This window comes from Mus caroli, unplaced genomic scaffold, assembly GCF_978045245.1.
Source record: "Mus caroli unplaced genomic scaffold, Mus_caroli_1 scaffold_16, whole genome shotgun sequence".
NCBI lineage: Eukaryota > Metazoa > Chordata > Mammalia > Rodentia > Muridae > Mus > Mus caroli.
In genome coordinates this window covers 21,738,190-21,861,899 of record NW_028227271.1, presented here as the reverse complement: position 1 = coordinate 21,861,899, position 123,710 = coordinate 21,738,190, and the positions used below count along the sequence as shown (strand labels likewise).

The window sequence follows — 123,710 nt, the reverse complement described above, 5'->3', positions numbered from 1 at the left end:
CACAATTTAAAAGGGAACAGGGAGATGGCTCTGCTGGTAAGTGTGATGACCGCACAAGCATGAAGACCTAAGTTCAGATTCCTAACATCCACATAAAACCAGATACGGACCCAGAGGCCCTTGCCTGCCATGCGGTGTGGCTGGGTGGACGACAACCAGAGGCTCAGGTGATAAGCAAGGGTGTGGTGGAGATGGGAGAGAGAGGTGGAATGGTTTGTGTGCTATGAAGAGGCAGAAGCCGGGCGTGGTGGCATCTGTCTTTAATCCCATTACTCGGGAAGCAGAGGCAGGTGAATTTCTGAGTTTGAAGTCAGCTTGGTCTACAAAGTGAGTTCCAGGACAGCCAGGGCTCTACAGAGAAACCCTGTCTCAAAAAACCAAACCAAACCAAACCAAACCAAACCAAACCAAACCAAACCAAACCAAACCAAACCAAACAAAAAAAGAGAGGCAGAATTGGAGACTACAGGGAGGGGAGGAACAGCCTGATATGAGGGGCCTGCAATACCATCTAAGGCTGCAGCCCATTGCTAAGGGCCATGTCTGTGTCCCAGGTCCTGCAGCAGTAGAGGTCTATGACAATGTCTGTGCCCCATGTTACCAACAAAGTCCATGTGGGTGTCCCTGGTCTGGGGTTGCTCCCTGGGGCCAGGTTGATGTCTGTGGACTGCATAAAGCTGGCCCTGCCCCTCCCCTGGGCAGCTTGGGAGAGCTGGACCTGGTGGCTGTGGGAAAGTGGAAGAGAACTGCCCTGAGCCCTGAAGAGCAGGAGAGCGGGCCCCACCCCATGCCAGGGCAGTGCTGGTGAGTGAAGGACAGTTGGCCCTGGTGCCATGGATGCAGGAGAGCTGTTGGGCTGACCTAGTAAGGTGATACCCAGGCCCAGATGCAGGGCTTTGAGATGTCCCACCCGAACATCTACCTCATCTATGAACTGCTGGAGCATGTGAAGGGGCCAGTCCTGCGGATCCAAAGCTGCAGGATTGCCATGACACAGAGCAACAACTGGATATCTGAGAAGAATCCTGGTGAGGAACCAATATCGATAGAGTAGCAGAAGCCAAGGCCTTTGAATCAAACCAAAAGCTCATTGCAATGAACACTTGCAAATAAAGCTGTTGTACTGTGTGACAAACCATGACACACTGTAGCTTTCATGGCAAGATGGTTTTGTTTTAATATACATTACATATTATAAAAATATATTTAATATAAATATAAATATGTTTAATATATGAAGTATATAAAATGTGTAATATGTATTAAATATATAAACATATTTAATACAAATATATTTAAATATATTTATTTAACAATGTAGTATAGTTAATTGTATATCCAATTTATATTATTTTATATAAAATTAAATATTTTATATTTAATTTATATTTAACAATATAATATATTTAAAAAATATATATTGTTTTCTTTTGGTGGGAGGAAGGTTGCAAGGGCAGAGGGTGGCTACGGAGGGAGGAGATGTGTGACATTGGGGTGCATGAAATTCACAAAGACTCAATAAAAAGTTAAAAGCAGGCCAGGTAAGGTCCCATGCTTTCCTGGTGCTTGCTGGTCAACCAGTCTGCTTCCAGGTTCAGTGAAATATTCTTTCTTGAGTAAAGGGGAGAGCGATAGGATACGTGACACCCTCTTCTGGCTTCTTCATGTGCACACAGGCCTGCACAGCCAAACACACAAAGTGCACTCATCTACCTACACAAAGGAAGCTACAAAGTGGCATTTTTCTTGAATTTAGGACGACCCTTCCCCTCATTTGTAGCTTAGTAAATGATACAACTCTCATCTGCTTGTTGGTCCCTACATTTTAATGTGAACTTTAAGCAATTATTTGGGACCTTGACTTTTTTTTTTTTTAAACAAAATCTCAAACATTCGATTTTGCCCATAAAGACTATGGAGCCAGATGTCTCAGACAGAGGAGCGGGGAAAGCCTACTAGCTCAGAGAGGCAGAAGGCGCAGCAGCTCATCTTCCTCCTCAGCCAGCATCCCCAAAGAAAAGCTCTCCTTTCCACTGTCTCCCCAACCCCTCCAACGGAATGCCCTCCCTTCTACTTCCTGTGCATCTCTCTATCCATCCCCCTGACTCTCTCTTACTCACTTTTCCCTTTGTTCCCTCCCTGCAACTGGTTGGTTGCTCCACCTCTTGACCTATGGTTTACAATAAATAGAAAGCTCTTGGATCAAAGGCGTGTGCTAGGGCTGAGCCACACCACAACTAGAAATAGGGTTTCCAGTAAATAACACAAATCTTGGGGCTCACAGTGTGATCAAATACCCTGCAACACTTGACTTTCTATGAGGTGAACCTAAGGGATAAATGAATGAAGAGAAAGCTTGGAGGAGCCACAATGGAAGATGAATCAAGAGGCTCTTGAAACTGAGCAGGTAAAATGAGGAAGATATCAACCGATGGTAACACAACACACACAGAGGAAGGGAAGTGACACGTGAGAGACACAGCTGTTTGGTGGACATCAACCATCACAGCCACAATAAGCCTCTACACTAACATTCAAGTGTGGAAGGTCAAGTCCAAAGAACATGATCATCTTGCTCAAGGTTTTACTGACCATGACAGGAGAGGCTAGATCAAGATGTTTGCCGCTGTATACTATTCCTATTAAATTTTCTTTTCTTTCTTTCTTTTTCTTTTCTTTTCTTTTTTTTTAAAAAAGATTTATGTAGTATAGGACGGGCATGGTGGCGAACGCCTTTAATCCCAGCACTTGGGAGGCAGAGGCAGGCGGATTTCTGAGTTCGAGGCCAGCCTGGTCTACAAAGTGAGTTCCAGGACAGCCAGGGCTATACAGAGAAACCCTGTCTCGAAAAAACCAAAAAAAAAAAAAATTATTTATTATATATAAGTACACTGTAACAGTCTTCAGACCCACCAGAAGAGGGCATCAGATCTCATTACAGATGGTTGTGAGCCACCATGTGGTTGCTGGGATTTGAACTCAGGACTTCTGGAAGAGCAGTCAGTGCTTTTAGTCGCTGAGCTATCTCTCCCATCCTTAAGTTTGATTCTTAATTCTAGTAAGTCTTGTATGTAAAAAATTATCTGTGCTAGGTGTGGTGGCCCATGCCTTTAAACCCAGCACTTGGGAGGCAGAGGCAGGAGGATCTCTGTGAATTTGAGACCAGCCTGGTCTACATAGTGAGTTCCAGAACAGTTACGGCTACATAGAGAGACCCTATTTACAAAAACAAACACAACAAAACAAAACAAAAATCTGAAATCAGCACATGTCTTACAATGATAACATGTCTGATTATTTGGCAATTTTCATTTCTTCACTGGCACAATAACACTCTAAAATATCTTGAGTAATAGATTGAGCGGGACACCTACAAATGGATCCAAGAATTGGACCCACTGAAGGTTGAAATTCACTGTCCACTTCCTGTCCTAGCACATCTTTGGATGTTCTCTCCCAAGACCATCGGTTCTGTCCTAATCCCTCTTTGATGGAAGGAAGCTCTGGTCTTATAAGAGTGGAGAAAATGTAGACCCTCACCCTGAGTTGGTTTGGGGGTTAATGTGGACTAAGATTTTGGGTTAATGGCTACTTTTTAAACCACTAGCTCATAGCAGGACCAAGGCTGGTTGTAGGCCTAACATGAGAGAGGCTAGTCACCCATCCTTCACGCCCTCCTCGTTCTAGGGGTGAAGCCAGCTCCACGAACACGCCCCTTTTCCTCACCCTGGCTCTCCTCCTCTTTCTTGTGACAGCTCCTCTTGTGACAGCTGCCCACTCAACTCCAGGGTTTTTGCGCCATAATCTCCGCCCTCTCCTCAGGGACCCGCCCCCTGCCTTGCAGGCCCCGCCCCTTTCCATTTGAAGAGCTGGCGGCGGCGGCAGAGGCGGCGGCGGGAGGAGACCTAGAACAAGATGGCAGTGAACCAGAACCATACAGTGGACCGCCGTTGGGCCGCCATCCCTCATGGTGAAAGGTGCCTGAGGGGACTTTCAGGCTGCTGTCAAGGAGGGAGGAGATGCTCAGGGTAGACATGCGCGCTAGAAAGCCCTCTGCGAATCTAGGGCTTTCCCGCCCTTTCCTCGGAGCTCCGCCCCTGACGTTTGAACGCATGCGCCAGCGGCCAAGTCTAAGAGCCTGTGGCTAGGCGCGTGCGCGGGGTGCGAAGGGCGCGGGCATCCTCAGAGGAAAGGCTTGAGCGAGGATTGTGTCAAGAGTGTGTCAGCCCTTGCATCGCTGGACAGCTTCCACTGGCTGTGTGCGACTTTACGACTTTAAGAGGGTGACAGTCACCCTGAGGGCCCTGGGTGCGTCTCAGGCGACCAGGAACAAAGGGGTAGGCGAGTTGGAAGAAGGGCTAGGATGTGGAGTGTAGGTAACTAATCCAGAATTGTCACAAGCCTTCCTCCAAAATCCCCCAGAAGTGCCCTTTCTTGGTTGTTTCAACCTAGGATATTGTCACCTTTACTGAAAAGACTGGGAACAAAATTAGGGGGGGACCGAGGAAGACATGGCATTTCCAGTCGCTCATGGTGCTGGGGCTTCTCTGTCAGGAGAAGCCCACCTTTAGGCAAACTTAGTGACTTTGACACATGCCCTTCTTCAACCCACCCCTCACCCACTTTCCTTACCCTCTGTCTCCGCCTCTTCTGGATTCTGCCCTCGCTCTGCTGATTTCCTTTTATTTCTCACTTAGCTGTGAGACTCATTCAATGATGTGCTTAAATAGAACTCCGAGGTCAGTTCGAGGCCAGCCTGATCTACAAAGCGAGTTCCAGGACAGCCAGAGCTATATTGTAGAAAGACTCTTGTCTCAAAGAAGAAAAGTCCCGGTTTTTTGTTCTTGTCGTTGTTCCTTTAAATTTTTAGAATCTGTGCTCTTGAATACCTACCGATCATTTTCACTGAACAGCTAAGCATAGCAAGCATTCTTTGTCTTGATAACTGCTCTGTCTGCAGTGAGCAGTTTCCCTCATTTCACAGGTAGGAATATGAGAGATAATTTGCTCAAAATCATTTTCAGTGCCCATGGGAACGCCTGGACTTGGATTTGAAATTATATGCTATGCATCAACTTCTCTTGCTGTTTTTTGTTTTGTTTTTTGTTTTTGTTTTTTTTCGAGACAGGGTTTCTCTGTCTCTTCATCAAGGAACAACCAGTTCTCTACCTTTCTCAGATACAAAGGACAGTAAGGAAAGGGTTTGAGAGGAGGAAAATTGATTCTATTTTTAGTTTTCCTTATAGTTATGAGACACATTTGGGAGTTCAGTTACAATGGTGGTATGTTTGAATGTGATGAAACTAAGTCTTGCTGTTTATTTATTTGGCTAGGGCTGGCCCTGAACTTGTGATTCTGCCTTAGCCTCCCAGTGAATGTAGTACTTAAACAACTACAGCAAAATATCCCAGAATACCTTAGATTTGGGGTTGAACAAGTATTTAGTCACACTGAAACACCAACTGTTGGGAGTAATAATAACATAGATATTGACAAATGAGAAGCATCCCCAGTGTATTGATAAAAGAGGAAGTAAGTTACAAAGAGGTTGGTGGTGGTGGTGGGGAAGCCTGTATTTCAGTGATGAGCAATAATTTAGTGATTTTCGAGTTGGAGGTGAAGTGGCTTGTTTCTATCTTGCCTTAGCATGGACATGTTGAACATTCTTTTTCTTTTTTCTTTCTTTCTTTCTTTCCTTTTTTTTTTTTTTTTTTTTTTTTTTTTTGGTTTTTCGAGACAGGGTTTCTCTGTAATAGCCCTGGCTGTCCTGGAACTCACTCTGTAGACCAGGCTGGCCTCAAACTCAGAAATCTGCCTGCCTCTGCCTCCCGAGTGCTGGGATTAAAGACATGTGCCACCACGCCCGGCTATGTTGAACATTTCTAATCTAAAAACCCAAAATGCTCCATTGAAGCCAGGTGTGATGATGTGAGTCTGCTGGGAATACAGATGCACCCTCCATACCTGGCTTGTAGAGGACTTGTCATCATGGCTGAGAGGTCATAAACGTATGGGCCTGGCTGTGTTGTAAAACTGAATGATGTCACAAACCAGGAGAAAAATTGATTCTCTGAATTCCAACCTTCAGTACCTTTTGCATTTTGGTATGCTTTCTCTGCGCTTTTTCTTATGGAAACTTGTGCTTGTTTCCCCCTTACCAACAGCTTTGTGTCTAATTTACATTTGCTAATATATTGGGACAGTTTCCAGTACCCATATCTATATTATTGCTATCAATGGCTGATATTCCATTGTGCATACACCTTTGCTTAATTCTCAATGTGAACTATTCTGAGGCTCTCCCCTCATCTATAAGCATTGCTGTTTAGAATTTTTTTTTTAAAAAAAATAAAACTCTGGGTCTGTGTGCGCTCATGCCACAGCACATATAAAAAGTCATAGGACCATCTGTGGGAGTCCTCTTACCTTCATATTATGTCCCAGGAATCAAACTCAGATCACCAGGCTCAGTGGCAAGTGTCTTTACAAAAGGAGCTATCTTGTCAGACCCTGTTTGAAAACTTTTGAAAATGTATCTTTACCCATCTATCAAAGTGTGTCTTTGAGGCTGGTATCACCTGGTTCTCTGCCTTACCTGTGATGCCAAGGATGCTGTGAGAGGCAAGGAGGAGCCAGGTTGAGCCTCTCTTCTGCTGTGGAAAAAGAAACAAACCCAGTAACGACTTAGTTTCCAATAATAGCACAATGCATTCATCCTGCTTGCCCTGGGTGTTTTTCATGTGCTGTAAATTGTGAAGGTCACCACATTGAAAGACAAAGATACTAAGCATTGTGAAGGAGTTGCATGTATCTGACTTTGGATAAAGTTACACCGGAGCAGTCGACAAGCTGTCATTTGGTGGAGTGTTAAAAGCAAGCATTGCTGTCCACAGAAGAAGGGTAGCTGAGTTCATCTGAGGGTGAAACTACCTTGACGATCAGTTAGGAGACTGTGCAAGAAGGGGACCCTCAAGATACTCCTGCCTAGAAATACACTTGGAACATTCCAGCCTCCAGGAAGAAAGAAATGAAAGCAGAGAAGTTTATATGTTCAGTCAGGCCAAGGCATCCCAACAAGCCAAAGCCAAAGAACATGATGAATGGACAACCAGGACTGAGGTCCCTCACTGTCAGATTCAAGATGTCCAAGGATAAAAGGAAGAACGTTTAGGGACTGTGTTGCAATTATCTTAGTATCATTAAAATAAAGATCTTGAGGAGTTTCTACTCCAAATTACATGTTTTGAGTACAAACTTTGTACTACAAAGTTCAGCTGAGCTGGAAACTAAAGATTACGTTAGTACCCGAGCATAAGACTACCTACTGCCGAGCCGGGCGTGGTGGCGAGCGCTTTCATCCCAGCACTCGGGAGGCAGAGGCAGGCAGATTGCTGAGTTCAAGGCCAGCCTGGTCTACAGAGTGAGTTCCAGGACAGCCAGGGCTACACAGAGAAACCCTGTCTCAAAAAAACAAAACAAAACAAAACAAAACAAAAAAAAAAAAAAAAAGAAAAGAAAAAAGAAAAGAAAAAATAGTTTTAAAAATAATAAAATAGTTCATAGGAAAATATTTAATAGTTTTAGAGTTATGTTTCTATCTTGTCTTCATCCAGTAGGGGTTGCACATCTCTGACCTGAAAATACAAAATCTAAAAATGCTCCATCGAATTCCGGTGTGGTAGGGTTGGAGAGATGGCTCATCTATTAAGAGCATATCCTGTTTTGTTCTAGGACCCACGGTCAGGTCCCAGAACCTGCGGTGAATGGCACACACATGCCTGTCAGTCCAGCTTTAGAGGGAAATGGCTTCCTCTGGCCTCCAAGGGTACCTACAAACTCACATATACTACCTTCATCCACAGAGGCCATACTCATAATTAAAAAAACACATTCCAGGTGTGATGGTACTTTCTGAAGGTGAAATCACCTTGACAAATTCCACCACTCAGGTTGCTGCAAGAGGACTGCAAGTTCTAGGCCAGCCTTGGGTTATATAGCAAGACCCTATCTCGAAAACAAAAGAACCCTTGAGTGCCACCAAAAATCTTGTCTGGAAAATTCCATCCCATGACACTTTGTTTTATGCATAACATTGCTTAAAACATTATACACAGTTACCTTCAGGTTATATGTGTAGGATCTATATGAAACAGTTGACTGTCATTTGGACTTGGGTCTCATTCCCCCAAATTTCTTGTATACGCAAGCATTCCAAAGTCTAAAACTGTTCAGATCCTCAGTAAGAGATACTCAAGTTATAGTAAAAATCAGGATTCAAGTAATTAATCTTGAATTAATTTTAATAAAAGTAGGGAAATAATACCACCAGCTATCACACTGTTAGTGTTATCCTGTTATAAAAGCTTTATTCCTGCCTGGTTGGTTTTTGTGAGATTTTTGCTTTTTGTTTTGTGGTTTGAATGAAAATGGTCCCCATAGGCTCAGAGAGTGGGCACTATTAGGAGATGTGGCCTTGTTGGAGTAGGTGTGGCTTTGTTGAAGAAAGTGTGTCACAGGGGTTGGGCTTTGGGGTTTCAAGTGCTCAAGTCAGGCCCAGTCTCTCTCTCTTCCTGCTGCCTGCCAATCCAGATGTAGAGCTCTCAGCTCCTTCTCTAGCACCAAGTCTGTGAGCTGCCATGCTTCCCACCTTAATGATAACGGACTAAACCTCTGAACTGTAAGCAGCCCCAATTAAATGTCTTGCTTTATAAGAGTTACCACCGTCATGGCGTTTCTTCACAGCGATCACACCCTTAGACATTTTTATTTATTTCATTTTAATTTTATTGTTTGGGTGTTTTGCTAGCATGTATGTTGTGTACCATGAGTGTAACGTGCGTGGAGGCCAGAAGATGATGTAGGAACTATAGTTACAGGTGATTGTGAGTCACCATGCAGGTGCTGGGAATTGAATCTGAGTTCTCTCCAAGAGCAGTCAGCGCTCTTAACAAGTGAGGCCAGTTCTTCCCAGTTCTTCCCCCAAGAAATTTAAGAATTAGTGACAGGCATTGAGAATAGGAATGCGTTTGAAAAGACAAAGAAAATCCCATGATAAAAAGGGAGACGAGATCTGTCTCTCGCTGTCTGAGTGCTGGGATTAAAGGTGTGCACCACCACCGCCCAGCTCACTTTATGTACATCTTAACACGTGCTGTCTGCCTTGCCTTTCTGCAGTCTCTTGAAGAAATGTTCAGAAGTGGACCTCTCCTTCCCCCAGTCACCGCCAGGCTCCAACCTCTTTAGTGGTACAAAGAGGGGGGCTCTGTTTCTCACCTCATACCGGGTAATTTACGCTTTCCTTTCGATTGGCTGATTAGTTTACATTTGTTTGTTCCTAACGTTTTTTTTTTTTTTTTTTTTTTTTTTAAAGTTAAACATTGGGTTTGAAGGTGTCTTAAGACATTTTTACTTTGAGACTTCCATTTTGAAGAAGGATGGAAGAAAAGAGATGATGTTTCTCAATTAGGCCACAGTGCCCAAGTGACCGTGACCTTGCTTTTACAAGTCCATCCATGGACAAATCCTGTATTCCTTTCCCAAAGTTTCCTTCCTCATTCAGGTGATTTTTGTGACTTCGCGTGCAGACAACGATCCCATGTTTTCTTTTACGATGCCATTTCATCTAATGAATAACTGCACCGTTGAACAACCAATCTTTGGTGCAAACTACATTAAAGGGACAATTCAGGCAGCTCCAGACGGTAAGTTTTTTTTGCCTCTTATAAGTGCCTCTCCGACACCCCTGAAAAGATGCTCGAAAGCGTAAGACTAAGACTTGTTTCATGTTAGAATTCAAACGGAAGCTGACCTGCCTGTTTGACAGTGTGCTTCTCAAGTAAACATTTGTTGTTTCGTCCTCCAGGTGGCTGGGAAGGCTCTGCTACTTTTAAAATAGTCTTCCGGAAAGGAGGTGCTATCGACTTTGCCCAGTTGATGGCCAAAGCTGCCTCTGCGGGTGAGTGATAAAACCAGTAAAAACCTTTAGGGGTTAAGGGGTTGAAACAGGACTACTACTCAGCAGAGAGTGGCTAGCCCACCCAGTGTCAGGCATTTGGCATTTCTATAGGAATTAATTCAATAAGCATGTTTGAGTTTACCTGTTGTCTTAGTCGGGGTTTCTATTCCTGCACAAACATCATGACCAAGAAGCAAGTTGGGGAGGAAAGGGTTTATTCAGCTTACACTTCCGTACTGCTGTTCATCACCAAAGGAAGTCAGGACTGGAACTCAAGCAGGTCAGGAAGCTGATGCAGAGGCCATGGAGGGATGTTTCTTACTGGATTGCTTCCTCTGGCTTGCTCAGCTTGCTTTCTTATAGAATCCAAGACTACCAGGTCAGGGATGGCACCATACACAAGGGGCCTTTCGCCCTTGATCAGCAATTGAGAAAATGCCTTACAGCTGAATCTCATGGAGGCATTTCCTCCAGGGAGTCTCCTTTCTCTGTGATAACTCCAGCTGGTGTCAAGTTGACACACAAAAGCATCCAGTACACCTATTGTGTGTCAAATCCCACACTGTGTGCTTATGAGCCTCACAATGTCCTAGAAGAGCTGGGAGCCTGTGGTCAGACATTTACATGACTAACCTAAAACTGCTGGTCTTTTGTGCCACATCCTGCACACCTGGATACCTGATTGGAGCAGCTTGGGAATGAAGAACAAACACATGGTTGTACAGGATAGCTGGGTAGGGTGTGTTTTCTCAGTGGGATGGAGCAGCACCGTAAGCAGCCCAGAAAGTTGAGTGTTGCTAGGAGCAGCACAAGCAGAAAGGTCAGATATTCTCAGTAGAGGACTGTGTGTGAGCAGTCTCAGGCTGGGAACAGCCAGGGCTTTCTAGAAGCTCTGTCAATATTTGTTCATGGATTACAGGAAGGCTTTGCCGATTCCCTGAGCCTGGCCTGGGGAGGGCTTTGCCATCTGCATTTTGATCTCTTCACCTGAGCTTTGCTTCTTCTTGTTTGCTCTTCCCATCCATAAGAGGGGACTAGGAATACCTTACTGTCCTACCCGCCTGACCGCACGGCTTTCTATGACTGATAAAGGATTCTTCCAACTTGGCTTCTCAGCACGCCACCCATGCTCTCTACAAGCCAATCAAATGGTGCTTTGTGCCTTATCCTCTCTTCTCTGGGTTGTCATTTTGTTCTGGCAGGAAAGTCAATTTCCCTTTCTTCTTTCTTTCTTTCTTTCTTTCTTTCTTTCTTTCTTTCTTTCTTTCTTTCTTTCTTTTTGCTGTCCACCTCTAACTCCAGTCTAGATGCTAAAAAACACAGTCCAGTGGAGATGGACATTCGCAGACACATACATGTTTGCTTTAACAGACGCACGAACCTGGTGCCGCAGATAAAGTGGAAGAAGGGTATAAAGTGTCTAAGTTCCTGTAGTGGGTGAACTGCGATGCTGTGTATCATGGTCAAGACCCATAATCAGTGTAAGTTCCGAGCAGAGATGAGCTCAAGGCAAAGACACGGCTAGTCTGATGCTCATAAAACCTCATGATAAAGATACTAATATTGGGCTGGAGCGATGGCTCAGTGGTTACGAGCACTGACCGCTCTCCCAAAGGTTCTGAGTTCAATTCCCAGCAACCACATGGTGACTCACAACCATCTGTAACGGGATCCAATGCCCTCTTCTGGTGTATCTGAAGACAGCTACAGTGTACTCATATACATAAAAATAAATAAAGTAAATAAATCTTTTTTAAAAAGATTATAATATTGTGCTCACCTGATAGATGGGAAAACAAGTTACAGGATGGTTAGGTAGGGTTGTTACGTCCTAAATAACCACAGGCAATGAGACCGAGTTGCTACTCTGAAGCAGTGTGCGCTTTAAAGAAAGGACAATGTATATTTCTTAACCTGGCACCACAAGACTGTGTATTGTTGCCTCACATGTAAGGAGCACAGTCAATTCATAGCAGATGTATACCTGATTTAAAAGAATAAAGTGTTCTTACCTTGCCAAATTGTCTTTTCAGCTGCCCAAGGAGTTCCACTAAGAGTTGCAAGCTTCTGGATGGGCCCTCTAGGAATTTATGTCATCACTGGGGACAGGAACATGTATGCCCCACAGGCATGCCAAGGTGAGGAATGGGAAGAGGAGCATGCATGCCCCACAGGCCTGCCAAGGTGAGGTGTGGGAAGACATGGCTCTAGGAAGTGGAAGAGTCTGGCAGACCCTGGAAGACAGTTCACCCCAACCTCACTTCAGGGCTTGGGGCTTTCATGGCTTTGTTTCCTGGTTGAAGCCCAGTAGTGAGTAAGCAAGTGACTGGACTTGCATTTCAGGTTTCATTCTGCCTGCTTGCCTGCAAGTCTGTGTGTTTGAAATGGGGCTGGCCTGGAGTTGGCCGTACAGCTTCAGCCCACTGAGTGCAGAAGTTTTGGGTGCACCTTGCAGGTTTACTTTGATCGTGCTGTGTAAGGGCACCTAAGCCACCCAGTTAGTGAGGAGGTCACTTCCCGCTGAGAGCCTGCACAGAGAACAGCTCTGCCCACCTCATCTCCTGTGTTAAACTTTCATGGCCGTCAAGCCTGCCAAGCCGCCCAGCCACACCCTGAGCTTCACCACCTGTGCCTTCTCACATCTACCATGCCTAAGATGGAGAAGCTGCAGGCTTCCATGAAGACCTGGCTTGCTTAGTAGTATATGAGGGAGGCACCATTCCATTTATTTACGATATTTTTGCGATAAATGTTACCAATATGCTAAAATAATATCTCATTTTGAAGTCCAAGATTAAAAAACTGTATACAGACCCAACTACATATTGACCACAGGCACCCACGTCCCAGGAGCGTCTCACTAGACTGCAGATGTCTGTCAGCAGTTGTCAGCACCTGAAGGCTGACTTGAAACCAAAGGAGACTGTAGGGTCTCTAGGATTAGCCACGCACAGCAACAAGAACATGAACTAAAGGTAGTGTCAAGAGAGCCTTGATGGAGGCTGGAGAGAGGGTTCAGTTGTTAAGGGTACTTGCTGCTCATCCAAGGGATTGACGTTCACTTCCCAGCACCCACCTTGAGTGGTTGACAACTACCTGGAACTAGCCCCAGGGCATCTGATACCCTCTTCAGACAGGCATACTCATGGAACACATGCACAGACACACATACACAGAAGTAAAAATAAAATGTAGGGTGTGATGGCACACACTTTTAGTCCCAAGTACTCAAACTTCAGAGGCAGAGGCAGGTGGATCTCTTTCTTTGGTTCAAGGCCAGTTTGGTCTATTTAGTGAGTTTCAGGACAGCCAGGACAACAGAGAGAAAGAGAGGGAGAGAGAGAGAGAGAGAGAGAGAGAGAGAGAGAGAGAGAGAGAGAGAGAGGAGCGAGAGAAAGAGAGACCCTGTTTCAAATAATAATAATAATAATAATAATAATACTTTATTTTTTAAAGAAAGAGCTTTTGATGCAGACCCAAATGGCACTTTTGGGTACAGAAAAAGAAATGTTGATTCTTTCCCAGGGTTCCCATCTCTCTGTTTTAGATTTCTACCACTGAGCTAATTATTAAAAGAAAAAGTTTTCTTATTGTTTTGAGATAGGTCTCATGTAGCTCAGGCTGATCTCCACCTTACCGTGTAGTTGGGGAAGTCCTTTAACTTGATCCCCCTGCCTCTACCTCCCAAGTACCTAGTTTTAAGGACAAGGTCTCCCACTGTGGATTAGTCTGGCTTGGAATTTATTCTGTAAGCCACCTGCACAGAGAACAGCTCTGCCCACCTCATCTCCTATGTTAAACTTTCATGGCCGTCAAGCCTGCCAAGGCGCCCAGCCACACCCTGAGCTTCACCACCTGTGCCTTCTCACATCTACCATGCCTAAGATGGAGAAGTTGCAGACTTCCATGAAGACCTGGCTTGCTCAGGAGTATATGAGCGAGGCACCATTCCATTTACTTACGATATTTTTGCGATAAATGTTACCAATGTGCTAAAATAATATCTCATTTTGAAGTCCAAGATTAAAAAACTGTATACAGTGGCCTTGAACTGTGGTAGCCCTTGCCTCAGCCTCACCTGGTGCTAGGGTTATGAGCGTGAGCTTGTTTGTTTTATTGTTGTTTTGCTTTTTCTGTGCATGCTGTAGCATTCATGTGGAGGTCAGAGCCTGTGGGAGTCAGCTCTCTCCTTCCAGTATGTGGTTCCCAGGGATTGAACATGGGTTATAAGGCTTGGTGGTACCGGCCTTTATCTACTGAGCCATCTTGTTGACCCTTTGTTTTTGTGGTTTGTTGGATTTCTGTTGTTGCTGTTATTTTCTTCCTAAGACAGGATCTCACCGTATAGCCCAGGCTGATGTGGGACTTATTATATAGACCAAGGGGGCTGCAAATGTAAAGATTTGCCTGCCTATGCCTCCAGATTAAAGATGTGTGCCACAGTTCCCAGTTGCTTTTGCCCTTCAGTTAAGCATCTATTTGAGCCTCACCCAGTATTGAGATTATAGGGATACAAAACCATACCTGGACGTCTGTGGCTTTTTAGTGAATGCAAGTCATGACGTATTAAGATTGTGCGGTTTTAGTGTGAGGTTTGGCTCTAATCTGGGTAGGGGGAGACTCTTCAGTCCTGCTCTGGTTATAGGGCCGGGGCTTTAGTTTCTTCTTGCTCTTTCCCCCTGTGTTATCTTTGCCATTTCATAGTAAATACAACATGCGCCCACATTTTCCCCACCTGTACCCATTGCTACACGGAAGCCCAGTTTCTGACCTTTATAGTCACTGTCTCTCCATGTTTTGTGGTGGTAGCTTGCTTGGGGTCTGAAGTCACTGTTGGATTTTCAGATCCTCTCTCTCTTTTTTAATTGTTATATGGAGATGGCTGGGATGGTTTCCAAGCTCTTCCCCCCCAGCCCCAGCCCCCAGGCTTTCTCTGTGTAGCCCTGGCTGTCCAGTACTTGTTCTGTAGACCAGGCTGGCCTCGAACTCAGGCTTGCCTCTGGCTCCCAAGTGCTGGGATTAAAGGCGTACAACACTACCAGCTGGCTGATATCAGGCTCTTAACCCGTTCTAGCCCAGACACTGGACATGTGAAACTATTTTGATTTTATGTCTTTCTGTTCATCTGGCTTGTTGACTTAAAAGGCAAGTGTGTGTCCTGACCGTGAGCATCGGGCATCATTCTTTTTTTTTTAAATATGTTTTTATTATTTGTCTTAGTGAGAGTTTCCATTGCTGTAAAGAGAAACCATGACTGAGGCGACTCTTATAAGGACAACATTTAATCGGGGCTGGCTTACAGGTTCAGAGGTTCAGTCCATTATCATCAAGGTGGGTGTATGGCAGCATCCAGGCAGGCATGGAGCAGGAGGAGCTGAGAGTTCTACATCTTGTTTTGAAGGCAAACAGAAGACTGGCTCCCATGTTGCTAGGATGAGCACCACAAAGCCCCCCCCCCCCCCCCAGTGACACACTTCCTTCCACAAGGCCACACCTCATACTTAGTGTCACTCCCTGTGCCAAGCATATTTAAACCACCACATTATTTTAAATTATAATGTAATTATGTCAGTTCTCCCTTCCCTTTTCTTCCTTCAAACCCTCCCATTCACCCCCCTCTCATACACACACACACACACTGCTTTATTTCAAATTCATGGCCTCTTTTTCTTTAGTTGTAGTTGCGTGTGTATATATTCCTAAATATATAAATAAAATCTGTTCAGTGTATATAATACCACTTATATGTAAATGTTTTCAGGGCTGACTGTCTGGTATTAGATAATCAATCTGTGTGGCCTTTTCTGGGGAAGACTGTTTCTTCCACTCTCAGTATTCCTTTGATGCCTGTGGTTTTTTGCCTTGGGCTGAGGCTTTCCCTCTTGCAGAGTACCATGTCTATTGGTGTCTTCTTCCTTCAAGTCATGTTTAAGCAGCTGTGCTGGTAAGACTTCATGAGTTAGCTTCTCTGACAGTTTTAGGGGACAACACTGGAGGAGAGGTAGTCATCAGTGTCACCCTGCTACACACCATGTGACCTACAACACCAATCTACACACAAGATATACTAATACAGCAGTGCTACAGACCTTACAGAAGTAACCAGACAAGTTCCATTGGATTTAAGGCCCACTGCATTAAGGAGCCCATACCTGGCATTGCTAAAGCGGCCAAGAACCTGAGACTAGATAGATCATGAGCCCAGGGGAAGAACTAATACTGTTATTCTGCTAAAGGAACATAGCAATAAAACATTTCCAGTGACATACGATAAACCCATTGATTGGTGTGTCAGTCAGTCCTCGTCAGAGAAGCTTCTTATGGCAGGGGATGGTAATTAACACAGGGACCCACAACTAGACAAATGGAGAGAGAGAGAGAGAGAGAGAGAGAGAGAGAGAGAGAGAAGAGAGAGAGAGAGGCCCTCAGGGCACTCAGTCCTAATTGGGATATTTTCATCAAGCCTATCTTTCTTTTCTATTGCCATGAAAGCCCACCACGATCAAGGCAATTTATCAAAGCATGTGTTTGAAGGCTTGCTTACTTATAGCTCCAAAGAGTGAGTCTATGATTGTCATGGTGAGGAACCTGGTGGCAGGCAGGCGGGCATGGCACTGGAGCAGTCACTGAGCTTTTATATCTTATAAAGAAAGCAGACAAAGTGAAGCCTGGGCTTGATATGGGCCTGGGAAACCTCAAAGCCACCCCAGTGAACACCTCCTTCAACAAGGCCACACCTCCTAACCCTTCCTTAGTAGTTTACCATCTGGGAACCAAATGTTCAGATACATGAGTTTATGGGTCCCATTCTCATTCAAACCACAATAAAACCCTTCCCTAAAGGCCCAGGGATCTGCACAAAAGAAGAGGCAGAAAGATTCTAAGAGCCAGAGGTGATGGAGGACTCCAAGGAAACAATGTCTTCTAGACAAAATAGGACTGATGTATATAACGATACAAGACCTTCACAAGGTCAAAACAGACAAAAATCCCTTGATCGAGGAGGGCAAGTGGACACAAAGTAGCTATTTGTAACTGATACCTTGTGGGAAAGGGACAATTAGTTTCTCCAATGGAGTGTCACTGGGTGTATCAACCACACTCCCGGGGGAGGGGAGATTGGAAGACTGGGAGGATTTGGGGGAGAAGAACTGGAGTTATAAATGGTTGTGCCGTGTGGGAACTGGTAATCGAACCGGAGTCATCTGAGAGCAGCCATTGTTTTTAACTACTGAGCCATGTCTCCAGAACCACCCGTCCTCTAAAATGGCCTTGCCCATTCTAGTTTACAAGTTAATTCCTCATTGAGGGTGTTTCTCTTTTCATAATCACGACAAACATTACCAAATAAACTATGTATCTGCACAACTCTAAGTAATGACCAATGTGATGGCCAATGGAAGGCTCTTTTCAGTTAATTCAGATCACCTCACCAAAAGGAACACCATCTTCCTCTCCCTGGTAATGGCTAAAGATTGGGTTTTTAGCATGGCTCATTTCTCATGTGTGTTTTTCTTGACCTTATTATTTTTTTTTTTTGTATTCTTCAGTTATCTTTTGTTCACAGGGTAACAATTTTTTTCCTTCTTTTTGCCATTTTCAGTTGCCTATGGAGCCCCACCTTCGGGATATGGGGCCTCACCTGTGGGATACGGAGTCCCATCAGCAGGGTATGGAGCCCCACCTGCGGGGTACGGAGCCCCACCTGCGGGGTACGGAGCCCCGCCAGTGGGTTATGTAGCCCCATCTCCCAGATACGATGTCCTGCCTCCTGGATACGGAGCTGTGAGATATGGCTCCCCTCCTCCTCTATATGTAGCTACCCCAATGGGCTATGGAGTTCCACCTCCTGGGTATGGACCTCCACCTGTGAGATACGGATCCCCACCTCCTGGATATGAAGCCCCCACTATGGAGTATGGAGCCCAACCTCCCAGATACGGAACTACACCTATGGGATCCGGTTCTCCACCTCCCAGATATGAAGCCCCGCCTATGGGGTATGGAACTCCTCCTTCAGGGCGTGAGTCCATACCTCCTGGATCCACAGCCACGTCTGTAGCGCAGGAAGCTCCACCTGCTGGGTCTGAAGCAGGCCATCCCATGTCTGTGGCAGTCCAGAATCCTGAATTCCAGGCATCTTTTCCCTCTACCTCATCCTCACAAGTCCACTCTCCCCGCTCTAAGATGTAAACCTTGAAGTTTCACCAAGCAAAACAGCACCCTAGTGTTGAAGTCACGATAACCCGGAACACTTAGGTATCTGATCACAGACCTGTTCTAGGTAGTTTGTTTGCCTCCTTGGGAGTTCAGTCACAGGGTGGAACCAAATCTTATCTCCATGCCTTGCTTGTAGAAGCAGTGTCAATTCTTGGTTAGCTGGATAAAGAAGGGACAGCGTCAGAGGGCTAAATCCCCTAATGTCTTGCTTGACCTAGGATGCATTTAAATCGTACCTTGCTGTGAGTTTGCAAAAAGCCTCCTGCCTCGTTCTCATCTGTGTTCAAAGTTGCTAAACTACTCTACTTGGTAGTTACAAAGATCTGTTAAAATGTCATGTTGAGAGCTGGGCCTGGTAGTCCAGGCCTTGAACCCCAGCAGCCAGAGAGAGGCAGAAGGAGAGCAAGCTCAAGGCTTGCCTACACTGTAGACTCCAGGTCAGTCTAGGCAGCTTAGAGAGATCCTGTCTCAAAAACTATGAAAGGGGGGCCAGGGACAGAGCTCAGTTGTTGTGTGCTTGCCTCCTATGCTGATGGTTGTAGGTTTAACCCCCACTGATTAATTAAAAATTCAGGTGCCAGGCATGAGTGCACACACCTGAAAACCCACAATAACTTGAGAGGCAGAGGCAGGAGGCTCAGAAGTTTAAGGTCATCTCTGGCTATGTTGGGAGTTAACCGTCAGCCTGGGCAACATTAGAACTGTCTTGAGAGGAAAAGCCAAACTGCATTATATTGAACACAGCTGTTTCATACAGTGTTCTTTACATTAAAGACTAGGACAACCTTAATTTCCAGTGGGAGATGATCTTACAGATGACAGCGTATACATACAAGAAATATGCAGTTGTGGGAAGTGTAGAGAAGGCGGCCTCTGAAAAGACAAAGCAGTAAGGGGTTAAAAAAAAAAAACAACCCAGGTACTAGGATGGCAGTAGTTCCCAGCACGTGCATGAACAGTCTGGTCAGAATGTGTGAAGAGCTGCAAGAGAGAAGTGGGGCCAGTGAGCTGCTCCACTGCTCACGCGCGTGGGAGAGGCCTAAGGGCTTGATGTTGCTCACCAGCACTTACAAGAAGCCAGACCTGGCTGCACACACCTGTAGTTCCTGTTCTGTGGGTGGGAAATCAGTGATTCCTACTAGCTAGTCAGCCCGAATCAGTGAGCCCCAGATAGGAGACCTTGTTTCAGGTAGGGTGGAGAACAACTGAGGAATGCACCCGACCTTGACCTCTGACCTCTCCAAGCCCATGCACGCACAGGCATGCACACCTACATTTGCACACCTACGCATGCACGCACATTTTTAACATTAAAAAGGAAAGAAATGTACATGTGAAAAAATATATGCATTGCCAATTAACAAGGGAGGCAGTAATATTCATGACACGGTACTTAAAGGGATGCTAATTCCAATAGTGCTGGGGAACTTTGACATTTCCAGATACTGAACGGCTTTGCTCCCGAACGGCTGAGGATTGAGCCTAGGGTGTACACACACTAGCCACACGCTACCACTGAGCTGTCTTCTCCACCCCTATTAAAATTTTTGCTGTAGCAGTTTCGAATCTCAGTGTTCCCCCCCCCCCACTGAAGGATACTGGCACGTGCCCACAGAGATGCCTATGGGAAAGGGTCTGTTGCATTCTTTGTTTCCAGTGGCACAAAAATAGAAATGGCTTACCTGGTGGTTAGTTTCTCCCGTCAACTTGGCCGGCTTGAGGAACACTTGGGCACAGTGGGACACTCCTCTGGGTGTGCCTGTGAGGCTGTTTCTAAAGGTTTAAGTGTGAAAACTCACTCTGAATGCGTCTAGTCAGCACTGTCCCATGTGCCAGGGCCCTGTGTGGAATAACAAGGGAACCAAGGGGAAAGGGCAGGTGGGCGGTCTTACCCCTTTCATTGCTTCCCGAACAGTGCAGTGGACCTAGACTCTCCTACCACGTCTCCCATATAAGGATGGGCTGTGAGCCCCAAGCACCCTTTCTCCCAGAAGTTACCTTTTGTAGGTCATTTGGTCACAGTAGTGACAAAAATAATTAAAACGCATGTTCACTAATATGAAACCTAGAAACTGGTACACCCATGCTGCCTATGCCAGCTATTTCTAAGACTTATTAAATGAGAAAAACATGTTGTGGGAGGTGTGTCATATAGTCTTCACCCCATCTGAACAAAACCCTTCTATGGTGTATTTGTAGCAAATATATCTTAAACTGTGAACAGTGGTACACACCTGCAATCCCAACATTCGGTGACTGAGGTAGAATCGCAAATTCAAGGTCTGCATGAGTTACACCGAAACTTTATCTTAAGAAAACAAATGTATTTACATGTAATAAATATTTTGTAACATGCCATGCATGGTCAGTAATTTCACATGATTCCACAATTTCAACTAAAATTCACATAAGGAGGGTATAGAAGTAGCTATTAGTCAAATTTCAAGGTTTTGGTTTGTGTGTGTGTGTGTATGAATATATGAGTGTATGTGTATATGTATGTATATATATATATATATATATATACACACACACACATATATATGAATGTATGAGTATATGTATGTGTGTGTAGACTTGGTGTCTCTGGAGGCAAAAGGACAGATCACCTGAAACTGGAGTTGCAGGTTCATTCTTTGTATGCCTTGATTCTTTTTTTTTCTCTTTTCTTTTTTTCTGTGAAGAGTGTTTACCCTGTTGGAAGCATGTGACTTTGACTTTATAGGAGTTGACAGTTAAGAGAGTGAACTTTTAAAATGTTGGAACTTTTTTTTTTTTTGAGATGTTTTCTTCTGTATGTAACTATAGTTGCCTTGGAACTTGCTCTGCAGGCCAGGCTGGCCTCTGTCTCCCAAGAGTTGGAATTAAAGGTATGTGCCACCACTGCCTTACTTGACTCTGGAAATTTTTTTTTTTTAAGATTTATTTACTTATTATATATAAGTTACACTGTAGCTGTCTTCAGACACTCCAGGAGATGGAGTCAGATATTGTTATCTGAAGGTTGTGAGCCACCATCTGGTTGCTGGGAATTGAACTCAGGACCTTCAGAAGAGCAGTCAGTGCTCTTAACCACTGAGTCATCTTCTCTAGCCCCCTGAGCTGAGTTTGTATAATAGCAAGAGAAAGCTATCTCGAGCAGAACACACACACACACACACACACACACACACACACACACACACACACACAGAGAGAACAAGAGAGGGAGAGAGGGAGAGAGAGAGGGAGAGGGAGAGAGAGAGAGAGAGAGAGAGAGAGAGAGAGAGAGAGAGAGAGAGAGAGAGAGAGAGAACACAATCTGGAAAGCTGTCTTGAGCAGGACATAGGCTGTTAACTTGTAATCCACAATTTGACTTCTGATTATTTGTTTTACCACGCCCAGACACCCCTTCCTCAGTACCCATTTTCAGTTCCACGCGGCAGCTGTGATGCTTTGTATATGCTCGGCTCAGGGAGTGGCTCGATTAGGAGGAAGTATGACCTTGTTGGAGTAGGTGTGTCACTATGTGCATCGGCTTTTAAGACCCTCATCCTAGCTTCCTGGAAGCCAGTCTTCCACTAGCATCCTTCAGATGGAGATGTAGAACTCTCTCAGCTCCTCCTGCACCATGCCTGTCTGGATGCTGCCATGTTCCCACCTTGATGATAATGGACTGAATCTCTGAACCTGTAAGCCAGCCCCAACTAAATGTTTTCATAAGACTTACCTTGGTCATGGAGTCTGTTCACAGCAGTAAAACCCTAACTGAGACAGCAGCTTATAACTGTCAATGTAACTCTAGTTCCAGAGGATCTCTCTCTCTCTCTTTCTCTCTCACACACAGGGACAGAGAAACAGAGACAGAGATTCATGCAAAACAATGCATATAATAAATAAACAAGTAAACTACTTCCCCGGGTTGGACAGATGGCTCAGTGGTTAAGAGCACTAGCTGCTCCTGCAGATGACCTGGTTGGCTCTCAACACATAGTGGTTCACAGCCATCGGAAACAGCAGTTCCAGGGAATCTGACCCCAGTATACATTTACTCTGTTTAGACAAATCCAGTAAGAATTTAGCTGGGCCTCCTGCATGGGTCCTGTAGCAACCCACTACACTTGAGACGCTGCCTGTGTTATCAGACTCCACTCCTCTTCCTGTTTCTTTCTTACCTCCCATGCAGAAGTTATGGTCCACTCATTCACCTAATCTATCTGGAGCGTGAATGGGATAGAAAGAAAGAATTAGGCCAGACAGAGGACTCACAAAATGAACCCCGAAGTGTTCCTTTCTGTGGGTGAGTGAGCACATGCCCAGCAGCCTGCCAGACAGAGTCTTCCATTGTCAAATGTCCCGAGAAATCCAGGGAAAGACATACAGGTTGTATAGCTGGTGTGATTCCAATTCATAGATTGACATACACAAGCAATAGTCTATGTCTTTGTTTCTTTAAATTTCATTATGTTGCTAAGGCTCCACCCAATCATCTGTCTAGTTGATGTGTTTTCCCCAGGTTGGGCAAAAGTATCTGTCAGATTGCTACTCTTTGGTCTTACAGTCCCCTCAAGTCTAAGCACTTGGGACCCTAGGACCTTGGGAGACGCTTTAAACCACTGTGTCAGAGATTCAACCTTATGCAAGCACAGGCCCTATAGCCTACTCAAGAGACTTGAGTTTCTCCCCCAATGCCCAGATCCCCATCTCTCAGCTGCTGTGGACCTGCATCCTCCCCATCTCCTGAGCACATCCTGGGTATAAGCTTAGGCTCTGAGTTTCACAGAACATAAGGGTGGGCCTTTGACTTCACACTGACTTTTCTCTCCTTGTTCAGCATCTGGCTGATTGTTTGAAAATCTTGTATGTGCTGAGTATCTTCAAAACAGAGACAAAGTCCAGAAATTTATTGCAAAAAAAAAAAATCATTTCTGCTACAGAGCTTACTTAGACACTGAGTGCACAGGGGGATGTGTAGCATCTGTGGAAAGGTAAGACATACTCATCCCATGCGGTTGGAGAAGAGACTCTCTCAAAGGTAGCTGAATGGAGTGAAGGACTGGTTCCAGGCTACACTCATGACCAGCAGTTTCTTCTAACCTTCTGTCCTCTGTCAATCCTAGTGATTAGTGCTGGCCACCCAGCTTATTCCTGACCCCCAGAGTCCTCTATACTTCCAATACCACCTGCCTTAGGGTTTTATTGCTGTGAAGAGACACCATGACCATGACAACTCTTACAAAGGACAGCATTTAGTTTGGGTCTGGCTTACAGTTCAGAGGTTCAGTCCATTACGGGCATGCTAGGAACTATTGTGGCATGCAGGCAGACATGGTGCTGAAGAAGATGCTGAGAGTTCTACATTTTGATCAGCAGGAAGCAGAAGGGAAGGGTGTCACAGTGGGTGTAGCTTGGGCATAGGAGATCTCAAAGCCCACCTCTATTGTAATGAATTTCCTCCAAGGCCACACCTAATGGTGTCATTCCCTGTGGCCCGAACACTCACACACAGGAGTCTATGGGGGCCATTCCTAGTCAAACCACCCACACCATCCATCCTTGTCTCTTCACTTGTAATCTGTCTTTGAGTCCACTGTAGCTGTCTTCAGACTCACCAGAAGAAGGCATCAGATATCATTACAGATGGTTGTGATGAGCCACCATGCGGTTGCTGGGAATTGAACTCAGGACCTGTGGAAGAGCAACCACTCATCTTAACCTCTGAGCCATCTCTCCAGCCCTGCAATCTGTTTCTTGAGCCAATGTTTGTTGCCACTGGTGCCCTAGGCCCAATCTGTTCTCCAGATCCATAGGAGAGGCAGGCAGATACTTTCTGACATGCTAGTCTTTTTTTTTTAATTATTTTATTTTTTACACTCCATATTCCATTCCCTGCCCCCCTCATCCACCCTCCAACTGCTCCACATCCCACACATCCTCCCCACTCCCCTATCTCCGAGTGGATGCCCCCACCCCACCCCACCCCACCCCACCCCACCCCACATGACCTCTAAACTCCCTGGGGCCTCCAGTCTCTTGAGGGTTAGGTGCATCATCTCAATGAACACAGACCTGGAAGTCCCCTACTGTATGTGTGTTGGGGGCCTCATATCAGCTGGTGTATGCTGTCTGTTTGGTGGTCCAGTGTTTGAGAGACCTTGGGGGGTCCAGATTAATTGAGACTGCTGGTCCTCCTACATGATCACCCTCCTCCTCAGCTTCTTTCAGCTTTCCCTAATTCAAAAACAGGGGTCAGTTGCTTCTGTCCATTGGTTGGGTGCAGTCCACAGAACTCAAAAAGGTCAACAAGCTGAAGTGCCCAGGTGAGGATGCCTCAGTCCCACTTGGGAGAGAGAAGAAAGCAATCACAGGTGGGGAGGGAGGGAAGGACTTGGGGGAGAAAGTAGAAGGGAGGAGGAGTGGGGAGAAGAGGGGAACCTGATCTGGTATTGGGTGAGGGAAAAGGACTGAAGCCCTGAGGGCCAGCAGAAAGAATGCAAACAGGCAACCTCAGGAAATAGGAGGTTGATGGGACCCTCCAGAATGCACCAGAGACCTGGGAGGTGAGAGACTCTCAGGACTCAAAAGGGAGGGACCTTAAATGAAATGCTGGACAGTAGGAAGAAGGAACTTACAGAGCCCACCTCCAGCAGGAAGACAGGACATCAAGTGAGGTTACCATCCCACAGTCACATCTCTGACTCATAATTGTTCCTGTCTGAAAGAACTGCAGGGATGGAAATGGAGAGGATCCTGAAGAAAAGAAGGTCCAGCGACAGGCCCAAAGTGGGATCCAGCTCAAGGGGAGGTCCCAAGGCCTGACACTATTACTGAGGCTATGGAGTGCTCACAAAAAGGGACCTATCATGACTGCCCTCCGAAAGAGCCAACAAGCAGCTGAAAGAGTCAGATGCAGATATTTGCTTCCAACCAATGGACATGCTAGTCTTAAAAAAAATAAAGTCTAAGCATCTCTTTTGGGAATGCTGGCAGCTGTTAGAAAATTCCCCAAATAATCTGGGCAGGCACAGCGATGCACAGCATTGGGGGAAATTGTCCTTTCTTCCTGTGATGTGGATCCCATTACGCTCTGAGCCATCTTGCCGGCATTTGAACGGCTAAGGCAGAAAGCCTCAGCTGGAGGACAGTCTGAGCTGTACAGTGAAACCCTGTTAAAAAAAAAAAAAAAAAGCATCAAACGACCAACAATAGTCTAATCTTCAAAATACAATAAAGAGTGAGTCACAGTTCACCTCATTGACTTCCCCACTACTCCCACATACGTACTGTTGAGCAGACATCGCGGATGACCTTAGGCAGTATAAACAGGTTGCTTCTGGCTGGGGAGCTGCATGACTTGGGGAAAAGTCTGCAGGGAGACTGTAAACTCCCATTTGCACCTTTTCAATTTTGTCCTGTGTTCATGTAAAACCTATTTTTAAAATGAATAATTTAAAAGATGAGTGGACAACTTGCCTCGTTCTACTTTGCTTCCAAACGGTACAGTGGCTTCCCGCAGTCTTGGGGTAAAGGCTAGCCTTCTGGCTCTTGTGTATACAAGGACCTTGTTACTGTTTGGGTTCTATCTGCCCTACACTGACCCCCCAGCTGTGCCCTCCAGCTGTGCTGAACACTGCAGACACTGAACTGAGCCAGCTTTGCCTCTGTGTCTTCCCATTCATTCCAGTCATCTTTCAAAACAGCCCAGAAGTTCTCCGAAGAGTGTGCTCTGAGCCCTACCTCTAGGCTAATTACCTTCTGCTGAGCTTGTGGGGTGCCCTTTGTTCCAGCAAAGGGCTGGGTCAGTCCTGTAGGGACTGTGTATCTTGTGTATCTTGTCTCCCCTGCAACCTGTGGGTTCCTGGAGAACAGAAACTATGTCTCATTGCTGGGGCTGGCCATAGAGTGAGCCACTAGGAATTTGTTGAGGGGAAAAAGAGCACACTGTGTTTAACTGTACCATGCACTCACACACGCACGCACGCACGCACGCACGCACGCACACATGCACACATGCATGCATGTGCACTGTTGACTTCTAGCCACCGAATGAAGATTATAATTTGTAGCGTCAGTTTTGTTCAGCAGACTGTTTGATATTTGGGGGAGCCCTGAGACATTCACTGTTGAAGGCTGGGCTTTGTTTCACCTCCTCCCATGTCACAGCAGTGGCTCAGGGGGTTCTGGATGGCCCAAACTGGCAAGTTCTATGGTCCCACAGGACTCTGTGTTCAAAGGCTTTTGAATATGCTCACTGCCATAATTGGTTATCAGGCAGCATGCCAACTTAACCCTATAGCGAGCCCATGAGATACAGGCTGTTCATAGCTTCATCTTACAGCTAAGCATAATAAAGGACCTCTGAAAAGCAAAGAATCGACAACCATTCAGAGGTGGAGGTGCCCAGGTGTGGCAGTGAACACCTTTAAATCTAGAGGTTCGAGGCTCTCCGTGAGTTCAAGGCCAGCCTGGTCTACCTAGTGAATACCAGGTCAGCTATGACTGCATAGAATCAGAGCTGCCTGGCCCTGTCCTCTGGAAAGAGACTGTGGTCACCAAATTTTCCTGTCAGGAATCCACCAACCATCTTGTGAAAGCCCACACCAAACTCTCTGTGTGGAGGATCCTGGCTCCAGCTGTGGCTACCACATAGAATTATGTTTTTAATTGAATTTTTGGGAATTTCACATCATCTACCCCAATCCTACTGATTTTCCAGTCTTTCCATGTCTGCCCTCCACCCTTGTAACCCCCCCCCAAAAAAAAGTAAATAAGAAATTAAAATAAAAGCCAACTTGCCCACCCCTCTGGGTGAGGACCTGCTCTTTTATGAACTAGTGTTCTCTCACACCTGTCACAGCTGTCTTGTCTCCAGTTCCGCCATGTGTGTGTTGTCTCGCTCCTCCTCCTTTCCCACCTCGGCATCACGTGTTTGTTTGCTGGAGTGACACTGGGAGCTGTGGTGTGTCCCACAGGATTCCTTGCCCAAGTAGCTTTGCTTGCAGATGTTTATTGTAATTTGTTGGTACGGTTGTCTGGCTTCTTCTACACCATCAACACTGGACCCTTACTGAGACTCCTCTCAGCTCTGCTGCTGTTGTCCCAGGCATGAAGATCCTGTGGTTAGGATTCCTCCCGTGCCCACAGCACAGGGATCAGCTCTCCCCGTACCCCTGACACTGCAGTCATTGTTGTGTGGCTCAGTGGTTAAAAGCACCGGCTGCTCTTCCAGAGGCTGCAGGTTTCATCCCAGCACCCACATGGCTGCTAACTGACTATAACTGCAGTTCCAGAGAATCTGACTTCCTCCACCTGCCCTCCGCTGGCACCAGACCACACACGGTGCATGGGCAGACATACATATAAGCAAAGCACTCATGCACATAAAAAAACAAAACAAAACAAAACAAACAAACAAACAAAAAAACCCAAGTCGATCTTAAAAGGGAGATTTATCTATTTTTTTGTTTCACATGTAGGAGTGTTTGGGGCAAGCTGTCCGCTGTGGAGTCACCCTTCCAGCCCATCATGGTACAGTTATTTCTCTCATCTACATTACCTTTGTCTACTCTTTAACAAAAGTGAGCCCGTGGGTTTACCTGGACATTTCACATCCTGTTTATTTTAAGCCTCTTCACATCTGTGGGTCCTGAGGCAAACTTGATAACTAGTTATTTTCTACTCTGAATTTGTTTGGGTGGAAAGGTAGCTAGCCTTGCAGGGTTGGGGAGGGGGGAATGGGATGGCCAGCCAGGGTTTTCTGTTTACCTCCAGTCAAATCAAGCTTACTTAAGATACCTTTATTTTGAAAATTAACCCTCAGATTTTATTTCTCACAATTCACATACTCGAAATGGTTTACCTAGTGTTCCTTCTCAATGTATGCACTGGGTATAAACTTACGGTTTTGGCATGATTGTTCCATCATATAGTATGGTTTAAGGGAAGTTTTTAATTTATTTTATTTTATTTTTATTGTAAATATGAAGGAGAGAAGAGCCAGAGGCATCTGGAAGAGTTCAGACCAGAAAAAGAAAGTAGTAGAAAGATCATGGGTACAAAAGAGAAAGGTCAAAATAGCAGGGTTATAAAGAGAAATAAGTAGCTTGAGGGAGGGGGGAGCCCATGAGCTGGAAAATTTAGGGGAGGGGAGGGCCATGATGTCAGCATGGGCTTTGTGATGCTAGCACATGCTTTGGCAAACTGAGAGAAACCACAGAGGGCCAATTGTCCCTTCTGCCAGTGGTAAGGGAAATGGCTCCTTTGGTAGAGGGAACTGGCAGAAGCCACAAGGCTACATACATCCTGCCTTTGTCCAATCAGAAGCAAGCATGCATCCTGATGCACTTGCTGCCTGCACGTATTCTGCTTATGTGTGTGATCAAGCACATGCTGCCCAATAGGGCAACAGAGCTTGTTTACAGAAGCAAAAAATGGTGGCCTGTCATCTCACCTAACCACCGCTCCCAGCATTCCAGGAAGTTTTCTGTCCTTGGGCAAGTGGGGCTTACAGGTTAGAGGCATTTTTCTTTTATAGATCTAAGTAATTGAAGTAATAGTCACACAGTCTTTTGAAAGGGTGACACTGTAGCGAATACTGGAAAGGCAAGGGAGGTGAAGAAGCTGGCCCTGCAGACTTCTGGAGAGTTGTTCTAGATCAACAGCTAGCTCAGGGCAACAGCGATCGCAGTAGAACGTGGCTTAAATCTTAGGGACCTGTATTACATCTAAAACCCCCAAATATTGGTGGGGGGTGGTGGTGGTATGAGCACAGTCCTGTCTCTCAAGGAAGAAAAATGTTTGAAAAAAAGGATACAGATCAACCAGAGCAAGAGACTTGATCCCATCTATGTAAAGTAGCCTAGGGATAGACAGGGACACATGAACAGGGATGGGTGTGTGTGTGTGTATGTATATATAGTACTGCTGAAGCTGTACACCTCAGAAGTGTCAATCTGGTGCTGAAGGCCTGAAGATTCCCAGAGGTTCCCTGGTCTGTAGTCCATGAAGAAAATAATTTTTTTTTCTATCAGAGTTGTTGAGGTCACCAGGGGTCAGGATTCTATCTCTCCTCCACCTTGTAAAGCTTTTATACAAACCTATTAATCTTCTCCACCTGTAAAAACTCTGGTTTATGCAAAGGCCTCCTTGCCTTCCTAGAACTTCTTCTTCCCCAGGGGGGGCTGTCTAGCCTGGTTTGAGTAGTGGTACAGGTTTTACAAAAAGACATTGTCTTGCTAAATTACTTTTGCTGTGTCCATGTGTTTCTTTGTGTGAAGCCAAAACCTAGAATATTCTTTACCAATACCAACCCCACCCTGGAAGGCTGATGAAACTGGAGCAGGATGTCACTGCAGGAACACTGAAAGACAGGCTCAGTAGCAAGGCTTGGCCCAGCTGTGTCTGGGACACATGTCAGAAGATGCCACAGGTCCACTCTGAGGCAGGGGTTCCTACTCCCCCCCTGACCCCCCCCCCAAGTTCAACCTTTCTGGAAACACACTGAGATGCTGCCTGTTAGTTAAGATCTCATAGAAACGACAGAATTAACCATCAAGATCCCTTAATGTTTTCAGCAGAAGGGAAAAACACCTATCTGAAGAACAAACCTAGAGTATTTAGTTTTCTTTAACAAGGACTGGTTGACTGTTTCGTCATAGCCTAACCAGCTGGGCCCTAAATGACCCAGTGAAAGAGAAAGCCCTACTTTTCTCCTCTACAGCTTGTTGTAAATAAAGACTTGTAAGGTCAAAGGTTAGGTCAGAGTTCACCAGAGTTTGAGATCTGACTTGAGACTATTAACTTCTTTCTGTCTCCTTTCCTGACACCCACATAAATACGCCTCCTTTTTTAACCATGGAATTACAGTGGAATCAACAGCCTTTGTATATGAAGTCCATCTCAGAATGTGGGTGGTACATGCCTGTAATATCAGCTCTTGGCAGGCTAAGGTGGGAAGATGGCAAATTTGAGTCCAGCCTGGGATACATTTAGAGACCATGTCTCAAAACAGTAACAATACTAACCTCCCAAGGCAACAATAAAACCAAAACCTGAAAACAAGTTCCTGACCTCTGTGAGATCAAGTGAACCCACCAGAGAGCTGCACCCAATAAGCCCGCCTTTCTATACCTTTGGCTTGAATTAGTTCATTTCATGGGCTGAGCTAACCTATCAAAAATGGTTAGAACAGAAATGCAGTGTTCTGGTGAAAATTCACAAGTGAACTGAGCACTGCCAAGGGGAAAGTCACGCAATTGGTTTATTTGCTGGTAGTAACCAGCAGGGACAGGGAGACTGCTCAGCAGTGAGGCGGGCTTGCTGAGCAAGCATAAGGACCAGAGTTCAAATCTAAGCATCCACATGAAAGCCAGGCATAGTTCCTGTAACCCAGCACAGAGGGCAGCAGAGACAGGAGGATGACTGCGACTTGCTGGCTGCCAGCCCAGTAGAAAACAGGGAACTCCAGGTTCAGTGAGAAACCCTGCCACAAAGGTACGAGGCAGAGTGATAACTTTCAGGGTTAGGATGGAGGGACTCCTACTTCAGGACAAGAACAAGAGGACAAACTGCTCGAACCTCGAAAGAAAGAGGAGGACAAAGCAGCTAAAATTCCACACTCAGTGAGGTTATCCTTGAAATAAAGGAGAACGAAACACGAATTTGTCTTTGGTAAGAGCCTTTCGGGGAATGGCAGCTTTCTCTGGTGATACAACTGCCAGATTGGGAAGATATGGCAGCCTCATCAGCAAAACTCGCCATCTTAGGTATTTGTTTTCAATATCAATTTGCCACAACTTGGAGTCATCAGGTCACTTAGCCTCAACTGAGTAATTGTTTACATTCAACTTGACCAGTGGGCTTGTCTGTGGGGGTGTTATGCTGATTCACCCAATTAATATGGGGAAACTCAACCCAAACTTGGGCAGGCCTTTCTGGGGACAGTCCAGATATAAAAGGACCGAGAAGGAAGGTTATTGGCTTTCTCTATCATTGCTAAGTTAATTTACTGCAGATGAAGCCTTTGATGTCAGTATCAGCTTTTCTGGGCTTTTCCTAGAGATAGGGATGGCTCTCCAGGACCCCTCCAGGGCCTTCCAAACCAGACTGGCACTAGCCTAGGCACTAGCCTCCTGGACAGGGCTGTCAGCCTCTAGGCTATGAGACGGCCATTGTTGGAGTATGTTTGAGGTATCCAGCTTGGAGAATTATGGGTTCTTGAATTTCAGGTGTGAGACAGCTACTATTGAGACCATTTTAACCATATTTCCCAGACCGATTTAATAGATCCTTTCAAAACACACACACACACACACACACACACACACACACACGGTGGGTAGGGAGAGAGACATGTGTGTTCCTCTAGAGAATGCACGTAGGCTATGGTCAAGGGTCAAGCTTCTTCTAAAATTTTTACACCATATTGTAGACTCAAGAACCTTGACACTTGAAGGTGGAGTACAGATCTATTCAGAAGAAATGGCAGGATCAACACAAGGCCTGCAGCTCAGTCGCCCCTGCATTAAGGTATAAGAAGGACCTAGCAAGCCTGCGCTGTCACCAGCATTGTGAATGACAAAGAACCAGGGATACTGGGTAAAACAGGTGTCCTACATCCTAGGATGAATAAAGACACGGGGCTTGGGAGTCAGAACCAAACATAGGTGGTCCAGAGCCTACCATTCCTTGACTGTTGCTTCCCTTAGAGGGAGGAAGGGGCAATAGACCCCAGGACAGAGAGGGCCCTCAGGCTTGTGAACTTACTGGGGAAATTTGAATCTTCTGCTGCCAGAATGGGAGATAAAGTGGGGTGGAGCTGGGACAAGGGACACCGCTGGGCAGAGCTTATGCTGGAGGGTCTCTGCATATTGCTGCAACATCTCACTAGGTGGCCACTAGCTCACTAGTGCCAGGTGCACCAGGGATGGCCCCCCTGTTGAGAGCAAGCCTGCTATTTCCAGGAAGTAGATAATGCAGGAAAAGAAACTTTTAAAAGGTCCAAAGGTCACTGTGGGAAAATGAGGGTTAGAAAGATGCTATACATCTTGTGTGGGGGATAAGACTCACTGTCAGCATCAGGCTGGTGCCACCCAGAGTCCCTCAATGAGCCCCCCACCCCCACCACAGGTCATAGTACCCTGTTTGATTAGAGAACAGTTTAAAAAAAAAAAACAGCTTTATTAGCGACCTGAGGGAGCTAAGGTCTCTGATTCCTCCTTCACTCCCTCAGGGTATCAACTGCAAAGGCCTTCTCCAGGAGGAAGGCTAATCACATGATTCTGAGAATTCCTGGCAAGGAGTCAGGTCTCTCTTCTTAATTTTAAAAATTCCAAATCCTGATTTCTGAGTCAGCAAAGTCAGAGGCTGGAGTCCAGTGGGCATCAGGACCCTGCCTGCGGGGGCTCGGGAGGCTGGCCGAGTGAAGTCTGCAGAGCTGTGTAGGGGCAGAGGCCGGAAGGCCACAGGAAACTGTCCCAAGAGTTCCAAGTTTCCAAGAAGGCCCCTGCTTCAGCTGGGCCTGGCATTGAACCTGGGCCCTGCAAATGCACTTTGGAGGTGGTGGTCACATCACCAAGCAGCCTGTGGAGGACAGAGCCCTGCCATGTCCTCGGCCTGCCAAGGCTCCGTGCTCCAGGCTCAGTGGGGCTGCCGTAGCCTGTCATTCTTGGGTCCTCACCAGTGGGACATCATCGTGGATACCCCCAGGTCTTTGATGGGATACAGGTACCACATCACAACCCCCGAAGGATTGATGATCACAGTGAAGTTGACTTCAGTCCGGAGACCACTGAAGATATCTCCTGTGAAGACGTTCTGGCCCTGTTTTGCGGAGGGATGCATCGTTATCAAGGTTGCACACACACACACGCACACGCACGCACGCACGCACGCACACACACACACATGCACACTCTGGAGAAGGCTGTATTTCAGCCCAGCTGAGCGAGGCCTCTTGGCCCCATACTTAATAGCAAGGCTGACAGATGTTCAAGCAGAAAACAGAAAGAGCCCCAACCCATGGAAAATATAAGTTCAATGGTGGCAAAACCTGACTTGTGAGTGGGGGCCAGCTTGAGAGGTCAAGGGTCATTCATCCCCAGTAGCTCATTGTACACAGCTGGAAACAACAGTACCAGAGAACTACAGCACCACCCACAGCCTCGGTGCCTCCAGCTGCCCCACCCCTACCCCAGGCACCACCTAGGGCTCCAAAGCATTGGGGGGAGGGGGACTGTGTGTGAAGCAGAGCCGCCTGGATGCCAGAGGGCTGGGCCAGGGACCATAGGTGGCAGGGCACTCACCTCATACACTCTGCCTTTGGGGTAGTTTAGTTCCAAGAGGGAGCAATGGAAGCGGAAAGGCATGTCTGTCCTGCGGCTGAAGAAAACCAGGGCACTGGCCTGGTTAGACAGATACCTCTTGAACACTTCGATATGGGATTTGCTCTAGGCATAAAAGACAAACCACTGGTTGGAGTCTCATGTTCAGCCTGGCCCTGACACCTCTGCCTTCTCTACCACTCCTGACCAGCTCTCTTCTATACCAACCTCAGCCCACAGCTCTGTCACAGAGACCCAAGGAGATGTGACATCACAGTCACCTAGCACCTACACTTTTCTCTCCCTTCCTTCCTGACTCAGCAGGTGCTGATTCTGAGCACCCCCCAACCCCCCCCCCCCCCCAGATGTCAAGAAGGACAGACCCAAAGACCTGAGGTCACACTGTATGAGCATTGCCAAGACCATTGCAGGGCTGCAGTTGTGGGCACTGTTAAGAGGGAACAATGGGCAGGGCTGGGGGGTAGGGGGTTGAGGGGGTGGTATGCAGATGGCCTCAAGCACAGATTTTCAGTCTCCAGAGCATTCCTCAGGCCCAGCTCCACCACTGGCTCTGAGGCAGGGACTAGCAGTCTCCTTGAGACATCAATAATTCAAAAGGGCCTTCTAGCGTTTTCATTTGGAGGTAAGATTTATTATTATACTCATGTGTATGAGTATTTTGCCTGCATACATGTTATTAACTATTAATATGTGTATGTGTGCACGCACGCACGCATGCATGCATGTGCACACACATCAGAAAACAACTTGTGGCATTTGGGTCTCTCCTTCTACCTTGTGGGTCTCAGGACTAAATCCAGGTCACCAGGTTCTGCAGCTTTAGCAGCTGAGCCATCTTGCTGGTCCTCAACAAGAACCTTCTAAACCATGACATATTTCTTTTCATTCGAGGTAGGGACTGATGCACAGAACAAAGGCTTTGGGGTGACACTGTTGAATTCAAGTATAAACGTGTGGCTTTGGGGAAATTGCCTAGATTCTGGAAGTTCTAATTTCAGTAAAATAGAGTCACTCAGAAAATGCATGCAGAGTGTCCAGCCCTCAATGATGCTCAACAAACAGAGGCTTGAGGTAGCAACAGTATACAGTAGGTGCTTGCAGGAGCAACAGTATACACTAGACACTTGTGGTAGCAATGGTATACAGTAGACACTTGCGGTAGCAATGGTATAGAGTAGACACTTGCGGTAGCAACGGTATACAGTAGATACTTGCGGTAGCAACAGTATACAGTAGACACTTGCAATAGCAATGGTATACACTAGACACAATAGCAATGGCATACAGTAGACACTTGCGGTAGCAACAGTGTACAGTGGTCTTTGGCTAAAACATTCTTCAAGCTCTGGAGGAAAGTACCCATTTTCTGCAGGACATCATGTGTATCCGTCTGCTGTGACTCACCAATCCTCTATGCTCCTGTCATGTATCCCCACCCTGACTCCCACGAACTGTCCTGCTCTGACCCAGGCAAGAAGCCAGCAGCAGCTCCCAAGCAAGGAGAAGGGAGACCTGGCCCCAGCTCCGCTGCTCTCAGGGGAGCCCAGTCCCTCAGCCTTCCCATGCCCTCATCCCCATCCCAGTACCTTTAAGATCCTGCGTCCCTGGATGCCTAAGGGGTCCTGATTGATTTTGATCATGAGTGGGTTCTGAAGAATATCCATATTCTGAGGGGAGATGGTACGCAGGTCCGTGGACATGAGGAGGGGGGCTGCGAGCACTGTCCACAGGGCCATTTGTGCCCGGGATTCATCGAAGCTCAGGCCAAAGTTCCCGATGAGCAGCTGGGGACAGAGGAAAGGAGCAGTCAGTGCTGGCCTCTTCCCACAGGCGGGCACCAGGGCCACTGTAGCCAAGGCAGGCCTGGGTTAGCACAGCCAAGGTTACTGGGCCAGCAAGCCATATTCCATTTAGCATCAGCTCCTCCCACCCTCCATGCAGGTCAGGGTGATGGGCCTTTTGTGGCTGACTCAGGTGATGAGATGGGATCCTGGGGCCAGAAAGTTTGTGAGTTGAGAGATGCAGGCTAATAGATACAAGGGCCTGCTCTGGACTAGAGGGTGTTCAGGGTTAGCCTGTGCAACTCAGTGAGATTTCTCTCAAAGTAAAAAATATAAAAAGAGTGAATGTATAGCCTAGTGTAGGGTGCTTGCCTAGGGTGTGTAGAGACTGGGTTCAACCTTAATACAGGGAGAAAAAAAAACAACAACAAACAAACAAAACAAACAAAAGCCAAAAAAAAACCCCAAACCAACCAACCAACCAACCAACCAAACAAACAAACAAACAAAAAACAGAGGAAAGGCTGTCTGGGCTCTGTGACTCCTGCCTGTAATTCCAGAACTTGGGAGGAAGAAGCAAGGTCAAGCATTCAAGGTTAATCTTGGCTACATTAAGTCTCCACTAAACGAGACTGTCTCAAAAACCAACATGAAAAACGCACACCTTTATCCCCAGCACTGGGAGGGTAGAGGCAGGTGGGTCTCCATGAGTTCAAGGGCAGCATAGTCTATAAAGCCAACCAGGGGTATTCAGATGTCTCGAACAGAACAACATAAAATAAAACAAAGAAAGAAAGGGGGGGTAGGAGGGAGAGGGAAAGGGAGTAAGGAAAGGAAGAAATGCGAAGTGTTAGGACCCAGTCTTAGAGAGCTCTCGTAACTGCCGCTGGCCACTCTGTGCCACCGCTGGATGGACCACAGCGATTCCTGGCATTGGCCACCCTTTGCCACAGCCACAGTTAGAGGGACAATAGGGATTCCTGACCATAAGCAACCAAGCAGTCCACAGTCAAGATGCAAGTAATTATAGCTGAAGCAGTAGCTCCTGTCGTCATTCTCACTTGCCCAATGACGAGACTGAGGCATAGAAGATATTAAGGGGGGGGGGAGGGGGAAGCTGGAGAGATGGCTCAGTGGTTAAGAGCACTGACTGCTCTTCCAGAGGTCCTGAGTTCAATTCCCAGCAACCACATGATGGCTCACAGCCATCTGTAATGGGATCCAATGCCCTCTTCCAATGCCCTCTTCTGGTGTGTTTGAAGATAGTGACAGTGTATCTTATATACATAAAATAAATCAATCTTAAAAAAAAAAAAAAAGAAGATATCCAGGCCAGAGAGAGAGAGAAGAGGAGAGGAGAGGAGAGGAGAGGAGAGGAGAGGAGAGGAGAGGAGAGGAGAGGAGAGGAGAGGAGAGCGCCAGGTTTAGATCAGGAGCTCTAAAGCAGGTGACTCAGGTCTCCAGACACACACACACACCCTGGTTGTCATTCATGGTGATGCTTGCTGACTAAATGACCTGATAATCACAGGAGTATCTGTGTAAGCCCTCTGGACTGTGATTGAGATCCAAGGACTAAAAGCAGGATGGAGGGCCAGCATGCTGGTGGAGGGGGCGGGACAGGGCTGGGGACAGGCAGGACTTTGGCAGGGTGAGAGTTGAGCATCAGAGGAGCCAGAGCAGGGATGGGAAGGGACAGAAGAAGAGACACAGGTAAGCTGGATGGACGCTACAGATGGGCTTTCAGATCTTTTTCGAAGACGTCAGACTGTCCTAGGGAAGCGCTTAACAATGGGAAGTCCCAAACTCTGCTCTTGAACATTCTGATGTGAAAGAGGGGGCAGGGCGGAGTTTAGAAGACCCCAACACACTCAGTCCAGGGATACAGTTTAGTGTTGATCTAGGCCCTAAAACATTGTGGTTCTCAACCCCTGTGAATCCAGACCTTAGTGTGTGTGTGTGGGGGGGGGAATCACACATCAGACATTTGCATTACAATTCATAACAGGAGCAAAATTAGTTATGAAGAAATAGTAAAAGAATTGTATGGTCGGAGGGTTGCCACAGCATGAGGAACTGTATTACAGGGCTGCAGCATTAGGAAGGCTAAGAAGCACTGCCCTAGGAGAATGAGAAGCACGGGGTGGCGCTGTAAGGGTTGCAGGGATGGAATGAATGGTTGGGCTAGAGACCCCATCTTCTTCCAGGCTGGTACCATGTCTGGGTCATTCCAGTGCCCAGGACCCGCCACCGGCTGCAGTACATCCTGGTGTCTCACAAACCAGTCCAGGATGGACAGCACACTCTTCCAGGAGTCCTGGATGTCTTTATAGTTACGCCAGAGATTGCAGACCCTGGAGACCTCGGTGTAGTTCACCTGAACATCAGAAAAGGCAGGAGTCAGCACCAGTCACCTTGCTGCTCAAGGGGTCACCCACCAGCTGGGGGGGGCTAACAGTTGGAGACTTGGAATGAGGCAGAGAACAGGTTCTCATGGCGTGTAGTTCTGGGAATGCCCTGTTCTTCTCTCCATATAGGGGAGGGGGCATCCCCATCACACACACACCCGCCACTGTGTGCCACATACATACCATACATACCCATTTCTTCAGTGTCAGTGCCACCACCTGCCTCCTTTAGGTTTGGAGGTCTGGGCCCTTCTGAGGTTATGCATGGCTTCATCTGCCTTCTGGCCCATATGGAACCACCTAGGGATTCTGACCACTTGCCTGCCTTGGATGTAACCCCAGCAGCCTGATAAGCTGGCAGAGGCTATGGCTCAGTGACCTGGTCTCTAGACACCTACATATAGCTGTGTTGGCTACTCTAGCTGTGGTGGCAGCCTCCCAGAGGCCTGGCACATAGGAGGTGAGGGGACATGGGAGTGGGAAGCCGTAGCAGACAGAATGGCTTACCTTGGGGGGTAGGCCCCCTTCATAGGCTGGCCAGCTGCAAGAAAAGGCAATGGGACGGCCCGTGGCGTTCAGGGCAGCAGCCATCTTGGGGTACCCTGCAGAAACCCCAATTTGGTGACTTGACCAGGCACAGGGGACAGCCTAGGAAGTGCCTCCCTGTACCTAAAGGCTTACTTCCTGGGTGCCAAGCCTTAGGAGGTAGGTATGGTGCCATAGCTACCTTTAGAAGGCCTGGGAGCTGTAAGCAGGGGTGAGGGATTTGGGAGAACTGCCACCACTGTATGCAGACACAGATGCCGATCTCTCTCTGCGTCCCAGCCAGATGTGGACTCACCCTCTGCACGTTCTGTGGAGCTGGAGAAACAGCCATCCAACTTCAGCATGTCCACCTTCCACTCCGCGAAGGTTTCCGCGTCCAGCTCCACTTTGTCTAGGGTGGTACCAGGGTAACCCATGCAGGTCATTTTGCCCATGTCCTCATAGATGCCCAGCTTCAGACCCAAAGAATGAGCCTGTGGGGGGTTGAAGAGACATGGCTCAAGTGAGACCCTCTACTCTTCTCAGGCACCTCTGCTAGAGCCCATTAAACTCTTAAATGGTTCCCAGGGCTGGGGATGTAAATTAACCGGCAGAGTGCTTGCCTAACACGTAAAAAGTCCTGGGCTCTCTTCCCCACACACTGCATAAACTGTGCATGGTGACATGTAGAGGTGTTTGTTTGCTTGTTTGCATAGGGCCTCTCTATGTACCCTGGCTATCCTGGAACTCTCTATGTAGACCAGGATGGCCTTGAACTCACATAGATCTGCCTGCCTCTGGAGCACAGGATTAAACACATGCATCACCGTACCCAGCTAGCACCAGAAGCTTGAGGTTATCCTCAGCTACAGAGTGTTGGAGGTCATCCTGGGCTACACAAGACCCTGTCTCAATAAAGAAGAAACTCTCAGTGGCTCTCACTGACCAAAAGAACCAGTGGCTGGCTTCTGCCAGCCGTGGCCACTTTTTCTCCAGCTGTTTTTTGCCTAGAAGCCTTTGCTACTGCTTCAGAGGTCCCACCTCTGGGATGGATTCAACCAGATGCCTCCTCCAGGGGACTGTTCTTTTTGCTAAGGCCCCTTTCTGGCTCTCGCCTCATTAGGCCAATAGTATGTGTGTGTTCCTTTTTCAGTTTCTGCCACTATGCCACATTCTCAATGGAGACTGTGATAATGAGTCCCAGGCCCTCACACTAAGTAAGGGGAAGGACTGGAGCTGGACTTACATAGTCAGCTAGGAAGGCAATCCCATGAGGGAAGCGCTTGGGATCAGGAATTAGGCGGCCTGAGGCGTCACGCCCACCAATCCAGCAGTCATCGATGTTGAGGTATACATAGCCCAGGTCCCGCCATCCATCCTGGGCCAGTCTGTCCGCCATCTCCATAAAGAGCCGTTCACTAGCAAGGGACAGTGGGGCTGTGCTGCTCAGTTGCCCAGGCTGTCCCTCATTCCCGCTCTTTCTCTCTGCTCTGAATTCTGGCTATAAAAAACCAAGCCTCTGCTGCCAGCTGAGGCGGGGCCAGGATAACAAGTGTAAATGACCTTCTAGGATTAGGGTAGGGCAAGAAAGAGGTGGTCTGGCCAAAGGGCAGGACTAGGCCAAGGGAAGCATGTGGGGCCTGTCTGGTCTTTTATCTTCTTTCAGTTACCTCAGAGGCCAAGTACACCTACTGAGGCCCCAAGTAGGTCATGGGGTGTCAGATACATTCATTCTGACTCTGCATTTTTCTATTTTTAAAATTTATTTTTTATTTTATTTTTGCTGACGAGTGTCTTTCACCCACTGACCCACTGACCCCATTTTGTTGCCCTGGGTACGCAGATCTTACTCACCTGATGCAGTTCTTCGGGTCCTCCACACAGTCGATGTTACAGCGGAAGCGTTCCCAGGCCAGCCAGCCCATGGGTGGCGTCCGTAGGAGCCCATTCTCCAGCATCAGTACCTGAGCCACCAGGGCCAGTAAGAGCACTGAGGGGGGAGGTGGATGGTGACTTGTAAATGGTTTCTACAGCACTCCCCTCCCCCCACAGACATCACCTCAACCCCTCCAGCCCTTCAGCCCTCCCCAGGCACAGGCCAGTAGGGTTAGAGTTGCCTCAGCCTGTGAGTGCAGTCTGAGGGGGAGGGACATGGGGCAAAGTAATGTATTCAAAAAGCTGTTGCTACAGACTGGGAATCAATGGAACTGACCCCTGAAGTCATGTCCTTGATATACGTGAGACCAGACACCCTCTTCCCTCCTTACACAGAAATGGCAGTTCATTGTGGACTGACTCTGGGTTTCTGAGGCCTTGGAGTTTTTGCTCTCCACCTCAGAAAGCCTCAGAAGGGCCTAAAGGGGTTGGTCAGGGTGGACTTGAACCCAGCTGCTCACCTACACAAGCCCCTTCCTCTTGGCTTTCAGCTTCCGTATATATAAATTACCACACCCACATGACAGGGCTGCTACAGCCCGCCAGTATCGGGTAAGATAGGACCTATACACTGGAGCAGGGCTGAAAAAGGAAGTGGCCTCTTTGGAGGGGAAATGATTCTGAGGTGTGGGGCATCTCCTTGCTTTTCCTGGCCCAGCTCCAAGGAGAGGCACACTTCTCCCCACATACCCCCATCAAGAAAGAGGAGGGGTGGGGCTTCCTCGCCACAGTCCTCCCCTGCAAAGCCACCTGAGTAGGTGAGGGTACCTGTCTTCTGCAACATCGCCTTGGAGTCAAATCTCAGGACCCACTCGAATCTGCTCTTAGCAGCTTTATATGCTGAACTGTGGAAGATAACAGATGTTATGTATCCCACCGGGCATAGTGGGACCCACCTTTAATCTCAGCACTCAGGAGGCAGAAGCAGGAGGATCTCTGAGTTCTGGGCCAGCCTGGTCCACATAGCCAGGTTCAGGCCAGCCAGGGCTACTAGGTAGAGAGACCCTATCTCCGAAAATAAAAGTTACGGATTCCACATTTGGCCCCAAGTCGCTTTCGCTACCCTCACACACTCCTTCGCTACCCTTTACTTCCCGGAATCTAAGCTCTTCTTTTAGAACTACAAATAATCTAGGACTTTTTGCCCAAGAGCGGTTGTGACTGGTTCTAGGAATACCAGGAAGAAGGAAGGCTATAGGCCATTTCCGGTTCCAGGTCCCCGTGTGGGTTCAGATTCTCGGTTCTTAAACATCGCAGGCCCAGGGTCCCCCTTGATTCTTACCCTCACGCTCGCTCAGTCCGCGGTAAGCCGTGAAAGCCGCCTAGGCGGCCGCTTGTACCTATAGCGACCCGGGAGGCGGAATGTCACGGGACAACCCTTCTTGAGCAACCAATCAGAATCCCCTAGCAACGCCATGCCCTCCCTCTATGCCCCAGCTCCCTGCTTCCAAAAGCTCCGCCCATCTAAGCTCGCGTTCTGCGCGTTCCCGAGGCGCGCTCCCGTGGGAAGTCGGCTTAGGCGCCCTGTGCACGCGCCGCTGTGCCTCGGGTCTGGTTGGAGTCCTCCGTGCTCCGCCCCAGAGGGCGGGGGTGGTGGCCCGCACTGCCCGCGCTCAGTAAGTAGCTGTGCAGTGAATTCCTACAGAGGGCGAAATCTTGCTCTTTTTGTTTGTTTGTTTGTTTGTTTTATTTTGTTTTGTTTTTTCGAGACAGGATTTCTCTGTGTCCCGGAACTCATTCTGTAGACGAGGTTGGCCTCGAACTCAGAAATCCACCTGAAACCTTGCTCTTAACCACTCGAAAACGGTAGCGAAAGAGGCTGGGTGGGGTTTCAGCTCTCGAAAGGTCAGGAAGCTGCCCCCTCCACCTGACACCCAAGGGGTTGTTCGCCCACCCACTCCCCAAATGTATTTATTCATTACTTATTCATATGTTGAACACAGGCTAGGTGCCAACCACTATTTCTGGATGCCTTTACACCGATGGTAATCATAGCTGTCCCCTATCCGAATCTGTGCCATTTTCCTCCTATCAGGTAATGGCAAACCTACTTCTCTGCCAATCTTTTCCCTCAGCCTTTACATGCAATTGTCCAAAAATCCCGTGATTCCTGCCTTTAAATTCCACCTCTCATCCCACCCAGCAACGCTGGCCCCATTACATATTGCCTGGATGATTCGGAGACAGCCCTCAAGGGCCTCCTTTGTCCACCTTACTTCTCCAAGGCAGCCAAGGCAAACCTGAAAACTCAGCTCTGTGGGCTGGTAAGATGGCTCAGTGGTTAAGAGCACTTAGTGCTCTGGCAGAGCACGAGGGTTCCGTCTCCAGACTCACATGCCAGGGGATCTGATGCCCTCTTCTGAACTCTGAGGCCACCAGGCATTCACACGGTGCACATACAGGCAGATAATCAGGCACACACTTAACCTAAAAAAAACGAACCCAACCCAGCCCTGGTCTTGTCTCTCTGAAGTCTGTGTGATGGCTACTCGCTTAGTTTGGGGAAATGGTGTTTCTAAACCCCACCCTCTACCTTTTGACCTTATTCCCTGCCGTCATCTTCCTCATTGCCCTCCTTATGGCCCCTCAAACACAGCCTTTGAAACAACTGTGCCTTCTGCTTAGAATGCACTTCTAGATATGGGCATAGCTGACACCCTCATTTCCTTTAATTATATGTCCAAGTGAGGTCTACTCTGCCCATTCTTCTATTTAAAACCGGCAAGCTCTCCCCTCCCTCCTCAGGAAACCCATGCTATATTCTCCCCTTACCCACCCTCCTGCGACCTTCACCTTGTAACACATTTACTCTAGTGGATACTACTAGTTGAAGAAAAGTTAGTGAACATCGCTGCCACCAACCACCGCACTCCCCACTTAAAACATCCAGCAAAACTCAGAATGTAGGGTATGCTTGTTTATATTGTGAGGTCAGGGAGGAGACCTCAGAGCGGACAGCTGAGACCTAAATGTCAAAGAGCTCTGAGTGGGGGTAGGGTGAGAGGGGAGGGCCGTCTGGGCTTCAGGAACTGCAAAGCAAGGGTTGAGGTGGGAATCCACAGAGCCCTTGGGCAGGCAGGCATTTGAACACACTTGCCTTTAGGGCGACTACGGGGAATCCTGGTCTCCTATCTTATGAGTGCTTTCCTGCAGTCTTCCCTGCAAGCCTATGGACAGACTCCAGGACCACAAGTGGACTGCAGACCCGCGTTGGTGGGTGATAGAAGCCGAAATGGCCAATATCTAGAGGTAGAGATGGGGCTAAGCCAAAGACTTGGTTGAGAACCTTAGCAGGGTTTTGCAGGCTGTGTAGGAGCTCGCTTTAGGAAGCGCCCTATCTGATGATTTGTCTGGTTTGGCTCTGCACGCGCGAGAGGGAAGAGGGGGGCGGATCGGGGAGATACTGGATGGGCTGTAAGGGGAAACTTTTAGGGGAAAAAGAGCACTCCGAATTCTTCTTCGGTGTAGAGCTGGAGGCCTGTGGGTAGCCTGAGGTTGGGCTTGGGGTTCGAGACGACCCCTCACCGACGAGTCCTGTGGCGCAGGCAGGTCCCCACCTTCCAGGGCCTCAGTTTCCCTCCAATATGCGAGCCGAGGCGACTTTGCGGATCCGGAGGCCTGGTGGGTACTGGGCGGGGAGCGGCCGGGGCGGTACCCCGAGCCTCCCGGGCGGGGTCTCCCGGCTCCTGTGGCCACGTTTGCGACCTGGGCGGAGGCGCGGGGTTCAGAGCGAGAAAGCCCAGGGGGCGACAGCATCGCACCCGACGGGCCAGGCCCTCGGGCGCCAGAGGTGAGAGCCGGTCAGGCGGGCTCCGGGAGGAGGTGACCAGGAGGGCGTGGCCGTGGACGTGGCTGGAAAGCCCGGGCGGGATCCAGGGGACCCAGGCACCAGCAGGGCTGCCGGAGGGAGAGACCGCGGCCGCAGGCGTGCGTGGACTCAGCCCCTCCTTGGGGCCCACAAAGGGCAGCGGCTAGAACGGCCTTCCTCTATTCCAGGCCTGCTTGTTTCTCTCTCTTTGGAGCCCTTCTTCCCCTCCCGCCTCCTGGCTACGTTTTTTATCACTCACTACTTGATTAATTCATTATTTATTTAATTGTATTTGCTTACGGAGTGTCTCTTTTGCTGGAAAGTAGATTTCAGGAGGACGGGGACCTAGTTGCATTCGCATTCCTACAAATTCAGCAAGTCTGCACAGGGCTGATTACTGGCGATTTAACCACTCTAGATGTCCTGCAAATAGGGAGGGGAGGGGATGTGGAAAGAGTGTGGTGCGCGAAAGGAAAAAAGCCAAATTCGACCTTTGGGTACATCGGTAATCAGGAGACATCTCCCAATATCGTGGTGACGAAATCCCATAGGGACAGCCAGGAAATCTTGACTGCACTTAACTGACTTACCTAGCACCAGGGAGCCTAGAATTACAGTCAAGAGACAGTGGGCCAAGACATACAGGGAACTTCAGTTGCCCTACGGGATGAGCAGGTTATGAAAAGGAGGAGCGCTTCTGGCAAGAGGCTGCCCTTTTACTGGGGCCCTGAAGTTAGATCTGTTCTCACGTTCTTTTGAGAACCGTTTTGCAGGCTCTCTGGAAACCATGCGGCTGAGCTGTGTGGTTAGATAAGAGGCCACCCTGTCCCCTTCTGTGGACTCCGCTGATAAGTGTGTCACCAACAAGGCCCCACATAGAAGGTATAAGAGCAAGTGCCGACTCTTCCTCATATGACCCTTGCCAGTTCAGCTGTATAGGAATCTTGCAGCACCAGAATTTAGTGGGTATGTCTTCAGTGCCCCAGGACACACCGCTGGGGTTTACAGAGCGGGTCCCATTCGCCCCTGGTCACCTCCTCCCATTCGCCCCTGGTCACCTCCTTCCGGAGCCCGCCTGGCCCTCCTCTGGTGCTCGTTGGTGCAATGTGGTTACCCCTAGGAGGTCTCGGTCACTGGCCTGTCCCTCCCCTGCTTCCATCTGGCTCTGAAATGTGGGCTGGATACCACTGGGGGCTAGTAGGGGCTCAGGAAAGTCGTGGGCTCCCTGGAGGTTGAGCTTACACTGCAGTGAGGGGCCCCATGTTTAGGATGTTTGAAGCACAAAAGTGTCTTTGGGTCTAGGGTCCCTTTCATCCCACCCCGGGGGTTATTTCTTTGGGTTAAAAAAAATGTCAAAAGGAATATCCAGGTTAGCCAGGGATATGGCATGACCCAGTCTGAAAGCCATGATTAAAAACTACGGCCATACCACCCTGAACACGACTGATCTCGTCTGATCTTGGAAGCTAAGCAGGACCGGGCCTGGTTAGTATTTGGATGGGAGACCAACAGGGAATACTGGGTGCTGTATGCTTAAAACAAACAAACAAACACTCAGAACAGCTGGGGCTCCCTGTGCTCAGGGCCCCTGCCTTCAAAACCTAGCATGATGGAAGCTGAGCATGGGGTAGGTATGCAGGAAGCACTGGGCAGATGGGGACAGTCAGCTCAGAAGCTGAATTCAGATCATCCATCCTTGGCTACATAGTGAGTTCAAGAGCAAGCAGCCTGGGCTATGAGACTCTGTCTTCAAACAAACAAAGCACCATGTTGGGCTCTTCTGATATAACTATTCTCTTTTTTTGTTACAGTTTTTTGATGTCCAGGTTCTTTTTTTTTTTAATTTTTTTGGTGACCCTTATATGACTTTTGAGATGAAAGGCAAGGAAGACTAGTCCTTCAGCTGAAGTCTGAGAACTGCAGGAACATAGTCTGTAGGTGCCACAGGACTGGGCTGCTGGTCTTCTGAGCTGGGTCCTTCCCTGCCGGTGCTACCATCTCTCTACCTCACCGTTCTCGTGGGAGCCATGAAGCTGAACAAGAGGAGTGTGGCCCACTATGCGCTGAGTGATTCTCCGGCAGACCACACTGGCTTCCTGCGTAGTTGGGGAGGACCAGGTTCCCCACCCACTCCCAGTGGCACTGGCCGAAGATACTGGTTTGTTCTCAAGGGCAATCTGCTTTTCTCTTTCGAGAGTAGAGAGAGCAGGGTCCCGCTGAGTCTTGTGGTATTGGAAGGCTGCACGGTGGAGCTGGCCGAGGCTCCTGTACCCGAGGAGTTCGCCTTCGCTATTCGCTTTGATGCCCCTGGAGTGCGCCCACACCTGCTGGCAGCAGATGGGCAGGCTGCCCAAGAGGCATGGGTGAAGGCACTGTCCCGAGCCAGCTTTGGCTACATGCGACTTGTGGTGCGAGAATTGGAGAGCCAGTTGCAGGATGCCCGTCAGAGCCTGGCCTTGCATCGCTGTGCATCCCAGAGGGCTGTTGCCAGTTGTAGTAAATCTCAGGCTCCTGACCACCGAGCTCCAGACCCTGAGAATGGCCACTTTCTCTCCAGGGACCGCAGTTCCATTGGTACTGTGGAAGAAAGGGGGATCCGGCCAATAGGTCGGGATTTGACCGAGTGGGAGTTACAGGGCCCTGCTAGCCTCCTCCTAAGCATGGGACAGAGCCCCGTGTCCCCTGAGAGCTCCTGTTTCTCTACCCTGCATGACTGGTATGGGAAGGAGATCATGGAGCTGAGGCGAGGGTGGCAGCAAAGGGCCAAAGGGAGCCAGCCAGAGAACAAGTCACAGAATAGGCCCTGAGCCAGAGCCCTGTAAGCTATGGCCCTGTCCTGCTGGTCAGGATGCCGGGGTCAGAACATCAGGGGTTAAATATTTACTCATTTACCAGGTTACTGTGTGTGTGTTCCCCTGCTCTGTAGACTTTCTCTAGCTTCCAGATCCTCCCTTCTCGCTGGCATGAACTGAAGCATCATGACTCCCTACTTATTTTCTGAGGTCTAGAAAGGCCAGGTGGTTGATGGGAAGATAATATAATTCAGGAAGGGGGGCTCTGCTCTCTAGCCATAAAGAACAACACAAGAAGTCTTGGGCATCTCCATGCCAGAGGTGACAGGAAGTGGCTTGAAGACTGACATCGTTGTAGCTTGGGCAGGGCTCTCTGTAGGAGAAGGTCTTTAGGTGCTAAAGAGGGATTTGTCCTCTCTCCCGCTGCTGCCCTGTCCATGTATAGTGCTGGACATTGCCCGCAGGGAGGCAGGCAGCCTTTAATATAGAAGAGCTGACCTGTCGTCATGGCCACTTGTAGGGACTCTTGTTACCTAGCCCGCTTGCTCCTAAGGCTTGTCTGCTGAGGGCTCTCATAGCTACTCTGTCCCGTGTCATTCCAAGTATCTTTTTCTTTAGTTCTAAAGTCAAATGGCTAGGTCTACAGAGCCAGAAACCAGGCCCATCTGTCCCCTTTATATAGATGTAGTGACAGAGGCTGTGGCTCAATAGAGATGTATACCGTTCCCAAACAAAATCGGACTCTTCCTGACCTCCCTCTTCTCCCTATCTGGGGCCTTGGGGCAGCCTGACCCAAATCCAACAAGGCCTAAAGGCTGGATTTTGCCTCCAGGAGACTTGAGTTCTATGGTTCCTCTGGTCAGGGCCATGTTTCCAAGCCTGCTTGTAACCTCATAGCCAGCTGCCCTCACTGTACACACAGGTACCTTTGCTAAGTTTCTTGTCATGAAAGACCCACAACGTGAGGACTCCCTCACGTTCTGACTCAGGAGAGGCGACACCCCAAAATCACCCACAAGAAACGGTCTTGCTGCAACTTGCAAGAGGATTTTTATTCGAGAGCGTTCTCGGGCCCATGGTCATACACCACGCAGGGGTAGAGGACCATGGCGCCCCGAGTAGCTGAGTAAGGGGGTATTTAAAGGAAGAAACCACAATTCATGGAGGTGGGGAGGGCGTTGTTGGAAAATACCAAAAATACCAGTTAAGAGTCACAAGGAAGTATAAAGTCACAAGTGTCAGGTTATCTCTCAAGACAGTTTCTAAGAGCCCCTAACAATCTAAGAGCCCCTAAAGATAGCACATTTGCATTGCAGGTTCCAGTAATGGTCAGGGTGCCATTCTTTGAATTGAACCCAGGAAGAGGGTAGGTGGAGGAATGTTGCTATCTGTTTTATGACCAGTACCTGGAGCACTAAGCCACAAAGGCTACACTCCCAAGCCTGGGCCCAAAAGCCTCGAATTTTGTTTTTACTTTGCTATACTGTTTTAATACTTCTTCATAATACTTCTTCAGTCACAGTAGTTAGTGTTTGTTCTTTTAATAGTTTTGGTTTTTGGAGACCAAGTCTTTGTAGCCCACGCAGGTCTGGAACTCCTTAGCATTGCAACCTGCTGGGATTATAGATAGGAGCGTCACACCACACTTGGTTTTGGTGTTTGTTTTGCAGCAGGACCTGGTGGAAAGGCCTGTTAGCCTCCCCTCCCCCCTTCCCTTTATAACCAGAACGGTAAAGTTCCCACGGTTGGTAGCAAAGAGGTGGAGGAGGACCAGGAGTTCAAAAGCATCCTTGACAACACCGTGAGTTTTTGGCTACACTGGGCTACGTGTGAGCCCCTCTCAGAAAGTTATTCATTTTGGTTATTACAATCAGCGTGTTATAAATGAAGAATCAGGAGCCAGAGTTGCAAAGCCGGTGTCTGAGGCTAGCAATTGAGTCCTGGTACCTGGCTTGGTGGTACAACATCCATCAGGCCAATCCGTCTATTTGCTTGTTCCCTAGACCTGTAGGGGAAGTCCGCTGTCCACTGCACCCGTTGTACCAATGTCCACAGAAACCAGGAGCTATTGTTGATTTTTTTCGCTGCACTACGTAGCTCTGGCTGTCCTGGAACTTACAGGATTTGAACTTACAGAGATCCTCCTGCCTCTGCATCCCAAGTGGTGTAAGATTAAAGGTGTGCGCCACTTCGCCCAGCTTTTTGTTAACTTTTTGTTACCGTTTTTTTTTTCTTTTTTAATATATATATATATAAATTCAGATACCAAGTAGGGTTTTTCATTACACATTCTGGTTCCTTAATTCAAGTCTTCCCGAGGTGAGGGGCGGGAACACCTACAAAGGGAGCCCTGGCGGCCCCGCCCTCTGGAGCCCGGGAGGGGCGTCCTTCTCCCAACGTCACCACGTCGTCCGGGCGCCGAGGACTTTCCCACCGGCATATGAATGCGTGCTCTGCGCAGGCGGGAGGGCCGTGCTTCCCGTGTGTGTCACGAGTCTCGCGAGTTTTGGAGACAGAGTTTCTGCCAGAGGCCGCCTTGGATGCGTGGGGTGTGGCTCCCGGCGAGGGGCGGAGCTGGAGATGGCGTCCACGGCGGCTCGGCGGCTGGCCTGGGTTGCAGTCCGACCCGGGGCTCTCTGGAGCGGGCCGAGGGGGAGGAGCGGTGGCGATGTCAACACCGTACCGGGCAGCTCAGGTCTCAGCCAGGTACCGTCGAGGTCAGTCATCGTCACTCGCAGCGGCGCCATTTTGCCCAAGCCGGTGAAAGTGAGTGTCTGTCTTGAGGCGGGGCGAAGGGATTGAGGCCGGTCATTGGGGGAGTGCATGTGACCTGTCGTGATTGACAGGCGCAGAGGCCAATCATAGTACTGGCATAGACTGGACCGGACATAGGACTCAATTTGTGCAGCTGGGTTTTGCTGACTTTGACAGGTGGAGGAAAATGTTTCCATAAAACTCACTGTTAAGCTGGGTTCCTGGACACAGGAGCTGGAGGGCAGCAGCGAAATGTGCAATTTCTTACCTTGAGGGACATAATGACCTATTTCTTCAGGGTCAGAAGAAAGGCTTTGTGTCGATTTATACAAGACATGCAATCTCTGCCTCAAAGGTGATGGGATAAAACAATCCTGAGAGCTGGAGAGATGGCCCAGAGCTTAAGAACTCTGACTGCTCTTCCAGAGGACCCAGGTTTAACTCCCATCACCCACAGGACAGCTACAACTATCTGTAACTTTTAAGATCTGACATCTTCGCATAGACATACACGAGGAGGCAAAATAACAATGCACATAAAATAAAGATAAATTACTGAAAGAGTGGGAAGGGAATGCGGAAGTAATGTACTTAGTAAAAAGGAAACGAAGGAGAACGGATAAGGGGATGTGGAAGCAGGACCTTCTGTCCTGAGGAATGTGCAGGTTTTACAGATGGAAGTCAGGGCAGAGCCCTAAAGCCAGCCTCCAAAGCTGGGAGTTAGGTCTTGACAACCAGAGACCACATTCTGGTTTTTCCATACTTGAACTCTTGTCACTTGCCCTCGGTACCCCAAAGGAAAAATGGAAAGTCTCTTATATCAAAGGTACGCTTTTTGACTGCATGGCTGTGTGGAGTCGAAGGGAAAACAAAAGTCTTTAGAGCAAGCCTGAGCTGTAACAGTTGACCCCAGTCAGGGTTCCAGCGAGAAGCAAAATGTGCAGCTACTGTATAAAAAGTCACAGCTAGGGGAAACAGGAAGCTAATACCGGCGAAATCTCATTGGAGTTCCTTCAGTCCATATTGCCTTTGCGAGTTTTTAACATTCACTGTGAAGTAAGGTTGTTCAGCAGCAGGAACCAGTTAGAAGAGGAGGTGAGAGACCCCGTCAGTGCACACACCTCCTCCTAACTCCATGTTTATTTTATGTGTATGGGTGTTTTGCCTGCATGTATGTCTGTGTAGCACTTAAGTGCCACATACCCGCAGATGCTCGAAGAGACTGTGCCATATTTGGAACTGGAGTTACTTGCGTGTGAGAGGCTACGTGGGCGCTGAGAACCAGACCTGGGTCCTGTAGAAGTGCTATCAGTGCTCCTCACCACTGGATCATCCCTCCAGCCCCGGAACTCACTTTTGGGTGTAGAGAGCTGGTTAGAGCCCAGCCAGCCTAGTGTTCTCACCCAACTGTGTATGGTTCTTGCAAGGAATTAGCTTGTTTGGCCCCTAATTTTGAGTTGCTTAGTTTCCTAAATTTAGTTTAGCTTTATGTTTTTCTTTCTGATATCGATTTTGGTGGCCATAAAACTCACTTTGTCTCTTCGTTGCTCTGAGTTTCTTCAAAGACTTTAAAAATCAAGTGGTGTGGGGGTCAGTAGTCCACTGGAGGCAAGGCCCTGCAGGCGGGGGCTTGGGCGCAGCCACTGGTCCCCCGGAGTGCACGCATTCTTCTCTCTGCAGATGTCCTTTGGGCTTCTCCGAGTATTCTCCATTGTGATCCCCTTTCTCTATGTCGGGACGCTCATCAGCAAGAACTTCGCTGCGCTGCTCGAGGAGCATGACATTTTTGTCCCAGAAGATGACGACGACGACGATTAACAGGTAATCCTTGCCCTTCTTGTAAACGGGCAGAAGCAGCAGGCGGATGATCTGCTCTGTGGTGCTCTGGCCTGCGGCACCATCTGAACCCTCAGGGCAGGAGCAGCAGTGGGTTCAGCACTCGAGACTTACTCTCTCTCATGTTGGATGACTTCCACTCCCACTAGGTTAAGGTCCTCAGTGGCCTCTTCATTGTCCTTGATGGACCTTCAGTCAACTGACATTCTCTTGATGACTTAATGTGCTTTTTATTTTATGAAGTCATGCAATCTCTGCCTCAGAGATGGAGGGATAAAACAGCGAATGATGATGGAGAGGAAAGGGAATGCAGAAGATACCAGTAAGGAGGAGATGGGCAAAGGGTGTTCCAGGAAGGCATCCCACAGGAACTCTCACTTCCTGCTTTACATTGTTAAAGCTGCTGTGTCTCCCCCTCCCCCGCTGTTTGAGTTACCCACATCCTTACCCATCTCCAAGTATTGGCCCATCCTCCTTCCACCGTGTAACCCTGTCTGTCATCTTCCTTTACCCTCCTATTTGGAAGTGACTGCTGCTAAAGCCTGGTGTGGGATCTTGAGCTTTTGTGATCCCAGCACTGCAGAAGTAGAGGGGGTTAACGGGAAAGCTTATCTCAGAAAAGAGAAGTGCCCCAGGCCTGGTGGCACAGAGCAGTAATCCCAGCACTGGGGAGGTAGAGGCAGGAACACCAGAACTTCAAGATCCTCCTTGGCTACAGTGGGTTTGAGACTACTCTGGGCTGTGCGAGGCGGTCTGACAAGTGACTGATGCACGCCTTTCTTACAGGGCACAGGAGCACAGGAGAAAGCACTGATGACGTGGTGACATGCTCAGCTCCCTCCCTGTCGGCAGAAGGGTCAAGGAAAGCCCTCAGCCTCACCTCCTCATGGTTTGTGACAAGAGCCCAGACTCCTGTGCTTTGGGAGGCTCCCTCACGGCTGTCCACAGAGTACTGGAAATAACAAGCAAGCAAATTAGGAGTGTATAATAAATGAGTCATGTATGATGAAAGGTCGTCCCCATTTCTCACTCCCAGCAGGCTTGGTTGCACTTTATTGTCTTTTCCATGTATAAGAAGCACCTGGTGTAGAGCCAGGACATCCAGGCTATTGTACAACCACAAAGGCGATTGAGCAGGACTGAGATCTTCTTTCCTTTAAAATGATTAACTATGTATCTGTTTTCAGGTGCTCTTGGAGGCAGCATTCCCCCTAAAGCTGGAGTTAAAGGTTATTATGGATTCCTTGATGTGGGTGCTGGGAACTAACTCTGGTCCTCTGCAAGAGCAGCAAGTGCCCTTAACCACTGAGCCATCTTTCCACACACACCCTCCCCTGACTTGAAATTTTTCTACTTTCCATAAGTTCAGGAGAAACTTGTCTCAAAGCCACTTATGCCTGGAAGGGTGGCCATGTGCTGATCACGCAAAGCTTTGTTAACTACTTAGTAGAATTTTTTATAACACTTGGGACCCTGGGGGGTAGGGGTGGGGAGGAGGATCCCTGGTGCTGTGGGGTCATTCAGTAATTAAACCCCAATACTGTGAGTGCCTTCCTTCAGCATTCAGGACTGTCCAGGGAAGAAGGTCGAAGCACGACCTTGGGTAGTTCAAGGTCATCCCTGGTGGCTACACAGGGAGTAGGCAGGCTATCCTTGGCTACATGAGATCCTGTTTGAACAATTAAGTGCATTAGTAGTAGGACGAGTGTGTTGTGTTTGCACTGCCCAGTGTGCTCTGCAGTGAGGAGGCAGCTAAGCTCATTTACAGACGAGTGCTCCTAAGCAGAAGGGCTAGCCTTGGAGCAGTCAGTTCTAGTGCTGTCCCCACAGTGCTACTCTGTTCCCTCTGATGGAAGAGCCTTGCTGCCAAGTCTTGGAAGCTATATACATAAGTACAGAGACAGTAACAACGTTACCATTTCACATCCACTGTGGGAGAATCTGGATAGAGCCTCCCATCCCTTCCTGCTTCCCCATGCAAGGGTCTGAGTCAGCTGGCAGCAAACAACATAGATCTCCAGGACAGGGGCATCAACATGGTGTGTGTGTACACAAAGGTTCCACACTCAGGCAAGAAGTAAAAGAGACCACAGGAAAGGGGTTCACCAGTGCAATTTTATCACAACCAACCATCAAATAATGAGTTTATTTATACTCTAATTAAATATTAACATGCACCTTGCCATCAGGTGACCTCATGGGTCATGGCCCATATAGAACTTAGACAAGAAATCCTTTGGCCTTGGTGTTTCTGTTTCATGGAAAAACCGCATAACGTGTGTCCGCTGCTTCCATACTTTGATGGTTTCCTGGAGCTCCATCTTTCCCTGTGTACATGAAGGAAAAGTAGTCAGTTCCAGCCATTAAATGAGGAACACAGCACACAAGTTCAGTTCTGTGTTGTATTTGGCATGGACTTGCTAATGACCGTACATTAACCATACCCAGAGCCACGCTGCCTTCCTGTGGTTGCAGATAGGTGAGACAGTGTGTTCCAGGGTGGCATCCTATAGGAGCTGGCACTTCCTACACTTTACACTGCAGTGTGTGTCCCCCCCCCCCATCCCCCTTCAGGGCTGAGGCAAGAGGATGTGTGGTTCCAGCCCAGGACTCTCAAAAGTAGAGACATCCAAGTGGGATATGGTGGTATACACCTTTAATCTTGGCACTTGGCAGGCAGAGGCAGGTGGATCTCAGGGCTAGCCTGGTCTACAGAACAAGTCCCAGGACAGCCAGAACTACATAGTGAGACCTTGGCTTTAAAAAGAAAAAAGGGGACCTCCAAGTTGAACTTGGAGACATGGCAGCTGCTGAGTCTGCAGCTGGTTTTAATGGAGGTGGTATTCACTTGAAGACTCAGGGGCTCAGGACAAGCCAGCGGATCTTTTAAGTCTGCCAGAGAGGGTCAGTTACCTTAATGACCAGCAGATCAACCACTCTGGGGTCTGTGACATGAGCATTCTTCATGAACATTTCTCGGACTTTATCCCGTCCTTGTTTCACCGTGATATCCAGCTGCATTAAGTGCACTAAAGAGAAAACCGGACTGTATTAATCAGATCTTTTAAGCTTATATCAGTGGGTGACCACTGGACGTGTACAAGTGGCTCAGTTACTTTATGCCGCATAGCCCAACCCTAGCCTGGGTACATGCCTTACTAAACAGCCCAACCTGGATCTCAGTGCTCTTGAGTGGGCCTCTGGAGAGGCTGTGTACCTACCTTGCTTTTTGTGTATGGGCGGAGCAGGTTGGGGCAGAATCTAGGGCCTTGCACATGTTAGGCAAGGGCTCCATCACTGAGCAATATTGTTTTTATATGGGATATACAATATATTACCATATTATTTTTATATGGAATAACCAGCAAAAATAAAGGCACCAGAGTTGAAATCTCTGTAAAATAATGTAGTGTAGGTTGTAAGTACTATATGAATCTTAGCAGCTAAGGGGTGCTGCTAAGAGTCTGCACAGGGAGGGAAGGCTGTAATCAAACCATCAGACAACTTGGGGAAGGACAGACTCTAGGCCTTAACTGAGAGTGGGACAGTCACCTATGACTGCAAACAAGATACAAGGCTGCCACTGTGGAACCATGAGCCACACCACCCTGCACTTCCACTCCCATATAAGGGACTGAAACCGAACACAATAAACTTCTCTTCCCTTAAAAAGGGAGGAGGCTGAGAGATGGCTTAGCATCTAAGAGCACATACTGCCTTTCCAATCCCCAGCAACCATGTCAGGCAACTCAAAAACCCTGTAACTCCAGCTCCAGGGACCCACCCATGCCTCTGGCCTCTGCTGACATTTGGATTTACCTGCACCCTCCCATACACACATGCATGCATGCACCACGCACGCACGTGCACACGATTTTAAAAGTAATAAAATACATTTTAAAATTAAAAGTCACAGTATTCACCAATCTATTAAGTCAGTGGCTAAACAGTGGCACAAACTTAGGTGACTGAACTTAATGTGCCACATGGGTGTCCTTTGGAGATTAGGTTGTAAACTGGACTTAGTGGTAACAGGACTGTAAACCCAGCCTACAAGCTGGAGGTTTGCTATGGGCTGTATGGTGCTATGGATCCACAGCAAGATCTTGTTTCAAAAGAGAAAAGCAGACTTTAGTCACCCATCCCCTGACACTCAGCCTTCGGCAGATTTGCTGAGGACACCAAGGATACAAAAGGACCACTAGGTGTTAAACATTCTGGTTACAGAGGTCAGTATATTCATTTAATGAAGATATCTTGTGCACTGGCCACTCTTGTGACATGTCCACTCTGATCTATAAAACTGCAATCAGCCAACCATGGTGGCAGATGCCTTTAATCCCAGAATTGAGGCAAAACCCTAACAAAAACAAAAACAGTGCCGGGCGTGGTGGTGCACGCCTTTAGTCCCAGCACTCGGGAGGCAGAGGCAGGTGGATTTCTGAGTTCGAGGCCAGCCTGGTCTACAAAGTGAGTTCCAGGACAGCCAGGGCTATATAGAGAAACCCTGTTTGAAAAACAACAAAAAAACAAAGAAAAGAAAGCCCCCACCCCCAAAAAGCAAAAAACCCAAAAACAAAAACAAGCCCAGTGTGGTAGCACAGAGGCAGATGGCTCTGAGTTCCAGGCCAGCGAAGGCTACAATGTGAGACGCTGTCTCAGAAAAACAAAAACAACAAAAAGTCACAAAAACACAGATAAAATCATGCTGTGTCTAAATCAGGCTTGAATCTTTTGTTATACTCCAGTTCAGTGATTGCAGAAATGGTGAACACTACGCTAGGTTCTGAGAGAGCGGTCACCAAGGTCAGTGCGCACACAGGGATTTCAGGAAAGAACTGTACAATGACAAACTGAGACAAGTTTGTTGTGTTGTTGAGACAGAACCCGTCATTCAGAATCTTAGGATTTGTGAAGCATCAGGCCCAGAGACTGAAGGGTGCAGTATTATAACTACTGTCTGGTAAACTCCAGCCTGAGGTGGGCATGGATTTTTTGTTTTTAACTCCCGGAAGACAATATTATGGCCATTTCACAGATGAGCAAATACCGATGAAAAAATCTTACCCAAGGTCACACAGCTAATAAAGGTCGAATCTGAGGACAGTGTGGCTGCCTCTCAAGCAGTGCTGAGGAGTGCTGTGGAGCTGTTGTTACTGGAAAACGCCTTTCCCCTCAGATCAGCTCAAGTTAAATACATGTCTACTCAACAACCAAAGATGTCCCTGACATTTGTAGGTCATTTGAACTCTCGCTCACCCCCTTTTAAAATCCACTACAGTGGCAGGATTGAGCGAGACAACCAAGATTGCAGACTCACACCCGCCACTCAGGTGAACAGACTAGATTCTCCCACCTACGGGAAAAGGCGTGTTTTGCAGCAGTAGGGGGGTTAGACTTCAAAATTCTGGGGCAAGCTGATCTAGTGAGCAAAGCTGGGGAGCTCCGAGGGGCCATTTCGTCTGGAGGCTTCAAAAGGCAGCAGGCAGCTACTGGGTGACCTTGGTCAAGTCGTTTCCCTCTCGTGATGCAGTTTGTTCTCCAGACTAGGTAACAGATAACTGCTAAAGCCCTTCGCCACTTTAGTTACAAAATCGAATGGGCATCTAGACCCTTCTCTGGAACTGTAAAGTTGGGTTCAAGAAGCACCCGGGGCTAGCTCGGGACCGCGGACGCCCCTCCCAGGGGCTCCATAAGAAATAAGGAACAAAGGCCACCAAAGCGACTAGGGCGTTCGGAAGCCCTGTCCCGGTGTGGGACACTCTGGCTCGGGTGACCCCCTTCCCCCGAAGCCTAGGGCTCGTTTCTGTCCCACTACGTGACCTCAGCTCGGCCGAGAGACCTTGGACAGGTGCCTCCGGGGCCCCGAATGCACCCCTGCCTCTCACCGGTGTTCGGCACCTCTCGATACCAAGCGCGGTAGAGCTCGCGCACCCTCCGCTTGGCCTCATTCAGGTCGCGACTGAAAATGGGCTTCACCGAGGTACTGGCTGCCGTAGCAGCAGCCTGGCGCAGGCCGGTGGCCGCGGCCGCCATCTTGCCGAGGAAGCCCCGCCCCTTCAGCGTGCGCACGCGCGGTGCCACGGGACTCGCCGCCGTGCCTCCTGTAGTGCAGAGGGAAGGATTTACTGGACTGGGGCTCTCTGATTGGCTGGAAGCCTCGGGCTCTGCGATGCGCATGCTCTACCGCGGAAACACCGATCCGGGGTTGGCTCGTTCGACGGCGGCGCTGAGGAACCACCAGGGGGCGTAGCGTCGAGGCTTCGGGCAGCGGTGAGGCGCTCCGTCTGCTCTTACCAAAAGTTTGTTCCTTCAGCCAGGCGCCCAGGTTGGCAGGCTCGGAGGAGAAGACCTCGGGCATAGATAACGGTGCCAGGCGGCAATGGCGGTCTTTCCGCAGCAACAGTGCGTACTGCTGTACACATTGTGTATGTGCTTCCGAAAAACCGTTTTCTTGTAGACATGGTGTCGACCGCAAAAGCGCCTCTGGCTTGAGCTTTTTGGCGTTTCTCAGCCCCGTTTGGATACTTACTTCTTGCCATTGTTTTGAGTTGTCGTCTTTCTGCGCCTGGCCTGGAACTCACTTATGTAGACCAGCCAGGCTGGCCTCAGAGCTTGCAGTGATTTCTCTGCCTCTGCAGGTTTGTGCCCACCGCACCTGCGGTTGCCTTTTTGCAAATAAATGTGTGTGGGTGTTTTGGATGTTTGTATAGGTGTGCACCACGTGTGCTTTTTGGTGTCCATGGAGGCCAAAGAAGGCTATGGATTCCTCTGGGACCGACGGTTATGAGTTGCTTTGTGGAGCTGGGAATTGAGCCCAGGTCCTTTGGCAGAGCAGTTAGAGTGCTTAAGCACTCACGGAGGCATCTCTCCAGCCCCTGCAGTTACATTTGACCTTGCACTCCAGATTCCCCCTGCTTCAGTCTCCTTAGTGCTACTTCACCTAGCCTAACCATCTCCATTTTAGATTAGGAATTTTACATCCCAAACCATGGAAGCTATATCTATCTCTGTATCTAATCTATATCTATACTCTATGATATATATCTATACATATTCTCTGCTATATAAATAAAGCTGAAGAATTGCTGCCTAACGACATTCTAATATAGTAACTGCACCATGCATTATGGATATCTTTGTGCTAATTTGAACAATCAGTACTTACAAAGTACAATGCACACAGATATGCTCAGCACACAGCATTTAAACTCTCATGGAGGAGAGCATGGCAGCAGGCAGGCGGGAGTGACCCTGAAGCAGCAGCTGAGGGCTTACAATAGAGAAAGACTGGGCCGGCCTCTAGTCACCTCTAGTGACACATCTTCAACAAGGGCCACACCTACTCCAACAAGGCCCCACCTCCTACTCCTTCCCAAAACAGTTCCACTAACTAGGAACCTAGCATTCAAACACATGAACTTATGGGGGCCAAACCACCACATTATTGAATTTTTTTTTTCTTTTATTCTCTCTCCTCCCTTTTGGAACCTGGCTAACCTGGGACTTTCTTTATAGACCCATGTTGGATGATTCACAACTACCATAACTAGCTCTAAGGGGCCCAGTAACCTTTTTTCTAGCCTCTATTAAGCACCTGCATGATGTGGTCCCTACACACATACACACATGAACACACACACACACACACAGAGGCACATACAGATAAATTATTTTAAAAATTTAGTTTTTCAGACTTGTTTTTAGGTCTAAAATGTAGTCTTTTCTGTTGTGATTAGTATTTCATGTGCATATAAACCAAGACATTCTCTAGTTTTGGCCATCTACAGGTACACAGTCGTGATTCAGCGACCTTTATGAGGTTTGGAGGAGGTAGGAATTGCTGTCATGTGCCATGCCCACTCACTTGATATCACTGAGCACCCTCAGAGGCAAGGTCTGTGTCCTTTCTGTGTCCCAGCATGCTGCTGTGCCCCACACGGAAGCTCAGCAAACACTGGCTGGGTGAGTGGATGACGCTTGGATGCTGCTAGGCTCCCTTCTTACTTATGATTCAGAGGATAGGCTGCTCAGTGTTAAGCCCTCCATGTCACTGTGACTTCCATGTCTTCAGGACTTCACATGGCGCTCCCTCATCACCTCGTTACTGCCCCCTTATCCTTGAATGGCGTTGAACTGAACCAAAGGAGTGCCTGTGAGGGTGCTACCCCTCGCCAGGCACACTTAGAACCACCTTGAGGCAATTGGCGTGATGCCCTTCTCACATATGGAGGAGTTGTCTGTCCTAAAGCTCTCTACATCACGATGCCACACTCTCCCTGCAAAAGGAGGGCCTGCGCACTCAACTCCCAGGCAAGGCTGGTATCGACACTTTTCCCAGATTGTCTGTAGGCTGCGTGGACACTGACACAAAGACATCTCTGTGGATCCCTGACTGTCATCTGGATGGGCGTGCTTGGTAAGTAGGTTTAGAGGTGTTCTTGTTAACCCATACCCAACCCAGCGAGAAGGATCCTTAGGGCCCAGTCCTGCCCTCTGTGCATCCCTTCCTTCTTGGCTCTCCCCTCTGTGCACCCTTCTTGGCTCTCCCCTTCCTCCTCTCCAGAACTGATCTTACTTCCTTTCCCCCTCCTAGCTTCCTTGTGGGATGAGCTTGATACCGTACTCATTGACACGGAGTCCTGAGTGACTCACAGAACTTAGAGTTGAATACATTGCTAGCAGCACTCTCAGTAAGATGTGGTGGCTCTGCTTTAAAATGCTAACCAGGACTTGAAGCAACAGATAGGAACAGCAGAATCATGCAATCAGTCATGTTGTTATTGATCTGTCTCAGCCATAAGACCAATTTTCTAGAAACTGTTAATGGCTTCTCTAATAGGAGAAGCCCTCATTAGGAAACCAAGGGAGGTGTGCTGCCCCACCTCATTTAGGCAGTCAGAGAAGGAAGCATTTCGCAACCACTATGCCACTATGAATGTGAATTTTGGGCGGGTAAGGGAACAGAGAAGGACCTAGAGTTTGGGTCAATATAGTGAGTTTGGGCTAGCCTAGGCTACATATTGAGAGTCTCTCTCTCTCTCCCCCCTCTCCGTCTCTCTCTCTCTCTCTCTCTCTCTGTATATATATCAATCAGACAGACAGATCGTAAGATAGAGGACAGGAGGGGCCAGAATGACCTCATACAACACTCACTTTTAGGCCAATCAGGGAAGAAGAACATGAGGGGTGGGAAGAAACCCAGAAGATGAGCCAGAAGAGGTGATTCTAGGAAGAGGGTGACACCAGAGTGCACAGCGTGGACAAAGGAGGCCACTGGGATGGTGGGTGGCCAGAGTGTGTTGGGGATGGGGCTAAGGCTGGTAACTTCAGGTTTCAGTCAACTTCAAGTGCTTCATGGATTCAAAGCACACTGAAGTGGGTTGTGTATTGAGGGGAAGAGGGAGCAGTGTCGACATCCACTGTAGACCATTCGGGGAGGAGACTGCACTGTGGGACAGTAAGGGCAGGAACTGGAAAGGATCTCAGGTTCCAGAGAAGTCTGGCTTTTCAGGGGAGGGATGTGTGGTGTGTTTCAGTGGTGATGGAAGTGAGCCAGAAGAGAGGGAAAAGCAGAATGTGCAGGTGAGAGGAGGGATCACCGGATGCTCAGGTGATGAGAAGGCCAGGGAGAATGGGGTACAGGAGCCTTGGAGAAGACTGGGTCACTTCTGCCACCAGAAGAGAGGGCCCGTGGGAAAGTCAAGGAGGATTCTTCCCGATGGTGCGCCTGTTCTTGGTGACACAGAAAACCTGGAACAGAGTTGGGGTGGAAGGTTTACAGAGGGAATCTGAAATCATCTCTTCAGTGTGGGCAGCTGATGAGGAAGTGGAAGGGTCTCACTATGCAGCCTTGTAGCTTTGGCTGGCCTGGAACTCTTGATGTAGACCAGGCTGATAAAGACCTGACTGCCTCTGTGTCCTGAGTGCTGAGATTAAAGGTGTGTGCTCCCATACTGCCAAATTCTTTTTAAAGGGTACATAAAACTGAAAACACCTTAAAGTCTTTGGTTGGTAGTTCTTAACCATTTTATTTCTGTTATACCCAAGGGCATTTTTTTTAACCATATGTTAGATCGATGCTTTCTTAAAATTCTACTACTGAGGGAAAAAAAGGAAATAAACAAGGAAAAGACATGGCTGCTTCGAGGTATAGTGGAGGAGAAGGTTTACTGTAGATATGCTGGAGAGAGTAGCCAGAGGTGGGGACATCTGGGAGAGTCCAGAGTGGACATGACCCAGAGCTGTGGGAGGAGAGAGGGGAGGGGAGAGAGGAAGCTAGACCAAGAGACCAGGAGGGTAAAGGGTAAACAGGGTAAACTTCAGAGTCAGGAGCCAAGTCGGAAAGGAAGCAGACATGTGAGAGAAAGAGAGAGCAGCGTGGAGCTGGAAAGGAAACAGGCATGCTAGAGAGAGCAGCATGGAGCTGGCATGTGTGGGGTTGTGGTCACGTTCTGTGTGTTCCAGAACAGCAGGCTGGCGGTGAGACGCTATTTCCAGTCTTGGTTGTGTGGTCTGTGGGTCCAGAGCAAGCAGGCTTTGGAGGAGTGTAGGAAGATCGAGCCGATCAACAGGAAGTGAGCAAGTATGGCCGCCCAGCCAGGGTCAGAATCTGTCCCTTGCTACTGGATCGCCCCCTCATCCTGATGGACCCAGGTAAACAAGGAAAGGAAGCGCACAGGAGCTCCGTGTGTGCTCCACACCGCAAGTCTGGTAAGTTCGGAAGGAATCGGTAGAGGCAGCCAGCCGAGCAGAGCGTCTGGCCTGAGCGCTGTCGCAGCTGAGATGTGTTGGTCTCCTGTGGATTTTGAATGCGTGTATCGTAGTGGAGGAAGCTTTGGGGCCTGGGAAGGGTGAGGCTAAGCAGCCACGTGAGGCCAGAGAGAGGTCACAGCCTCTTTCGGCAGTGTTGCTTCTAGATTGCCCAAGTTTCCTGTACGCAGCACACTAGCACATGTCTTTATTCTCTCGGGTTGCTGGGCCTGGGTAATGGGTTCCCACCCACTGATCTGCAAACCCAGGGTTTCTCCAGCTTTCTTCTAAGGCTGCTGTGTAGTTAATTACCAGGGGGACTGACACCTTTCTCAAGGCCATGGCTGTCTGTTATTGATTTCTTCCCTCTGGACTCATACTGAAACAGAACCTATTTTTCTCGAACGTTCATGCTGCCCTGTAACCATGAACACAGAGCAAGTAAACCCCATACAACCTAATAGTGCCCTACAATAGTGAGTGTTAGAGTTTTGCTTGCTTTGGTTGGAAAAGCCATGCATCTGCTCATGCATTTAATACTTGATATTTCCCCCATAAGTTTGAATGACTTTCAGGAATATTTTCGCTGAGTGTCACGGTATGCACCTGTAATCCCAATACTCAGGAGCCTGAGGTAGAAGATTTGGTAGGATTTTGAGGCTAGCCTAACCTATACAGTGAATTCCAGATCAGCTCAGTGGAAACCTGTTTCAAAACCCAGTAATTCCTTACACTACAATGGAGAGGCAGGCAGATCTCTGTGTATGACTTCAGGGCCAATCTAGACAACATAATGAGTTCTAGGCAAGCCCAAGCTGAACAATGAGACCCTGTAGTGGCCATTCCTGGTTGTCAACTTGACTATATCTGGAATGACCTACAATCCAGAATTGGAAGGCTCACCAGTGATCCTAATCTGGAGGGTGGGAGATACAAGTTTCTGACCTGGATCTTGGCATGGAGTTCTTGCGGCATGGTGGCTATGAATCCCAGAAGATTAAGACAGGGAGATCTCTGAGTTCAAGGTCATCTGGGACAAAGCAAGTCCCAGATCCCGGCATGGTGGCACACACCTTTAATCTGGGCCACACCTTCTGCTGGAGACCTACCTACATAAGGACATTGGAAGAAGGAAGATTCGCTCGCTCTCTTTGCCTGCTTGCCTTGTGGGGTTGAGCAACTGCTAGATCCTTGGACTTCTATTCACAGCTGCTGCTGACCATTGTTGGGGAGTTGGACTGCAGATAGAAAGTCATCAACAAATTCCCTTACTATATATAGAGACTACCCATAAATTCTGTGACTCTTGAGAACCCTGACAATACGGATCCCATCTCAAAAACAAAAAGAAAACAAAACACTCCCTTAAAAAATATAGCAAGGTAGGCAGTGGTTGTGCATGCCCCTAATCCCAGCACTTAGGAGGCAGAGGCAGGTGGGTCTCTGTGAGTTCAAGGCCAGCCAGGGATACACAGAAAAACTGTTTCTTCATCTTTCCCACCAGCCTGCAGGAGCAGTGTAACTATTTCAAGTCTATGGGGAAAACAGTTCTCGACTATGAGACTGCAGAGGCACTATATTACAGCTGGGGTCTGGAGGCCAATGCTCTCATGTGAGCCTAGAGAAGGCTCAGTTCCTCATAGTCAGCACTTATGACATCAAGATGATGTGTAAGCAAAAGAGCTCTGGGCACAGCGATGCACATCTTTAATTCCAGCACTTGGGAGCAGAAGCAGGCTGATCTCTGTGTGTTTGAGACCAGCCTTGTCTGTGAAGTAGATTTCAGGCCAGGCAGGAGTATTAAAAACCCTATTACAACAATAGAACACAACACAAAACCAACCAACCCCAAATTACCTCTTGAGAATTTCTCGTGTCTCTTTTGGCCAAGCTCAAAGCAGAGAGCCTTATCATCCCCCAGAGCCCCACCTCCCTCCCAGCCATTGGCTAACTCTCCATGGGAGTGGTCCAGACAATGCCTTTGTCCCAGTGCATATGTGTGGCTTTAGAATGTGGCTCAATGTTCATAGCTCAGCAAGGTAGCTAGTGTAACAAGGACACCTGTCTGGATGAGTCTCCTTGATGTCCTAGATCCAAGAACTTGGGGCAGTACATAAACTTTAATGTGGTACTGGGAAAAAACAAGCATTAGGAGTAAGGGAGTCCCCAGGCCTTAGAGGGTACTTGGTGCTGAGTAAATTGTTCTCTCAGCGAATGATCACAGGGTCCACCTGTTTGTGTTTTAGAGGCTTCTATGGTCCTGCATTTCCTGAGAAAGCTCTGGCTGGGGTTGCTTCTAGCCTCTGACCCCCTGCAAGGTGAGGTACCACAAACAAGAAAGGCTCCATTAGAGCCTGTATCTGCTGCTTCTGAAAGGGCAGCTGCCTTCTTTTCAGGGTCCCAAGGCTGCTTTGGGATATTCATGCTTTCCCACCAGCTGCAGGGGCATACCTCCTGCTCCTTAATCTTCCTGCTCTCTAATCTCCTGTGTACTCTTCAGTGACACTCGGGGGCCCAGGCCAGCCCTTTGACACAGTGCTAGAGTCCAGATGTCCTGGAACATGAGCTACACATATGCTCGCGCACGCACGCACGCACGCACGCAGGCAGGCACAGTGCCACCGCTCAGGGGATCAGTGGCAGAACTAGCTGGATACTGCTGGATCCTCTGGGGAAAAAGTGTCCCAGGCTCTCTGTCAAGAGTGGAATTTTCTGTCCCAGGGTGTTATTAAATGCACTGAAGTGTCAGGTGTCTCCTCCCCACCCCCTCCCGTGCTCAGCTCAGCTCAGCTTAGTGACCATTCCATAAAGAGAAGTGACAGATAGCAGTGCCAGCTCTGGGCAGGTGCTTTAGTTACTCTGTGGGAGGGGACACAGCGCCCAGCAACTGCAGGAAGGAAGGGTTCATTTAGTCTCTCAGTCTGAGGGTGCAGGTCAGCGTGGTGGGAAAGGGGTGGCAGCAGAGGCCTGAAGTGGCTGCTCACACTGCTCCTATAACCAGGAAGCGGAGAGGGATTGTTGGCTATAGCCAGGAAGCGGAGAGGGATTGTTGGCTATAACCAGGAAGCGGAGAGGGATTGTTGGCTATAACCAGGAAGCGGAGAGGGATTGTTGGCTATAGCCAGGAAGTGGAGAGGGATTGATTGTTGGTGCTCTGCTCACTCTCTCGTTTTGCTTCAGTCCTGGATGCAAGCCCAAGGTGCTGTCCATCTTAATTAACTCAATCTAGGAACTCCTCAGACATGGCCAGAGATTTGTCTCTTTGGTGACTTTACATTCTGTCAAGTTGAAACTATCCCCCATAGCAGGAAACCGTAGGCCAGCCAAGGTCACAGGCCCAGGAGCCAAAGCAGGAAGGCAATCTGGCATAGCTTTCTCTGAGTAGGACAGGGAAAAAGCCAAGACAAGGTCAGTCATACTGTGTGGTGTAGTGATTTTTGTGTGTGTGACAATTTTGGAATTTTGTTTCTTAAAAAACCCACAGAAATATTATAAGAATACTTTGGGTTTTTTTTTTGTTTGTTTTAATCCTAGGTATGGGGATGTGGGGCTGCTTCGCAGCAGGTGACTGTGATTTGCCTCGTGCTCTAGCAGAGGCGTGGTTTTGCCAGCTGCAGATAGTTTCTGTGATTGTGTGACATTTGGAATTCTGGGAACTTTTCAGAGGGTATATAAATGCTAGGGCCTTGACAAGCATGGTGGGTTGGTGGTTAGGGTGGGGACTGGTTGTGGTTTGTTAGTAGTCGTGTTCAAAGAAGACACTAGAAGAAAGAAATTAGATTCAGATTAGATTCTTTCTCCCTTCTATCCTTCTTTCTCTCCTTGTTTAGAGATGGGGGAAAAACTAGGGTGCTAAAGTGTGGGAAAAAGAAGAACCCACAAAAGCAAAGACTGGCTGCAGAGTGTCACCACAGCAGGGCTCAAACACTTTCTTTTCCTTACATGCCCATGCCACCACCTTGTTCTCTGCCCGTCTCATTGATGATGGGTCCCAAGGTTGATTCCTTTCCTGTGGCAGGCCTATAGCCGTCAGGGCTCAATCCCTGTCTTCCCAAGAGTCAGATTACTTAAAAACAGCTGGAGGGGGGGGGATAGGGGGAGAGGTGGAGAGAAGGTGTGGGAAGGAGAAAGAAAGGTGTGGTCTTACCATAGGCAGGACCATGTTTATTCACAGTGAGGGGCAACTTGTCATCCACATGTGTGGATAGCTAAGACATCTAGAGAAGGTGGAATTTGGTCTCTCATAGGGTGAGAATGACTCCTGTAGTCTGCTGGGAAGGTTGGGAAGTGTAGTCCTTCAGCAGGGAATTATCATTCTAGACACTGAGAGGATATAAAAAACGCAGGGCAAGGTGTTGAAGCTGTTTTCTGCTGAGGAGGGTCTTTGTCACAGGTGTGGCTGCCTGTGTGCTGGGTTCCCAGCTGAGTGGTGCTTCCATCATGATGTCAGCTGTGTGATGTCAGCTGTGCTACAGCCTGGGAGCCTGCTACATTCCTCATTGGTTCTATGGGCATGAGTCAGATCATGAACTCTTCTGGGGTTATATTGTCTCCTTAGCACTAATAGTTTGACAGATTTTATTTTTGGTTTTATACAGCTAAGTAGGCAGGTGGGCTATCAGGGTCCTATGGTAAGAGCTAGAAGTAGAAGGATTCATGATCCAGCCAAGGCCTGAAGTAGAATAGTTAATGGGGGTGGGGTGGGGTGGGGTGGGGTGGGGGAATGGGGCGGAGAACAAAGACTGGTACTGGTTCTTAGATTTCCATGTCTCTCTCCTGTCTCCTTATTTTTAGGGGTATTTATTTGTTTGTTTTAATTAAAGGTCCCCTCTTTATTTTCCTAGTTATCCTTTGTTCTTGGTAGATGTCCAGAAAGGTACCCAGGGATGAAGAATCAGTTGTCTAGTGCTGGCCAGAAAAGTAGCTGTATCCTGTGTTACACATCCATCCATTCTTTTCTATTCCTATCCCCCAAATCTGAATTGTTTTTATTCTTCTCTCATATATTACACCCTGACCGCAGTTTCTCCTCCCTCCCATCCTCCCCCCAGCTTCTCGCAGGCTATTTTTAACCATGGCTAAATCTTTTTAATTATCTCTGACTGACTGCCATAGAAACAACTAGATTAAAATATATATATATATATATATATATATATATATATATACACAGACTTCCTTGTCTCATAAAGAGGAGGTCCAATCCTCTTCATTTTGAAGAGCAACCTCAGCTAAAGAATCTAACTGGGCTTCCCGGCTGGAAGCAGAATTTTTCGATGGCCCAGGTCTATGCTACTTGAGCACTGAGTGTTTAAAAAGTTTTTTTCCCCCATAACTAGGGCTGAAGTGTCAACTGCTGCAGAGCCCATGATACTGGCCCCCACCAACAGGGGAATGGGGATAGCTTGTTGTGCATGGGGAAGCCTAGAGTCTAGATTTAGGTGGGCCCCATGGCCACCATTGCTGCCAGCATTGCCATAGCAACAGCAGCGGCCACTGTCTATGAGTCTGAGGGAAATGATAGGCCATGAGGGAAGAAGGAATGGGGGTAATGATGGGCAGGATTGTTCCTTTTCCACTTTAGATGTTCTCCAGTCAACAGAAATGACAGAGACACAAAGACACACAATAAAGACAGCCAGGGGCAGCCACCACACACTCACACAGCTGAACAAACCAGGGGAGTTTGGTGACATCTCATCTGGATCCCAGACATTGGGTTAGCCACGCTCCTTTGTGTCCTAAGGCAGAGGTTGATCAAAGGGAGTCCTAGGGCCCTGAAAAGTCTCCAGGTTGCACATCTCCTAGAAGCCTCATTGACTCCCATCCTCTTCTCTGCTCCAAGGGGATCTGAGACCCATGGTGTCTCAAGGTCGGGTCGCTGGGGAGCTTGGTGGAACCATTAGAGATGTGAGGCATTCACCAGAGAAGACTACTCAGATATAGATTTAAGCCAATAGAAGCTTTATTAGCTGGCTGGTGACAACACTGGGTGCTCAGAATCCCAGTATAGTCCTGAGCTGTACTCAGGGTGAGCTTTTACCAACAACTATATCATGTATTGACACACTTCAGTTAGCAAGAACAGTTAGCTAGAAGAACTATCGAAGTCAAAAAGCAAGATTACTACTTTTAGGGACTTTCCCAGAACTATGGAATTTGATGGATTAGGTCTCTGTTTTTATTATGACAGGAACTGCTGTCTATGTGCAGAGTTTTATGGCCCCAGTGGTACTTCCATCATGGAATCAGCTGTGCTAAGGTCTGAGGACTTTCTAAGGTCTGGGAGCCTGTTTGAATATCAAGCTTGCAGGTCCTACCAACCCTGGTTACAGAGGCACTTTCTTCCTGGGCATGGGCCTGGACAACAGTATCCCTGTTGGGTCATGGAATTAGTGTTGACAAAGAAGCTTAGGAGGTAAACCCCTGCTTCTGGACCCCCTTAAAGCCTTTTAGAGAAGCATGTGGTACCCAACAGGAAACCTTGGGCACTTAACCTGCATATCATTTCCAGCTTCCTGGACTTCTCGACATCTTTGGGGATGCCATATAAGAAGTTGTGATGATGCTGGCTGTCTTAGTTAGGGTTTTACTGCTGTGAACAGACACCATGACCAAGGCAAGTCTTATAAAAAACAATATTTAATTGGGGCTGGCTTACAGGTTCAGAGGTTCAGTCCATTATCATCAAGGTGGGAGCATGGCAGTATCCAGGCAGGCATGGTGCAGGAGGAGCTGAGAGTTCTGTCTTCATCCAAAGGCTGCTAGTGGAAGACTGACATCCAGGCCTAGGGTGAGGATCTTATACCCACACCCACAGTGACACACCCATTCCAACCAGGTCACACCTATTCCAACAAGGCCACACCTTCAGATGATGCCACTCCCTGGTCCAAGGATATACAAACCATCACACTGGCTAAGCAGTTAGCCTTGGTTGTATGGTAGGACTGAAATGGGGGCATCTAGGAGAGAGAGGTCCTGCCCTTCCCTCATCTATGTAACTTAACACTGTCACATCTCAGCAGTCCCTTCTGGCCCTCCTTCCAGACGTTGGCATCTATGTATAAACATTATCAATTTGAGTGAAAAAGTGGGGGAAGGGTAAAGGCAAGAATTGGTGTCATTTCTGAGGTCAACAGGGCAGTCCTTCCACTGGGGTCAAATAGTCAAGTAAGAATAAGCAGGGAACGTGGATGCTCATGGGAAGGCTGCCTAGGTCCCTTACAGCCAGGAGATCTCATAGGGATGATTTAGAGTAAAATGCTTTATTGCACATTAGGACCCCAGCAAGCACAGTGAGTGAGATGTCATACATCCTCTTAGCGGGGCAAAGCACAGAGCTGGTAGGGGCATGGGGTTGTCAGAGCCCCAAAGACGCCATGGTCGCTGGGTTGGAGCTGTCCATCGGGCACTGAGATGCTAAAGCGCTGCAGGAGGCAGGTGAAGAAGAGGAAGAGCTCCATGCGGGCCAGGGGCTCACCCAGGCATGATCTGCGGCCTGTGGGTATTAGTGGGTTCAGTGAGCCAGGGGCCTGGCTTCACAATTCAAAGCATTCTGGGAAGAGGAAGGGAAGCCAGGCATCCCCCCAGGCACCTGCTGAGAATGGCATGAAGGCCTCATGCTTCACAAAGTGGCCCTGGGCATCCAGGAAGTGTTCAGGATGGAAGCAGAGGGGCCTCTCCCAGACAGTCTCATCCTTCAGCGCAGAGGACAGGTTGGTGATGAGGGTCGTCCCCTGGCAGAAGGCACATGGTGTGAGGTTGGACTGGGGTGGGGCTGACTAGACTCTGATCACCAAGCTCACATGCGTGGTCTCTACCTCACAGACTGGATCCTTTCATATAACCCTAGCCCTAGAGGCTTCTTACCTGTCATTAATACTATGACAGGGAGAAGTGACAAGTGACAGATGTCCACACTGTCACCTGTGTTTGTAGGTAGTGGCTGTTACAACCACTCCTGCCATATTTTACCTTGCTTGCCTTGAAGATTCTAGCGTACAGTTCCTGCTACTGTTTCTCTTCCCTTACTTACCCAGGAGAAGCTGGTTCTGTGGAGTTGAGAACTGGGTTGCCTAAATTCCAGTCCTGTCTTAAGTGGACAGCTCAGGCCACTAGCTAGCTGGCAACACCGACTAGACATTGGAGGGTCCCAGGCCTACCTTAGGGATAAGGAAGCCCTGTAGTTCAATGTCACGAGAAGTCTTGTGAGGCACACCAAGAGGGAGAATGTCTGCAAAGCGCTGCACCTCATGAATGACAGCATTGGTGTAGGGCATTCGAGCCTGGTCTGCCATCTCTGGACACTGCACCTGCCCTATGACTTCATCGATTTCCTGTTGTACTCGGCCTGGAAGGACAGCATCACTTCAGTTAAGGAGCCTCAGGGGGTGGTGCCCCTTGTCCCTCCACTACCTCTATGGTAAGGGCTGGGTCCATGGGAGAACGATAGCCATTGTCCTTGCTGGAGTGCTGGGAGCCACAAATGTCCTAAGTAAGTTTAAGGACTGTGCCTCTACCCTCCTCCTCCTCTCTTCCCAGTCCCGGCCAGGCTCACGCTGCACATCTGGATGCAGGATCATGAGCAGCAGGGCCCAGGACAGTGTGGTTGAGGTGGTCACCATCCCTGCAGAGAACAGGTCACCCACCACCGTGCGCAGGTTCTCATCATTGAAGCTGCTCTCAGGATTCCCCTTGGCCTGGGCCAGGCAGAAAGAATGGGCTCAGTAGGGAGAGGAAGTCCCACATGGCTTCCCATTGTCCCCGGGGCAGCCCAAGGTGTTGAGTCACTTGGTGATACACAGGACTCTACCCATCTTGCCTCACAGCTCACAGGACCTCAGCCCATAGCCCCTGGCCACATCTCTTGGAGCTGCCAATCACCTTCTCCACCTCAGCCAGGAAGGCATCAGTCAAATCTCGGGGTGGCTGGGTAGGGTCCCAGGTCGTCTTGTGTTCAGTCAGCAGCTTATCCAACATGGTAACAAAGGCCCTTTTCCCAGGGAAGACCTTGCCAACCAGCCCCGGGATGCGCAGGAGCATTGGGAACACATTCAGGAACTGTGTGAGAGGTAGAGAGGGACCAATAGAGGCCTGGCTGCTTCCTGGCTGTGCTCACTTGGAACAGCTCCGGGTCCCAGCCTCCTCCAGGGTAGATTAGTGACACAGTCCCTCCCTGCCAGCCTTTAGCCTTCCCATTTGCCCTGAGCTTCCAGAAGGGCTGTCATATTGTGGAAACAGATGTGTGTGGCTGCCACGCGGATGGGGAAGCACAGGCATCATTTTCGAGCACTTGACCCCAGCCTACCCCTCCCCTCCCACCGATGTTTGTCCATCTCCTCCCAGAATGCCCTTCTCCTGTCACTCCTGCATGTCCATTATTACCCCCGCCCCCGAGAGTCTCCACTGTATGAAGTTATCTGGGCACAGACACCCCCGAGCCCCACACCATGGGTAGGAATCCAGCTTCCTCTTTAAGAGTTTCCTTCAACAAGCCCAGTAGCCTGATGAAGTGTGGGTCATCGTACTCAAAGCGGCAGGCGTAGAGGAGGGACGCAATCACGTTACACACTGCTTTGTCCAATAGGGTGTTAGGGCTGAAAGGGCGTCCTGGGAGTAGAAATGTCAGTCAGGGTGTTGTCTGTCTATCTCCACCTACCTCCACCCACCAATCCACCACCTACCAGTATGGTCAGCAAAGGCGGCACAGAGGCATCTGGCCTCCTCAGTCACCCACTGCTCCAGTGACTTCTTCCCCAGGCCGAAGTGACGCATGGTGGACACAGAGAAGCGCCGCTGCTGACGCCAGGCAGGCCCATACCGTGCTAGGACTATACCTGGAGGGCCACATTTAGGCCTGAGACCTCGCCCTCTTTTCTGCTCCTTTGCTACTCTACCATGACTACAGCCCATCACTACTGTAAGATCCTCTGTCCACCCTTTAGCCATCTGCCTTTGCTGTCTTTTCTCTGTTCCTGTCCCCCCATCCCCCTGCCTCAATTAGGTCCCAGAGTGCCTCTAATCCCTGAACCCTCTCTAGTGCCCATTTGCCCACCACTCCCGCCACTGTCTGCATTTGCCTTGAGAGCGTGGTCCAAAGCCCAGCTGGTCATTGAAATGCAGCGGTGGCCGGTCAGCGGTGTCCTCGCTGTGTTTCAGCAGTGCCTCTCGCAGGGCCATCAGCCCATTTAGTACAACCACTGACTCAGAGGCCAGCTGTAGGCTGAACAGGTCCCCATAGCGACTCCGCAGCTGTAGGCAAGGAGAGTGCATTACCGGCAAGCCTGGATTCCTGCGCTTAGCTGTACTGGATAGGACTTGGCAGGGGAGACCCAGGGTGAGCCCCATAGAAGGATGACATCTGTTATGATTTGTCTGGGGAACCACCTTGGACTCTGTCAATCACCTCATCACAACCTTGCTAGTGTCTGTCACACATCTGCCAGCTGGTCCCACTAGCATCCCCATGTCTAGAGAAATTAAGGCTCACAGATGTAAGGGAGTCTGAGAATCTGAAACAGCAGAAGGATGGAGGCCAGCATTTCCCATCTCTCAGCTTTGATTTCCTGACAGAAATACCTGTTTAGGATCATGGCCTATCCACGCCCCCCCCCTTTTAAAAAAAGACTTAATGTATATGAATACATGGGTGCTATCTCCAGACACATCAGAAGAGGGAATTGAATTCCATTGCAGATGGTTATGAGTCACCATGTGGTTGCTGGGAATTGAACTCAGGACCTCTGGAAGTGCTCTTAACCTCTGGGCCATCTTTCCAGTGCCCCCTTCCACATTCTTAAAACATTTCCTTCTGGTGGAATGAAAAGGAACATGAAGCCTATATGACTTGATTTCCCTTTTAGTGTGTGTGTGTGTGATTTTTGTCTTAGCATGCAGCCAGGGCTGGCTTGGAATTTTATACATAGACCAAGCTGGTGCTGAATTCACAGAGATCTGCTGGCTTTTGCTTCCTTTGAATGCTGGGATTAAAGGTCTCCACGACTGCATTGGGCTTTTTCCTTTTAAAATGTTAGATTTCTTTCTTTCTTTCTTTTTCTTTTTCTTTTTGTTTTTCTTTTTCTTTTCTTTTTTTTTTTTTTTTTGTATTTTTTGAAACAGTTTCACTGTGTAGCATGGGCTGTCCTGGAACTCAGTATGTTAGATCAGACTGGTCTAGGGCTCAAAGAAATATGCCCGCCTCTGCCTCTTAAGTGCTGGGGTTAGAGGCACACACCTTCACAGCTGGCCTTGAAGTCTTTGGTTTAGAGATGGTTTAAGATGGAATTTATAACCTAGCTGCTTTAGCCTCCCAATTACAGGCATGCTGGAATCGGAAAGCAACCCCAGCACTACTGCTACCATCCTGTTAACTGCATCTCAAACTGGCTGCTAGGACCCATCCCACCTCCTAGCTGTTGCCTTTGAAAAATCCAGCGTGACCTTGGGTCCTGCACCACTCTCCTCACCGGGGAGCCTCTTAACCTGCTTTTCCGGGGGGGGGGGGGGCGGGCAGCTCCCTGTCCCGCATGCAGTTTTACCACCACCCACTTGTGGTCACCATGGCTTCTCCTGCCCTCCAAAAATTCCCTTACCTTTTGGAAGCCTGCTGGCATATTCTGGAAGTCTATGTGCAGCAGGTTCCCAAGCACAGGCCACGGCATAGGGCCTGGAGGGTAGCGGGTAGTCCAGCGCTGGCGCCGGTGCATCAGGTCCACCAGAATCAGGAAGATGACCGTGAATATGGCTATGGGCCACAGTTCAGCCCCCGTCGGCAGTCTCATGGCTGCCCAGCTGCTCTTTGGGTTTCTTTGGAAACACTTCTGAATCCTAACTCCAGCTACCTAGGACGAAGGGACAACAAACAGTATTATCAGACCCTGGGAACTCACCTGGCCTGGCCTGGACTCTTGTAAAAGAAATGCTGCTGCCCTTTATCCTCTGCCTTAAGCCAAGCTGCTGCATTGACCACGCAGAGGGCAAGGAAGGGTCAAGGCAGGCCAGGAACAATGGCCTTAGAGGTCCCTCCCTCTAAGTCCTGTGTGTGTGTGCATTTTGCATCTCCCCAGGAGCAACATCTCTTCAGGAGGAATGATAGAAAATTGTAGGCCCCGGGCAATAGCTACTGATGATGTAGGGGATTAGAAAGTCATGATTAAGGGTTTGCCTCGCAGCAGGAGATTCAGTACTTGGATGTCTGTGACCTTATCTAGAGCCAGGTTCTCCACAGAATCAAGGAACACAGGTAATATGAACTGAACCATCAGATAAGCAGCATAGCTTGGCTGGCCTCTGGTGTGGTGTCTCCTACTCCCACAGGCCCAATTTCACTTTGCCACACGCTTCTTGTCAAACAGGATGGCTAAAAGCCAGCTCAGATGTGTCCCATACCCTTAAACTGCGAGCGGCTGGCAAATGCTAGCAATTGCGCACTGCCGCAGAAGGCTCCCAGGCCCTCTGGCTTATTTGATCATCAACATTTAAAGAGAAGACTCTAGGCTTTTCCTAGTGACCCAGACTGATCACTGTCTACTCCAGACCCACTAGAATGCAGATCCTAGCTCTCCAAACCATCTGCACAAGCCTGTGAGTCAGCAAGACTAACAGGAGCTTCTCATACTACTCTAACCTAAAAACTTCCCAGCCTCTGAGCTAGACTATGGCTGTCTGCAGCCAAGAAGCATTCCATTGGCGTGTTATGAAAACGCCTTTGTTTGTGGGCGAGGACCCAAACAGGAAAAAAGCATCCTTTGTTGAGTTACAATCAACATCGCTGAGTGGAAATCACAGTGCCATGGGGGGGGAGAGCTTGTCTCCCTCCCCATCCTGTCCCCACCCCTTCTCTCTTGTTTTCTAGACAGCTGCAATACTTGGCAACTTTGAAGAAGTTGGCTGCTTTCTTAGCTGGGAGAACCACGTCTGTATGGCTGTCTCTGTGGATGACAAGTAGGTACAGAGTATATATACACTGCACACAAATTTCATTCTCTATACCTCCAAATGATGAAGCTGTCTTTCTTAATTCACTTCTCACCCCCCCCCCAAATAATAACAGATCAGAATTCTTCTGAAAGTCAAATCAAGGTGACTCCTGTACTCTAGTCTACATATGTCACCTGCCTTGGCCTCTTTCTCTTTGAAGGGACCATTCAAACACAGGAAGTAGATCTGGCCTCAAGGGGATTAATGAATATATTACACACACACATACACACACACACACACACACACACATACACACACACATACGCACATACACACACACACACATACACACACACACACACATACACACACACACAGTTTTGACCAAGCACTCACACTCATGAAGCCTCCTTGCTATCGCAATGCCTGCTGCTGTACCACTCGACAGACAAACTGACAGACAGACAGACAGACAGACAGACAGACAGGGGGCTCATAGAGCTTATAAGTCTGAAACTCAAGAAAGTGACAAGAAATGTGTTTGGGAAGATGATCCGATATTGCCAAAAGGCTTTCACGAGAAAGGTAGGAATGTCGTTGGCCCTCTGAATGTGTTGCATGGTCTTCCATTGCTGTCGCTGTGTCTACAGGCAGAGACACGAGTGCAGAGCCCACAGCAAGCACGGCTTTTCCCCTGGCCTGACCATTTCTCTTCCTTCACCTTCCCAGGGTGGGAAGGTGCCTGCCTTGTCAGAGAGCTCCAGAGTGACAGTGGGGCTGCTTATAGGATCTGTCCACCCTCAATCTCGGTGGCATGGTCCCCAATCCTACTTTTTGACACTAGAGTGTTGCCCGTTAAGTTATAGGACAGGCAGTGAAGAGACCCAGCAGGGTCACAGGCTCATTGAGAACGGAGTGAGTGGCTTCCCGGAGTATGCAACCCTGCAGGAGTAGAGGGGAGCCAGGGGCTCCTTCTACTGGGCCGCACTATATTCCAATGCTCCTCCACCCCTTCCTTGCAAGAAGAGACTACATCTAGGAGAACTCTGATGGGGCAGTGAAGGGGCAGAAGCCTGTGCGTTGTCTTAGAAATAGGAACACTTCCTTTTTGACAATCTGTTTCCGAGAGCACAAGACACTTCCCAGCATAATCACTGAACAGGCTCTCTTCTGCCCACTTAGTAGGACCACAGTCTTCCGTTGAGTGCCTCCCCACCCCCTGCCAAGAGTTGTCTTCTCACAGCCTGTCAGGACACAGGCAGCCGCACAAACGGCTCAAGACGCTAACTGCCACATTCTCCCCACCGGTATCTTCTGTGAATAAAAAGATGACCCTGACCTTTGAACAGCATTTCTGACAGTGGAAACAAATCTCTTAGGACATGCCTCTTCTCTCCCCGCCAGACAGCTGGATAGGATGAGGGGTCGGTGGTTTGTAGCTGAGTAAAAACGTACTTGGACCCAACTGTCTTAAAGTCGTAACCTCTGATTCATCATCAGCATGAACTTTCGAACTGTGCCCTAGAGCTTAGAAATCACACATGGAACTGGCAGTCTCAAACCGGGCAAGCTATAGCAGTATAAAAGCCTAACACAGAGCACAGAAGCTGGTGACCCACTTTAGTCACTGTCAACACTTGGAAAACATTCCATTCACTTTCTCTTGAAACATTGTGTTCCATTAAGAATTACTCCAAAACCTTTTGTTCAGCTGCTCTGCCGTTCTCCTTGGGAGCCCCAAGGCAACTCTTTCTAGCTCCTTCAGACAGTCCCTTCAGGAAAAACCTCCGACCCTTCACACCCTCAGAGCTGGGGGGTGGGTGGGCAGTAACACTTTCAAAACTTCAGGGCTAGATACACACGGTAGATTACTTGTAAGCAGCAGGATTGCATCAAGTTCAAGGCCAGCCTGGGCTATGGTATGGAATCTGGCTTAAACCCACGAAACCAACAGCTGGGAAGGAAAGCAAATCTCTAGAACAGTCTGTTAGTTAACATAGGCAAGAACTGTAGGACTCTTGGTACGAGGAATGCTTGGCTGTTTACAGAGAGAATACTCCAGTGTCTGCTGCTGCCCTGACACCCACAAGAACTGGGTGGGCTGCTGGGTAGGGATAGCCATGATAGAGTACAAGCTATTAACTGTACATTCTAGTTGGTGATAGAAAAAAAAAAGGGAATTTCTACACTGAACATACAAAGAATTTCACTCCCTCTTTTTCTATCCTTCCTTCCTTCCTTCCTTCCTTCCTTCCTTCCTTCCTTCCTTCCTTCCTTCCTTCCTTCCTTCCTTCCTTCCTTCCTGTTTTGAGACAGAGTCTCACTATGTAGCTTTGGCTGTTTTGGAACTCACTATGTAGACATGTAGACCAGGCTGTCCTAGAAACTCACAGAGATCCTCCTGTTCCTGCTTCCCATGTGCTGGGATTTTGTGCCCAGCTCAGTGTAGATTTTTTTTTTTTCCTAATTAAATGGGGGTGGATCCTCTAAGCCAATCACTGACAACAACATCCCAGCTCCAGGGGGTGCAGCAGGGTTTGTGAGGTCCAGGGTCCACTCACCGTCTGCACCCTCTTTTCCCCACCTTCGCTGAGCCCCAAAGGGCAAGAAGAGAGGTCTTCGGAGAGAGGTCTGGTTTGCTTAGGTACCGCCTGTCCCTGATAAGGCTAGAATACACGCCAAAGGGCAGGTTATGCAAAGGTCCAGGGTCAGGCTCCACTCTGCTCACTATAGGACAGAGATTTTCAGCCCTGCGGCCTGGCTACAGACGGGTTCCCAGGCTCTGTGACTTCGGGGATGAGCCCTCCAAAACCTGCCCCCTATCAGACTCTAGGAGGTTCTAGCAACTTAGCCTCAGCTTGGGACAATCGAAAACAGTTTACCTTGGAGGTTCCCCTCTGCCCACTCCAGCCCCGCCCAGAGGGGAGGGACTGCTACGCTCCAGTGCCAAGATAGCCCCAGCTCAGGGGTTGGGGTGGGGGCGCCTTGCACCCCTTGTGCAGCGAATGGGCAGACCCGCAACCCTGCAACCCTGCAACCCTGCAATCCTCGCCTTTACCGGTGCGTTCTGAAACTCAGCCGAGGAGAGGCAAGAGGTGTCTGGAGCCTCGCAGGAACAGGAGGAGTAGGAGCTCAGAGGAAGAAGGGCAACTCAGGAGGATTCACTCTGAGGTGGAGGGGGAGTTGTGAGGAGCAGCAACTCTGAAGAGGAGGGCACATTCTGAGGGGGAGGAGGAAGAGGAGGAGGCGGGAGAGGAATGGGGGGGGGGGGAGAGGAGGAGGCGGGGGAGGCGGGGAAGGAGGCGGAGCAACTCTGAGGAGGATGATACACTCTGGGGAGGAGGCTTCCACTCTGAGCATAAGGGGGACACTCTGAGGAGGCAGATCCACTCCCGGGAGGCGAGGCCGATCTGAGGAGGAGGAGGAGGAGGAGGAGGCCTTCCTGGGAGGAGGCACTGCAACGAGGAGGCGGGGCTCTGAGTAGGAGGCTTCAGCCCTGACAGGTCCAAGGTCAAAACCTTGCTATCTCCCCCAGCACTCAGAGAGTCCGCTGGGACTTAACTTGTGCTCCCAGAGGGATTAGGTACCACAGTGAGCCACAGATGGTTCTTGGGGACACTGAAGACAGAGGGAACGGCAGTGAGAATTTAAAAAGCAGTGTAGAGCGTTCACTCACCCTTTACACACAAGGGGATCATGCTGAGATTAAGAGTTAATTTCTCATTAGTGACCACAGAGACCAGAAGACAACAGGATAACACACGCACATCCTGGAGAACATCATCCACATTTTCTTTGTTAAGAATAAAAAAATATCTTTCGGGAATTAAGTAGTAAACAGGTCATTTCCAGATAAATGTAGAAGGTTATCGGTGTCAGTGGGCTTAGCATACACGGCGCGCAGTAGAGAGAGTTCTCCATGCTGAAATGAAGTGATGCTAGACAGTTAGTTAACTCACAGTCACAGAAGAAATGAGCACAGGGCACAGTAACAACGCAGTAAAAGTGTTGTTACAAAAAAGGGTTGTAAGGCCTTTCTTTTTGTTTGTATGCCTGAAAACCAATGCATAGAACACCGGTTACAAGTCTGTCTTCACGAGTATAAAACATATAAACATGCTATTTGTGGCAAAGATAGTATAGCGGGGAAGGGAGAGAGACTAGACGAGATGTCCTGTGTCTGTATACTCCAGAAGGTAACTTGTAATTCAAATAAGGTTTTTGTAAGTTTAAGGTGTTGGTTTATGCCTGGAAGCTCACTGGTCAGCTACATATTCCGGGGAATATGTAGTGTGGCAGTAACAGGAGACCCTGCCTTAACAAGGAGGGAGATGAGAACTGAATCCCAGATGTTGTTCTTTGACCTCTTTAGATGCGCTCTGTGGCATCTCCCCCAACTCTATGTACATACCCTAACAATGAGTTTTAAAAGATGCTGATTTAATCCCCAAAGTAAATAATGGGAATCAAATAAAATAAATCAAATAAAACAGAGATGAAAGGAGGGTCAAAGAGGAATACTAAGATACCACTTACACAAGAAGGGCAAGGGTGGGGGAGGGGAAGAGGAAAGGAATGCAGAAATAAAAAAGAAACAGAAGAGGTGATGTATAGCTGTGACAGGAACACTTGGATCAGCAGTGACTTGGGGGGTGACGGATTGGTTTCAGCTTACACGTCTAGGTCACAGTCCATCATAGGACAGTCATGGCAGGTCACAGTCCATCATAGGACAGTCATGGCAGGTCACAGTCCATCATAGGACAGTCATGACAGAAGCTGAAGCAGACACCACAGGGGATTGTAGCGTATTTTTGTAAATGTTGCTTTTTGCTTCCTATTTTTTCCTTTATATTCTTATCAATACTTTGTGAGTTCTTTTATCTGTCTCCTCACAATATGTTCTCTGGCTCAGCTCAGCTTCTCCTGGCTCAACAACTGTCACCAACTGTCTTCTCAGTCTGCTAGCCCGATTCACTTTCAACTGTCTCCTATTTTCACTCTTCAAAAATCTCTTCTCCTCTCTAGCCCTGTTCAGTTTTCTTTCTTCCTGCATCAACTGTCTTCTCTGACTCTACTCTTCTGTTTCCTGGACCTTACTTCTTCCTACTCCCCAATCCTAATACTCTCTCTCCCTCCTACAACTACTCTCTCTAGCTCCTTTCTCTCTGCTCTATTTTACTTGAAATCAAGCCTCCCATTCTGCCTAGCCACAATGGTAGCCACATGTCTTCCATTGTTTCTTTTTCCTTCAAACAGTCTGCCACATTAGGTGCCAAATGTAGCTTTTTGTAAATGCTTCTTTTTGTTCTTTAATTCTTTTTCTTTTATTCTTAACAGCTACTTTGTATGCTAGAAGATCCATTCTAAAATACCATCTTCCCTTTGCATAATGAGCCCACTAGGAGAATGAGTAGAAGCCAAATAACTAAAATATAGTCCAGTTTGGGATCTATGCAATCCAAATATGCATATTGGAGTCTCTTTTCTATTAAAGTTAACCCTTTCTCTTCTTTTGTTAACGTTCATGGACTGTCTAAGTCTGAGTCTCCTTGTAATGTTTGAAACAAATTACTTATGAGTAGTTAATCCAATGGTGGACTGTATCCAATTAACATCTCCCATTGATTTTTGAAAATCATTGAACTTGCAGCTGATCTCTTCTTATCTGTACCTTTTGTGGCTGACTTTTTGTTGACTTATTTCATAACCTAGATAATGGATAGAATCTCCTCTCTGTATTTTTACAGAAGCAATCTGCAAATTCCAACAAGATAAAATTCTTTTTGTTTCACCAAACATTTCCTCTAAGGTATCTGTGTCCAAGTCAGCCAATAAAACATCATCCATGTAGTGGTAAAGAACAGATTGAGGAAATTGACTATGAATTATTTCTAGCTGTTGTTGCACAAAATATTGACACAAAGTTGGACTATTTAACAGTCCTTTGAGTCCTATAAGAACTTTCCACTGATACCTTTTTGTAGGTTGTGCAGATAGACACTGTGAAGAAAAAAATTTTCCTTGCTCTTGCAAGGAGATAGTAAAAAAGCAGTCTTAAACCAATTATTATCATAGGCCATGCCTTAGGTGGTAAAGAAGGGAAAGGAATTCCAGGGTATAATGGACCCATTGGTTGGATTACTATATTCACCACTTTCAAATCTGTTGACACCCTCCATTTCCCCGATTTCTTTTTTTTTTATAACAAATATGGGGGAAGTCCCATGGGCTGGTAGACTCTTCTACATGTTGAGCCTCCAGCTGTTCTTGTAACAACTGCTCAAGTACCTCTAATTTTTTTTCTTTAGTTAAGGGCCACTGTTCTACACACACAAGCTTGTCGTCAACCATTTTATAGGTAGGTTGTTGGTATAATTTGTGCAGTCCCCCTCACCCCCTATAAATTTGGAAACTCAATCCCTGTTGCATCCTGATTTTGAACAAGCAGTGACACATTATGGGATTGTTCTGGATCACATTTTCAAATACCTTCCACTGAAGCATCTTCCATCTCATCCCTTATTTTAGGGATTGTCTTTGGTATTGAGGGCATATTAATCTCAGTTTCCCACTGCTGTAATAGATCTTGTCCCCATAATTTATGGGCATGTCAGCCACTTAAGGCCTTAACTTTCTTATTGGCCTTCTAGTTCCACACATTTTAAAAATGTTTTTAGAGCTTTACTGTAGAAATAAAGGGAGAAAGGAGAGAAGGTATAAAGAGAGAGGTCGGCCATGGCCACATGGGGGGGGAGGGAAGAGGGAAGGAGGGAGGGAGGGAGGGAGAGAGAGAGAGAGAGAGAGAGAGAGAGAGAGAGAGAGAGAGAGAGAGAGAGAGAAGGAGGACTAGAGAGAAGGAGGGCTTAAAGAGCTAGTTCCACACATTTAAGCCATCACACACATTGTTATATCTGAGATAACTTTCCAGTTCCTAGAAACTGGGTGTAAATCTTTTGAAGTGGCCATTCTGAATTCTAAGATTTTTTTTTTTTGAAATGATAGGTACATTAGCTCCTGTATCCACCAAACCTTCTATTTCAGTGTCATTCACTTGTAACTTTAATTTTGGCCTCTGATTATTAAGAATTGTTTCCCAGAACACATGATTTCCAGTGTTTACTGGTCTTTCTACTAGAGCAGCTATGCCTTTGATAGAAGGAAGCAGTAACAGCTGAGCAATTCTAACACCTGTGTTAAATTGTATCTCTCTCTCTCTCAACATAAGCAAGTATTTTAATTTACCTTTTGAAATCTTCATATACAATTCCTGGATGTTCAATAAATCCTTGGGAAGTCAAACTGCTCTTTCCCAAGACCATTGCTACTATCCCTGAGGGCAAAGGACCATAAACTCCAGTAGATATTTTATAACTTATAACTTTTGGGGGATGGTGTAAGATATTAAACTATGGCCAAGTCTAGAGCATCATTGCCTTTAGACACGGACACATGGGTCCATGAAGACATTGAATGTAGATGCATTGCCACATCATCTGCACACTCCTAGAAGCCCAGACCTTTTTTCTGATTTATATTTTGAAATACCATTGCCCTTAGAGATGCCTTGTTCACAATTTTGTTTCAAATGTCCCACAATTAAAGCAGTAGGCCCTTTGATATCAAAGACTTCTAGCTATAACTTGACCTATATTAGCATGTTATGCGTTAGAACCATGCATGATATATGAATGATATAGAATGATATGAACGATATAGAATGAATGATATATTCATATTCTTTATCCATTCATCTATGGGCAGTTCCCATGCCTTCAGTGGTCTTATGACTTTTTTACATTCTGCATTTACATTCTCAAATGCTAGGGTCACTATCAACACCTATCTTGAATTAGGGTCTGATATGGTCTTATTTATTGCTGAGATAAATCTTTGTAAAAAAATCAGTGAAGGCTTCTCCAAAGCCTTGTATAATTTTTGTAAATTATGTGGATTTCTTTCCTGGCTCCTCAACTTTGTATCAAGCTTTTAAAGCTGATAAATGAAATTTTTCTATGATTGCATCTTCAAATTGGACCTGTTCTTGTATATCAGCATAATAACCTTCAACTATCAACTGGTCCACCACTATATAAATTCCCCTTACTCTATTGTGCTGTTTCAAACTCCTGGCTTCTTCTCTTTACCATGACAACCACTGCAATTGAGGACCAGCCTCTAGTATAGCTGTTACCAGTTCCTTCCAGTATTCGAGTGCAGAATAATTCTACTTTGAGTAGCCCAGTTATTTAGAGAGTGTTTCACATAGGGTGAGTGCATCCTGTAAGACATCATTGCCTCATTAACTACTTTAGGTCCTTCATTTCTATAGGATACCATACTCCTTCATCATAACCATGTATATTATCCTGACTAGCAAGCATATGCTGGATAAGTACTGGGAATGCTGTTGGTGATTTTTCTGACCAAGGACTGCCTGTCCTCCAAAGGTGCTGTAGGTTTAACTCTGTTTACTTAAAAAAGCTGTCTCATCTGATCATCCTTATGCTTTTTCACTTCTTGGCTGCCCTTTGACACAGTTTCTTCCCCTCTTTCTACCTGGGGAAAACTCTCTCTTTCAGACTCATTCATTGGGGATGAACCTATTTGTTCTCCCTTTTCTTGGTATTCTTCCTTTCTTTGCCCAAGCTTCTCTATTTCCACCGGTATTTTTTCCATTTACTCGGACAGTCTTTTCTCTAATTCTGCCTGTATTTTCCAATTGCTTAGACAGTGTTTATAAACAGAATAGCCAAAACCAAAAAAATGAGGAAAGAGAAAGAGAGGGAGGGAGGGAGGGAGGGAGAGAGAGAGGGAGAGGGAGAGGGAGAGGGAGAGGGAGAGAGAGAGAGAGAGAGAGAGAGAGAGAGAATCCTGCTGCTAAAAACCATATAGGTAATGTCCAATATCAGCTTCAACAAACTCCCTGTCAGCTTTTTGAAACAAAGTATCGATCCCTTCTTTTCCTGTTGTTTGCTCTACCCACACAGGATAGTTACCCTCCAAACATTTGGAGGGTAGGGTGAGAAGAATAAAAACAGGACAACATGTAGAACCAAATACACCCTTACCGGAAAAAGCCACACACTAAAGGCTAGGGATGTGGCTCAGAGGTAGAGAACTTCCCTAGGATGCAACTGACTCCAATCCAAACATTAGCACAGCAAAAATTAAAATTAGAAAAAAAAAAACCTAGATGTACACTGGTGAGGGAGGGAGGGAGCTTTCTGGCCAACACCTGTACCAATGGAAGGTGTCTGATGCCAAGCCTACATGGAGTTCATAGGAAAGCACTTGTTTAGTGTGCTTGAGCCAGGTTCAAAGATGTCACTATTAGGATTTTTGTTCCAATTGGCTAAAAGCATACCTTCATTAGTCACTCAGGGCAGTGGGTCTTTGACCACTTGATGGTCAGAGGTGCCAGGTTGAACCTATATGGTGAGTCCACACAGGAACATAGGTAAGATAGAGGAAGACACCTGACATGGACTTCTGGTCCCTATGAGCAAATATATATGTGAACTCCCACAAATAAACATGTACAGACATGGACACACCAAACACATATGCGTGTGTGTGCACATGCATACGTACACACACACACACACACACACACACACACACACACACACACACAGGCATACACATGTGCACACAGGAGTTTAAGGATGCCCAAAGAGGTAATTATAAATCCATGATCACACCAGCATTGTTAATACTGGCTAAAGGAGGGAATGCAAGAATCCAATGACAGATGAGTGGATTAAAAAAAAAAGAAGAAAAGGAAAAAAAGAACACAAAATATGATCTTCATTTTGTGGAACCCCCCCCCAGGGGATGCTTAAAATAACCCCAGAAACAAATAAAAATAAAGGTTTTTTTTTTTAAAGATTTACTACCGTTTAATTTATGTGTGCATGTGCAAGTGTGTGTATGTGACATTTGTATGGGTGCCTATTGCCCTGTGAGGCCAGAGGATGCTGGATTCCCATGGAGCTACTTTTGCCTTTGAGTCTTCAGTGTATGTATAAGATGTAACTTGGGGCTTCTGGAAGAGCAGTAAGAATGCTTAACTTCTGAGCAAATCTCCCCAGCCACTATAAGCTTTAAAAATATATATACACACTATGATGTTTATTTTATAAATCAGGGGCATCAAGAGATTAATAGCAATAACAAATGAGAGTTGTAAGAAACAAGATACTTCCATGAAAGTTTTGTGAATGAGGAGCCCTTCTCTCAGATATTTCATGATTATCTACTGTAATTGAAAGAGAAAGACCAGTGTATTCTGGGTGAGCAGCATTCATTCCTACAGTTCAACTATAAAGAGTTGGTGTGATAGCTGGGCAGTGGTGGCACACGTCTTTAATCCCAGCAGTTGGGAGGCAGAGGCAGGCAGATTTCTGAGTTCAAGGTCAGCCTGGTCTACAGAGTGAGTTCCAGGACAGCCAGGGCTACACAGAGAAACCCTGTCTCAAAAAACCAAACCAAACCAAACCAAACAAAAAGTTAGTGTGATAGTGTGACAGCAGCTGAACATGAAGGAGCCTTAAAGGTTTAAGTCAGTCACAGAAAGATAGTGCATAATTGCGCTCTATCAAGTCACAGAAACAGAAGGCAGAATGATGTGTGCTGGAGTTGTGCAGAGGAGAGAAAGGGGAGCTACTGTCCTGGAGTGCAGAGCACCATTTACTAGGTGAAGTGACTTGGGGAGGGGTTGCAGTAGTGGCTGCACACTGGGAATGACTTGCAGCCCCGAGCTGTAAGAGAGGATGACCTGGGAGTGACTCACTGGAGCTCGCTGCCTGAGCATAGATAGGCCTTGGGGTCCCCCACACCAGGAGAAATAAAATGTTAATGCTGGTGAATATTAGTGATGCTGACCAAAATAAAACAAAAAAGATGCTCAGACACACTCATCAATCTGCCTGGTATGGCAAGGAGTGTGGCCAGGGCTGAAGAGCAACCTCAGCTTGGGGAATTCTGTCCTACACAGTCCAGGACATGGTCCTGTCAGGCTGTGAGACCTTGACTGAGAGCCTGGGACATGCTGACAGCAGTGTCTCCTTACAGCTGGGGCTGAGGGCCATGTGGCATCGCTGACACCAGCAACAGGGATTTAGGCAAGTGGTCCATGGTTATCTGGGTGTGACTTGGAGTGTGTGGAGACCGGTCAGCCATGTGGGTGCTCCATCTCTCTGGCACCCACCAAGTCATGGACAGTGAGGCTCACTGAAGATCCCTGTGAGCAATGTCCTCAGCTTGAGTCACACTGGTGACTGGGAATCTCATCCTCTCACACATCTGACAGACAGGTGGGAGTGTGCCAAACTCCCTGAGCTCTGCTGTTACTTTGCTTGCTGCTCCTTGAATTCTCTGTCATTCCTGTGTGGTCAACACTGTGAGGACAGCAGCCTTCCTGTCCCTGGGAGAATTTCCAGTCACCCATGACACCACAGGGTGCTGAAGACCACAATGTCATGTCTCCAGACAGGAGCAGTGCTGACTCTTAGTGGAATCCTGCTACACCTGTCTCAGAGACCACTGATGAGTCTCAGGGGATGACACAGGGTCAGAAGTCACTCTTGAACACAACCTACATTTTTGTTCTCTTTCTTCCTCCTCCTTTACCCCCTCCCTCCTTCCTTTCTTCTTTGTGCATCCTCTTCGTAGCTCTGCTTTAGTTTGACCAGGAAGAATCTCCTGGTTGTATAGCCCAGGCTGACCTAAGCCTTGCTGTATATATATCCCAGGATAGCACCACACACACCATCCTCCTGATTTGGGCTCCCAAGTGCTGAAACTGCAGCCCCATAATAATGGTCCAGGCTCAGAACATACTTTGATCACGGCAGTCAAGTTGGCCCTTGAGGAGGGATGAGGCAGGCGGGAAGGTTGGTTGGAGACTATTGTCCGAGGACTCACCAAGAGAGGGCTGGGGTTGAAGCAGAAAACAGCAGCAACCACAAATCTGGTTTATTTTGCATGGCTCAGCCTGTCCTGCCTAGCATGTCTGGAATTAGTGTCCTTGCTCACGCATCACAGCACAGAGCTGGTAGGGGGAAGGGGCAACTGGAATAGCATGGACTCTATGGTTGCTGGGCTGGGGCTGTCCATCGGGCACTGAGAAGCTAAAGCGCTGCAGGAGGCAGGTGAAGAAGAGGAAGAGCTCCATGCGGGCCAGGGGCTCACCCAGGCATGCTCTGTGTCCTGTGTGTGGAAGAGGGCTCAGTTAGTCTGGGACCTGATTGGTGCTCCACCCTCCAAGGCACCCTGAGAAAAGGCAGGCAGCCAAGTAGAAAGTAGACTGCAGTCACCTGCTGAGAATGGCATGAAGGCCTCATGCTTTACAAAGTGGCCCTGGGCATCCAGGAAGTGTTCAGGATAGAAGCGAAGGGGCTTCTCACAGACAGTCTCATCCTTCAGCACGGAGGACAGGTTGGGGATGAGGGTCGTCCCCTGGCCGAAGGCACATAGTTTGAACATGGACTGGGGTGGGACTGCCTAGACACTGGTCACCAGGATAACAGGCAAAACTTCTCTGCACACACTGGATTCTCTTAATTCAACCTCAACCCCTGAGCCTCTGAGCACTTTGCAGGGCCCTGTAAAGATCAACCGTTGGTTGACCTGCCCAGCAACCATCCCTGTGTGCAATGCTCTATAAAGTGCCCTTTGGCCATTTTCTTTCACATTTCTCTTTCTTGAGTACTCTAAAAGGCTGCAGCATGCGTGAACTCTGTTTTTTTTTTTTTTTTTTTTTTGAGCACATTAGAAATAGGACGTGGTGGTGTTGGTGTCTTCTGCCCTTGTGGGATAGTGATCATGATGAAGTAGTAACAGGCCCAGGCCTACCTTGGGGATGAGGAAGTCTTGCACTTCAATGTCACGACTTGTGATGCGTGGCAAAGACAGTGGAGCAATGTCCCCAAAGCGCTGCACCTCATGAATGACAGCATTGGTGTAGGGCATGCGAGCCTGGTCTGCCATTTCTGGATGCCGCACCTGCCCTATGACTGCATCGATTTCCTGTTGGACTCTGCCTGGAGGGACAGCATCCTCTCAGTGAAACAGTCACAGGGGACTTCCCTGTCTTACAACCATGGTAAGGGCTGAGGCAATGTGAGAAACAAGAGTGAGTGGCACTGGAGTCTGGTTTGAGTTAGCACTGGGTGCCACAAGAATCTCAAGTCACTGGGGATTGTGCCTCTACCTCCCTCCCAACCCTACCAGGCTCACACTGCACATCTGGATGCAGGATCATGAGCAGCAGGGCCCAGGACAGTGTGGTTGAAGTGGTCACCATCCCTGCAGTAAACAGGTCACCCACCACCATGCGCAGGTTCTCATCATTGAAGCTGCTCTCAGGATTCCCCTTGGCCTGGGCCACAAAAAAAGATGGGCTCAAGCCGGACGTGGTGGCACACACCTTTAATCCCAGCACTTGGGAGGCAGAGGCAGGTGAATTTCTGAGTTCGAGGCCAGTCTGGTCTACAGAGTGAGTTCCAGGACACCCAGAGCTATACAGAGAAACCCTGTCTTGAAAAAAACAAAACAAAAAAAAAAACCAAACAACAAAAAGGATGGGCTCAGTAGGGAGAGGAAGTACTGCATGGCCTCCCATTGTCCCCAGGACAGCCCAGGTGCTGAGTTACTTGGTGATACACAAAACCCTACACATCAGACCTCACAGATCACAGATTTCAGTCCACAGTCCCTGGCTACATCTCTTGGAGCTGCCAGTCACCTTCTCTATCTCTGCCAGGAAGGCATCAGCCAAATTTCGGGGTGGCTGGTCAGGGTCCCAGGTGGTCCTATTCTCAGTCAACAGGTTATCCAGTATGGCCATGAAGGACTTCTGACTTTGGAAGACCATGTCAGCCAGTCCTGGGATGCGCAGGAATATTGGGAACGCATTAAGTACCTGTGAGAGACACAAAGGAAATCTCAGAGGTTCCTCTTCACGAAATGTACTATTAGTGAATCATGATCATGTATGGTGCTTATGAGCCACAGTGTTTGGAAGCAAATGATAGGACAGTGTGTGGAGTCAATTGTCTCTATCCCACATGAGTCTCAGACATCAAACTGGGGTTGGCTAGCTTGCTTGGCGAGCTCCTTACCCACTCACCATTTGACTGGCTCCTCGGTGCTAGTGATGCTCGGTATCCACCTGGACCAGGCTCAGTTACCATCTTCCTCCACAATGGAACCAGAGCCTGTTTGTCCCTACCTGTCCTCTGCCTCCTCTTCAGTTGTTAAATTTGCAAGAGACACTTAAAGGCTCTCTCAGCCCTAGGTGAACAAAGGAATATTCTACCCCAACTATAACCACAGGTTTTATGTCTTCCATGCAAACAGAAGGCCCAGGTTCTCTCCCTTTCCAGAAGTCCTGATCTTGGTCCACTTCTCCCCTCATGTCCTCGACCAGATGTCAACAGGCATATCCTCCTGCAGTTGACCCCCAGAAGGTCTCTCTCACAGCCTTGGCACATAGCTTCCCTCAGGGAAGACGGACTGCACAGAAGTGTCTCTGTAGGCTGCCCTGAACCTCCTACCCCAGGAATGAAGCCAGAGATTTCTGTGAAACATTCTTTCAGCACTTTTAGCATCCTGATGAGGTAAGGGTCTTCATATTCAAAGCGACGGGCAAAAATGAGAGATGCAATCACATTGCACACAGCGTTGTTCAGCATGGTGTTGGGATTGATGGGCCGCCCTGGGAGTGGAGATGGAGTGGAGATGCAAGCAAGTCAATGGACTGCCCATGTCTCCCTGTGCCCAACTACATCCCTCACCCATCACCCACCAGCCTGGGCGGTGAAGGCATCACAGAGGTGTCTGGCCTCCTTGGTCACCCAGTCCTCCAGTGATTTCTTGCCCAGGCCGAAGTTGCGCAGGGTAGACACAGAGAATCGCCTCTGCTCCCGCCACTCGGGTCCGTAGGGTGCAAGAATCACACCTGCAGACACATTGGTGTGTAACCAAGAACACCCAGCTCTGCTGTCTCCTGCTCTCATCAATTCTCCTCTCCTCTGTGTTCTGTCCTGGCCAATAGCCTCTTAAAACCTTGCTATCACAATCCAGTGCATGCCTTCTGGGTAGTCCTCCTGGATTTCAATGACTCTTCCGTGAATTGCTTGACCACATTCCCACCCACATTCATAACCTGTGCTTCCTCTGCTTATTCCCACATGTCTGAACCCAAATCCACCCTCCACACAGCCCTTTACCTTGGGATCCAGGCTTCACACCCAGGTACTCAAAGATGGGCACTGTAGGGCGGTTAGCAGTATCCTCTCCACAGGTCAACAGCACTTCCTTCATTGCCTTCAGTCCATTGATCACAACCATGGGCTTCCAGGCCATCTGCAGGCTGAACACGTCACCATAGCGGTTTTGAAGCTGAAGTAGAGGGGCAGGAAACATAGAAAATGGAGGTGCCCACAGATCATAAGACAAGGCTTACTTCCCAAACATTGTTGTCTTAGTCAGGGTTTCTATTCTTGGACCAATATCATGATCAAGAAGCAAGTTGGAGAGGAAACGTTTTATTCAGCTTACACTTCCATGTTGCTGTTCATCACCAAAAACATCAGATCTGGAACTCAAGTAGGTCAGGAAACAGGAGGACATGGCGGGATGTTACTTACTGTTTTGCTTCCCCTAGCTTGCTCAGCTTGCTCTCTTATAGAACCCAAGATTATCAGCCCAGCCCACCCACCATAATGAACCCACCCCGCCTCATCACTATTTGGGAAAACACCTTACAGCTGGATCTCATGGAGGAATTTTCTTAAGGAAGCTCTTTGTCTGTCATAACTCCATCTTTTGTCAAGTTGCTCCACAAACCAGCCAGTACAACTGTGAAAGTGAGTGTGCACAGGCAGTTTCTGGGTGTTTATGTGAATATTTGTGTATGGTTACCCATGCATGTTTGTATATGTGAAAGTGAGTGTGTGTGTGCATAGGTGTATGTATGTCCATATGTATGTGTGTACATGTACATTAGTGTGTGTCTTGCTTGTTATTGAGACTTGCTCCTCATGTATCCTGGGAAAATGCTCCTCACTGAGCTTCATCCCCATCCTGGTGAGGCTGCCTACCACTGCGGTGTCTTATCTTTTAAGTTCAGCAAAGGAATCACAGTAGATGTGACTCCCCAGTGGTGACCTTGTCAGATCCAGAAAACTGTCCTGATTTCTTTAGCATGTCAACATTCATGAAGAGACTCTGGCTTCTCGAGATGGGCATTGAGGCCAGAGAGCACACAGCAGCAAGAGATTCAGGCAGCCACAGTCACTCTCTCCACTCAGTGTCCTAAATGACATTTTTGGTAGACATCACAGCAGGCCAAGACCTTGTTTTTGACAGGGCCATAATGGACCTTTGTCCTCTATGGCTGCTGCCCTGTCCAAACTGACTAAACCCTGTTGTCACATCCTGCTTCACCTCTTGGAATTTGTCTTCTAAAATTTTGCTCTAGGAAATCCCAGTGGCTGCTACCAAAACATTTCTCTGCCTGTCCCCTCTTGGAGGTCTAGATCCCTGTCTGACCTGTGGCCTAAGACCTAGTATGTGCCACTGCAGATACCATTACTTCAGTTACCATCTATCACTATGTCACTCACCTTGTACAAGCTGTATGGCATGTTATCTAGGTCCACCTGCAGCAGGTTACCCAGCACAGGCCATGGCACAGGGCCTGGTGGATAACGAGAAGTCCAACGCTGGCGCCGGTGCATCAGGTCCAGCAGTAATATGAAGATGACTGTGAATATGGCCACAGACCACAGGCCAGCTCCAGTCAGCAGCTCCATGGCTGCCCCACTGCTGCCCAGGCTTCCCAGAGGCCAATGGACAACACTCAAAACAACACCTAGGATCAGACAGCCCCAAGCTTGGATCCTGTCACCTTATAAAGGAGTGCCAGGGTTGCCCTTTGTCCTCTGTGTGCAGCCCCAATCCTGTGTTTTTTTTGGCCCGGGATAGGGAGGACCCAATGATGTTCAGTTCCTTCCAGGAGCTGAGCATGCTGATTCTGCTGGGCTGAACATGGTAGGCAGCTGTCTAGTGGACCCCTCTTCAAGATGGATGATCTGATTACTGTGTGCAGGAAATTCATCTGGTATGCTACCCATGCAAATCTTTGAGGGCTTGAAGATGTTGCCTCAGAGAGGAATGAGACCTCCTAGATCTTCATGGAGCACTTTATTGACAGGACATGGGGCTTGACTGCCATCCTGTGAATGGCTTCTGTGCATGTTTGAGCAGTGGGAGGATGTTTCCTGCAATTGAGGGAAAGAGGCTGGAGCCCCTATGGGCAAAAGAAGGACAGATGGGGAGGGAAGCTGGAATCCTTGCTTGTGAGTAGTGCAAAGGCATATAGAGCCCCTCTGGTAAAGTGAAAGTTATTGGTGGGAAGGCAGCTAGACCTTCTGTTGATTAGTGAGTGCCTGTGGGGAAGGCATCTGGAGCATTGCCATCTTCAGTACAGGTCTGTGGTCATTCAGGTGATCAGGCACCAAGACTTACAACATGAGATTTCTCAGACCCAGTCTGGGGATGCTGAGAAATGATCTGAGTATCTTGCTGGCCATAGTTGTTACAGGGACTTGTCATATGCTGGCCTCTGTCTCTTATTCACCCTTTTTTTCTTGGTGGGTCAATCTCACCTGGGAACAGTTTTTCACATGGAGGTAGGTAAGGCAGTTTCCTTCCTCTTGCCAGAGGCCTGTGGTCAGGGTGAGAATTCATGAGGAAAACAAAAAGATGACTCCCGAGCCTTCTAATAAATGGCTATTGTGTGATGGGCACTGCTGGACACATGGCACAATGCAGGTCCCATACACTAGGGTCTTAAGAGGCTTAGTCCCTGTCCTTGCTGGGGATTCAGACCTCTGAAGATCAAAGGCTCAGAATTCCTTGTGGAATCCAGGCAGGCTCTTTCTATTACAGCTTCACCATGGTGGAAGGGAGGCTTGAGTTGAATGGAGACACATCATGCAGCTCCATAGCAAGGACTACACACAGGTCTCCTCTCTGCTGAATGTGCCCCCCTGCACTGACCACCTGTGTGTCACTGGAGCCTGTTGGTGACTCCATGCTTATTGCTGGCCTGAAGCCTCTAAGTCTGTTTCTCCTCTTCCTGTCCATGTTCTTTGGCCCAGCCCAACCCAGTACTATTGAATGGCACCATAGTTGGAACAGAGACAAATGTCTTTCTCAATCTCCAAGTAGGCCTGAAAGGACACCTGCCTGGGAGGCAGGACACCATCATAGGACATGGTCAGAAAGGGAATTCGGGAGACAACCTGCTGAGGTCACTGTCAGATTCAGGCTGCTGGGTTTCTTCTGGTTCATCCCAGGACCCTTCCAGGGTGACTTTTGGTGCCTGATGCTTAAACCTGTATGTCAGGGCTGGGACAACATATTCAGCTCTCATTTCTTCCTGTCTGTGTCATCCATGACATTATCTAAGAGAAACAGTTGTGCTGACTGGGTGCTGGCCCCAGTGGGGGATGAGATGACTCAGGCTGGATTTCCCCGTATCAGATAAGTGAGCCCTCATGAGGGAAGTGCACAGAGAGGTGAGGGATGTCACTCACTCTATGTTGTACTGGGTTTCCTCTCTATGTTTGACTCTTGGGAGAGGACTATATGGTCTTCTTACCTTGTGCCTGCTGCATCCTTCCTTTTGTTCTTTGTCCATGTCTTCTCAGCCACGTGAACAACAGTGATCCTACAGGATCATGCGACTTTAGGGGGACTGGGGTCTGCATATTCATCTGAGCAGCACAGGTCTGCCATGTCCACAACAGGATGCTGGGACTGAGTCCTTGGCCATCAAGCATTGCTGTACTGGGACAGCGATACTCCCAGGTTTGCCATTTTCTGCACACATGTCAACAGATACTTGATTGCTGTCCTTTGGACTGCACTGGAAGAGGTCAGATGCAACCTGGGCACATTTCTCCTGAACTCTGTCCTATGCACTGTTTGTTCTCTTTATTGCCTTTGATCTGCCTTATTTTGTTGAAGTGAGGACCAGCATCGAGTCTCAGGGCCATGTCCAGGTCTTCCTTCTTTCCCTAGGCATCCTGGGTCATGGGATATGACTCATTGGGTGATTGTGATTCTTGAGGGCAGCCTTTGGAAAGTTTAGTTTGGGCAAAGGATGGATGAGGTTGCCTAGGGTTGGCTCAACCTTGGATGGTTACTCAACCCCTCATGGTGTGAGTCCCCAGTTGGGACTCTGATCTGTTAGCATGGGCTGGTACCTATGGAAATTCAAACCACAGAATCAATGTTTGAGCTGCATATTTGATAGGTAACTAAATGGAGGAATTGTGAATATTTTGACTGAATATCCAAGATAAACAATGAGAAAATAGTTACAAGAAATGAAAGAAAAGGCATGGAAAGTACAGTATTGAACCATCAGGTCCCAGACGCAGACTGACCATGAAGAGAAAAGTGTCTTTCTTCGATTCAAGGGCCATGATTCCAACCATCCACAAGAATCGTAGCAGGACTGCATTGGTTTGTAGATCTTTAAAGCTCCTCTTCTTAGTAGGAGAGAACGTTTTGAGACATGGTGTACTGGCTAGTTTTGTGTCAACTTGACGCAGCTGGAGTTATCACAGAAAAAGGAGCTTCAGTTGAGGAAATGCCTCCAAGAGATCCAACTGTAAGGCATTTTCTCAATTAGTGATCAAGGGGGAAAGGCCCCTTGTGGGTGGGACCATCTCTGGGCTGGTAATCTTGGTTCTATAAGAGAGCAGGCTGAGCAAGCCAGGGGAAACAAGCCAGTAAGGAACATCCCGTCATGGCCTCTGCATCAGTTCCTGCTTCCTGACCTGCTTTAGTTCCTGTCCTGAATTCCTTGGTGATGAACAGCAGTATGGAAGTGTAAGCCAAATAAACCCTTTCCTCCCCAACTTGCTTATGGTCATGATGTTTGTGCAGGAATAGAAACCCTGACTAAGACACATGGTTTAGTAATGAGAGACCTTCCCAAGAAGGCATCCATGGGGTTTGGTATTGTGACTTCCTGTTGTGTTGAGGTGGATGCCAGGACATATCATGGATCACACAAAGCTGAAGGACACATAGTAGAATCATCGAGTGCTACCCCTGCACAGGAATCTTTCAAACATGTTGCTCCCTTAACAGTAAAGAAACTGTTTGTGGGTAGAGTTTTAGTAGATGCTAGGATAATATAGTTTGGTAAGGCTTAGACAGTAGACAGTGTAGAAGACTGAGTGTAAAAGGAGAGTTACTTGATGTCGTAACAATTGTGGTACATTTGGTCAAATTGTTGAGAATACTACAGTCAAAGTTTATAACTGTGGGGTGAACACGCCTTTCTAAACAAGGGACACATGCTGCGGGATCACTGAGTCTTCAGGCCAGGAGATCTGGCTATGTGGAGAGCTCTGGAGGAATGCCTGGAGGTTGTCTGGGTGAATGTGGTGTTTGTGAGATCTTAGAAAAGGAGGTCATGGTGATGTCCTACACACAAACTAAACTTTCCCAAGGCTGCCTTCAAGAATCACAATCACCCATATCCCACGACCCAGGATGCCTAGGGAAAGAAGGAAGCCCTGGACATGGCCCTGCGAGTCAAGATGAGTCTGCAGTGATTTTTTGAGTATAGCAGGAGAGGTGCTAGGTAATGGTACACCAGGATATGGAAACCAGGGTGTTGTATACAGTGTAGGTGGAAGAAGATATGATGGCAGAAATAAAGAAGGAAATATGGGCAATGTTATCTATGTGGGGGAGATTATAGGGATTTTGAAAATTGCACTGGATTTGAACAATCAAATTGTGGCTCAAGAGATGGCTCAGCAGTTAAGAGCACTGTCTGTGCTTCTAGAGGTCCTGAGTTCAATTTGCAGCAACCACATGGTGGCTCACAACCATCTGTCCTGGGAACTGATGACCTCTTCTGCTGTGTTTGAAGACAGCTACAGTGTATTCATGCTTAATACATAAAATGAATCTATAATTCCTTTAACTAAAGTAACAATCAAATTAAGGAGCCACGAAGGGACTCAGTGTCAGTGGAAGGCACTCAGAAATTCCTTGCTGGTGGCTTTGAATCTGGTGGTAGCATGATGACAGAAATAGTGGAAGATGATCTCTGAGTTTAAGGCCAGCCTGTTCTACATAAGGGGTTCCAGGCCAGCCTGGGCTGCAGAGAGAGACCCTGGATTTAAAAAAGTTTTAAGTAGGATCTTCCCTGCTGCTTTGGAAAGAGACTCTAAATCGACATTTCAGTAGTAAAATGGACAGAAGACAAGCATGTGGAAATTAACAAGAACTTTCTGAAACAACCAGAGGGTCAAAACGCAAAGTAAATCAGACAATTTCAGGCAAATGGGAAGAGTATGTTATGGAAAATACAACAACAAGTTAATAAACCATCAACTCTCCCACCCACTGTCCAAAAGGTTTGGGGTGTGACTAGCATGCTCCAAACCCTAGGTTCAGCCCACAGCACCTCAAAAACATATACAGAGAACGATCAGAGGAAGAAACAAGTGGAGTAGTCCAGACTGCCATCCTTGGGTTTCTATTGCTGTGACCCAACAGAACGGTGGGAGGAAATAACTTTTTCATCTTAGAATTTACAGTGCCATCCTTTAGGGAGGCAGGGCTGGGACCCAAGGCAGAAACCGGAGCAGAAACTGGGGAGGAGTGCTGCTTATTGCCTTGTCAGCATTCTTGTCTATATCATTCAGAACTACCAGCATTAGAGTGGCAGCACCCTTAAGGTGCTGGGCCCTCCCACAATACCCATCAATAAAGAAAATACACCCCAGGCCAGTCTGCTGGGGCCCCTTCTCAATCTAGGCTCTATCTTCCCAGAGGATGCTAGCTTGTGTCCACCTGACAGGAGTGGCACATGCAGAGACAGTAGAGGAGGTGACATATGACAGTTAACAAGGACATTAAGAAATTAAGAAAGAGAACCCCCTGGGGGGTGATTTGGGAGAAGTTGTGGGAGCAATGTAATAGTCAATGGATGAAAAACTTTTTTTTTTTTTTTTAGCCAGTCAGTGATGGCATATGCCTTCAATTTCAGTACTTGGGAGGCAGAGGCTCTTGGATCTCTATGTTTGAGGCCAGGTTGGTCTACAGAGTAAGATCTAAGATAGCCATGGCTACCTAGAAAAATCTGGTCTCAAAAAACCCAACCAAACCAACCAAATAAATAACACCCCCCCACACACACCCATACAAATCCTTCAAAAACAGAAAGGGGAGAGAGAGCCCCCGGGTAGTTGTGTCAATGATGGAGCTCAAAGGTAAAGCATTTGTTTATAGCAGTTTTAAGGCCAGGCTTGGAAAGATAGTGCTCTGTTTATTTGGGTTTCAGCCACATGGACAGGCACAGGATGGCTTCTTTCACCACTCAGGGTCAATCAGATGCAAAGGTTGGTCAAGGCAGGAGCAGGGCAGTGGGACCCTCAAACCCTGCATGTTCCTCCCTTGTGCCAGGTCTGTGGCCTTCAGTAACTACAGCATCCCAGGATGGACTGGGGACCCTAGAAGGTAGAAAGTTTGTGACATCTCTACTGTGGCTGGTGGGCAGGGCTGTGGGGCCTGTCCCCTCCTGATTCTATTGATGGGATGTCAGATTGTAGAGCAGTTGTGGAAAGCAGTTGAGTAGATCCAAAACATGCAGAAAAAAGGGAAGCAGAAAAAACTCCAAAGAAACCATCAATCTAAGTAAGGACAGTGATGAGACCTGCCATGTGTTATAGGCATGCAGCTTCTGACACCATACCCAGGGGACAGCAGGGAGGTGGCTGCAGGGATGGATGGCTCAGGGGGTTGAGGGCTTGCTGTGGAGGCACAAGGACTGAGCTCAGATCCTAGCACCTATGCATACCCAGGCTTGTTGTTGTGTGACAGTGACCACAGGAGTGGGGGCAGGGACTGGTGCATCCTGGGAACTCATTGGCCATCCAGTCCACCTGAAATAATGGTCTCCATGTTCTCAAATAGTAAAGGTGAAGTGGGGATACTGGAAGACATTGACATTGACCTCTTGTGTCCTCACATGGATGCACAGTCCAGAGCATCAGCACACACACACAGAGACACAGACACAGATACACAAAACAAGCACAAGCACACATACTTAAACACAAAGAGAGGCACATGTATAAACACATACGCAGAGATACAGATACACACAGACACTTACATGCAGAAACACATACAGAGATGTATACCTACATATAACACATGCACATACAGTTTCACACACAGAGACAAACATGATCACACAGATATATGTAATTCGCATGCAGACACATGCACATTTGCACATAGACACATGGATTCATAGCATATACACATGCCAATGCACACAAACTTAAGCCACATACCCATGAGCACACACATACGTACCTATGCCACACATTTGTGCCTATGTAATACACACATGAACACACACAGATATGTAGAGCAATGGGCTATGCACAGACAGCCTGGTCTTTAGTCCAGTTGAGGTCTGAACCCTGGTAGAGCCTGATGGGTGGTAATTCCACATACATGGGACAGAAGGTGTTCCCTTATGCCTCCTGGACCCCTGGATCCTGTCGTAGTTACAGCCCCTGAATCCCCCACAGGAGAGGCTCCTGGCTTTCAGTCATGTAGACAATATCCCAAGCTTCTGACCGTCAGGCTATACTCTCCCAGTAACCTAGCAACAGTAAGATAACAAGTCCACTCTAAGAGCGGCTGCTTGGCCCCACCTTGCTCTCTCCCTCTTACTCTCTTAAGCTTTTTCTTTCCTTACCATATGTCTTACTCTCTCTCTATTTAAGCTTTCTTACTCTTTAGCCTTTCTTCTCACTTTCCTTTCCCCCTTTCTCTCCTCATGGCCATGTCTGGTCTCTCTCTCTTTCTACTTTCTCTCTTTGCCCCTGCATTTCTACAATAAAGCTTTAAAACCATTGTCTGTCTCTGTTCTTCAAGGCCCGCTGTGCTTGGATGATGGGATAGGCTTTCTCCTAATGAGCTGTGCCTAATCTCCCATCAGAAGGCCTTCCTGTGTTCCAGCCATGGCCCGGATTTAGGACTCTTGCCTGTATGCTCTGGCTGAGCATACATAATAATTTAGGATTACTGCCCAATACTACACGAAACAATATGGTACTGCTTTTGAATTTTAGTGAGCCTGACCAAAATGAAAAAAAAAAAAAAAAAAGACACTGAAACAAACACATCAATCTCCCTGGTATGCTAAGGAGTGTGACCAGGGCTGAAGAGCAACCTCAGCTTGGGGAGTTCTGTCCTACACAGTCCAGGACATGGTGCTTGAGTCCTGTCAGGCTGTGAGACCTTGACTGAGAGCCTGGGACATGCTGACAGCAGTGTCTCCTTACAGCTGGGGCTGAGGGCCATGTGGCATCACTGACACCAGCAACAGGGATTTAGGCAAGTGGTCCCTGGTTACCTGGGTGTGACTTAGAGTGTGTGGAGACCGGTCAGCCATGTGGGTGCTCCATCTCTCTGGCCCTCGCCAAGCCCCTGGATAGGGAGGCTCACTGAGGATCCCTGTGAGCAATGTCCGCAGACTGAGTCATACTGGTGACTGGGAATTTGACACATCTAACAGACAGATGGGAGTGTGCCAGACTCCCTGCACTCTGTTGTCACTTTGCCTGCTGCTCCTTGTCTTCTCTGCCATTCCTGTGTGGTACACACTTTGAAGATAGCAGAATCATGTCCCTGGGAGTATTTCCAGTCACTCATAGAACCACAGGGTGTTGGGGACCACCATGCCATGTCTCCAGACAGGCTTTCTTAGTGAAAGCCTACTACACCAGTCTCAGAGACCAGTGATGAGTCTCACTGGATGACACAGGGAGGGTCACAAGGGTCACTCTTGAACACAGCCTACATTTTTGTTCTCTTTCTTCCTCCTCCTTTACTCCCTCCCTCCTTTCTGTCTTCTTTGTGCATCCTCTTCATAGCTTTGCTTTCATTTGACCAGGTAGTTGTATAGCCCAGGCTGCTCTAAGCCTTGCTGTATATCCCAGGATAGCATCACACACATGATCCTCCTGATTTGGGCCCCCAAGTGCTGAAACTGTAGCCCTGTACCAATGGATCAGGCACAGAATATCCTTTGATCACAGCAGTCAAGGTGTCTCTTGAGAAGAGATGAAAAGGCAGGTGGAAAGATTGGTTGGAGACTATTGTCTGAAGACCCAGCAAGAGAGGGCTGGGATTGAAGCAGAAAACAGAAGCAGCCACAAGATTGGTTTATTTTGCATGGCTCAGCCTGCCTTGCCTAGCATGACTGGAATTAGTGTCCTTGCTCACGCATCACAGCACAGAGCTGGTAGGGGTAGGGGGCAACCGGAAAAGGAAAGACACCAAGGTTTCTAGGCCTGGGCTGTCCATCGGGCACTGAGAAGCTAAAGCGCTGCAGGAGGCAGGTGAAGAAGAGGAAGAGCTCCATGCGGGCCAGGGGCTCCCCCAGGCATGATCTGCGGCCTGTGTGTGGAAGAGGTTACAGTTAGTCTGGGACCTGATTGGTGCTCCACCCTCTAAGGCACCCTTGGGAGAGACAGGCAGCCAGGCATCCCCCAGGCACCTGCTGAGAATGGCATGAAGGCCTCATGCTTCACAAAGTGGCCCTGGGCATCCAGAAAGTGTTCAGGATGGAAGCGGAGGGGCTTCTCCCAGACAATCTCATCCTTCAGCACGGAGGACAGGTTGGGGATGAGGGTCGACCCCTAGCAGAAGGCACATAGTTTGAACATGGACTGGGGTGGGGCTGTTTAGACATTTGTCACTAGGATAACATGCAAAACTTCTTTGAACACATTGGATTCTCTCATTCACCTCAACCCCTGAGCCTCTTAGCACCTTGAAGGGCCCTGTAATAGATTTCCCAGCGGTGGCCTACCCAGCACTTATTCCTATGCATACTGCTCCATAAATTGCCCTGTGGCCATTTTCTTTCACATTTCTCTTACTTGAGGACTCTAAAAGGCTGCACCCTGCATGCATTCTGGTTCTTGGGAACATGTTAGGAATTGGATGTGGTGGTGTTGGTCTCTTCTGTCCTTGTGGGATAGAGATCATGATGAAGTAGTAACAGGCCCAGGCCTACCTTGGGGATGAGGAAGTCTTGCACTTCAATGTCACGACTTGTGATGCGTGGCAAAGACAGTGGGGCAATGTCCCCAAAGCGCTGCACCTCATGAATGACAGCATTGGTGTAGGGCATGCGAGCCTGGTCTGCCATCTCTGGATGCCGCACCTGCCCTATGACTGCATCGATTTCCTGTTGGACTCTGCCTGGAGGGACAGCATCCTCTCAGTGAAACAGTCACAGGGGACTTCCCTGTCTTACAACCATGGTAAGGGCTGAGGCGATGTGAGAAACAAGAGTGAGTGGCACTGGAGTCTGGGTTGAGTTAGCACTGGGTGCCACAAGAATCTCAAGTCACTGGGGATTGTGCCTCTACCTCCCTCCCAGCCCCATCAGGCTCACGCTGCACAATTGGATGCAGGATCATGAGCAGCAGGGCCCAGGAGAGTGTGGTTGAGGTGGTCACCATCCCTGCAGTGAACAGGTCTAGCACAACCATGCACAGGTTCTCATCATTGAAGCTGCTCTTAGGATTCCCCTTTACCTGGGCCAGGTAGAGAGGATGTGCTTAGCAGGGACAGGAAGTCCCACATGGCCTCCCATTGTCCCTGGGGCAGCCCAGGTGCTGAGTCACTTGATGATACACAGGACTCTACCCATCTACCTTCCCAGCTCACAGGACCTCAGCCCACAGTCCTTGGCAACATCGCTTGGAGCTGCCAGTCACCTTCTGTATCTCTGCCAGGAAGGCATCAGTCAAATTTCGGGGTGGCTGGTCAGGGTCCCAGGTGGTCCTATTCTCAGTCAACAGATTCTCCACTATGGCCATTAAGGATTTCTGACCTTGGAAGACCTTCCCAGGCAGTCCTGGGATGCGCAGGAGTATGGGGAACATATTAAGAACCTGTGAGAACACAGGAAGTCTCAGAGGTTCATCTTCATAAAATTAATTATTAGTGAATCATGATCATATATGGAGCTTATGAGCCATGGTGTGTGGAAGCAAGTGATAGGACAGTGTGTGGAGTCAATTGTCTCTATCCCACATGAGTCTCAGACATCAAACTGGGGTCTGCTGGCTTGCTTGGCGAGTCCTTACCCATTCACCAGTTGACTGGTTCCTCGGTGCTATTGATGCTCCCTATCCACCTGAACCAGGCTCAGTTACCAGACTCCTTCGCAATGGACCCATAGCCTGTTTGTCTCCCACCTCTCCCCTGTCCCATTATCAGTTGTTAAATTTGCAAGAGCCACCTAAATAAAGTTCTCTCAGCCCTAGGAGAACAGAGGAATATTCTACCTCAATGACAACCACAGGCTTTGTGTCTTACATGCAAAAGAAGGCCCAGGTTCTCTCCCTTGCTGGGAATACTGATCTTGGCCCACTTCTCCCATCCTGTCATCTAACAGTTGTCAACAGGCATATCCTCCTGGAGTTGAATCCAAGAAGGCCTCTCCCACAGCCTTGGCACATAGCTCCCCTTAGCAAAGAAGGACTGCACAAAAGTGGCTCTGTAGTCTGCCCTGAACCTCCTACCTCAGGAATGAAGCCAGAGAGTTCTGTCAAACTGTCTTCCAGTACTTTTAGCATCCTGATGAGGTAAGGGTCTTTATATTCAAAGCGACGGGCAAAAATGAGAGATGCAATCACATTGCACACAGCGTTGTTCAGCATGGTGTTGGGATTGATGGGCTGCCCTGGGAGTGGAGATGGAGTAGAGATGCAAGCAAGTCAATGGACTTGCCCATGCCTCCCTGTGCCCAACTACATCCCTCACCCATCACCCACCAGCCTGGGCAGTGAAGGCATCACAGAGGTGTCTGGCCTCCTTGGTCACCCACTCCTCCAGAGATTTCTTGCCCAGGCCAAAGTTGCGCAGGGTAGACACAGAGAATCGCCTCTGCTCTCGCCACTCGGGCCCGTAGGGTGCAAGAATCACACCTGCAGACACATTGGTATGTAACCAAGAATTCCCAACTCTACTGTCTCTTTCTCTCCTCAATTCTCTTTTCTGTGTTCTGTCCTGGCCATGAGCCTCTCAAAACCTTGCTATCATAATCCAGTGCATGCCTTCTGGGTAGTCCTCCTGGATTTCAATGACTCTTCCGTGAATTGCTTGACCACATTCCCACCCACATTCATAACCTGTGCTTCTTCTGCTGATTCCCACATGTCTGAAGCCAAATCCACCCTCCACACAGCCCTTTACCTTGGGATCCAGGCTTTACACCCACTCAAAGATGGGCACTGGAGGGCGGTCAGCAGTGTCTTCTCCACAGGTCAACAGCACTTCCTTCATTGCCTTCAGTCCATTGATCACAACCATGGGCTTCCAGCCCATCTGCAGGCTGAACACGTCACCATAGCGGTTTTGAAGCTGAAGTAGAGGGACAAAGTACATAGGAAGTGGAGGTGCCCACAGATCATAGAACCAGGCTCACTGCACAACAATGTCAAAGTGAGAGGGTGCAAGGCAGTTTCTTTGTGTGTGAGTGCACATTTATGTATATTTACATATGCATGTTTGTGTATGTGAATTTAAGTATATGTGCATATGTGTATGTGACTCCATGCATCTCTCTGTCTCTGTATTTGCATGTGTACATATCTATTTGTGTGTGTCTTGCTTGTTATTGAACCTTGCTCATGTATCCTGGGAAAATGCTGTTCATTGAGCTCCATCCCATGCGTGAGGATGCCTACCAATGTGGTGTCTTATCTTTGAAGTTTAGCAAAGGAGTCATAATAGATGTCAAACCCCAGAAGTTCCCTTACCAGATCCAGAAAACTGTTTTGGGGTCTTTTAGCATGTCAATATACAAGAAAAAACCTCTAGTTTCTCTAGATGAGCAGTGAGTCCAGAGAGCACACAGCGGCAAGAGATTCACGCAGCCACAGTCCCTCTCTCCACTCAGTGTCATGACTGATGTGGAGTGGTAGACTTCACAGCATACCAAGACCTCATCATTGACAGGAGCATAAAGTACTTGGGACCTCTACAGTTGCTGTCCTGTCCAACTAGACTGAACATTCCTTTCACACCTTGCTTCACCCTTGGATTTTATTCCCCCAATCATTTGCCCTACAAATTCCCAGTGGCTGCCACAAAAACATGGCTAAGCCTATTCCCTCTTGGGGATCTAGATCCCTGACAAAACTGTGGCTCAAACCCTACTATGTGCTACTATGGACACTATAACCTTACATACCATCCATTGCTGAGTTACTCACCTTGTATAAGCTGTATGGCATGTTATGTAGGTCCACCTGCAGCAGGTTACCCAGCACAGGCCATGGCACAGGGCCTGGTGGGTATTGTGAAGTCCAGCACTGGCGCCGGTGCATCAGGTCCACCAGTAATACAAAGATGATTGTGAATATGGCCACAGGCCACAGGCCAGTCCCAGTCAGCAGCTCCATGGCTACCCCACTTCTGCCCAGGCTTCCTAGAGACCAATGAATAACACTCAATATAACACCTAGGATCAGACAGCCCCAAGCTTGGATCCTGCTGCCTTATAAAGGAGTGCCAGGGTTGCCCTTTGTCCTCTGTGTCCTGCCCCAACCCTGTGTTTTGTTTGTTCACTTGTAGGGAGGAGCCAGTGATGTTCAGTTCCTTTCAGGAGTTTAGCATTCTGATTCTGCTGGGCTGAACAAGGTAGGCAGATATCTAGTGGACTCCTGTTTCAGGGCAAATGTTCTGATCATTGTGTGCAGGAAATTCATCGGGCTTGCTACCCATGCCAAATCTTAGAGGGCTTGAAGACATTGCCTCAGAGAGGAATGAGACCTCCTAGATCTTCATGGAGCACTTTCCTGGCAGACATGAGGATTGACTGGCATCCTGTCAATCACTTCTGTGTGTGTGAGCAGTGGGAGGCTGTTTCCAGATGAGGCTGGAGCCCCAATGGGCAAAAGCAGGGCAGTCGGGGATGGCAGCTGGAATCCCTGTGGGTGAGTGAGGGCCAGTAGTGGGAGGTTACCTAGACTTGCTATGGGAAAGTGAAAAGTAGTGATGGGAAGGCAGCTAAAGGCTCTGCTGGTAAGTGAGGTCCAGTGGGGTAGCACAACTGGAGCACTGCCATCTTCAGTATAGGTCTGTCATCATCCAATTAATCAGGCAGCAAGATACACAACACAGAATTTATCAGACCCAGTATGAAGAAGTGGAGAAGTGGTCTGAGAACCTTGGGGGGCCACTAATTTGGTCCATGGACGTGTCACATGCTGGCCTCTGTCTCTTATCCACCCTTTGTTTTGTGGTGGGTCAATCTTACCTGGCAAGAGTCTTCCATCTGGAGATATGTAAGGTAGTTTTCTTCCTCATGCCAGAGGTCTGAGCAGCCAAGAGGAAAAAAGAATGATGATTCTTGAGCCTTCAAACAAATGGCAACTGTGTGCTGGTCACTGCTGTACACCCACACATAGCAGCTCACCATTCACTAGGGTCAGCAGAGGCTCAGTCCCTGTCCTTGTTCGGATCCAGACCTCTAAAGATCATAGGCTTGGAAGTCATTGTGGAATCTAGGCAGGCTCTCTCTGTTGCTCCTTCAATGTGCCAGAAGGAAGGCTGGAGCATTATCCCATCCCGCGGGATTCAGTTATTCGTTGGTGCGAGGGGGACCGCAAACCTGGAAGGAAATGGGAGGAAGGGAAGGAGAGGCAGGAGACCAAGAAGATGGTACCTATCAAGGTCTCGTTTAGTAGGCTGAGGTGCCTTGTTTTTAAAGCATATATCTCGGGGAATAGGGGAGGGGTCGAGGGGGAATATTACAAAGAACAAAGAAGCGGGCATCTGCTGACATGGGGGCCGAAGTCAGGCGCCAGGCAGTGGGCACTCTGCATCTTATCTCTGGAATATAGATCCTCCTTGACAGCCTTGGGTGTCAGGCTGGGCTCAGGCATAACTCACGTCCTTGGATGGCATGGGAGTTCAGGGAAGAGGGGACTATAATTCAGTTTTTATAGCTTCAGGTGCCAGGAAGGGAATAGGGAGGAGGGAGTGATAACCAGCTCCTAGCATGAGGCCATTTGGCCTGTCAGGGAGATTGTGAAGGGCTTGCTTTTTCACGGGATGGTCTCTGACAGAGCATGGCTGAGACCATACCATGCAGCCCCACAGCAAGACCTACACCTGGGTCTATTCCTCTCTGATGTGGATGCTACCCTGCACTGACCACCTGTGTGTCACGGGAGTCTGTGGGTGAATCCATGATTGTTGCTGGTTTGAAGCCTCTAAGCCTGTTTCCTCTTCCTGTCCATGATTCTTGGCCCTGCCCAACACAGTTGCGTAGACTGACACCATAGGTTGGGGCAGAGAAAAGTGTATTTCTTAAGACCCAAATGGGCCTGAAAGGACACCTGCATGGGAGTCAGGACACCAGCATGGATCATGGTCAGAAAAGGGATTAGGGAGACAACTTGCTGAGGGCACTGCTAGGCTCAGGTTGCTGGGTTCCTCCTGGTTTGCTCCAGGGTACTTCCAGGGTATGTTCTGGTGCCTGATGCTTACACCTGCATGTCAGTGCTGGGATGACACCTTCAGCCTCTCCTTTCTACCTGAATGTGTCACAAATGACATTATTAAAGAGACACAGCAGTGCTGACTGGGTGCTGGTCCCAGTGGGGGATGGGCTGACTCAGGCTGGATTTTCCTGTATCAGGTAATTGATCCCTTGTGAGGTAAGTGCACAGACAGAAAGAACATAGCACAAACATCAAAGAACTAAAGCTAAACTTTTTTTGGGAATAGTTAAAAACATGCATGTCACAGGTCACAGCCTGGCTGATAAGATGGCTTTGTGAGTAAACATCTGCCTCGCAGCCCAGTAGTCTGAGTTTGAACTTCTGGTGCCACACAGTAGAAGGAGTGTTTTAACTCCTTATGGTTGAACCAACTCTCTGTTACCCCCAAATAAACATGTGGTATACAAACCCACATACATTGAAATGATAGATAAATAAATAAAAGGAAATGTTCTTTAACAAGGTCACTATAAAAGGGGGGAAAGGTTGGCCTCCAGGGAGTGTTCTGACCACGGGGACTCAGATGAGAGATGAACTCTCAGGGGTGGTGACAGAGGCTAACAGAATCACAGGAGGAACAAGCTCCAGCCAGAGACAGCTAGAACATCTAACAGCAGAGATTACCAGATGCCAAAAGGCAACCGTAAGAATCTTACTAACAGAAACCAAGACCACTTGGCATCTTTGGAACCCAGTACTCCTACCACAGCCACTCCTGGATACCCTAACACACCTGAAAAGCAAGATTCAGATTTAAAATCATATTTCATGATGCTGGTAGAGGATTTTAAGAAGGGCACTAATAACTCACTTAAAGAAATAAAGGAGAACACTGCTAAACAGGTAGAAGTTCTTGAAGAGGAAGCACCAAAATCCCTCAAAGAATTACAAGAAAACACTGCTAAACAGGTAGAAATCCTTAAAGAGGAAACACAAAAAGCCCTTAAAGAACTACAGGAGAACACAACCGAACAGGTGATGGAATTGAACAAAACCATCCAAGATCAAAAAATGGAAGTAGAAACAATAAAGAAAACCCAAAGGGAGACAACTCTGGAGATAGAAATCCTAGGAAAGAAATTAGGAACCATAAATGTAAGCATCAGCAACAGAATACAAGACTTGGAAGAGAGAATCTCAGGTGCAGAAGGTTCCTTAGAAAACATGGACACAACAGTCAAAGAAAATGCAAAACATGATCCTAACTCAAAGGAAATCCAGGACACAATGAGAAGACCAAACCTAAGGATAATAGGTATAGATAAGAATGAAGATTTTCAACTTAAAGGGCCAGAAAATATCTTCAACAAAATTATAGAAGAAAACTTCCCTAACCTAAAGAAAGAGATGCCCATGAACATACAAGAAGCCTTCAGAACTCCAAATAGACTGGACCAGAAAAGAAATTCCTCCTGACACATAATAATCAGAACAACAAACACACTAAATAAAGATAGAATATTAAAAGCAGTAAGGGAAAAAGGTCAAGTAATATATAAAGGAAGACCTATTAGAATTACACCAGACTTCTCACCAGAGACTATGAAAGCCAGAAGATCCTGGGAAGATGTCATGCAGACACTAAGAGAACACAAATGCCAGCCCAGACTACTATAACCAGAAAAATTCTCAATTACAGTAGATGGAGAAACCAAATTCACACAATACCTTTCCATGAATCCAGCCCTTCAAAGGATTTTAAAGGGGAAACTCCAACACAAAGAGGGAAATTACACCCTAGAAAAAGCAAGAAAGTAATCCTTCAACCTCAAAAGGATGTCCCCATTGTAAAATTTCCAGAAAGGAATGTCCCCATTGTAAAATGTCCAGAAAGTATTGTCTTCATTATAAATGGTCCAAAAAGCCCCCTATCATAAAATGTCCCAAGTCAATTGGGGGAATGGAAGCAAGATAGTGGAAGAAACAAGAGAGTGTTAGTTAATAGATGATGGCCCAGGGACAAGATGGAGACTGAGATGCCAGGGGTTTTGTGGGCCCAACAACTTTATTTACCATTTAGAACAATCTGGGAGCAAGGAAAGTCAGCGTCTCAGACTCAGACATGCAAATTCTCCTATAATCTGGGAACCCAATTAAGATAATATAAGCAATAAACCAAATATACAACAGTATGTACTCACTTGTAAGTGGCTATCAGCCAAAAAGTAAAGAATACGGAAAATAGAACGTACAGGCTTTAAGAAGTTTAATAAGCAGAAAGGTACAGATGAGGATGCTTCAATCCCATTTACAAGGGGGAACAAAGTGATTATGTGAGACAGGGGAGGGAGGGAAGTCAATGGGAAAGCAGAGGTGAAGAGGAAAAGTAGAACAGGGTCAGGGGAAGAGAAGACCAGAGGGTCAGGAGAATAAATAGATATATGCAGCCTTGTGTGGTGGGAGGTGCAGGGAGCCTCTAGAAAGCACCAACACCTGGGAGGTAAGAGACTCTCAGTACTCAATGGAGGTGATGTTAACTAAAATGCCCAACAGTGGAGAGAGGAAACTCAGAAATGTCTACCTCTAGTAGATAGACAGGGTTACAAACAGAGTCAAAATTTCTGAAGGCAGTCCAGTGACTGGCCCAATTTGTGATCTAGCTTATTGGGGGTGCACCAACACCTGACACTATTACTGGTGCTAATGATGTGCTTACAAACAGGAGCCTAGCATGGCTGTCCTCTGAGAGACCCTACCAGCAGATGACTGAGTTAGACACAGATACTTACTCTCATACATTGCACAGAAGTTGGAGATCCCTATGTGTTGCGTCCTGCCCACAGTCCACAACACGAACGGTTCAACTGAGAATGGCAGTTCGAACTGAAAAGAGAGGAATCTAGACGGGGCAGAAGAAACAATGGAGCCAAGACAACGAACATTCTGATCAAGGCTCAATTTTACTATTTTCAGACACTCAGTTATAAAGGAAGGGGGAGGGAACCCAACTTCCCGCCAAGTAACTCAGGGTCCAGTAGCAGGACGAACACGTGTGTGCCTCCAGGCAGCAAAGGCAGGTTCCAGCAGTAGGCGTGGCAGGACGAATGAGCCGGTAGCTCCACCCTTGAGCAAGCAGGTTCCAGGCTGGGGGAAGGGAGGCCACATCTCCCCCCATTAGATAACAAAGCAAACAAACAAACAAACAAAAAAAAAAGAGGCTGGCCTGAGGCAGAAAAATTATTTATGTTCAATAGTTTTGCCTGAGTTCTTAGGGCTAAAGAAAAAAACCTATTTCCGTGGGATTCCCTAACTATTCTAATGATAAACTGTATTTGGCTAAGACTGTCTTTATTATCCTAGTAAACCACTTAACAGAATAGGCTCTGACTTTATAATGCTAATTAGTGCTGAATAGGTAGCTACCTGTTTGCATTTTAAGTAGGGCGTTGGAACCCTGGCTGAGTTTAACTAAACAAATTTAGAATAACACTGAGCTGATAATCCTCCGCAATTTTGGGTGACAGGCAGGGGAAACAGTGAGAAGGGGGTAAGACCAGCTCTTTAGTACAAGGCCAGTTGGCTTTTTTATTTGGGTGGGAGGCAGTGAAGGGCTTGCCCTTACGACAGTAAGGTCTCCAACCTCTCTCCCCCCTATTAATTAAGTTTAAATAGGCAATGTTTAACAGAGGTGATCAAATGATTTTTTTTATCCATAGATGAGTGGGCCTTTAACATTGACTTGGGTGGACATTGACCTGATTTTTCCCGTGAGCATTATAACAACTCACATCTGTGGCTCTTGGTATCTTTTGGGGAGGGGAGGCAGAGCCTTAAGTATTTTTGGTTTTTAACTGGAATCAGATACCAACCTCTTTCAAATCAGGTGTGTCGCACAGGGAACTCAGAAACGGTCAAGCTGGACCTTTCCTCTGCAGTAATCTCCTGCGCCAAGCAGTACCCATACTGTATTCATATGATTATGAATCAGTAGTGCAATTCTGAGTTATGCGCGGTCTCTATATGAGACTTGTCAACCTCAGATTTAGCAAGGCCTAGACAAGAATTATGTCAGTATTAACACCATTAATTTTGGTTAAAATAGGAGCTGAAAGTCTTTTTTCTTCATACCTGTTATTCCCAATAGCCTGAGGAACTAAGGACACCTTGCAGTAACAGCAAGGGTGGAAAGCCAGAGGCCAGCTAAGGGACTAAGCCCATCTCTATCAAAATAAGAACTAATCTCTGTAAATATATATGAAATTTCTACTTCCCTAGCTCTCCTGGTAAATCTAAATCTTATCTCAGACTGAAAACCACATGCTGGGATGTCCTTGGAAGGGAGATTAGCAGTACCACCTGTTTGCTCTTAGGGGGAGGAGAACCGGAGAATGTAGATTGACCTGCTTGAGAAAAGGAAGAAATCTAAACAATGAGAGTGTAGTAATGTAAATTTTCTGTTTGGAGAAGTCAAGGTACTTTATTTAGATGCAAATTGTAAAACTAAAGCTAATCTCTGGCCTCCTGTAGGGGAATTGGCTCAGAGGAAAACAGTTTTTCTGAGAGCTTCCACTCCCAGCTGAACTCTAAGTACAAGAGGAATTTTAGTCTTTAGAATGATACTTACGAGAAGAGACAGAATCTGTGTTTACCTGACGAATTAATATTTCTGGTAGCCACCGTGCTTCATCTTCATCTCGTGAAAAAACACAAACCGAGCCTCTTCTCCAGATTAGAACTGGATCTGGACCTTTCCATTTATTAGTCAGGGCGTCTTTCCATTTTACCAATGCATAAGAATTAGATGTAACCGGGTGCCAGTGGCGTTCCGCTGCAGACTGACCTTTAATGTCAGTTTGCAAAAAGTTTAGGACAAATAAGGTGAAGGCAAGATGAGCCTTTGGTGACCTTGGGGGAAATGCTCTGAATTAACTTTGCTAGGTAATTTAGAATATAGGAATCTCTAATAATTGAACTGAATATTAGACCAGTCTAAGATTGAGTTAGAATGGCTGGTCACACTGAAGAAGAGTGAAAAATCATTATGACTCTATTAAATGACTAATTTTACTAAGTCTGAATATACAGTCTCTGATGTACTATTGCCATAAAGTTAAAAGGCTAGAAGCTAGTCTCAACTGGAAAAATGACAAGCAAGGATTTAAGGTAAACTTCCCTTGAGAAGCATTAGTTAATAAAATACTTTCCACTTAGGAAACAATATATACTGAAAGATTAAAACTTTTGGCTTCTTGTAAAGAAGCAGAAACAATAAACATTTTTCTTACATAATGTAAAGCTATATTAGCCATACGTAGAGGCAAAATTTTCTAGTGATTACCAGTTTACTAGAAGCAAAAATCTTTGAATTTAAGCATTATTTTAAACATCTGAATAGATCTGTAACACTGTTAAAAAGAAATTTTCTTGAACACAGGGAAAAACTTTTTTAGGCATTGTTTGCAAAACAAAAGAAAGGGCCACAAGCTGCTCTGGGGCTGCCCAGAGCCTGTATTGACTCAAAGGTAAAATACTTTTTAATCTGAGCATTAATCTTAAATTTGCAATCAAACTGCAAGCTGCAGTCAATGGAACAATGGCAGTTTTAACCATAATTTTAAAGTTTTTGTGCAAGGTTAGGATAATATCTACAACTTTGGGAAGGCAAAACCTATGTTTAAAACAATTTATCACTGTTAAAATCAATATTAGAAGCATTACTATCATATTACGAAGTTTGGATATCAATTAATACCTATGAATACCTATTAAAGCAAGCTTTAACGCTTTAATAAAGAGGCATTGCTTTATATCGTGTCTTAAATTTTACTATTTAGGATAGGAACCACATTAATCATTATCTAAACTAGAAATATCTTAAGAGACTCAGCCTCTGAAGCTTAATCTCAAATTTTAACTCGCTTAGCCGTGTGTCCCTATGAGTAGCACCTCCCGAAGTGGTGACTATAGGTGAAGCGGGAGATTCGCAAGAGGACCAATTCTCATTAAGGTAATGGGCAATTCTTCTATCTGAGTGATTTTTGTTAAAATTCAGTCTATCATCAGAGTTTCTACATTTATCAATTTTTGAGTTAAGAAGATCTTTTTCTGAGGAGGCCTTCTCTGATAGGCACTCCTCCTGAGATACCACAAGTTCCGCCTGAGGGCAATTTAGCCCTGGAAAAGTTGCATCTTTTATAGCATCATTTACAAGCGCCCAGAGACCTAGGGTAAAATTATCTGTCTGAGTGATATTCAGGGCCTCACCAACTTTCTCCCAGGTTCCACAATCTATCGTTTCTTCTTCTTTGAACCATGGACAACAGCTATCTATCTTATCTAAAAAATTTCTTACTAATTGTACTTCAAGCCTTACTCCTCTGGCCTGAAGCAACTCCTGAAAGCTAAAAACAACCGCCTGATCCATGACTTTAACCCTTCCTTCTTCCACCTAAGCAGTTTTCTAAAAAACTGCGGCACACTGCCTATCTCCGTATCTAGTTCCCATTAACGAACTACTGACCCCAAGCAGAAACAGTGTTGGGTCAGCACTGATTCAAACTTGATTCGTATCCTACCACATCCTCAGCAACACTTTACAAAACTGAAATTTTAGGCTAGCGCTAGCATGTGTACCTGTCCGTTGCTCCGATGCTCCTCCGATACGAAGATCCTTTCCTTTTTTGTGGAGCTCCACACAGCAGTCATTTCTCTTAGCATCCCTCTGCCATTCTTCAGGCCCTACGTTGGGCGCCAACTGTTGCGGCCTGCCCGCAGTCCACAACACGAACAGTTCAACTGAGAATGGCAGTTCGAACTGAAAAGAGAGGAATCTAGACGGGGCGGAAGAAACAATGGAGCCAAGACAACGAACATTCTGATCAAGGCTCAATTTTACTATTTTCAGACATTCAGTTATAAAGGAAGGGGGAGGGAACCCAACTTCCCGCCAAGTAACTCAGGGTCCAGTAGCAGGACGAACACGTGTGTGCCTCCAGGCAGCAAAGGCAGGTTCCAACAGTAGGCGTGGCAGGACGAATGAGCCGGTAGCTCCACCCTTGAGCAAGCAGGTTCCAGGCTGGGGGAAGGGAGGCCACACCTATGGTTAAATTAGAAGGATTTATAATGCTGAAGGGGATTGCATCCTGATAAGAAGGCCCGCAGTGTCCAAGTAACCCTGGGAGCTCCTAGTGACTAAGCCAACCAAAGAGAGTACATCAATTGGTCCTTGACCCTAGTACTTAAGTGACAGAGGACTGCCTTGTCTGAGCTCAGAGGGAATGGATGTACCAAGGTCTGCAGTGACCTGAGAACCCAAGGAAGGGTGATGACTGGTGGTGGAGAGAGAGGGAACACCAACTCAGAGGCAAGGGGGAAGAGGAATGGGATGAGAAACTGTGGGAGGAGGGGACCAGGAGGTGGGGCAATGGCTGGGATGTAAACAAAAAAAATTAATAAGAGAAAGATAAGAGAAAAAACAAACAAACAAATGCTCTGAGCCTTTGTACTGGCTAGTTTTGTGTCAACTTGACACAGCTGGAGTTATCACAGAGAAAGGAGTTTCAGTTGGGGAAATGCCTCCAGCTGTAAGGCATTTTCTCAATTAGTGATCAAGGGGGGAGGTCACCTTGTGGGTGGTGCCATCTCTGGGTTGGTAGTCTTAGTTCTATAAGAGAGCAGGCTGAGCAAGCCAGGGGAAGCAAGCCAGTAAGGAACACCCTTCCATGGCTTCTGCATCAGCTCCTGCTTCCTGACCTGTTTGAGTTCCAGTCCTGACTTCCTTGGTGATGAACAGCAATGTGGAAGTGTAAGCCAAATAAACCCTTTCCTCCCCAACTTGCTTCTTGGTCATGATGTTTGTGCAGGAATAGAAACCCTGACTAAGACAGCCTTCAACAAGTGCTTTCTATAGAATTTGTATACTAATTATAACTTGTTATAATTAGTACACAAAATATAATTATAATTAGTATACAGATTATAATTATATTTATATTGTTAGTAGTACATATTATATATTAGTATATTATATAGTCTATAGTATAGTATGTATAGTATACATTAGTATATAATTATACTAATTATATAACTAATATACAAATTATAATTATGACATCATACTAATTATATCATTTAAATATGCTAGATAGCTCAGGTCACCCAAGGACTTCACATTTGATATAATTTGTCTTTGATGAGAAAAAATATTATAGAAGTCAAAGACTTTGCTGTGACCTCAGGAGCCTACTGTCTCCCCAATACACTGTACCTTTTGCCCCTGTATCTGTTCCAGTCACACTGGCTTCCTTGGTGTTTCTGAATGGCCAATATGGGGGACTTGGCATGGTTGTTGTTTGGAGAGCCTCTGCTTGGAAAGCCTTAGATGTGAACACCTGTGTGGCTAGCTGCTTTCCTTCCTTCAAGTCTTTGCCCACACTTCTCCTTTCCCAATAGTCCCGTTCACCACATTATGGCTGTGGTTCTTGTTATCTTTTAACACACTGCATAATATACTTCCTGATTAATTGTCAAAAAAAAGGGGGGGGGAGAAAAAGAAACAAACCATGGGATGAAGAAATAATGGTAATCCAGAGGTCTGAGAAGACAGTAAGTGTCAGAAATAAAATTGTATATCAGATATCTGTAGCAAGCATGAGCCAAAGGCTTGCACAGACATCTGTGCAAAGTGAATAGACACAAGCAGCCAACAAGCACATAAACAATGCCACTGTCACTTATCATTAGGACAATGAGGCCACAACCACACTTTGTGGTTCAATCAAAACAGCCCTGGAAACACAAGATTCCAGGGGGCAGAGCTTGCAGTGCCATGTGCATTCTTCAGAGAGTGTCACCCAGAACTGAGGACAACTGTGGAGGAATTACTCAATAAAACTACTAAGGGTGTTATCACCCAGGAGTTCCCCTTTGTGAATATATAGAGAAGGCAAAGGAGGCTCCTCCCCGAAGGGTCATTGGCCATCTATGGCCACAGTTCCATGGTTCACAAATATCCAAAGACAGACAGACAAACAAAAAAAGGGACAGGAGTGGTCCCCCTTTTCCATGGTACCAAGCTGCAAGACCCTTCTAAGATGGCTGATAGAACTGAAGAACAAAAACATGTTGTGGCTTTTCCTATGGGGATGAATGGAGTGGACATGTGCCTTAGTTAGGGTTTTACTGCTGTGAACAGACACCATTACCAACATTTCCAATGCTATCCCAAAAGTCCCCCCTCCAATGCTCCCCCACCCCTCCCCCACCCACCCACTCCCACTTCTTGGCCCTGGCGTTCCCCTGTACTGAGGCAGATAAAGTTTGCATGACCAATGGGCCTCTCTTTCTACTGATGGCTTGACTAGATACATATGGCTTGACTCTGATACATATGCAGCTAGAGACACAAGCTCTGGAGGGTACTGGGTAGTTCATATTGTTGTTCCACTATAGGGTTGTAGCCAAGGCAACTCTTATAAAGAACTACATTCAATTGGGGTTGGCTTATAGGTTCAGAGGTTTAGTCCATTTTCATCAAGTTGGGAGCATGGCTGTGTCTGAGCAAGCATGGTGCAGGCAGATCTGAGTGTTGTACATCTTCATCTGAAGACTGTTATCAGAATACTGGCTTTCAGTTAGCTATGATAAGGGTCTTAATTCCCATAACCACAGCGACATACCTCCTCCAACTGGGCCACACCTTCTAATAGTGCCACTCCCTGGGCCAATAATATACAAACCATCACATTCCACTCCCTGTCCCCCATAGGCTTATATGAGTCTATGGGGACCATACTTAAACATGGCACAGGTTTTCCCCTCCCCAATTCCTCATTTGCTGGCTCCCGCTGTGGCTGCTGCTCATTCAGCCAGTTTGCCATCTCAAAAGTGGGTCTGACCCTGACTGCTGCCAAGGACTCTGTCTACTGCCCTCCCTCCTCTTGCATTTGCTTGTGGTTCCCCAGGAAAAAAATGGGTCTAGCTCCACCCCCTTGTGTCCTGCCAGGGATTCTGTTCGTGAGACTTGCTTTCCTAGCTGCTGCCCCCACCAAAGCTGCCACTGGGCTCTTCCTGTTTGTCCACTGTTGTAGTTGCTTTTAGATGTCCCACTGCAGCTACAAGAGAAACAGCTTTTGCCTTGTCCGAGAGGCCACTCTCTGGTGCCCAAGAGGGAGGTCAGTTCTCCCCGCCACCCAGGCCGTCTCTGCCTGGGACTTATACAGTGAGTGCAAGCAGTGTCATGTGCTAGGAGAATAGTGTGATCCTTGCTGGGTTATGGAATACCCTACTTCAGGTACTTCCTTTTCCCTGCCCACCGTTGGACTCCAACAGTCAGAAGCATTGGGCTGTGGCTTCCAGCTGTTAGTAGGATGTCCCATGCAGTGCCCGGTCAAATTAAATACACAGTTTCCCACTGCTGCAGCTGAGGCCTCAGCCACTGCCAAGCAGCAGAGCCGAACCACAGGCTGCCTGACCTGCAGCATCCCTGCCTCAGCCACCTCCACGGGGCCTGCAATGTAGTGCAGCTGCCTCAGCCGCCACCGAGGAGACAGCAGAATGGTGCCACAGCAATCCGCGGGCCACAGCACAGCACTGCCTCACCCATAGTGAGTTCACCAGGACCTGGCAGGAAGGATCAGGAAGGGCCGCTCGCCCTACCAACTGAGAACCCACTGCAGAACCACTGCCACCCACTGGCCACTGTGGGACTCATAGACTTCTGCCACAGGAGCTACTGCCACTAGTTGCGGTCCACAGTGTGGGGCTAGCTTCTGCCCTCTGAGTTACACAGTCAGACGGCCCACACACCAACCATATAGTTCCTTCTTTCCTGCTACTAGTCCGCAAAAACCCTAGAATTTCTAGTCCCTGATTTTAGTGGGATTGCTTCCAGCTTCTCACCATTTACTTTGATGTTGGTTACTGGTTTGCTGTAGATTGCTTTTTATCATGTTTGCCCTTCTTAGAATTGGGAACAAAACACCCATGGAAGGAGTTTCAGAGACAAAGTTTGGAGCTGAGACGAAAGGATGGACCATTTAGAGACTGCCATACCCGGGATCCATCCCATAATCAGCCTCCAAACGCTGACACCATTGCATACAGTAGCAAGATTTTGCTGAAAGGACCCTGATATAGCTGTCTCTTGTGAGGCTATTCTTGGGCCTAGCAAACACAGAAGTAGATGCTCACAGTCAGGTATTGGATGGATCACAGGGCCCCCAATGGAGGAGCTAGAGAAAGTACCCAAGGAGCTAAAGGGATCTATAGGTGGAACAACATTATGAACTAACCAGTCCCCCCTGGAGCTCATGTCTCTAGCTGCATATGTCGGCCATCATTGGAAAGAGAGGCCCATTGGTCTTGCAAACTTTATATGCCTAAGTACAGGGGATCACCAGGGCCAAGAAGTGGGGGGGGGGGGAAGAATGGGGAGGAGGGTATGGGGGACTTTTGGTAAGTGAAGAAAATACCTAATAAAAAAAAGGAGAAAAAAAAAACCCTAAAATTTCAATGCCCCGGTCCTTAGGACTTGCCTCCTAGCTGACATACACTGTAAGATTTAGACCCTTGGGTGACTTCCCTTCTTGAAAGTGGTTCATAACCCCTCAGGGTCTTATAGCCATTCAACAATTCCTAGATCTAGGTTGGACTTCTTTCTGGCGAGTCCGGGACTTGGCAGAATCCCTGGATGTTAACGTGATGATTTGAACTATCCTGGCTGTACACTTGTAACCTGGTACTGAACTCTTTTCCGGACCCAGGTGGAGTCCATTTTCTACAGGAGTAGACAGCCTGCTGATCTTGATTTGCAACATAATCCAGCTGAAACTAAGGATGGGGTCTGTAGGCTTTTCTTATATAAACGCAGAGCTAAAAATTAAACTTTGAGCCTTGATCAGAAACTTTTGTCTTGGCTTCATCCTTCTCTCACCTGTCCTTTTTCATTCCCAGTCTCCCTTTCAAGTACCCAGTTTTCAGTGGCTGTAGGACAGCTATAGCAAGGCACCCCACTGGGATGTCTCCTGGAAAATATCAAATATCTGAAATTAACACCTGAATTGAGGGTATCAAAACTAGTACATTCTGCAATAAGGTCTAGATTCAGTACCCACTAGATAATGGTTCCAAATAGCCACTTAATGGCACACTAGGTTCAGTTATTTTATAGCATCTTAATACATACTGCCAGTGGTCTGGCAAATGGAAAGAGGTTCCCTATATCCAAGCATTTACCTATCCACGCTCCCACACCCTTACCCTGTTCTCATGGCATGCACACTCAGTTTGTGTCACAGGCCTGAACCTGTCTGGACCAACAAATTTTCTGTCACCATGATCTTATGCCACTGCTGCCTGCTTTCTTACTCTAGTCCTAGCCAAATGCTTGTGTGCTAATTCAAAAATAGGTTTTTCTCTACTTACACAACCTGTCCAAGTTACTTCAGATTTTCATTCCCTTTCTGTCTTTATAGATAATGATGGTTTCTACTACTGCCATCAAATAATGATGTGCTCTATTCAGTTATAACCAAGCGACATAGCCCTCAATCTTGTCAGAGGTTTGCTAATTATTAAGTTTATGACAGACAGAATTCCCAAAGCCTTTAACAGTTTAAATTCCCATGAGGTCTCAGAAGATTTGAACCAGCTACAAGATACTGCCTAGATTGTGATATGATAATCAGTGAGAAACACAGTGGACAAAACTGGATACCCTGAGTCAAATGACTTATCTAAATCAAGCTAAGCCATTTCTTATGTCATACATATCCATTCCACAGGGAAAAAGTCCTGCCTCTTCTGTGTTTGAAAGACAAACTGACTGCCCAAGTTGCCATGGAGACCACAGGGAACTGTTGGCTAGTGGACTCTGTCATTTTGTAAATAATATATGACTGCTAAATTATTGTTTATTTTTTTCTCAGACTTCTGACTACATTGACAGCTAAGGTAACTGTAGCTTGACAGCTAGAAAAAGCTTACAGAGATGTAATCTGTTACCTCATTACTGTTGTGGGAAATATTAAAAAAAAATATGGTAGCAGCGTGTTCCCACATTTGTGCCATCAGCTCTCAGCCTAGGAGGCCTGGCCAGCCATGCACTGATGGTTAATAGCCGACCTGTTTTCATCTCATGGATACTCTGACTCAGAACTCCACAATCTCTCCACCCAGCTCACTAGCTTGCCACTGGTGGGTCATTACCATGCCGACCCCGTGCTTCAAATCCCCCATGGCCTTTGTGGTGCACATGTGGCAAACCCATGCTTTGCTGTCATAGCTTTGTGTCTTGAACCTAGATATCCCGCCACATGAAGAAAAATGCAACACAAACTTAGTTCAGAAACAATGGTAACTCAATCTCTGGGCACAACAAAACGTACTCTTGTAAATCTTACTAAAATCTGATTCCTCTACTGGCGAACCCCTGTGAATCACCCATGAAACTGGAAAACTCTAGCAGCTACATCTTACCCATACGCTGTCCCCATTCCAAAAGGACCTAACTCTCTCCTGCTTCCTCTCTTCCTCTGCCCAACCTGGAAGTACTGCCTACTTGCCCAGTGCTTGGCTCCTTTATTAGGGGATTGGTTCATAAGAAGCCACCTGAGCACATGACACATTACTCATTCCAGGCAGCCTCTCCCAGGAGAGCAGAAGTAACATAAAATACAAGCAGCATGGAGCTAGCTACCCACAACACATTAAACTAAAATCTCTTTCTATCAATTAAATGCTTCATAGTTCCTCTTCTTGCTATGCCACTGTCCTAACATTATTTAAGTTCTTATAAATTTGCCTAACCCTAATGAAACATTCTACTATAAGGTGCAGCTTTTTAATCACAAATTCTTATTCCTTCTTTTCCACAAAAAGCTCATCTTAAAGACTGTTCATGTTGTTAACTCATTTTGTTATCTCTTTTGTAAACGTATAGGCTACAGGAAACCCACTCAGATCTGCCTCTCATGGACCCAATGGACTCCATCCAGACAATGACATTTGCCTAAAGTTCCCATGTACTACCTATTCCAGAGGATGAGATTCTTCTGGGTTTCAAATGTACATCTTAAGAAAAAAATTTCTTTCTCCAAAATGTACTTAATCTTATTTTCTACCTATAATAATGTGTTTCAGCACCTTGTCAAGTCCAGGCACTTACTACATCTAGGACAGCTTCAGCTAAGTAACCCCAAGATGCTCCAATCTCCTCTCACAGATACATGCTTCTACTGGACCTGTTCCTTCTGACCTATTCTTAGATGGCTCCACAGACCCTGCACAGCAGGAAACAGCCAACTCTCCTAAGACTGGACAACCACCTTCCATACCCATCCTTCTAGGTTCCCTAGAGACACGTTGCCCCAATGCCAGCATGGAGCAACCAGATAAAATATTGACCCTATTCTTACTCTATCATCGTATTCTTCTAATTTATTCTTTTTAAATTAAACCAAAACAGGGGAATATAAGCATTCTGTTTAAACTTCACCCCAAAGTTACCTGGCAACAGCAAGGTATGCTCCACCCCACAGTTACCTGGCAACAGTCTCTCTTGTTTTCTTACCCTCTTGCTCTTGCCTTTTTGCTCCCCTCTGTTCCCTTGCCCCTTCCCTCTACTTCCCCTCTCACAACTACTTGTTCATGGCCAGACCTCTTCTTTTCCTCTTCCTCTTCCTCTTCCTCTTCCTCTTCCTCTTCCTCTTCCTCTTCCTCTTCCTCTTCCTCTTCTCTCTCTCTCTCTCTCTCTCTCTCTCTCTCTCTCTCTCTCTCTCTCTCTGCCTTTCTCTGCCTCTACACCCTCTTAACTCCCTTCCCCATACCCTGAATAAACTCTATTCTATACTATACTGACTTGTGGATGGTCCTCCAGGGCAACGGATGCCTTGGCTTGGGCCCACTGAGATATTCCCATCCTCCATTCTTCACCATACCCCCACAGAACATATTCTGTCTCTTTATAAACACATGCGACAGGACAGGTTGGGGATGATTGTTGTTCCCTAGCAGGAACCTATTAGGTATTTTCCTCATTTACATTTGCAATGCTATCGCAAAAGTCCCCCATACTCTCCCCCCTCCACTGCCCTACCCACCCACTTCCACTTCTTGGCCCTGGCATTCCCCTGTACTGAAGCATCTAAACTTTGCAAGACCAATGGGCCTCTCTTTCCAATGATGGCCAACTAGGCCATCTTCTGATACATATGAAGCTAGAGACACGAGCTCTGGGGGGTACTGGTTAGTTCATATTGTTGTTCCACCTATAGGGTTGCAGATCCCCTCAGCTCCTTGGGTACTTTCTCTAGCTCCTCCGTTGGGAGCCCTGTGATCCATCCAATAGCTGACTGTGAGCATCCACTTCCGTGTTTGCTAGGCCCCGGCGTAGCCTCGCAAGAGACAGCTATATCTGGGTCCTTTCAGCAAAATCTTGCTAATGTATGCAATGGTGTCAGCGTTTGGAGGCTGATTATGGGATGGGTCCCCGGGTATGGCAGTCTCTAAATGGTCCATCCTTTCGTCTCAGCTCCAAACTTTGTCTCTGAAACTCCTTCCATGGGTGTTTTGTTCCCAATTCTAAGAAGGGGCAAAGTGTCCACATTTTAGTCTTTGTTCTTCTTGAGTTTCATGTGTTTTGCAATTTGTATCTTGTATCTTGGGTATTCTAAGTTTCTGGGCTAATATCCACTTATCAGTGAGTACATATCATGTGAGTTCTTTTGTGATTGGGTTACCTCACTCCGGATGATGCCCTCCAGGTCCATCCATTTGCCTAGGATGGGTTTACATCTGGTCCTGGGCTTTTTTTGGTTGGGAGACAAAGACTGCTTCTATTTCTTTAGGGGATATAGGACTGTTTAGATCATTAACCTGATCCTGATTTAACTTTGGTACCTGGTATTTGTCTAGAAACTTGTCCATTTCATCCAGGTTCTCCAGTTTTGTTGAGTATAGCCTTTTGTAGAAGGATCTGATGGTGTTTTGGATTTCTTCAGGATCTGTTGTTATGTCTCCTTTTTCATTTCTGATTTTGTTAATTAGGATGCTGTCCCTGTGCCCTCTAGTGAGTCTGGCTAAGGGTTTATCTATCTTGTTGATTTTCTCAAAGAACCCCAGCTCCTCGTTTGGTTGACTCTTTGAATAGTTCTTCTTGTTTCCACTTGGTTGATTTCACCCCTGAGTTTGATTATTTCCTGCCGTCTACTCCTCTTGGGTGAATTTGCTTCCTTTTGTTCTAGAGCTTTTAGGTGTGTTGTCAAGCTGCTAGTGTGTGCTCTCTCTAGTTTCTTTTTGGAGGCACTCAGAGCTATGAGTTTTCCTCTTAGAAATGCTTTCATTGTGTCCCATAAGTTTGGGTATGTTGTGGCTTCATTTTCATTAAACTCTAAAAAGTTTTTAATTTCTTTCTTTATTCCTTCCTTGACCAAGGTATCATTGAGAAGAGTGTTGTTCAGTTTCCATGTGAATGTTGGCTTTCTATTATTTATGTTGTTACTGAAGATCAGCCTTAGTCCATGGTGATCTGATAGGATGCATGGGACAGTTTCAAATTTTTGTATCTGTTGAAACCTGTTTTGTGACCAATTATATGGTGAATTTTGGAGAAGGTACCATGAGGTGCTGAGAAGAAGGTATATCCTTTTGTTTTAGGATAAAATGTTCTGTAGATGTTTGTTAAATCAATTTGTTTCATAACTTCTGTTAGTTTCACTATGTGCCTGTTTAGTTTCTGTTTCCACAATCTGTCCATTGATGAAAGTGGTGTGTTGAAGTCTCCCACTATTATTGTGTGAGGTGCAATGTGTACTTTGAGCTTTACTAAAGTTTCTTCAATGAATGTGGATGCCCTTGCATTTGGAGCATAGATATTCAGAATTGAGAGTTCCTCTTGGAAGATTTTTACCTTTGATGAGTATGTATGAAGTGTCCCTCCTTGTCTTTTTTGATATGTTTGGGTTGGAAGTCGATTTTATTAGATATTAGAATGGCTACTTCAGCTTGTTTCTTCAGACCATTTGCTTGGAAAATTGTTTTCCAGCCTTTCATTCTGAGGTAGTGTCTGTCTTTTTCCCTGAGATGGGTTTCCTGTAAGCAGCAA

At 47.4% G+C, this 123,710-nt stretch overlaps 9 protein-coding genes and 1 pseudogene across 17 annotated transcripts; 4 read left to right on the top strand and 6 right to left on the bottom strand.

The window, feature by feature from the left end:
- Positions 1-3,878: 3,878 nt before the first annotated feature.
- Positions 3,879-18,412, top strand: Wbp2nl (WBP2 N-terminal like). Its single transcript, XM_021183923.2, has 6 exons — positions 3,879-3,977; positions 9,175-9,283; positions 9,560-9,701; positions 9,863-9,955; positions 11,989-12,093; positions 17,559-18,412. The coding sequence occupies exons 1-6, from the start codon at positions 3,916-3,918 to the stop codon at positions 18,146-18,148; spliced, it is 1,101 nt and encodes a 366-aa protein (XP_021039582.1). The 5' UTR covers positions 3,879-3,915; the 3' UTR covers positions 18,149-18,412.
- Positions 18,413-32,312: 13,900 nt separating this feature from the next.
- On the bottom strand, positions 32,313-41,614 carry Naga (alpha-N-acetylgalactosaminidase). The gene is made up of 10 exons (XM_021183289.3): positions 41,428-41,614; positions 40,914-40,990; positions 40,065-40,200; positions 39,457-39,628; positions 38,527-38,704; positions 38,193-38,287; positions 37,493-37,654; positions 35,083-35,280; positions 33,458-33,601; positions 32,313-32,975 (listed from the first exon to the last, which is right to left on the bottom strand). The coding sequence occupies exons 2-10, from the start codon at positions 40,927-40,929 to the stop codon at positions 32,829-32,831; spliced, it is 1,248 nt and encodes a 415-aa protein (XP_021038948.1). The 5' UTR covers positions 40,930-40,990; positions 41,428-41,614; the 3' UTR covers positions 32,313-32,828.
- Positions 41,615-43,297: 1,683 nt separating this feature from the next.
- On the top strand, positions 43,298-48,479 carry Pheta2 (PH domain containing endocytic trafficking adaptor 2). Its single transcript, XM_085831355.1, has 2 exons — positions 43,298-43,358; positions 45,765-48,479. Exon 2 carries the CDS (start codon positions 45,981-45,983, stop codon positions 46,758-46,760), a length of 780 nt encoding a protein of 259 aa, XP_085687481.1. The 5' UTR covers positions 43,298-43,358; positions 45,765-45,980; the 3' UTR covers positions 46,761-48,479.
- Positions 45,369-45,487, top strand: LOC115029428 (5S ribosomal RNA; annotated as a pseudogene).
- Positions 48,480-49,153: 674 nt separating the features above from the next.
- Positions 49,154-52,346, top strand: Smdt1 (single-pass membrane protein with aspartate rich tail 1). Of its 2 annotated transcripts, none has more exons than XM_021183760.2 (3): positions 49,154-49,462; positions 51,180-51,320; positions 52,122-52,346. In XM_021183760.2, exons 1-2 carry the CDS (start codon positions 49,190-49,192, stop codon positions 51,315-51,317), a joined length of 411 nt encoding a protein of 136 aa, XP_021039419.1. In that variant the 5' UTR covers positions 49,154-49,189; the 3' UTR covers positions 51,318-51,320; positions 52,122-52,346. The 2 variants fall into 2 exon arrangements, with proteins under 2 accessions (XP_021039419.1, XP_021039420.1); XM_021183761.3 differs by having other exon boundaries at positions 49,230-49,511.
- Positions 52,347-53,432: 1,086 nt separating this feature from the next.
- On the bottom strand, positions 53,433-57,415 carry Ndufa6 (NADH:ubiquinone oxidoreductase subunit A6). Its single transcript, XM_021183751.3, has 3 exons — positions 57,224-57,415; positions 54,249-54,364; positions 53,433-53,662 (listed from the first exon to the last, which is right to left on the bottom strand). Exons 1-3 carry the CDS (start codon positions 57,369-57,371, stop codon positions 53,531-53,533), a joined length of 396 nt encoding a protein of 131 aa, XP_021039410.2. The 5' UTR covers positions 57,372-57,415; the 3' UTR covers positions 53,433-53,530.
- Positions 57,416-69,336: 11,921 nt separating this feature from the next.
- LOC110310283 (cytochrome P450 2D4) lies at positions 69,337-78,273 on the bottom strand. 7 transcript variants are annotated; one of them, XM_021183092.3, is made up of 11 exons: positions 78,064-78,273; positions 77,573-77,677; positions 73,682-73,930; positions 72,170-72,341; positions 71,774-71,926; positions 71,539-71,699; positions 70,974-71,150; positions 70,648-70,789; positions 70,253-70,440; positions 69,685-69,826; positions 69,337-69,588 (listed from the first exon to the last, which is right to left on the bottom strand). In XM_021183092.3, the coding sequence occupies exons 3-11, from the start codon at positions 73,868-73,870 to the stop codon at positions 69,410-69,412; spliced, it is 1,503 nt and encodes a 500-aa protein (XP_021038751.1). In that variant the 5' UTR covers positions 73,871-73,930; positions 77,573-77,677; positions 78,064-78,273; the 3' UTR covers positions 69,337-69,409. The 7 variants fall into 7 exon arrangements, with proteins under 7 accessions (XP_021038751.1, XP_085688041.1, XP_021038745.1 ...); XM_085831915.1 differs by having other exon boundaries at positions 73,682-73,926; XM_021183086.3 differs by having other exon boundaries at positions 78,070-78,273.
- Positions 78,274-86,955: 8,682 nt separating this feature from the next.
- LOC110310542 (cytochrome P450 2D11) lies at positions 86,956-91,919 on the bottom strand. Of its 2 annotated transcripts, none has more exons than XM_021183588.3 (9): positions 91,646-91,919; positions 90,248-90,419; positions 89,824-89,976; positions 89,573-89,733; positions 88,762-88,938; positions 88,245-88,395; positions 87,870-88,057; positions 87,332-87,473; positions 86,956-87,224 (listed from the first exon to the last, which is right to left on the bottom strand). In XM_021183588.3, the coding sequence occupies exons 1-9, from the start codon at positions 91,832-91,834 to the stop codon at positions 87,034-87,036; spliced, it is 1,524 nt and encodes a 507-aa protein (XP_021039247.1). In that variant the 5' UTR covers positions 91,835-91,919; the 3' UTR covers positions 86,956-87,033. The 2 variants fall into 2 exon arrangements, with proteins under 2 accessions (XP_021039247.1, XP_021039248.1); XM_021183589.3 differs by having other exon boundaries at positions 88,254-88,395.
- An 8,368-nt stretch (positions 91,920-100,287) lies between these two features.
- On the bottom strand, positions 100,288-103,084 carry LOC110310240 (cytochrome P450 2D10). Its single transcript, XM_021183006.2, has 7 exons — positions 102,932-103,084; positions 102,680-102,840; positions 101,870-102,046; positions 101,545-101,686; positions 101,161-101,348; positions 100,639-100,780; positions 100,288-100,538 (listed from the first exon to the last, which is right to left on the bottom strand). Exons 2-7 carry the CDS (start codon positions 102,815-102,817, stop codon positions 100,348-100,350), a joined length of 978 nt encoding a protein of 325 aa, XP_021038665.2. The 5' UTR covers positions 102,818-102,840; positions 102,932-103,084; the 3' UTR covers positions 100,288-100,347.
- Positions 102,969-104,621, bottom strand: LOC147000728 (cytochrome P450 2D10-like). The gene is made up of 3 exons (XM_085831459.1): positions 104,375-104,621; positions 103,353-103,520; positions 102,969-103,084 (listed from the first exon to the last, which is right to left on the bottom strand). Exons 1-2 carry the CDS (start codon positions 104,561-104,563, stop codon positions 103,368-103,370), a joined length of 342 nt encoding a protein of 113 aa, XP_085687585.1. The 5' UTR covers positions 104,564-104,621; the 3' UTR covers positions 102,969-103,084; positions 103,353-103,367.
- Between the last annotated feature and the right edge of the window lie 19,089 nt (positions 104,622-123,710).

Bases quoted from the DNA above. Each gene is read 5' to 3' on its own strand.
- Wbp2nl (XM_021183923.2), top strand. From the start codon at position 3,916: ATGGCAGTGAACCAGAACCATACAGTGGACCGCCGTTGGGCCGCCATC. The intron at 9,956-11,988 runs GTGAGTGATAAA...TTGTCTTTTCAG, and splicing joins GGCCAAAGCTGCCTCTGCGG to CTGCCCAAGGAGTTCCACTA. The intron at 12,094-17,558 runs GTGAGGAATGGG...TGCCATTTTCAG, and splicing joins TGCCCCACAGGCATGCCAAG to TTGCCTATGGAGCCCCACCT.
- Naga (XM_021183289.3), bottom strand. The intron at 35,281-37,492 runs GTACCAGCCTGG...CTCTGTCCCCAG, and splicing joins ACTGGAATGACCCAGACATG to CTGCTCATCGGGAACTTTGG. The intron at 32,976-33,457 runs GTGAGTGCCCTG...TCCGCAAAACAG, and splicing joins CCAAAGGCAGAGTGTATGAG to GGCCAGAACGTCTTCACAGG.
- Pheta2 (XM_085831355.1), top strand. From the start codon at position 45,981: ATGAAGCTGAACAAGAGGAGTGTGGCCCACTATGCGCTGAGTGATTCT.
- Smdt1 (XM_021183760.2), top strand. From the start codon at position 49,190: ATGCGTGCTCTGCGCAGGCGGGAGGGCCGTGCTTCCCGTGTGTGTCAC. The intron at 49,463-51,179 runs GTCAGTCATCGT...TTCTCTCTGCAG, and splicing joins CTCAGCCAGGTACCGTCGAG to ATGTCCTTTGGGCTTCTCCG.
- Ndufa6 (XM_021183751.3), bottom strand. From the start codon at position 57,371: ATGGCGGCCGCGGCCACCGGCCTGCGCCAGGCTGCTGCTACGGCAGCC. The intron at 54,365-57,223 runs GTGAGAGGCAGG...TTTTCTCTTTAG, and splicing joins TCGAGAGGTGCCGAACACCG to TGCACTTAATGCAGCTGGAT. The intron at 53,663-54,248 runs GTAACTGACCCT...TCATGTACACAG, and splicing joins TTGATCTGCTGGTCATTAAG to GGAAAGATGGAGCTCCAGGA.
- LOC110310283 (XM_021183092.3), bottom strand. From the start codon at position 73,870: ATGAGACTGCCGACGGGGGCTGAACTGTGGCCCATAGCCATATTCACG. The intron at 71,151-71,538 runs GTGTGGGGCTCG...CCTCTCACACAG, and splicing joins AAGCTGGATTCCTACCCATG to TTCCTGAATGTGTTCCCAAT. The intron at 69,589-69,684 runs GTGCCTGGGGGG...TAATACCCACAG, and splicing joins CTTCATGCCATTCTCAGCAG to GCCGCAGATCATGCCTGGGT.
- LOC110310542 (XM_021183588.3), bottom strand. From the start codon at position 91,834: ATGGAGCTGCTGACTGGAGCTGGCCTGTGGTCTGTGGCCATATTCACA. The intron at 89,734-89,823 runs GTGGGTGATGGG...CTCCACTCCCAG, and splicing joins TGCCTTCACCGCCCAGGCTG to GGCGGCCCATCAATCCCAAC. The intron at 87,474-87,869 runs GTAGGCCTGGGC...GCCTTCGGCCAG, and splicing joins AAGACTTCCTCATCCCCAAG to GGGACGACCCTCATCCCCAA.
- LOC110310240 (XM_021183006.2), bottom strand. From the start codon at position 102,817: ATGCTGAACAACGCTGTGTGCAATGTGATTGCATCTCTCATTTTTGCC. The intron at 101,687-101,869 runs GTGACTGGCAGC...TACCTGGCCCAG, and splicing joins TCCTGGCAGAGATACAGAAG to GTAAAGGGGAATCCTAAGAG. The intron at 101,349-101,544 runs GTGAGCCTGATG...CTGTCCCTCCAG, and splicing joins CCTGCATCCAATTGTGCAGC to GCAGAGTCCAACAGGAAATC.
- LOC147000728 (XM_085831459.1), bottom strand. From the start codon at position 104,563: ATGGAGCTGCTGACTGGGACTGGCCTGTGGCCTGTGGCCATATTCACA. The intron at 103,521-104,374 runs GTGAGTAACTCA...CCTCTACTTCAG, and splicing joins TGCCATACAGCTTATACAAG to CTTCAAAACCGCTATGGTGA.